The sequence below is a fragment of the Mastigoproctus giganteus genome, chromosome 5 (genome assembly GCF_048544385.1).
Source record: "Mastigoproctus giganteus isolate SK-2022 chromosome 5, ASM4854438v1, whole genome shotgun sequence".
NCBI classification, from domain to species: Eukaryota; Metazoa; Arthropoda; class Arachnida; order Uropygi; family Thelyphonidae; genus Mastigoproctus; species Mastigoproctus giganteus.
Window position 1 is genome coordinate 214,996,220 of NC_143579.1, and position 127,294 is coordinate 215,123,513.

General features: G+C 36.5%; 2 protein-coding genes across 2 annotated transcripts; both read right to left on the minus strand.

Annotated features, from left to right (window-relative positions):
* Positions 1-3,497: 3,497 nt before the first annotated feature.
* Positions 3,498-14,729, minus strand: Pdhb (Pyruvate dehydrogenase E1 beta subunit). Its single transcript, XM_090374372.1, has 2 exons — positions 13,621-14,729; positions 3,498-3,666 (listed from the first exon to the last, which is right to left on the minus strand). The coding sequence occupies exons 1-2, from the start codon at positions 14,703-14,705 to the stop codon at positions 3,663-3,665; spliced, it is 1,089 nt and encodes a 362-aa protein (XP_090230498.1). The 5' UTR covers positions 14,706-14,729; the 3' UTR covers positions 3,498-3,662.
* A 30,748-nt stretch (positions 14,730-45,477) lies between these two features.
* On the minus strand, positions 45,478-106,573 carry LOC150086090 (tax1-binding protein 3 homolog). The gene is made up of 4 exons (XM_090373699.1): positions 106,484-106,573; positions 86,670-86,798; positions 80,837-80,914; positions 45,478-45,730 (listed from the first exon to the last, which is right to left on the minus strand). Exons 1-4 carry the CDS (start codon positions 106,532-106,534, stop codon positions 45,620-45,622), a joined length of 369 nt encoding a protein of 122 aa, XP_090229825.1. The 5' UTR covers positions 106,535-106,573; the 3' UTR covers positions 45,478-45,619.
* Positions 106,574-127,294: the final 20,721 nt, after the last annotated feature.

Below are 127,294 nucleotides of genomic sequence, written 5' to 3' on the forward strand. Positions count from 1 at the left end.
TTGGGATTTGTTGGTATAGGCTTTTAGGTACATCAGCAAATTAGATAATATTGTCTGTACAAGTGTGTGTTTGTGGGTCAATTTGTATGTTGTGCAGGCTGAAAAACCCAAAATAACTCATTGGGGGAAACTCTACTCACTCTGCCCAGGGGTGAATTAAAAATGAAATAGGCCCCCAGCCATATTTAAATTTGAGGCCCTTTAATATATATATATATATATATATATATATAAAAAAAACTTTTATCATTATTAGAAATTTTTATCACTACTTTAGAAAATATTTACACTGAAAATGAGGCCCCTCTTCGGGTGAGTCCCAGCGCCATGGCCAGTTTGGCCATAGCGTTAATGCGGCACTGACTCTGCCCGACATTGTCCAACTACAGCCCCAAGTGAAAAATTTATAAATTCACACAACATACAACATAACTCAAACCCAAACTTCTTCAAATGAGTGACAAGTGGTGAAGTCAATATACTGTCACAGAGGACATCAGATTTGGTTTTCATGTTTAATTTGCATATTTACATTTAGTTCAGCCCTGTCAAATGGTGTAGGCAATGTAAAAATTTGTACGTTAGTTTATTTCATTTGTTCCTTTTAACCTATGGAGGGTGGCAGCAATACCATGTTTATATTTTTTTGTTACTTTCCATTCTGTATCCAGATTATATAGGCACATTCATTGATACTTTGCTGGATAATAGTCTGTGAATGAAATATAATCTTGGAGCTGATGGACTGGTATTCCCTGCAGAAGTGGTTCTTGTGGGTTCTCTGTTTTCTGTTGTAGATGTGGCACTCTTCCTTTGGTGGATGTGTGAGGATGCATTTTCTTGGATGAGGAAGTCATGCAATTTGCAATGCTAGAATTTTATAATTTTATTTTATTTTTCTTGCTAGGATATCAAGATCACACCTTATCAAGTATCATCTTAATTTTTTCATTAGCATGCTGTATTAATTTAGTGGAATAATAGTTATCTTATTTCTACAATATTCTTTCCAAAGTAGTTTCACATTTGTAATTTAATCTTATTTTCATTACCATATATTAAATGTTCCTCTTGTTAATATTTTTTAATATGAGTGCAAAAAAAACTGCTTGTGCTTATTACATTTTAGAATATAGAAATTATCCCTTTACACTGTGAAATTTCTGTCCATTACATTTAAAATTATTCAGTTCATTAAAAGAAATGCTTCTATCAAGTTTTATGCAATAAGGTATATAAATAGGGAGTTGGTTGCAGTTCTGGATATAGCTTGTGCTTGCTAGTTAGTTGGTTACTAGGGAAGGCAGAGAACTCTATATTCAGACCACAAATATTAGACCCATTGTGCGAACTCCAAGAATGTATTTTTTTAATTATAAACCATATTTCTTTTAATGAAAAAATTTAAAGAAATTAAATAACTGGATGAGGTAATCTCAAATGCCACCTCTGTAAAAACTGCGGTTACCAACCCCTTATTTGTACTTTCCTGCTATATTCTTCAGTGTGATAACATAGAAACCAGTTAGCATAATAAGAAGTATGATTTTGTTCCTGTAACTGTTCACAATTTGGATTTTTGGTTGATAAGGCATTTGTAAATTTTTATGCTACTTTTATTATATCTCATAGGAAAATTATTTCTATTGGATGGTCGCATATTTTAGGCATTTCAAAACAATTTTTTATAAAAATAACTTTTTTATATTAAGTACCGGGTGAATTAAATGATCCATAAATTTTAATTAAATGATCATTTGAATTAAAATAACTGAGTACAAGAGTGAGAAAGAAGTGATATTCACAAGTAACATTCTTTATTCTCCAACATTATGGTCACAACATAACAAGCACAATGAAGCAAAACTGACTGCAGTGTGTTACGATCAATGCTGCATGTAACCTCACCCCAGAACATTTTCATAAGCTTCCATGTCACACGTTTTAATAGTGCCTTTACACATCAAAACTGTCTAGAGAAATCACATTAAATAATTTTAAATAGCTGTTTTGAAATAATTTTGCAACATAAATACATGTTCTTATATTCTGAAGGCCATGTTTGTTTACTGCTTGCACTACGCATATACATTCTTAGTTTTACAAGTTTTCAACAAATGGCAACACCATGCATAGAATAAAAAATTGTTATAAATTTCATATCTCTAGCATTCTTTTACTCAAAGTTATTCATATTTTCATGGATTCTTATTTAAAATAATCACCCTGTACAAAAATGTGTCTATATTTTAATACTTTTTTCTTTGATTATATATCGTACAAGTAGTTTGGCTTTAATGACATTTTATGAATTTTGGTTGAAACATTAGATATCAATAAGGAAGCAATACAATTAATTTTTAAAATTAAAATGAGTATGGAATATATTTTTAAATCTGAAAAGTTCATACTGTTATTAAAACTATCTTTTTTAAGTTTATGTTCCTCTTCTTAGTAAGTTTAGCATTACTGAACTGAATTAAATTACCCCAGGGTCCCACATCTGGTGAGTATGGGTTTGGCACACCCAGGGTCCTGAGTTGTATATCATCATTCTTCTCTTTGGTGATTCCCTTCTTCTACTTCTGACTCTCTCTCTCTCTCTCTCTCTCTCTCTCTCTCTCTCTCTCTCTCTCTCTCTCTCTCTCTCTCTCTCTCTCAGGGTAACTCAAAAATTTTTTTTGGTAGCATAAGCCTCAGGCTTCCTTGCACCATATGGCTAATAAATAATAAGTCCTACAGCATTAGTGCCAAAAAAATGCATGTATTGCATTTTGCAAAGCATTCAGTGTCTCAAATAAAGACAAAAATAATTTAAATTTGTGCACTGTATCATGCTATTCTTCAATATATTGGATACAAGACAAATAATATATTTAATAACAGCAGTCCTGTCATCCAAAGAAATTATCTGGCTGCTTGACCACAAGTCATCACTCCATAAATCAGTTATATGCGCAGGTTTAGGCTGTATTTTTCCCACCAACATAAGGATCTGATTTTTTTACTGCACATTTGTCCAATTCTGGCATAATCAATAGTGTGGGTCAAGACTGTATTGAGGAAATACTGAAGTTCACACCAACAAAATTCTAATAAATACAGGGTGGTCATAAAGTCCTGCACCGGTTTTAAATTTTAATAACTAAAGTTATACAAATGATAGAACTATTTAGTAAAAATTATATGAAAGTTCAATTCTTAAAGTTTTAATCTTAATGCAGTTTTTAATTATTGCGCTTCAACATGGCCGCCATTATTCGGGGTCTCCCAGGGCGCCTCCGTAGCCAGGTGGGAAGGAGCAGCAGTGCGTAGTACACGCTTCTTGATTAGACCGGGGTTCGAGCCCATCACCACCAAATACGGAGGATGCGGAAAGGTCAAGGGAATGACCACCGCATATTCCCGGAGCAATATGGCCTTAGTTGCTAATGCTCCTAAAAACCAAATAACAACATCGGGGTCTCCCAGATTGTGGTTTGTCATTAACGGATCCAGTTTCTTTAAAATTTTTCATCCATCTACTTATTGACTTTTTATGGGGCACATCTTTTTTATAATAAGTAGTGGACTTTCTTCTCACAGCTGTTACTGATTTAAACTCTGCAAGCCAAAGCACACAGTTAATTTTTTCTTCAATTGTCGCCATTTGGGGTAATTCATTATCTGCAAATAAAAGAGAAATTGATAAAATATAAATACAACAAAAGAAAAATCAGATTTACATGGATGCAATTATTATATAAAAAATTTTAAGACTTGAACTTTCATATAATTTTTACTAAATGGGTCTATCATTTTTATAACTTTAGTTATTAAAATTTAAAACCAGTGCAGGACTTTATGACCACCCTGTATTTGAATTTCTGTTTTAAATTGTTTTTTTTCCAATATACAAGCAAAATGGCCATTGGATTCAACTCAATAACACATATGTTCTGTATCTATTAAAGAATAGTTAAAAATGTTTCAATTTTTGATTTTGGTGTCGTTTTCTGTGAATATATATTTTCTTTATTTTGACATTATATTGGATAAAAGAATAAATAACATATTATTAGCACGCATTAATAGCAATCTTGATATACAAAATATTAATGGTGAAGGATCAGAAAAAGTTGTAGTGATTCACAACCAATTATAAATATCCTTACAGTTAGAGATATAACAGTAAGGTAAAACAGCAGTAAATTTTCTCATATGTTTAGGTCAGGCTTTTTCAAACTTTTTGTAGAGTTGTTCCACAGAATCCTTCTGTGGAACCTTAATATCTTTAAATTAAAAGTCCAGCATTCCAGTGCCCTCTCCGTCGGCCATGGTGAGTACATAGGAGACACTGAATGAACCCTAGAGTTCTGAGGAATACACTATGAAATCAAAAGAATTATTCACACAAATACACCAGGATAATAACACTAATTTATTTTCAAAATTATCTTACAAACCTTTGATGATTCTATATGTGGGCACTGATACTCAATATGAGGGACAAAGAACAATATATAACTGCAATATAATACATAACTTCTAAAATATATTTCAGTACAGCACTGATGAAATGCAAATTAAACAAACTCTGTGTTGACAAATATTTAGCTTATAGGAGCTGCATATGTAAATCAATGAGTGGTATCCAAGCAGTCCAACACAAATACCTTCAGTAACTCTACTGTTATTTCTATTTACTATATGAAATAGAAATAATAGTAGGGATACTGGGTGGGACTATTCTTATTATAATTGTTTCACACATGCAATTCCTATAGGCTAAATATCTGTGTCAATATCTATATCAGTAACTTGCTGAAATGTATTTAGCATCAGCAGAGGGAAGTGATACAGTAAGCCTATAGCATCAGCAAAAAAAAGGCCATATCATCTGTACATTTCCTCTAATAATCTGTCTAATCCTAAATTCAAAATTTAGGATTAGACAAAAATTATCTAAAAATTTTGTCTAATCCTTAAATTTATTCAGACTACCCACTTCAGCAATACCAGATGGAAGTTTGTTCCAACAATCATTTGCTTTCTGACCAAAAAAAAAAAGAAAAAAAAAAAAAGTTTGTCACATCTGTTCTACAACCATCTTTTTCAATTTAAGTTTATATCCCCTTATGTGTGTGTGTTGTCCAAGTTGTCCCTATGTCTTTTTCAATCTTCATTACCCGAGTGTGGTAGCACCCAGAAGGTATGTTATTCTGGGATTACTGCTACCCATATGTAGTACCTTGCATTTATCAATGTTAAACCTTAACTGCCACTTCTTAACCCATCAGCCTAATTTTTCTAGGTCTTGTGGTAGTAGCATACTTTGATTCCTATCATCAACCACCCTGATAGCCTTTGTAACACCAGCAAACTGAGCCATTAAATTTAATATGCATTCAATATTGTTAATAAATATTAAAAACAATAAGTGGTCCAGTATTGAACACTAAGGATTCCACTAATAACCACTCTATCTCCTATCATTTAATTGCACTTTATCCATAGCAGTAACTTTCCATTAATTCCACACTGCTCCAATTTGTACAGCAGTCTAATGTGGAACAGTATCAAAAGCTTTACCAAAATTCAAGTATAAAAAAAGTAATTTTGACATCACATCAAAATTATTCTTTTCATCCTTTGTCAAGTTATAATAGTTAATCAGACAAGATTGCCCCTTAACAAATCTGTGTTGTAATTGCTGTAACTGAATCTGTAGATAAAAGAACCACTAGGTGGCAGTGATCACAGTGTATTGATTTGGAATTTACTTCAAGTTGTAACTACTATCAAGGATAAAGGGAGTGGTTTTTGCTTTCCTCAAGATGACTACAGTGGTCTCAGACAGTTTTTAAATTCTATGCAATGGGGCCAACTGATAGTCACCAACAGCAAATTCTAAATGGGAAGCATTCAAGGAATTAATCATAGAAGCTACTAGGCTTTTCATACTAACAAATACTCCTCAAGGAATAGGCCTAAATGGATGTCCGATGACACTCTTGACAGAAGAAAAATGCATGGGATGCATGTAAATTATCGGGTGACACAAAAGCCTATGGTAGATATAAACTAGTCTGTATTCACGTCAAAAAGGTCAGACAAGCAAAGACAGATTATGAAAATTCTTTGGCAAAGAAAAAGCAGAGACTTACTTGCTTATGTACAAGAAAGGGGATGAATCAAATTGGTCCACCCACTATCAATGGTTTGACTGTCAATAATCCTGTTCAGGTTGCTGATAAACTGAATGAGTATTTTGCATCTACATTCACACCTGAAGAATTCTTTTGGGAAGGAGATGCCGAAAGTTTATCAAACTCAGAGAACTAAATGATTTTGTAATAGCTGAGAGGAAAGTGGAAGAGAAACTGTTGAATTTAAACATAAGAAAGGCACCTGGGGTTGATGGAATCAATTATATTAAGGAGGCAGTGAAGGAAGTAAGCAAACCCTTAGCCATAATTACGAGAGCATGATTCAAGGATGCATCTCCAGTTCATAAAGGGTGATACGAATAATTACAGGACCTGTTAGTTTAACTTCTGTTCCATGGAAAATAATGGAGTCACTAGCAATAAGTAACGCAGGATCATCTAGACAAGGTCAAAATTATACTTCAGACATAGCAATGGTTTGTTAAGGGGATATCTTGTTTGACCAATTTCAGTGGATTTTTCATTCAATGCGGTCACAAAGGAACTGGATGCAAAAAATAATTTTGATATCATATACTTGGATTTCAGGAGAGCTTTGATACTGTTGCACATAAAAGACTGCTTTACAAATTTGAGCAGTGTGGCATTAAGTGCAAATTTCTGCTATGGATAAAGGGATGGTTGAGTGGGAGAAGACAGAAGGTGGTAATCAATAGACATTGCTGTTCGTGAACTGTTATTAATGGAGTCCTCTAGAGTTCAGTGTTGGACCCAATGTTGTTTTCTATATTTATCAACGATACTGATGAAGGCATATCAGGCTCGATGTCCATGTTTGCAGATGATACAAAGGGTGGTGGGGTGGTTAATGACAATAATGACAGTATGATACTGCAACATGATTTATAAAAGTTAGGAAATGGGCTGAGAAATGGCAATTGAAGTTTAACATTGATAAATGCAAAGTATTGCATATGGGTAGCAATAACCTAAGAGTAATGTACCAAGTGTGTGGTACTACACTCAGGGTAGTAGAAAATGAAAAAAACCTGGGGTAATTATGCAGTTAGATATGAAGTTCTCTGAGCAATGCAGACTGGCTGCCAGGACAGTTTATGGGGCTTTGTCAATAATATACAGGAATTTTGCTATCAGGAATAAGGAGGTGATTATCCCATTGTATAAGGTAATGGTCAGACCACATCTTCAGTACTGCATACAGGTCTGGAGGCCTCATTTTAGGAAGGATGTGAAGCTGCTGGAACAAAGAGGACAAGACTGGTGAGGGGAACAAAGAAAGATTCCAAGAAAGACTTTGGTTCTGCAAATTGCAGCATCTGGAAACTAGGCACCTGCGAGGCAATGTGATTGTGGTGTTTAAGGCTTTGAATGGATTGTGCAAGCTCAATGCTGATGAGATTCTTCTTCTTGCTCAGACCACACATGTGAGGGAGCATAAATTCAAATTCAGGAAGGAAAATTGTAGAATAGATGTGCAGAAGTTTGCCTTTAGCCAGCAGGTGATTGATTGCTGGAACAAACTTAATCTGTTGTTATGGAAGTCGATAGCTTAAAGAAATTTAAGGAAGAACTAGACAAACTATTGGAGGGAATGAATAGGTAAAATAAGAGGTATCATTTTTTTTTTCTAGCTGATTCTGTATAAGCTTGCTTTCTTGCTTCATTTGCCTCTCTCTCTCTCTCTGTGTGTGTGTGTGTGTGTGTGTCTCAGCTGTTAGCGAAAAAATAAAAATATCTTATTTTAATGTCAAGTTAATTACCCATGCGTGTGACAAAATGGAAAGGCATTCCGAGCCCAGAACATAACAGTATTCGGAGTGATAGCATTTGGCAGGTCTAAAGGACAACCTATTAAAGAAGCAGTTGAATTTGTTGATGTTTCCGACAGAACAATAATAACAGTTTTTAAGGCAACATTTCCCAAATTTTTTAGTCATGGAACACTTTTCACCTTGCAACATTCATGGAACACTTTTCATCTCACAACATATTGATGGAACACTTATGAAACACAAGTTTAGCGGGAGCCAGATAACTGTTTGCTAATATTTTATTACATATGATGCACTGTGCATCAGGAGCATCTTTATTTCTAACACATGTAAAGCTGAAATCATCATTCTTCTCTTTTTTGGTGATTCCTTTCTATCTCTCTCTCTCTCTCTCTCTCTCTCTCTCTCTCTCTCTCTCTCTCTCTCTCTCTCAGGGTACTCGGGAATTTTTTTTTTTGTCTAGTGCAGCATAAGCCTCAGGCTACTTGCACCATATGGCTAATAATAATAATAATAATAATAATTTAAATAACTGTCATTATACTTTCGTTTTGGTCTTTTATTAGTTGGTTTCTGTTTTTTCACTTTGGATTTTAGGGGAAGAAAAGGCTGCGATTGTTCATCCTCACTTTGAAGTGTGACAATATTGTGTCTGTTTTCATTGACCACAATTGCACTACTAAAAGTACTTTGCTTCGTTTTAAAGTTCCTTTTTTCAACCACAAATCCCTGATCACATATTTGAATAATAATATTTCTTAATACTGATAATTATCAAAAAAAAATTATATAAGGAAGTGAGTTTAGTAATGATATCGGTTCTTTTCCTTCAACCCGTGTACTCCGGGCTAAATCGCATATGAATGGCATATTAGATCACTACATTGCTACTTTTTCATAGATGTCATTACCTCTACACCTAAAGTGAAGTGTCTATTTGATTAAATAAAAATAATGTTAAAAATGATAACAATACAAAGTGGTGTGTGCTACAAATTTGCAAAATATATTTATTTTATTTTATTAATTATTAATTACGATTTTTCATGGAACACTTGCTCACATCTCACAGACCACAGTTTGGGAAACGCTGTTTTAAGGAATGGTGCGAGTTCAAATCAGCAGCATGGGTGACAAATATTGTATCTAGTAAACAAGAAACAATTCTGAACAAGACAAGAGCTGCTGCAAACAGCTAGCCAAGGACCTCATCAGTTGATTTCTGGACTCTACTCTAAATATCCATAACATGGATATCTGGAGTACAGTCCCCCAAAAAAAAGACTAGTTAACAGCTGTACATAGAAACCCAGCTAATATGGGCTAAAGGACATTTTAGCCCATATTAGCTTTCCAGTTATAAACTGGACCCTTGATAACTAGAAACCTATGATGTGGTCTGACAAACCCAAATTTTGCCTATACCCTAATGATGCCTGCCAACTAGTTGAAGCAATGAGGCATTTCATCTAGATTGTGTGCAAGGTATTGATGAGTCAGCAAGGAACCCAATTTATAATTATTATGAGACAGAGTGGTTGATGTTAGGCAAAAGACACAACCTGATCATCTGGTTGTGCCTTTTGCTGAACATCCAAGGAACACTCATGGATTTTGTACTCCTGTACTTTGAGATGATAACAGTCTAATTCACAGGAGCTCTACTGTTTTAAACTGGAAGGAAGAATAGGAGGTAATGGTAGCGCATTTAAACTGGTAGCTAAGTCACTAGATTTAAATGCTATAGAGAATGTATGGAGCATATTGAATGGAACGTGAAAAACCTGAATAAATTATGGGTTCAATTGTTTTCAGAATGATCTAATATTGATGTGAACTATTTAAGAGATCTAGTTGAATCTCTATCAGAGAGAATTCATGTATGGATATCTTAAGCAGTAAAGATTGGTGAAGTTATTTGTGCTAAAGGAGGGGTTATACATTAGTAACATGTAAAATATAATAAAATCACCTCCCTTCCCCTCTCTCATTAAAAAGTCTCGCAAAACCCAACAGCTCTAACAATACCCAGTATGAAAATCTATGGTTTAGGGAATCTTAATTTTATTTTCCTAAGTCTCAGTATCAGCTGAATATCTCTACTAATTTGTGGATGTGAACAAAATTTTTAAAGTCATACATGTCAATATTTTATATTAATTTGGCATTCTTTTGATCTTTGATGACACTAGAATTAATTATTGAAGTATATTTGATTGCATTATGGTTTCAGTAATTTTTTTAATTTTCATATCTGTTATCTACATAATATGCATTAATAAACAAATGTGCCCACATTCAATAGCATTAAAAAATGTCATCACTAATATAAAGTGAAGAAATAGATTGATTGCATGATCCACATGAAACAAAGATTATCATTACATTTGTTTTCGAAATTACGTATGTGCTACTTTTAACATCACATGCAGAAACATTGAGAGTTGGAAATCAATACTGTAGCAGCAGTAGTGATCCCGGGATTTTCTGGGGAAGCGATGGGGGGGAGATAAAGCAGAATTCTGGGGGATCATTAAGTTTTAATCATCATGCAGCAGTAATCTCCTTGAGATCCTTTTCCGGATGCAGAAAGCCCTCAACAATAAGGAACAGCTCGATATTATCTTCCTAGACATATCCACAGCTTTTGACAATATCTCAATAACAGCTCTGGAACAAATTTTATCTGTCTACTTCAAAATACAAGGCAATCTCCTGAATATTTTATGTAGCATTCTGAAGGAAAGACACCTTCAGTAATGACAATTTTATTGCCCATTACTCCATTTCGCAAGGAGTGCCACAGGGAGGTGTTCTCTCCTCACTGTTATTTGCTGCAGCTCTGGAACCATTTTTTCATCCCGCAAAGACAACTTGATTACATATGCTGTTGACCTGAAATTTCTTTGCCAAATCTAAAGATCTACAACAAGTTAAGCAAACAAATCAACAAGCCAATAACACAATAAATTAACTGGAGCATTACCTCGATTGTATTGGACTATGTTTAAACCCAAGCAAATCCACCCAGATGACAATTACAAAGAAAAAGAGCAAGAACAATATCTCTATGCTGGTAAGCGGATGCGAAGTTCCAAAGGTTAAATCGCACGTAGACCTTGGCCTAAAATGGGATGAGGGACTAACATTCTCCGAGCACTTTGATTACATCAAAGCTAAAACATATGCAGTGCTCTGGGCTGCCAAACAGGAGTTAATTGGCATTAGAAACCCAGATCTTGTTAAAAAGTATATCTTGAAATGTATACTTCCCATCCCACTGTTATGCGTCACAGATTTGGTCCTCTGCCCCACCGAGCAACCTGAAAGTGTTCCTGGATATTGAATACTGGCGCTTGAGAAGGCTGAACAGGATCTCGAACCACCCATTTACTATCTCTAGAGCCATCCTACTTTCCAATCTCAGCATTCCTCCCTGTAAACAGACAATCAACACAAGAAATATTTTCACATTAGCCCAACTGCTAACAGGAAGATTAGACACTCCCAGTATTGACAGCTTGTTTCACTCTCATCAAGAAGCCACCAGAATTGCTGAAACAAGACATCCTCTTCAAAGCAACTTAAAAAACCTGGACAGCCTAAGTTGCTTTTTTCCAGCAAACACAACAGAACTCTTTGATCAACTAAGAATTGAACCGGAAAAGCTCTGTAATGAAAAAGCCTACAGATTGCAAGTCTTTGCCGACTCCTATTGTCTCCTGTAACTAGTGCACAGCCACTTGGCTCAAAAAACTATATATTCACGGTACTCTAGATGCCAACCTAAGATGATGTCAAAATTTTAAATATTCAATAATGTTCAAAGATGGCAAAAATGTAAATATTCTATGATGTTCAAAGATGCCAAAAATTTAAATATTCTATTATAAAATCATAATTACTCATGTATTCCAAAATTCTGTATTCAACCTTTCAGGGTGAATGTCCCATGAACTTTGTAACCTTTTGCTCATGGGTCCGCTTCACACCTTAGAATGTAACTCTCACCCTTCTGGCCAATGGCTGTCCCAGGGGTGTCTCTTCAACAGAGAAATAAATTGATAATAATAATAATAATAAAATCTGCATTATTTTGATCAGAAAGGAGACTACAGCCATAGCTGAAAACCATCCCTGCCTGTCAGTAGAAATGGCAATAAAAGTGCAACAATACTGTATACTAAGCAGTACTGCTACATTTAAAAGAAGTGACTGATGAATTTTGTAGCATAAGTGTGAAATGGTGATTCCTATAGACTGAGTGGCTGGCAATGAGCAAGAGAATGGACCAATAGCACAACCTAAGAGACTGACTACAATATGATAGTTATCCAGCCTTGCATCTGATGCAAGGTGAAATAGCACCCAGGAAAAAATATACTTTCGGTACCCTACTGCTATTTCTGTAGTAATAATGAAGTGGGATACGGGATAAGTAAAACATAAAAGCATAAAATTGTTTTACTTTTTATTAAAAGAATGTAAATTAAATAAAAATATATGAAAATAATTCTACCCCCCCCCCCCTCAAAGCACTTGGTGCTCTTTGAATAATGGTGTCTGGGCAGCGAATATCTTGAGCTCGCCCTCTGTGTGCAGGCAACTACCGTTTTGCGGGATTAGACTATCCCAGACATCATCAAACTCCTGCAACATGGTCAGTGCAGGAATTTTGAAATGTGTTCAACAATCACTTGGAATAAAGCATTTTCAGCTATATTCTGGGACTTTTTACCAATATAAATGTCTTATAAAAATTTTATAGTGCTTTTTTTTTTCTTATTTTGGACCTTAGAATACATTCCTGATTATCTGATGCACCCTTCTGTTACACCCTATATAAATGAGAGCTGAACAACAATTAACATATTTGAAATTTGTACTTTATTAAATTGCTATCTGGGCAATTCACTGCTTGATTTTAAGAGACGTGAATATAAAAATCAAAAATGTACACAGTGGAAAGTATACAAAACTAAAATTGATAAATTAATATTTGAAACAATGTACAGGGTGGCCACACAGAGTCCCTCTTCGTGGAATATTTTGTTCACAAACAATATTCTTATGTTCTCAAACATTTTAATAAATTTCTCAAGAACTTTTCTCTTTTTTTTCTTTTTTTTTTTTTAAATTGTCTAAGAATAAATTAAATAAAATATTCAGTGATATAAAAACACTATATACCATGCAAAGAAACATGGCCACCCTGTACAGTTATTTTGTAATAACTGAAAAATGTGACCATTTAAATTATTGCTAACAAATGTTAATTCCTGATTGCATTTCTTTACTAATACATCTTGCCACATCTGGATAATATATATATATATATATTTATCTATCCCACATACTATTTCATGCCATTTTAATTATACCTGATTGTGATGTACTCAATTTAGAAATATATGAACTAATTAACATTTGATAAAAGTGTTTATTTAAACTAAAAGTGACTTAAATTGCAATCTTTTAAATACAATATATCTACAGAAACGGTACTATTAATATACAAATATACTGAAATTTACAATTATCATACAAATGGCACTCAAAGTCAAGTTAAAATGCATATATTTGCCCGATTTTATTGATTTATTGCAAAAATTTCCATCTCTTTGGCTGAAGGAGACAAAACATAAGCAAGGGTATCAAAACTGAAACACACTTCTTACTTGTGAAGTACTTTTTTAACTGCCAATATGACATCTTCTGGGCGAGGAAGGGCACTCATTTCCAAACTTTGGGTATATGGCATTGGTACGTCAGCACCGGTCACACGAACCACAGGCGAATCCAAATAGTCAAAAGCTGGACTTTCCATGATTGTTGCACAAATTTCAGAGCCGATCCCACACTTTGGCCAACCATTTTCTACTGTAACAAGGTGATGAGTTTTCATAACAGATGACAATATGCATTCCTCATCAAGTGGACGTAAGCTCCTCAGATTAATTACTTCACAATCAATTCCAGTGTTTGCTAGTTCTTTGGCAGCATCCAAACATGTTCTTACGCCTTTAGAATGAGATATCAACGTAATGTGTTGTCCAGGCTTCTCAATTTTTGCTTTTCCTATTGGTAAAACGAAGTCCTTGGACATCGCTTCATCTGACATTTCAAATGGAATTCCATATAAAAGTTCATTTTCAAGGCAGACTACAGGATCTGGGTCTCGAATAGCAGCTTTCAATAATCCCCTATAATCTTCAGAGGAATAAGGAGACAAAACTTTTAAACCAGGACAGTGAGAATACCAAGCTGCAAAACACTGCGAATGCTGTGCTGCAACACCGGATGCAGCTCCATTCGGCCCTCGAAATACTATAGGGACATTTATTAATCCTGCAGACATATAAAACGTCTTTGCTGCAGAATTTATGATTTGATCAATTGCTTGCATAGAAAAATTGAACGTCATGAACTCGCAGACCGGTTTTAACCCAGCCATTGCTGCTCCCACTGCAATTCCAGCAAACCCCATTTCTGTAATTGGTGTATCTACAACTCTCTTATCGCCGTACTTCTTCCATAAACCACGGCTAATCTTGTAAGCACCATCATACATAGCCACTTCTTCACCCAATAAAAACACGCGTTCATCTCTTTCCATTTCTTCATCAAGGGCTGAGTTAAGAGCATCTCTAACTGTGACTTGTGCTCCAAGAGATCTAGCTGTGGAAAACTTACACAAATTAAAATACGAAACATTATTACCCAAACTCACACCACGAACCGCTAATTTCTTCAGAAACTCCATAGTTTCACCTTCAAATCAACTAGGTTGATTTACGATGATCACGCCCTCCAGTGACTGAATATTTTACTAAAACTCATATGATATAGATAAAATATTATCACACATCAACCTTTTGCTAGGGAGGACCCATGTGCAACCCTCAAATCTTCTGCCAAACACGATATTTCTAAAAAATATATATAACATGATTTTGAATTCGAACGCAATTATAAATAATATAAATTAATATTTACTTTTTAGTTCAGAGCCAAAAAATGGCTGACAAATTATCTAAGGATGAAGAGTGAGCTTAGTGTTTATGTATGGGATACCAGGCGCTACACACCATTCAGTTGCCGAAGAGTTTAACAGCAGAATCTACATCGGCCTCCAACTGATCAATCAACTGCTGGACGTCAAGTTTCTTTAAAGAGTTTTGCTTTAAAGAAACTTGAAGTGTTTCTGATTGTCCTTGAAGAGGAGACCAAAAAGTGTATTTGAGGAAGAAACGTTGATGATGATATTAGCGCAGCTTGCAAACAGCCCCCCCCCCCCCAAAAAAAAAAAACGATTAAAAGTTAAGTCAAGAAACGGGTTATCCAAAGTTCAGCAGTGAACATTCTTCGATAAAATCAGTTTCTTCTGTATAAAGTGCAACTCGATCAGGATTTGCATGGTGATGACACAGATCGACGAGAAGAGTTTTGTGAGTAGATGTTGCAAAAAAGAAACAAACCAACCCATGGGTTATGGTGTTGGTTAGAATGTGGGTTGGTCAAATAATCAGTCCTTATTTCGTTGACAAAAACGTTACTGGCGAAACGTACTTGCATATGCTACAGAATCACTTAATGGATTTTCTGGATGATATTCCTTTAGAACGAAGGATCAACATGGTCTTCCAACAAGACAGAGCGGCTGCGAGAGTAGCACAGTTGTATCGTCACTGTCCTCCCCGTCGATGACGTGAGAAACTTTAATAGGCTTTTTTCGCTCCGTGGCTGAGTTAGTCGGTCTCATGGGTAAATTGAATTTTGTTTTTTTGTTTCCCAGAAACTGAGGTTTATTCTTACAGCAAAACAGGCAAATCGACTCGAGAATACACGCAATTTACAGACATAAATACGAGTTTATGTAATGAATGCGGGCCGACCCTAATATAATATATTTTTTTTAAACAAGACGGAGCACAAACTACCTCAATGAACAGTTTCCCAACAGGTGGACAGGATGACGAGGTCCAGTCAAATGGCCCCACCTTGCACCCCTCGATTTTTATTTTGGGATTATTTCAGGTCTGTTCTTTACCAGAACCACTCAAGAAACATTGACGAACTTAAGGAAGAAAGATCATCGGACTGCTTTCAAATTACAAAAGTGACATCGATACATGCCAAGGCACCATTCACACAAAGAATTCAAAGGTGTTTGCAACTTGAAGTTGGTCATTTTGAATATCTGGGAAAATAAAAATAATTTACTCCATTGTTTGCGGCTTTTGACTCACCCTCCAGATACAAAATTTTATTGCCATCGAATAAAGCAAGAGAAGCATCCCATTACAGCCAAGCTAAAGAGTTTACATAATAGAGTGATAATGAAATACATAAGGAGTGATCATTTAACTTGCAGACTGGTGTAAGATCTTATCTTAATTGTCACCACCTGAATCTTCTCTGGATTTTTCCTCCGAATACTGTCCCTTGAACTTTACACACTTTCGCCACCGTCGTACGCACGCATTAAATTCTTCTTGCAAGCCAGTTTTCGAAACACTGCGAAGTGCTTCCTTTGTGGCTGTGCGAGCATCGTTATGTCGGCTGCGAAACGCTTGCCTTTCAGAGCCTTCTTCAAACAATGGCAATGATCACTGCTTGCACAATATCAGCTACATGGGGCCTGGCATTGTCTTGATGAGGAAACTGTTCACACCGGAATATGGCCGCCCTACCAAGAGACTTATCATATGCCTCATTCATCTCTTTAATTGTTTCCAATGCATTTAAGTCCTGTTTGACACAATACACCATGGGCACACATCTAGTGAGTATGGGCTTTGCACACCCAGGGTCCTGAGTTGGATATCATCATTCTTCTCTCTCTCTCTCTCAGCGTAATTCAGAATTTTTTTTTTTTTTTTTTTGGCTGGAGCAGCATAAACCACAGGCTTCCATGCACCATGTGGCTAATAATAATAATAATAAATCAAGCAGGACGTGAGCGATCAACTACAAAGGATAAAGAATATGGAACGAGAGAAGGAAGAACATACCACCACTGAACCAGAGGAGAAAGAACAAGAAAAAATACAACCCACAGCAGTTGAAGTGGAAACAGACGAGATCGTGATATCCAGAATAGAGGACGAGTGGAAGAAGACCCTAACAGAATTCGAAGGAATAGATCCCACAAAGACTCACTTGATACCGAAGCAGAGGTCGAATAGAACCTTGTGGAGAGTCACAGACCACCTGAATCGGCACATAACACCGTATTACCTCGACAGCAATGGTGCAACACTGGAGGCCATCCACACAGCCGTGTATTTTGCTGCGGTACCAGCCATGAGGTTTAATGGAAGAGAAGCGAGAGACCAACAGCAGAAGAACCGAAAACAGAAAGAACCGCCAGCTTGGGAAAGAAGACTTCAACAGAAGTTAGAAGAATGAAGAGTCAAGACAGGCCGATTGACCCAGTACCAACGGAGCAATAGAACTAAGAAATTAATTGGAAAAGGGAAGAGCATCCTCAAGAGAGACAACGTCCAAAAACCAAACTGTTATTTTTAGGCCACCAGAATAATTAAATTCATATGCCATGCTGTGCCTTATGTCTGGTAATTGCGTGTGTTCTATGGTCGATTTGTCTGTTTGCTGGACGAAAAACCCCAGTTTCTGGGAGAAAAACCTTGCTATCTATGCCTGAGACAGACTAACTCAGCCACGGAGTGAAAAAAGTCCATTAAAGTTCCTCGCGTCATCGACGGGATTCGAACTCGGACCTTTTCCACCCGGTGTGGGGAGGAGAGTGACGTTACCACTTTGCTACACGTGCAGACGACAGCGTCCACAGCAAACATGAGACAAAAAATCAGAGAATATAAGAGTACTTGGACACATTGAAACAGAACCTTCTTGCACTCAGCAAGAGACTAGCGATACAAAGAGGGCTCCCAGAGCAAAATAAACAACCGACTCTTCGATGAGGACCAAAAAGGCTTCTACAGGAATCTCGGAGAAGACGGGAAAGAAGGGAACGAACCACCCGAGAAGAAGACGATTGAGGAGTTCTGTGGGAAAATATGGAGCAGAGAAATATGACATAACAGCCGAGCCACCTGGATAGAACTAGAACGCAAGAAAACCAAGGACGTACAAAAAATGAGAGGGTGGGATATTCGGGAAGAAGAAGTAAAACAGACCATCACGAACTCTCACAACTGGCGAAATCCAGGAATAGATAACGTTCAAAACTACAGGTACAAGAAGTTCACTTGCAAACAGAAGAAACTGGCAGAGCAGTTCACCCGAATGATAAGGCACCCAGAGACAATCCCGAAATTTCTCATTCAAGGAATCATAATCTGAAGCCGAAAGACGAAGATACAAGAAACCCGGCGAAATATAGGCCAATCACCTGCCTCCCAACAATGTACAAGATCCTGACCAGCTGCGTAACTAGGAAGGTATCAGACCACTGGAAAGCCAAAACATAATGGCCGAACAGCAGAAAGGATAAAAGCGGCTGAGCAAAGGATGCAAGGAACAATTAACCATAGATGCCGCAGTTATGTAGCAAGCCTACAAGAAGCACCGCAACATGTACACAGCCTACATCGATTAACGCAAAGCCTTCGACTCCGTGCCTCATGGCGAAATGGAGTACCACCATTAAGATCGAAAACATCACAACCAGGCCAAGCCCCATCAGGAAAGAAATCTTTCAGGGAGATGCCCTGAGTCCATTGCGGTTCTATCTAGCACTTGACCCGCTATCCACCATGCTCAACAGCAGCAAGTATGAATATAACCTCAAAGAAGGAAGAAAGAACCTGTACGCCCTCATCCATCTGATGAACATGGATGCACGCCCTCACCCAACGCAACATGGGCCAACTCGGAACAATATCTGCCATGACCAGGCGTCGCAGGTATGGGCAATACCAGCAGATGACCCCTACGGCATCCTCTCCTACCCAAAGTTCATCGGCATAAAAGACTCGCCTAATGCAGAGAGCATGCAAGTTGGACGTTAGTAGACTGGAAGAAGGTGCGCTGGTCGGATGATTCACGTTATTTACTCCACACCATGGATGGTCATGTACAGATTTGGCGTCAACATGAGGCTCTTGATCGATCATGCATGGTATCAAAAGTGCAGGCCGGTGGAGGCGGTTGTATGGTGTGGGGCATGTTTCACTGGCAGGAACTTGGACCCCTGGTGCATGTGGAACAACGTATCACTGGTCTCCGCTATCGTCAACTATTTGCTGACTGTGTACACCCTGCTTGGTTACACTTTTTCCTGAATGGCGATGGTGTCTTCCAAGGTGACAATGCGCCGAGCCATCAGGCACTTGATGTGTAGGAATGGTTTGAAGAACATAGTTCTGACTTCCGGCATATCGATTGGCCTCCGAACTCCCCCGATATCAATCCCATAGAGCACTTGTGGGACTCTATGGAAAGGTATATCAGGCTTCTGGATACACCAATCACTTGAGGTAAACTCATCTTATTATTTTACTAATATTATTATCAACGTAGAACATATTGAGTAGTACAGCTCTGATTCATACTATCTAACCAATCACCTCCATACCTGCATTGCTAGCCGCATTACACAGCTTGGTTGGCCGTACCTCCCGAACGCTTCCGACATCTTGCTGAATCAGTGCCACGTCGGATAGCTGCTGTAGTGAGGACAAAAGGAGGACTTACGGAGTATTAGGTAGGTGGTCATAATTCAGCGATCATTCTGTGTATATACGGTACAATATGGTCTAAGTCTCTGAGGTGCCTGAAACTCTACAACCAACCTGTGGCCAAGGAGAACGAGAGCCTTAACGCAAGCCGAAGTTAATGTTCTGAATAAAGGTTACTGATTTGTTACAGAAGATAAATGAGCGATCGTAAAGTAACTGTTTAACCATTTTCAGCAGGGGCTCTGTGATGCAGCAATAGTCCTGGAGCAGAGATATCGTCTTTAGGGGGAGATTTTGATCTCTCCATAATTTTTTCAGATCAGTGACCAACGTTTTAGAAATCGCCTGTCGTCTGTTTACATCGTCGGAGCAGTCACTCTTTTCATTTATTCTTGACCCTAAGTAATCAAATTCATCAACTTTCTTGATATCTTGTCCATTAACCTTCCCTTTATTGGAACCGAGATTATCACCATAATTTTAGTTTTACACATATTCGGAAACAATCCTTTTTTCTTACTTACTTCACAGACTCTCCTCAGTTTCTTTAAGATGATCCTTAGAATTACAAATCAGCACAACTTGAAAACAGCGTATCACAAATTGAAATCTTGGATGATGAATTTGAGGTATTGCTCAAAACAACAAAGGCAGATATTGTTGGGATAGACAGGATAGGAAGGGAGGAGGGGTCATGCTATTAGTTAAGAAACACATAAAATCCAAGGAAGTGAAGCCAGTCGACATCGCCGGACAGTGCAGTGTCGAATCAGTTTGGTGTGACATAAGCATTGGGAGATCAAAATTGAGAGTAGGAGTGTGCTATAGGCCTAATGACTCTGATGAGTATAATAAGAAACTGTACAGGGAAATAGAGTGGGCCAGTAAATCAGAGAGTCTTAAAATGGGGGATTTCCCATTGATTGGAATTTGTGGGTTGGTCACTCACACACTAGCAAGACTTTTGTGGATTTATTGGATGATTGTTTTCTACATCAGCATGTTTGGGAGGCAACTAGAGGGAGTAATACTCTTTATCTGATTATCAGTAGTGATTCTTCCTGCATTAAGAATCTGCAGATAAAGGAACCACTAGGTGGCAGTGATCACAGTGTGCTGAAGTGGGATTTACTCAGAGGTACCTACCATCAAGGGCAAAGGGAAGGGTTTTTGCTTTCAAAAAGGTGATTACGGTAGTCTGAGACAGTATTTAAATTCTGTACGGTGAGACCAACTGATGATGTTACCAGCAGCAAATTCAAAATGGGAAGCATTCAAGGAACTAATCTTGGAGGCTACCAGGCTTTACATACCAACTAAGAAATATTGTTCAAGGTTTAGGCCGAAATGGATGTCAAATGAACTAATAAGACATGTGGCAGAGAAGTAAAATGCATGGGATACATATAAATTAACATGTAACACAAAAGCCTATGATAGATATAAGCTGGTCTGAAACCAAGTCACAAAGAAGATTAGGCAGGCAAAGGCAGATTATGAGAAATCCTTGGCAAAGGATGCAAAGAAAAACAGAAAAGAGTTCTTTATCTATGTAAACTCTAGAAGGAAAGGGATGAATCAGATTGGTCCACTGGATATTGATGGTTCAACAGCTGATGATCCTGCTTAGGTGGCTAACAAACTAAACGAGTATTTTGCATCTACATTCACATATGAGGAGTTATTCAGGAAGGGGAATGCCAGAGGTGAAGTAAACTCTGGCAGTGAGCTAGATGATTTTGTAATAACTGAGAGGAAAGTGGACGAGAAATTGTTGAGGATAAACGTAAAAAAGGCACCCGGGGTGGATGGGATCTACCCAGTTATAGTAAAGGAAGCAGCAAAGGACGTAAGCAAACCCTTAGCCATAATTATGAGAGCTTCTTTGGACTCAGGGGAGGTACCGATAGACTGAAGATGTGCAAATGTGACCCCATTTCACAAAGAAGGATCAAAGGCTGACACAAGTAATTATAGACCTGTTAGTTTAACTTCTGTTCCAGGAACATTAATGGAGGTACTGGTTAAAGAAGCACTGAAGGGTGCTTCTTTAACCAGTACCTTCTAGATGATGACTCCACGGGTAGTGGAGTCATCATCTAGACAAGACTTCAGTTATAGCTTGGACACAGCATGGTTTTAAGCGAAAATCTTGCCTGACTAATTTGATTATATATTATGATGCAGTCACAAAAGAACTGGATGCAGGGAATAACTTTGATATTATACATTTGGATCTTAGAAAGGCTTTTGATACTGTTATACATGGAAGACTGCTGCACAAATTGGACCAGCATGGCATTGGAGGAAAATTTCTGCTATAGATAAAGGGATGGTTGAGGGGAATAAGACAGAGAATGGTAATCAATGGACACTTGTCATCGTGGACTAATGTTATTAGTCGAGTCCCTTAGGGTTCAGTGTTGGGTCCATTATTATTGTTTTCTGTATTTATAAATGATATTGATGATGGTATATCAAGCTTAATGTCCAAGTTTGCAGACGATACAAAGGTTGTCAGGGTTGTGAAGGACACTACTGATGCTATGCTGCTGCAACAGGATCTAGAAAGGTTGAGATGGGCTGAGAGGTGGCAAATGAAGTTTAACGTTGACAAATGTAAAGTACTACATATGGGAAGCAGTAATCCCTGAGTAACGTATCAACTCTGTGGTACCACACTGACAGTGGTAGAGAATGAAAAGGACCTAGTGGTACTTGTGCAGGCAGATATGAAGTTTTCTGAGCAGTGCAGACAGTATGTAAGAGGAGCTCATGGTGTCTTGTCAATGATATACAGGAATTTTTCTAGCAGGGATAAGGAGGTGATTATCCCCTTGTATAAGGCAATAGTCAGACCACACCTTGAGTACTCTATACAGGTCTGGAGGCCTCATTTCAAGAAGGATGTAGAGCTGCTGGAACGAGTACAGAGAAGGGCAACAAGATTAGTGAATGGAACAAAGGGTTGCTCTTACGAAGAAAGGCTTAAGTTTTGTAAATTACAGTGTCGGCACCGGCGAGGTGATCTGATAGAGGTGTATAAAGCCTTGAATGGTTTGAGCATGCTCAATGCCGATGGGATTCTTCCTCTTTCTCAGAATAATCACCTGAGAGGGCATAAATTCAAATTGAGGAAAGACAGATGTAGGACAGATGTGCGGAAATTTGCCTTTAGCCAGCGGGTAGTTGGTTGGTGGAACAGGCTTCCATCCCTTGTGGAAGTTGATAGCCTAAATAAATTTAAGCCTCAGCTCGACAGGTATTTCGAACGAACGAAGGGGTGAAATGGGTTTTTTTTTTTTTTTGGCTGATGCTGCATAGGCTTGGTTTCTTGCATCATATGCCTCTACTAATGCTAATGCTCCCCATATTCAAACAGGTTTAGCAAATCGGACGTTCACCTATTTCCTAATTTAAAAAAACCTGGCTGGCTTTCATTTTCCCACCAACAGTGACTTCACTGCTGCAGTGGATGAATTCCTGGAGGCCCAAGAAAAAAACATCTTTGCAGCTGGAAATGTATTGCAGCATTGGTAACGTGTTTTGACCCAAGGGAAGGGAGTTATTACTGTGCAACTCTTTCCCAAAACTGATTAACTCGACCAGTGTGAAAATACTTAACATATTATTAGATTCTTCAAATAAACCCTTCATACTCAGGCCACAAACTTTTCAAACCGTTGTCCACAAATTGTGTTCTCTGGTCAGTTTTCCTGTTTCAGTAGAATAAAAAAAACCTAGAATTCCACCTTGCTGTCCTTGCCTGAATCCAACTCAACCACTGCATGAAAAATGTCCATAAGTTCCTTGTCATTGGCTGGATTCGAACCCAGGGCTTTTCTGCATGGTTGATGATTATAACCCCGGTGCAACCCACAGGGACTCATCAGTCATAACGCAATAGTCATATGGCTCATCTCTGTCTTGCTGGTGAATTTCTGGAATTAAATTTTTGGGACTAGGTGATCCAATTCCACAGACCGGTCACTTCCCAGATCCCACAACTGGATTTACAGTGGAACTTATTTAAATATCAGGTTTATAAAACCAACTACTTTAAAAAAATTGAAAACAATCAGTGGTATCTCAGTAGGATTAAGGCTGATGGTAGTAATAGTAGCTGATGGCATGGTAGTAATGATGGCTGATGGCATGACTGGTAGTAATCACACCGAGATGTTATAGTCACAATGAAATAAAATCTTCAAGACCATAATTTTCAATGTTTTGTACCACATTTAAGAATTCAAAGACTGGCGTCACTCCATGCATGCCAAAGCACATAGTATCATGATTCAACACATCGTGGCAGATTACCTACATCACATGCAGTCGTCAGTCTTAAATTAAAACTTGGCACATATTAGTAGATGAATTTGAGTCCCCAAAGAAATGAGTGCTTATTCTAGAGAAAAATAAAACTGGACTTGCTAGGAACAAAAGTATTTAGTGACCTGCCAGGTGATGGTAAAAACCTTTTTGAATTTTTTTCTGCATCTGCAAGGAATTCAATAAATACAGTACAGGTAGGTCCCGTTTTACGATGGTCCATTTCACGACTTTTCACATTGACTGTTTCATAATATTACCTGAAAAAATTGAAAATAACAAAAAAAAAATCACAACTAAGTAACACATTGCAGCAACACTTGCAAGTCCAAACACGTACTACGAGTTTCTTTTGTTTTTCGTGAATTGTGGGTAGAATGATAGCTACGCCAAGAGTTGTTTACATGCAGTGTGCCATGTTCGTTTCGTTGTGAATTTTCCTTGAATTGTTAGCTGGTTACAGTGTTATTTCTCATTAATAATAATTTTGTGTAACCATGAGCTCTAAGCGTAGGACAGTTTCTGTGCCAGGGGGCACAAAGCGTGTAAAACACTTAACAATTAAGGAGAAAATGGATGCGAACGTCACATGGAGCCTCTTGAGCATCGGTCGGATGTGTAAGGCGTTGAGTTTAGCACCTTCTACTGTATCAACGATTATGAACAATGTCGATAAAATAAAGCGCACACACACACACACAGGGATAACAAGTGTGTCACCCTCCAGAACAACTTATTCATGTAGTGAGACAACAGAAAAAAAATTGAGAAATTGTTAGTGTTGTGGGTTGATGATTTGAACCAAAATAACATTCCTGTTACAAAGTCGTTATTTGACGAAATATGTGAGGAGTATGGCAGCACTGAAACATTTATTGCCAGAAAAGGCAATAAATGTTTCATTTTTATTTTATGGTTTCATCAGTTTAAAAACTGTTGTAAAATTCACAATGTGAAAGTGTCTGGTGAGGCTGCTAGTGCTGACGTTGCAGTGGTGGAAGAGTATCCTTCCGAATTTAAACGCTTAATAGACGAAGGCAACTACCACCCTGATTTAGTTTTCAATGTGGACGAAACGGGTAGTCATCACTTGAGTAAATACATACTCAAGTGATGACTCCAGAAGATCAAAGTAAAATTTTATTTTATTTTATACATAAGTATAAATAAGCATGTGAATTAAATGTTTAAAATATTTAATTTATAAAGAACAGAAATATTAGTGCATACTTGGAAAAATTTTGGAACCTATCTCATTCAATTACATTATAAGTTGGTCTTGTTTTACGACTTTTCATTTTACGACCGTTTTGCTGGAACGTAACCATGTCGTAAAGCGGGTCCCACCTGTACTTTCAAAAGGTACGTGTGAACACTGAAAAGAATATATGGTATAGGATGGTTGATCAAGATTGAACAGTTGTTTTGTCATATAATTGATATGACATCAAAGATGTAGTTCTTTTCATTTGGAATTCTCATAATTTAAATAATAAATCAGAAGTCAAATCAACTGCTAAGAAGTTTAATTAATATTAATATTTTATTAAAATTCTAGGAAACAAATTAATGAAAGGAATAAATATCACTACTACTAATCACTTCACAATATTGTGCTCAAATTTCCTAAGTGCTTATTTTGCTGTTATATTTAGCCAATGTTTCATTTTTGCAAAAAACTTTGCATAAGATGGAGCAAAATAATTGGCAAATAATGTAAAATGTGATATTATAGCTTCAAATATTCTGAGTTCAGAAAATGACACATCCTTTAAGCATGCAAGGTTAACTTGCATGCTTAAAGGACTTAAAATGGAAGCTTGTGTCATTTGTGACATAAAAACCTCTATCAGGTTGTCACAAATATACAGAATTAATAATACACTTAATTCATAAAAATAATACTATTATTTAATTTTTTTTCAGAACATTTCACCCAAAGGCCAAAGAGAGGAAGATTTGAAATAATAAAAGAAATGTATGGCACAAACATTCACAAAGAATTATTAGAACTTCTGCATTGTTTAGAGCTATGCTAATAGAAATTAATAATGCCTTAATAATGAATTAATAATAAATAAATAATGAATCATGGTAGGATATTTTTAGCCATTTTGATGGCAAATAAAATTAATTTAAACAAATTATCTGTTGCAAATAAAATTAATTTAAACAAATTATCTGTTTATACTCTGGGACAACCACATAGTCAGAGGAGTTCACAAGATTTAAATAATACGAGGAACAGGATCATATTTAGCAATCAAGGGCTTGAACCCTGTCACTCAAAGCAGGTGTACTCATGTACATGACCACTCAAAGCTAAGGCAGCCCTCAGATGAAATATCTGTTTCTTTTTGAAAATAATTAGGCTTTATGAAACAGCTAGAACCAAGATAGATTTACTTGAACTCATTTTATGAGTGCATTATATTTGTAAATAAAAAAGCAAGAAATAAATTTATTTAAAGATACTTGCAATGTTCATTTTTAACAGTGATCTCCCTCACAACTATATATTATATACAAAAATTTATTTTCTTATAATTTATATTTTCAAATAAACAAAGGCTTCAGAACACAAGATTTGTTAAATATTACTGCACAGGAGCCTGAGTCATCTAGGTAGGGATGATTCAGGCTCCTGTGCTTGCAAACAAAATGTATCAGTCGCCTATCACAAAGTAAATCACTATTGTTGCCTCAGTACTGGACCTGAATTTCAGATAAAAAGAAATGCACCCAAAGCAGAAATATGCCACTATTTATTTAAAATGAATGACATTACCCATACAACTATTTTGGTGCTTGTTTACCAATGCATTCTGTGTTAAACTTGGTTTGTTCTGGGCTACAAACACAACCAAGGTGTTTACTGTTATACGATAATGGCTTAACGCTAATATGCCTGAAACCCAATCTAAATTTACTTGATTTTCACACATTTGGCATACTGCAGAAATACTTTGTCAACAAATTGTCAGGTCTTGCACTGACTGTGGCACAATATGGCCTAAGTAGCCTTTGTACCAGAAATAATCATACCAATACCGACTGTGATTATTTACCCACTGATGAGGTGATAATAAACATTGAAATGGTACAGTAATAGGTTACATCTCAAATAAATAGCAGCATTACTTTTTCTTCTGAGGGTAGTGCTGTTTTACTTCAAATGCAGGTGCGATATCAAGGTTACTTGATATAGTTTTTTTTTTTTTTTTTTTTTGGTAGTTGTTGGCGCATAAGCTTCTGTGGCCATAATGCACCTCCCAAGGTTTTTTGTAGTACTTTGATCCAAGCCCGAGGCGGGAATCGAACCCGCGACCTTTGGGTTGCAAGGACTTGATATTGTACTTGCATCTGAAATTCTCTGTATAACTAGTATTATAAATTTCAATTACAATAACTTATTGCTGGATTCTAGTATTTCCAATACCTAATTTTACGTTATTGTTTTGTTTCATTAATTAAAAAATTAAAAGATTTTAATTAAACTAAATGAGAATACCAAACTATATACACAGTTTAGTATTCTCTTTATAGTTATAAATTTTTAATTAATGTACAGTATATGCTTAGCATTAGCTTAGTAGAGGCAGCATATAATGCAAGAAAGCAAGCTTATATAGAATCAGCCAAAAAAAAAAATAATAAAAAAAACCTCTTCCAGTTTCACCCATCCATTCACTCCAAAAGTTTGTCTAGTTCAGCCTTGAATTTATTTAAGCTGTCAACTTCCACGACAGATGGAAGTTTGTTCCAGCAATCAACCACCTGCTGGTTAAAGGCGAATTTCCACACATCTACTCTACAACTGTCTTTCCTCGATTTGAATTTATGTCCCCTCAGGTGCAGAATCTGAGCAAGAGGAAGAATCCCATTAGCGTTGAGCTTGCAAACCATTCAAGGCCTTAAACCTCAATCAGATCACCTTGCGGGTGCCTCGTCTCTCCAGACTCTGCAATTTGCAGAACTGAAGCCTTTCTTGGTAAGAGCACCCCTTTTTTCCCCTCACCAATCTTGTTGCCCTTCTTTGTACTCGTTCTAGAAACTCCACATCCTTCCTAAAATGAGGCTTTCAGACTTGTATGCAGTACTCAAGGTGTGGCCTATTGCCTTATACAAAGGGATAATCACCTCCTTATCCCTGCTAGCAAAATTCCTATATATCATTGATAAGATCCCATGAGCTACTCTTGCAGCCTTTTTGCACTGCTTAGAAAACTTCATATCTGACTTAACAATTATCCCCAGGTCTTTTTCATTCTACACTACCCTGAGTGTAGTACCACACGGTAGTATGTGGTGTTACACTGGGGTTACTGCTACCCATACGCAGCACTTTGCATTTGTCAATGTTAAACTTCAGTTCCCACCTCTCAGCCCATCTGCTCTACTTTTCCAGATCCTGTTGCAGTAACATGCTGTCCTTACACATTAAGAACCCTACCAGCCTTCGTATCATCTGCAAACTTGGACATTATATATCTTTATCAATATTGTTGATAAATACAGAAAATAGCAATGAGCCCAACACGGATTCCTGAGGGACACCACTAATAACATTAGTCCATGAAGAGCAGTGTCCATTGATTACCACTCTGTCTTCTCCCATTCAACCATCCCTTTATCCATAGCAGCAATGCCCTTAATGCCATACTGCAATTAAGGTTGTTACATATATAAAGAAATAAATAATCAGATGGAGGGTTTGATGTTTCAGAGTTACCTTTTTCCCCTTCTATGATTGTATACTCTTTTTGTTACTTATTCATCTGGTGACTCTTACAACTTACATTTTTCATACAACTATATGGAAAAAGCCCTTCCAATAATATATATGTACAATAAAAATTCACGAAAACTTAAAGAAAACATAACTTGAGTGGGAATTATAGCGTAAGCTCTGAAACCAGTTATGTATCTATCAATTTTTCAAGCAGGAAAGAAATGTCATGTGGATAGTGAATATACACATTATCACAGGATTAAGTCAGAACATCTGATAAAACCTGCAAATGTGAGAATTTATCTTTTCCATGCAAAATTCAAACCATGCCAGGCTGAATGACTGATATCCAGTCTACTGACTCTGGAATACTTAAAAGAGAACTGTATCACTCTGCATTAATAAGCTGGAGAGTGTATCGTGTACATTAATAGAAGGGCAGAAATTAATTAAATTAAATTAAAGCTGATTAAATAAACTAGAAAAATATGTAGTTTCATCTATAGGCCCGATTCAACATATAAATAATATAACACAACACATTTATAATAATTGGACCTTACTAACATTATAAAAAAATGCCTCTTACTACAAAATTTTTACGTATTTTATTTGCATCAGAGAAAATTTCAGTACATACAGAATTAATACACATTTAAAATATTAAAGATGATATAAACATCATAACATTTTCAGTGTAGGAAAAAGTATCACAATTTTCAGCACAGTGCAGACAAATTTGTGAAATATGAAAATGTACAGTAGTTTCACAAAACTAATTTAGTGAATAAAAGCCTGATCATTTGAAACATAAATGAAACAAATATCCTTTCAGTTTTGGCACTTGGTGAAATACTTTAAAAACTGATTATACATAAAGTCAAAGCAGAGGAAAGCAAAAGATTTTAAAATGTGGGGAATTATGCTATAAAGATTCAAGTGATATTCTTTTTATGTCCAGGTTATGTAACAACTGTATGAAATTGTGATCTGAAAATAGATACTTTAGATGTGGTCACATGTTATATCTTGTGTTCACAGATGAGAATTTGGCAATGGAGGTATGTTGCTACAGCAAATGAAGGGATGGTTAACTAGTAGAAGGCCAAGTGGTTATAAATGGGCAGCACTCTGAATGGCTTAATATTATGAGCAGGGTCCCTCAGGGTTCTGTGCTAGGTCCCCCTTGTTGCTTTTGATGATATCACAAGTTTCATATCAAAATTTGCTAGTGATAAGTTAAGGGTTGTCAACAAGGAACAGGATGTGCTGTTACAAAAAAGACAAATTAAATAAGTGGTCTGAAAAAAAAAAAAAAAAAAAGGCAATTAAGCTTTAAGATGCATTCTGCAGCTGGGTCACAGTAATCTTAAATTATCCACTGGGAGATAACACACAATACTCTGATGACAAAGAGGATCTTGAATAGGTTCTTTTCATCTTTAGCTGAATATTTATAAAAAGACTAAATGGAGTTGTAACATGGTCTAGTATGAACTTCTCCCAACAGTAGAATAAGGCTCCAAGAGGAGAATATGGGGGTGCTGTCAATGACAAAGAATTTTGCCAGTAGAGGTAATTATTCCACTGTACAAATCAGTGGTCAGACCACATTCTGAATACTATACACAGGTCTGGAGGACTGATTTCAAGAAAGACATCAACTTGCTTGAAAGGGTAGAAAGCAAGGCAATGAGACTAGTTGTAGATGAAAGAGATACTGATGCAGGATTGTCCTCCAGTACTGCAAGCTGCACTTTTTGGTAACTATGCATCTGGAGAGGGTGGGGATCTGAAAGAGGAGTTAAGGCAATGAAAGGGTTGAGCAAACATGATATCAGCATGCATATTTTCTCCTTCATGCATGACACAAACAAGGAGACAGAATTAAGGGAAGATAACTGTAGACTGAATGTAAGAAAAAAAAATTACACATTTGAATGGGATGTTACACAGATTATCTTTAATCTAAATAGCTGAACTGAAACACTTCACTCAGTTTAATGTTTATAGAATCTGTTTATTGTTGTTTTCATTTCTGATTCTTTAGTGATTGTAATCTTGTTGTCACAAAGGTTTGTGTGGTCTTTTGTTTTTTTTATACTTTATACTAGCTTTAGTATAAATTTAGTATATTTGTTAATTCTACAAATCGTAGAATTAACAAGGGATTCAGCAGTTGCATTTTGGTTTATAAGTAAAGCAGTTAGTGCAGTAAAATTTCAGGGTTATTTTATTATTTATCTTATTTAAAGAACATTGGTGAATTTGAATTTATATGCAGATATTAAGAGAAGCCACAGTGGTGTATTGAGAAAGGAGGTTACTGTACTGGGAATAGTATAAGAGTTACTTGTAAATGTAAAACAATAAAGTATGTTATAGTAAAACAACTATTTTTATTCGATTTGCTCTTATACTATGAAAGGTACAGTACAGAAGGAATTTTTCCTGACACAATGATATGAAGTGACTAAAGAGCAAACATATTTGATAAAAAAATCTACACCTTAATTATTAAAAATGCATTAACACAGTTTAATTTAGTCCTTTTATAAAGTTAATTATTTTTCATCAGAAATTACATAGGCAACAAGGACTATTATAACTGAGAAAAGCTTAGGACCCATTATCATTACCACCACTGATAATAATTGTTAGTTTTAATTAACAGAATTCACCTTATTACAACTATAAAGCATACTAGAGAGGAATTAATATAGAATGACTGGAAGGCAGTGTCAGACAACAATGAAGAATGAAGTCAAAAAGTATTAACAGAATTAAACAAATCAAAATTTACCCATTAATTTTCAGCTGCTACATTTTCTGTATGGCTCATTACGAAATTAATGAAGGCCTTTTACCTTCAATTATTCTTTATCAATTTCATAATGAACTATAAAAAAGATAGCATCTTTCTGATTAATGGAAATAATTTTTAGTTTTGTAAATACCTTTGGTGCACAGACTGTGGGGGAAACGCTGCTTCATTCTATTATAATGCTTCCTTAGCATACTTACACATGGTAATAATTAGTTCTGGTGAAAACTGAACCTTTTGCTACTTCACAATATTATTAAATCAATTTATTGCTCACTGCTTAACTCCTAAACAGTCTTCAGCTAGAGGATCACTAACTTTCTTCAGAATTTAAAGCTTTTTCTAGGAATTTTAAAACTTTTTCTAGGAATTTATTATGAAACTAGACTTCTATGATGAAGAGTTATATACAGCTGATTTTAATATACAGCTATGAAACCTGGACATCAAAGAAAGATACAACTGTGGGAATAGAGAAAGTTTAAATGCAGTCTTAAAGAGAATGAAAAAAGTAATCAGATAAAATAATTAACATGATGCTTAAAATCTGCAACACAAAGAGAATACTACCGAACCATATTCAACATTTGGGGGGGGGTTTACCAAGCCACTATGATCACACTGTGGGGAGGAGGGGAAATAAGCTTGTGAAATACCTAAATTAATACTAGAAGGCAAAGCATGTGATAAAAGGTGGAGAGGCAGAAGAAGAAAAATAAAAGGCATGACTGACAGCCACTATTAACACTGAGCCAGAGATCATAGGTGTCAGCACAATTTCAGCAACATTGCACTTTTTGTTGACTTAGTCCACACAACCAAAACTCTCAATAGCTATCAACAAAAGTGTTTTAATTTCTCCAGTAAAAATTCCAGAAATTTCTGTTAGTTAATTGTACAAAAAGGGAAAAAATGATCATGTTAAGCCTAATTATATGCATATTTTGAGTGGCATCTCTTGCATCCAATTACTGAAGTATATTGGTGTTATAATAGATGGCACCACCCCCAATAGTTACAGTCTTAGGCTTTGTGATAGTGATGTATCTTACTGGTGTCCAATGGTTGAAGCATATGCAGTGGCTTAAATGTTACACTCTATGGAGCTTCTGTGTTATTTGACTGGTTGAGATTCAATTGTTGGAGCAGGTGGCTTTTTCAATTTACATTTTGCCCAACAGGTGTAAAGTGGAGAAAGAGTTTTATTTTTAAAAAATAATTAATATTGGTTTTTTCATGTTTGTGGGATCAAAAACAGTGGGTTCACTTTCATTTTGAATTATTTCTTGTTGATTTTTAAAACTGCATGTGTATGAGGTCACTTAGACTCCGGCTCCTAGAGGAGTAACAATTCCTGTGACCAGTTATGGATTAACAACGAGAGAGAACCTAAAGCTGGAAAGGTATAACAAGACTGAAGAAATGTAATTAAAATAAAATAGTGCATACAGATGTTTAAAAAAATATAATAGCAACAGCAAAGGTTTCTAGAAATGCTAAAAATATAACAGAATACTGTAAAATTACATTTGAAATGTTCCTTTTATAATAAAATTGTATACATTTTGAAACAAAAAGGAATACAGAGTAATTTAAAAAATGATACCAATTTTAATGCAGCAAATTAATTTTTTAGAGTTTTAAATTTTTGCAGGTATTAAATAAAATTCAGAGAAATGCAAATAAATAAGTTAAAAACATGTAATGGTCCAAATCTTCAACAATATATCAGCAATAAACTGATATATTAAATTTTTGCCTACAGAAGTGATAATATTTAGTTACTACTACTGTAGTGACTAAAAAACTGAAAAAAAGCAGAGACTATACAGTACAGACTTTTCTACAAAAGTCTTTATTACTTAAAAACGAATTATCTTAACTTTCTGAAAAAATCAAAATAGAACATCAAACAAACTTAAAGAACATGACGAAAATATTCACATTCATACATGTAAATATGATTTTGATCAAGGTGCTTAAAATATATACAGATTGTGGAAAGATAGGTGTAAATGCACAACTTGACAAACAAGAAGTATATATAAACAGCAACTGTCAATGGAGAAAGACATCAAAATCTGTATTAAAAGTAACACAGAAATGCGTGACATGCTTAAAAAACATCTTTAAATATAAAATTGATACAAAAGACAGAGGTACATTACAATACTGTTAATTTTTCCCAATGAAAGTGTAAAAAATAAAAGGAAATAAAAATTCATAGATCTAATTCAATGAACTGGTATACAGTATATAAGGGATTAGCAACCTTCCAAATGTGGCATGTCAAATTCCCTCAAATAGGTCTTATGTGCCAAATTCACTGAAACAAAGGGTCTTATGTGTTAAGTAACAAATTTTAAAAAACAAAACATCAATATATAAAAAATTTCATTATTCAAAAATAAATACACACAAAGAAAATAAAGATTTTTTAAAACTAGATTTTATGGTTTATTTGAAATTAAAAGACACACACATGTTGACTTTATTTTTACAACTCTTGTAATAAAATAATAGGATAATTTGAAAAATCTCATAGAATATACAACTGGAAATCACATCATGTGACACAAGTTGCTAATTTCAATAGTATTATTTTAGATAGAGTAAATTATCCAAATTTATCCACAAATTATCTGACCATTTACAAAATTATGCAAAACAAAAGTTAACATTTGTGACAGTTTGATACATTCCATAGTAATTTAAAAACAAAAGCCTACCTCTACATGATTCTCCCATAAAACATTTGTATCCGAGCTGACTCAAGGTACATGGCACCCCTAGGCCACAGTGACTGATGGGCTCCCCCCCCCCTCCTGCCGATGCAAAGATTTTCATTTTTTTAGAATGATTAATTTTACCAATTTGCACCAAGGTTTAGGGGTGCCAATTGCCCCTAAACCTTGGCCAGCGCCTACTCGGCCTTACCCTAAAGCTGGCCCTGATTTGTATTACCTGCAACATGCCCAAATGGTATTAAATATCCATTGTATTTGTTGATATAACAGGCATCACTGTCATTACCGTCTCCATTATTTGTATGTGTAAGCATAACAATGTTAGGTATGGTAACCATATATATATATATATATGTATGTGTACAGTGTCCTTTACATAGCCTCAATGAAGTCCAGGGGCATTAAGTTTTAGCAACTGTGGTGATCATTTTGCTGGTTCTGGTTGTCCAATCGAGTTACTTAAGAATCTGATATGCTGAAAATCCCTCATAACAATTATTTCTAAACTTTTTTTAACATAGAAAAATTTTTTTAAAAAAATAACAAAAAAGCTGAGCCTTAGACATTTATATATTCATAAACTGAATATGTTCAAATAAAAAAGTTTTTAAATAAATATATTAATGTTATTAAGTTTGATAAAAGCAAAGGTTCCTGGTTCATTCTTTAAAGTGCTCTACTGTGAGTAATATATATATATATATATTACACACAAAAATCTGATTTTTTTTTTTATTTGATTTGGACTAAATTATTTCTTTCAGATTATAATATAGACTAATATATATATATTTTTACCATATTTTAGCCTTTTAGGTCAACAATATGGACAAAAAGGTCAAAAGGTCTGCTGACCACTACAACAAATATGAACTGACAGGCCAAAATCTAAGTATGTGAAAACTAAAATAGAAATATCTTGTGAATTGAAAGTGCTAGAAAAAAAACAGGCTGCACATTCAAAATTAGCATTATAAAACACTATGTCTGATGTATTTCTACTCAAAAATTTTTCATTTTTGTTCATTGTTATTAAGGGGAACCCTAGTTGTTAATTTACAATTTATTCACTTATTTGCTGAAACGTGACTAAATCATATTTTCAAATAAGTAAATATACACATTTCAAAAATAAATACTGTTAATCCAAACAGCATTTTGGTCTATGGATATCATTTTTACCAAAATGTGCCTGCCCCCCCACCCCACTTTATATAGGTCATTCTTAACCAACAATTAATGACCTACTAGTATCATTAATATTTATTATAAAAGAAATTAACAAACATCTGAAAAGTTACAACTGGTTATTCAAACAACCACATAAAAGATCCAATTTTCTATCAATAAAGAAAGAAAAGTCTGTTAATAATTTCCTTCTCGCTAAATAAAATAATGCATCCATTTTAGAATTCAGAAAGGATTAAAAAATAATATGAAATCTTATATTTGAGGGTTAGGTTTGCCAACTTTCAGGATTTCTAACTTGTATCAAATAACAAAATTATCTTCAAGAATGAATAAAGGATTATGGTAATCATTCATAGCATATCCACCCTAATTATGTCCCTACAGTTCAGAAGACATTAACCCAACCGCAGCCACACTGGTGATAGTTTTTTCACCAAAATTTTTTTAACGTAAATTAAAATATCTATAAAGGTGGTGTTAATGAAAATTTTTGTATTTCTTCATTATGGGTTTGACTTTTAAGCTGCATCACTGTGTTAGAAATGAAGAAGTATGACAGTAATAAAAATTGATCTTTTGGCATTGGTGAACAAAATTCAACGTGACCACTCGTGAAGAAGATTTTTCCCTGCAAATATGCCTCTCGTTTAGGTATTTTTTGAAGATTATCTAATATAAATAAATAAATGAATGAATGCATAAGTGGATATAAATATCCAGCAGGGGGCTGAAAAAGTTTGACGTCTACAAAGCCATTTTATGCAACCTTTGCAAAAAACATTTATAAAATTTTTTGTAAAAGTTGTGTAAGAAACTTTTTTCAAGTTATAAAAACTTTAAATAAAACTTTGAAGTTGCAAAATAATTTATGATAAAGAAATTTTTGAAATTAAAAAGTAATTTTTTTAAAAATTTAAAATGTATTTTATGTTCATTATAACATTAAATAAAGAATGTTATCATAAACATTGTTGTAAACTATTCTTTTGAATTTTTTTCCCCCAAAAAATAAATATTCTGTTTATACTCTGGGACGACCACATAGGCAGAAAAGTTCACAAGATAGAAAGAATACAAGAAACAGCACCATATTTAGTAGTCGTGGGCTTGAACCCCAGTCACTCAAGGCACATATACTTATGCACCCTCACACCTGACCACTCTGCTATGGCACTCACTTTAATAGGCCCAAGGTGAATAAAATAGGCATAATAAAACGAACCATAACTGGTAATTTGAAACATAAACATTTCTGTGTGGCTGCTCAAAGATTAAAGCTAAATATCAGGGTGCCAAATCATTGGCTTTAATAGCCATGACAAATAATGTTTCAGGCAGTGTAGTCTTTAAGCATTCTTACCATCAATAATGTATCAGAAAATGGTTCAATTAGCTGTCTAACCAACTCTTGAAATAAATGTATAAGGTTAGCTTTTATGAATGATCACAATAGTAGCAATAATTCTACTTTGTTATTTAAAGAGCTTCCTTTGTAGCAAACACTTAAAAGCACAGCTATTAAAATAAACTGCTGGAGTAGGACAAACTTCAAACCCTTCAGCTGACAGGAGTGATGACAAAATCATATCAGGAATAATTACTACACATGCCAATTCCCTGCCACCAATCTACATTACAATATATTGTGTGTGGCCCATTATTAAAATCTGCTAAGGTCTTAAATTGTTGCATGAACGTTATTTATGAAAGTGAAGTCTCTGAACCCCAGGGGCTTACATCTGGTGAGTATGGGCTTGGCAAACCCAGGGTCCTGAGCTGGATATCATCATCCTTTTCTTTCTTGGTGATTCCTTTCTATGTCTGACTCTTGCGCATGCGTCCTCTCTCTCTCTCTCTCAGGGTAACTCGGGAAATTATTTTGGCTGGTGCAGCATAAGCGCCTCAGGCTTCCTTGCATCATACGAATAATAATAATATGTGAAAGGCATTTTAATTCAAGCAGTCTTTTTCTTTAAAAGCTTTAGTTACATGAACTCTATACATATAAAAAATCAATATCTGGAAAGTTAAGAAAAAACTTTTATATTCATTATACACAGAGGGGGAGGAGTCAAAAATCCTTATATTTCTCTCTTTTGGTACAATATCTTGCTCGAATCGAAATGATAACAAAATCAATTTGAAATCAATTGATAGAAATCAATTTCAATCAAAATACAACTCCTCTGCTCATATAATTTTTGAGTATCATATTTGATAATGAAACACCAGACAGTTCTGTTGTTTTTTAAACAATGTATTGTTTAATATTTGGTTTTAACAATCATTAAATAACTTTCTATAGTAATATACCTACTATTTGCACCTTAGAACACACAGAAATTTTCCTTTTGTTGTATGGTGTAATATATACATATTACATTCTCTGCTTTGCTGCGGATGTGTGAGCAGCAAATCCGGGAGTATATTATACTGTAGCAGGGAACTAATTACGTGTTTTATTCAATTATATTGCAATCACTTTCAACATCTGATTAAACAAAAATTAATCTCATCTTTCAAAAGAAATTATCAATAATGAGAATTTGCTAATATTTAGTGTTGATTATACAAAACTTTTCACATTTCCAGCAATTACATAATGTATCATACTATAATAATTAATGATAAACACCAGCCAGGAATTAAACTAAAAATTTACTATACAATGAAATAATATACAATGAAATGTGATGCAAATAAAATAAAAACACTGATTAAATTATAGTTAAAATATAGTTAAAAACAATAAAATTAATTAAAATAAACTAGGTTAAAAGCGATAAAACAATAAAACCTGGAGCTTTCGGAGAACTGCCGTCTCCTTCTTCAACAGCATACTACCAGTGCTAAGACACATCCTTAAGTAGCCGGTCCATGGCACTCATGCACGTGATCATCAGACACATGATCTACATTCTCCATGCGCGTATCGGAAATGGAAGTGGCTCGGGAGCGTGTCAAACAGAAACGGTCATCCCTTCTGAGGACAACTGCCTCAAACAGGGGGTGTAAACCCCCTGTTTGAGGCAGTTGTTTTATCGCTTTTAACCTAGTTTATTTTAATTAATTTTATTGTTTTTAACTATATTTTAACTATAATTTAATCAGTGTTTTTATTTTATTTGCATCACATTTCATTGTATATTATTTCATTGTATGGTAAATTTTTAGTTTAATTCCTGGCTGGTGTTTATCATTAATTATTATAGTATGGAAATTCCCAGCCCCATAGGCCTGTTTCAAGATACATAATGTATCATTATTAGTAGAGCATTAGCTATATTATTTCACAGATAACTTATTACAATGCAGAATTAAGTATAATATTGTACAACTGTTATATATGTTTAATATCCATATTAGTACAATAAATAAGTACTTTCCTTCTACTATTCCAAAAAAGATTATACGTGGGCTGAGTAGTCAGCACAGGAGTGCAGTAGCACACAAATTTGACTTGATGGCAGTCTGAGTTCATGTGACTGTTAAATACAGTTGACTTATCCTCATTAAAATGATTAATTATAAACTCCTTTGACCTATGTAGTTGTATTGGCATATAACACAACTTTTCTTATATTTATACATAAAGAGAAACTCTGTGGGCAATGTATTATGCATATACGAGTTATCTATAAATAATCATATCCAGTAAAGCAAAGTGCAGGAGAAACAGCAGCCATGACAAGCTTCACATAAAAACTGATAGGACTATAAGTCATAATGAATAACATCATAATATTACTTTTCTGGTGACTCATGAAAAAAAATTAATTTTATTTTTATTTTAAAAAATAAATGTTATTTTTTTTTCTGTCTAATTATCTGAGAAGTGTGACTCTGAATCTCAGCCTACAAGCCAAAGTAATGACTGCAGCATTGACTTAGCCTCACTACTCAAATTTCCAGTAAATCAAGGAAAATAATAATTATCCAGACTTCACGGATGTCTGAAAGCAATGTGCATCCAAAGAGGTTATTTCAGTGTACAAGTGCACTACAGTTAAATTTTTGAGCAGCTAAAATGGATGCCAAACACTGATGAGTACTAGTTTAGCAGGACAGCAGTAGCATCTGTGGTTATTTTAATTTAATGTTATGCTCTCAAGATTCTTGCTAAAAGTATCAGCAGTGCAAGACTGAAATAAGAAAGGGAGTTGCCATAACAGATCTACAGAAGACATTAGAACAAAACACATTATATGGTATAGTGAATTTCTCCTGAACAGCTTTAAAAATTACACCAGTGGAGAATGGAAGTTATACACAAATTCAAAGATTCCCAGCAACTGAACTTTTTTCTATTTTTTTGAAGAAACAGAGATCAGTTTTATTATAGTGCTGCCAAGACTATAAATCGCATTGTCTATAATTTTAGGTAAAACCATTTTAGCAATTGCCTAGAGATTTGATTTTGTTCGCAGGTTAAAGCATTTTGAGTGGTGCAAGTTTATGATTTGAATGATGGAATATTTTCTCTTCTTCCATTTGGGTCAAGCAAATTTGTAACATTTAAGTAAATTTTTGAGAGCTGCTATAATTTCAAGTACACATCTGACATGCTACTATTCTTGGTAACATGTTAATTAGCTTATTAATTATATAATTTAAAAAATAATAATAAAATAAATGTTATTTTACCTATTAATATTGGGTAAAATAACACAACTTTAAATTATAAAAATACATTATAGCAATACTAGATGAAACTGCTGAAATTCTTTAGCAAAGGAAGTTTAGGCAGTGACTATCACTATGAGTGAAATGGTAGTTAAAGCTTATGAATGTTGCAAACATATTTGCCTTCTTGATGTGGTGCTTAATGCTATGGTATACTTATCAGTGGCATTCAATCTTGCATATGCCACTGGTTTCCATTAAAAAAAAAAAAAAGCCATTATGTTCCACCATGCCAAGGTTGCATGCCATTAACATACTCTCTCTTACAGTCTTACATGCAAATAATATCATAAGTTACTTATCTGCATTATTGATTCATTTGCCTTTACTCCATCCTGGCCAATTTCAATGGTTAGTTTCTAAAAGCTGAAATGTTTTAAAGACCAAAACTTTCTTTTTTATGTTAACGATATGCCATTCTTTGTCATTTGCCAGATGTTGTTGTTATTTGTTGTTATTTGGTTTTTAGGAGCATTAGCAAATAAGGCCATATTGCTCCGGGAATATGCGGTGATCATTCCTTGACCTTTCCGCATCCTCCGTATTTGGTGGTGACGGGCTCGAACCCCGGTCTAATCAAGAAGCGTGTGCTACGCACTACTGCTCCTTCCCACCTGGCTACGGAGGCACCTTGCCAGATGTGCCATACTGTATATACTCCAACCATCCATAAAGCTTGTCCATATCACATTCTGAAGAAAGCATGACTTGCATTTTAAACCACACTCCCAACTTTATCATCTGTAAATTTCAAAATGATACCTATTATTCCTTTGTTGTTATCATTCAAGGTCAGAAACAAGAGTAGCCCAACACAGAACATGGAAGAATCCCACTTTCAACTTTGGCCCACTTTCAAGAATGGGTGTTTATTATGACCATCTGCCCCCTATATGTCAGCCATCCCTCAATTCACTACAGGATTTTGTCCTGTATTTACTCTTCTACCACATTACACCCAATAATAAATGCTGAATGCTAACTGTGAAATGCTATAAGCAAAACAATGAAGATCAAGCATACTGAATAATAATTTTATAAGGGCTACACTAGATAGATTCTGCTGTTAGGTGTTTTAATATTCTTACTATAGCATAGATCTTCTATATGTGATTATATCTTTGATTCCAAAAAAAATAAAAAAATAAAAGGAAAAAATACCTGAATGGTAAAGCACTTTCACTTTCAGATGAGCACTAATATGAAATGATTTAAAAGAGCAAATACCTGAATTTTCTTTTACCAAGAGAATGAATTTGCTTTTGCAATTTTAAAATAAATGTCTGAATACCCATACGCCATAGTGATATATTGAATCTTTTGAAAACGAAAAATCAAACACATTTTCTGCTTCATCTGAACAACCACTATAAAAAAAAAAACTGACAAATATATATCTACCTATGAAACAGAGATATATGATAATATCTTGTCAGTAAATTCACAAATCAGTGGCATTAGAGATTTTGGTAGGCACCAGCATAATATATTTACTAAATATAGTGAGTTTGCAAAGAGTTACTTCACAGGAGTTTTACAATTATAGAAATGTTAAGATTGTGTGGGTGCAAGTGTGTACATTTTGAATCATCAGAAAGACAACTCAGAACATGAGAGGGTGTACTGATTCTAAAACTGCATGTGTTCTAAAGCCAGTTTGTCTGTTTGCAATATAAAGAATGGAAAATTATGCATTTACACTCGAACTGGCTAACACAGTCCTGCTCAAAATGATTTCAATTAGTTCCTGAAATCAACAGCATTTCAAGAAGCACTTATCTATGCAGGTAACAAAGGGGCACAGCTACTATTGTGCTACAGAACTGAAAGAGTATGAACAAATAAGAACTGATATAAGACAGAGCACTAATAACTATCAAGGGTTCTCCTTTGGGACAATATTTAGATTTAGCAGATCTGTGTTTTAACAGTCGCAATGAATAATAACTAAGGCAAACAAAAGCCAGAATATCACCAGTGAGCAGAAGATGGTGAAATATCTATGTTAAAACTTGTAATAACCTAGGAAGCTGTACAATTTTAAGTAAAATGTTTAAAATAGCAACTGTGTAAGTAACTAATTAGTATAATAAAAACACTGTCTAAAACTAAGTGCAATGTAAGTATACCAAGTGACAACAGAGATTATTCAAGAGCAGTGAGCAATTAAAGGTTGGAATGAATGAACAAAATGGCAAGACATCACTTATCTTAGTTCTGAAAGTAGTACATCGACAGAACATTTACTATTAAGCACAACTTTTAAAGGCACAAAAACAAACTTGCTTAACAAAATGATGTACCAAAATATAATGCTACAAGAACTGAAAATATTTAGTAGTCACTATACTTTAGTGTCTAAAACAAAAATTTCCACAAATTATAAATATGAACCTGGTTTGAAGTGATAACATTAAGGGAACAATGCTCTCTTGTATTATTATTAGAAGATAATATCAAAAATAAAATTACTGAAAGTTAAAAGTGGAATGCCATGCATCAAGAAAAGTTTAAAAAAAGCAGCAGTTCAAAAGGAAATTACAATACATCCAAAGAAGTGGTTGTAGTTATAGCAAGGCATCTTTTGGTGATGAATGAAATGAAAGACTGAGTGAAACTGCTAGCATAACCAAGTATAACACTGGTTAGAATAGTCATAAAGCAGCTTTTAAATTAATGCCCCAGAAATCAGAACTGATAATCAAAAATCAACTGATACTTTCACAGCTGAGTCCCCTTTCGTTTCTTCATTTGAAGCAAATGGGAATCCATTCATAAGATTTTACTGCATTATACATTAAGAACACTTGGATAAAAAGCATTCAGAAAATGATGAATGTAACCAAAATAGTAAACTTTACTTCTCATTCCCATTTTCACAAATAAAATTTTCTTTCAAAGGCAAAAAATATCTTGAAATATATCACGATATGCATTAAATGTTTCAAGAAATGCATTAAAAATATCAAAAACTATGAATGTACACCATGATTGTTAAAATAGTACTGTACAAAAAACTTAAGATAAATGTGTTGTTGTTATAATTATTATTATTTTGCTATATCAGTTGCACTCTTGTATTCCAGCACCATCCTATATTTTACTTCTAAGTTTTTGTGATTTTTCTTTCTTCTAAAAAGAAAGAAAGAAAGAAAGAAATATCATGCAAACCTAATTAATTATCTTTACAGTTCGCTGTAGGTTTCATAATGTATTTTTCTTACACATTCTGGTTTATAAACTGCATAGAGAGAGAGTATCTGAAAAAGACTTGCAATTCAAAGTATTTTTTTTTTTACAGCAAATATAAAAAGGTATTTCAAATTATAGACAAAATAACATAAAATAAATACAGTAATCCACATCAACCATGATTTTTCCACTGATTGAGGTGGATATAATTAATTTCTCTTTAAAGAATTCCAAACATGAGCTGGATTCTTAAAATATGGTTTTTGGAAATAGTTAACAGATATAAAGATATTTCTGTTCTATAATCCAATTAATGTAATTTGTCTTAATTTTTTTTTTTTTTTTTTTTAAGATACACCAATTATAAATGCTGCAAGTCATAGTAAAGAGTAAGCTCATATTTCAAAAACAGATATTTCTTCCACAGTGAATGAATTCAATATGATTTAAATTATTTTATTAATGATATCTTACAGCTGTCTGTGACCTTCTGCTAATGATCTGCCTTCAAAAACCATGAGAACAAACAAAATACTGAAGTTTATTTTATTTGAAGCATTTAAGGTGTAAATTCACTTATCACTGTATAAATTACTTAAATAAAAAATTGGTCTCATTAAAAATCTCTTAAATTACAATAATAGCAATTACATTTTGAAAAATGGAAAAAAGTTATCAAGTGTTAACTTAAGGAAATTATGAAAAATGTGCATTTCAATTTTTAATAAAAAATCCCTTCAGACACCTGTCAAATGACTTGAATAGGGTGGATGTTACAATCACAAATATTATTTGTACATGCCATTGGATATCAATTTTTTTGTAACATACCTTTTTTATAATAGCCATCAAAATAATTTAAATTTAAACTTTTAGCATAGAAAAATACTTTGATCTTTATTTTGTTTTTAAAATATGATAGAAATAAGTACACAAATTCCATTATTCATACAGTTAACTACCAGAATATCTGAAAAAGTTTACTAGAATATCTGAAAACATTAGCAGCCAAATACATAAAAAACGTGTATATTTCAGTGGAAAATTCTGTCATTAGTCAACAGAAAGCACATACAATACATCATTATAAATTATGTATCACATTCATTTAAAATCAATGATATGATTAGCTTTAAAAAATGTCAAGGAATAAAAATGAGAGAAAATCTTTCCTGACCACATTTTATGATTCAAGTTTTACTGCAACTTATGAAAATCTTTTAAGTGATTAAACACTTCTACAATGATATTCTTTATCTCCCATTGAATGACGCTTCAATGTCACTGCCTTTAAACTGACTAGAGCCAAGTAAACTATTTATATACTTTATTTTCATAAGAGTTAAGAAACAGTAAGAGTAGATATCTAACTTGCCAACAGAAATAAATAAAATACAACTTCAATGTGCTGATTATTAAAAATATTGGAGGGCATAATTTTTTATAGAAAAAGGCTTCGACTGGGGATATATCTTACAACAAAAATATTTTCATTCATCATTTAAAAATCTCCACAAAATCTTTCTCACAAAGTCTAAATATAATACAACTTTTCATCCCTTAAAAGAAATGAGCTCAAAATCAGCTGCCAATAATTTTCTGCAAGTTATCAACAGCTAACAAATAAAATATGTTCTAAACTATGAAACAAAGAAATTAATACTACTAAACACAATATACAAAATTTAAAGCTCTTTCCAGCTCTTTTCTTCACGACTTCACAATATGCACTGTGTGTGTTTATATATACATGCATACATATATATATATATATAAACACACACATCAAAAGGATAGTGATACTTATAGGTTTAAAATTTTAAAACAAATGACATGATAATATACATCATCTTTTTAAAATACAATATACTAATATATTTATAATTTAATAAAAATAAGAAGAGCTAGCTTATTTTGATTTTAAGTTCTCATCACTCTAAACCAATCATGACAAAAAAAAAAAAAAAAAAAAAAACACCTTCTTGGAGTTCTTTCATCATAAAAATTTAATAAAGACATTGTCAAAAGCTACATCAAAAATTACCTAACTAGTGAAAAAGGATTTTGTATCTCTTAGGAAATGTTTAAGAAATACACATCATAATTGAAAAATTGTAGCTTTAATATTATATATATGTGTATATATAATATTTATAAATTCTGCTGTGTACATATGACAATTTCTACTTTTTTGAAAATATATAAAATTCACACAAAATGGTCAGGATCCACTGATCACTAAGAATGAACAAATAAGCAACTAGCCTGCTAGCGCTTTGAAAATCTTATTCTGAGAATTTTCTCCATTCTTCATGAGTGGGTAACGCCTTTCCTTGCTACAAGCATATTAAGAACTGGATGCTTCTTGATATATTCAACAGCTTTACTGTGTGTGACCATAGTAAAATCATATCCATTAACCTGAAAGAATGAATAAAAATGAAAAATAAAATTCTATCCCAGAAACAACAACATGCAAAAATTGCAACTAGCTTTATAAATTCATACTAAATTCCCAGTGCAGTAATTTGATTTATGAACATTCAATTGAAGTTTCAACCTTATGAACAAAAATTTTCAATATCAGAAATTCGAGTTACAAACTCAAAGCTGAATTTTATTAACTTTTGCTCAACATCAGAAAGTCGACAAGTAAAGTTACTGAGAATGAAATGCTGTCAACAGTTATGTCAGAATATACTTTGTGTCTGCAATTCTGCCAAAGCATGAGGAGCTCTTGATAATGCTGTAGTTCAATCAGCAGCACAAGGAGCTGCATTGTGAAACTACAGTAACTAGCATTGTAGTAGTAGTTTAGGCATCATGTGGCAGTTGCAGTGCAATACAACGAACTGTATAAATTTCTGTAGTTGAGTCCTCAAGTAGCCCAAAAAAAAGTAATTGAGTTGTTGTTATTTGGTTTTTAGGAGCATTAGCAACTAAGGCCATATTGCTCCGAATTGAGTTGCATGAAAGACGAGGTTTAGTCACATCACAGCACAAAGTTGTAAAACAATCTGCAAATTAATCAGCTTATTTGCTTTACAGCAGCACACGTTCATACAGTGATGCTGCAGCAAAAGGAGCCACATGAATGGTCATTAGTTAGTATGCAGCAGAAGGAGCCACATGAAACAAAGGATCGGTAGCCACAATTCAACACAAGGACATGACAGATCAGTAGTCACAGGGCAGCACAAGGAGTGGATAACATGAGCAGTTTAGTCACATAATACATAAGGTCACGATTTAGCATGTCAGGAGGGAGCTGGAGATTAGTCTATTTATAGGCCCCAACAGTGCTGTAGTGTGGAACTGGACACCCATCATTATATAAGAACTTTTTTTTTTTTTTTTTTTTTTTGATTTGGTAGTTGTTGGCGCATCGGCTTCTGTGGCCATATTGCACCTCCCAAGGTTTTTGCAGTACTATGATCCAAGCCCGAGGCGGGAATCGAACCCGCGACCTTTGGGTTGCCGGGCAGGTACTTTACCCACTCGGCTAGCCCGGTCGGCTTATATAAGAACTGATTACCAGACAACCATGCTCACCTGCACTTGTAACATGATCTGTTTATCGAGGCACTGAATACAGAAAGGACATTTTTTTATTTATTTATTTATTGTATAATAGCTCCCAATAAACCATGGTAACTCTACCATGTGTTATATGAAGACACCATACAGATAAAGGCCAATAAGTGTAGTGGCGTAAATGTATTGTAGTGTAATGTTATATTATGATGTTTGGGTTATATGACTGGCCACTTAGCTCAATCAGCAGCAGAAACTGTCACTATTTGGTTACCATCCCTGACATGTGGAAATCTATTATCATGTGTTCTTATTTTACATAAGAAATCAAGTATATTACCCTCAGCATTGAAGGGTAGAAAGTACACTATTTCATGTTATAACAGCATCAACCACCAAGAGACAGTCAAAGTTAACCTGATACTTTCAGTGGTTAAGGCAGAGTGTGTAAGACAAGAAGTTAGGAGTTTTGAGAGTAGTCCTGGAGTGGGAGGTAATGATTAAGAACTACACTGATAAGCCAAAACATTATGGCAATCTACCTAATATGATGTTAGTCCTACAAGTTCAGCCAAAACAGCTCGTACCTGGCGAGGCATGGATGCTACAAGATTTCTAAATGTATCTTGTGGTATCTGGTACTAGTATGTAACCAGCATATCCTTTAATTCCTGTAAGGTCCGTGGTTGAGATACCGCAGATCGGAGTTGCTGTTCCAACACAAACCACAGATATTCGATGGGATTGATGTCTGGGGAATTTGGAGGCCAGGGCAATACCTGGAAATTTTCGTCATGTTCCGCGAACCAGTCTCGAACAATCTGGGCAGTGTGGTATGGCGCATTATCCTACTGAAAGATGGCACCGCCAGAGGGGAAGACCGTTGCCATGCTGTCGAGGCAGTGTTAGGTGGGTCGGAAAACTGCTAGTTGGGGGGGATACAAGGACTAATAGATTAACAGTAGCCACTGGCAGAGGTGGAAGTGATTCTTTCACTGCTTCTATTGAAATGAGCAGAAGCCTGAAAAACAAGATGCAGGATATTTCAGAGACTGCTGGGAGTCATTGCAGTACAAGTAAACACATGGGTTGTGTTAGGGTAGCTAAGAATAGAAACAGGTGCATGTATACCAATGCTAGGAGTTTGGTAAATAAATTTGATGAATTTGAGGTATTGCTCAAAACATCAAAGGCAGATATTGTTGGGATATCAGAGACGTGGTGTCACACAGATATAAGGAATGCAGAACTGGAATTTGGGGAGTACAATGTGTACAGACAGGATAGGAAGGGAGGAGTGGTTATGCTGTTAGTTAAAAAACACATAAAATCCAAGGAAGTGAAGCCAGTGGACATCGATGGACAGGGCAGTGTCGAGTCAGTTTGGTGTGACATAAGCATAGGGAAATCAAAATTGAGAGTAGGAATGTGCTATAGGCCTAATGACTCTGATGAGTATAATAAGATATTGTACAGGGAAATAGAGTGGGCCAGTAAATCAGAGAGTCTTATAATGGGGGATTTTAATTTCCCAGATATTGACTGGAATTTGTGGGTTGGTCACTCGCACACTAGCAAGGCTTTTGTGGATTTATTGGATGATTGTTTTCTACATCAGCATGTTCGTGAGGCAACAAGAGGGAGCAATACTCTTGATCTGATTATCAGTAGTGATTCTTCATGCATTAAGAATCTGCAGATAAATGAACCACTAGGTGGCAGTGATCACAGTGTGTTGAAGTGGGATTTACTCAAGGAGGTAACTACCATCAGAGGTAAAGGGAAGGGTTTTTGTTTTCGTAAAGGCGACTATGATGGTCTGAGACAGTATTTAAATTCTATACAGTGGGACCAACTGATGATGTTACCAACAGCAAACTCAAAATGGGAAGCATTCAAGGAACTAATCTTGGAGGCTACCAGGCTTTACATACCAACTAAGAAATATTGTTCAAGGTTTAGGCCTAAATGGTTGTCAGATGAACTAATGAGACATGTGGCAGAGAAGAAAAATGCATGGGATACATACAAATTAATGGGTGACATGGAAGCCTATGATAGATATAAGTTGGTCTGTAACCAAGTCACAAAGGAGATTAGGCAGGCAAAGGCAGACTACAAAAAATCCTTGGCAAAGGATGCAAAGAAAAACAGAAAAGAGTTCTTTACATATTTACACTCAAGAAGGAAAGGGATGAATCAGATTGGTCCACTGGATATTGATGGTTCAACAGTTGAGGATCCTGCTCAGGTGGTTAACAATCTAAACGGGTATTTTGCATCTACATTCACGCATGAGGAGTTATGCAGGAAGGAGAATGATGTAGGTAAAGTAAACATTGGCAGTGAGCTGGATGATTTTGTAATAACTGAGAGGAAAGTGGAGGAGAGATTGTTGAGGATAAACATAAAAAAGGCACCTGGGGTGGATGGGATCTATCCAGTTATATTAAAGGAGGCAGCAAAGGAAGTAAGCAAACCCCTAGCCATAATTATGAGAGCTTCTTTGGACTCAGGGGAGGTACCCATAGACTGGAGATGTGCAAATGTAACCCCAATTCACAAAGGAGGATCAAAGGCTGACACAAGTAATTATAGACCTGTTAGTTTAACTTCTGTTCCAGGTAAATTAATGGAGGCACTGGTTAAAGAAGCACTGCAGGATCATCTAGACAAGAATTCAGTTATAGCTCAGACGCAGCATGGTTTTGTTAAGGGCAGGTCTTGCCTGACCAATTTGATTGGATACTATGATGTAGTCACAAAAGAACTGGATGCAGGGAATAACTTTGATATTATATATTTGGATCTTAGAAAGGCTTTTGATACTGTTGCACATGGAAGACTGCTGCACAAATTGGAGCAGTGTGGCATTGGAGGCAAATTGCTGCTATGGATAAGGGGATGGTTGAGTGGCAGAAGACAGAGAGTGGTAATCAATGGACACTGCTCAACGTGGACTAATGTTATTAGTGGAGTTCCTCGGGGTTCAGTGTTGGGTCCATTGTTGTTTTCGGTGTTTATGAATGATATTGATGATGGGATATCAAGTTTAATGTCCAAGTTTGCAGATGATACAAAGGTTGGCAGGGTTGTTAAGGACACTACTGACGCTATGCTGCTGCAACAGGATCTGGAAAGGTTGAACAGATGGGCTGAGAGGTGGCAAATGAAGTTTAACATTGACAAATGTAAAGTACTACATATGGGAAACAGTAACCCCAGAGCAACGTATCAACTCTGCGGTACTACACTGATAGTGGTGGAGAATGAAAAGGACCTGGGGGTAATTGTGCAGGCAGATATGAAGTTCTCTGAGCAGTGCAGACGAGCTGCAAGAGTAGCTCATGGTGTCTTGTCAATGATATACAGGAATTTTTCTAGCAGGGATAAGGAGGTGATTATTCCCTTGTATAAGGCAATGGTTAGGCCACATCTTGAGTACTGTATACAGGTCTGGAGGCCTCATTTCAAGAAGGATGTAGAGCTGCTGGAACGGGTACAGAGAAGGGCAACAAGATTAGTGAATGGAACAAAGGGTTGCTCTTACGAAGAAAGGCTTAAGTTTTGCAAATTACAGTCTGGAGACTAGGCACCGGCGAGGTGATCTGATAGAGGTGTATAAGGCTTTGAATGGTTTGAGCATGCTCAATGCCAATGGGATTCTTCATCTTGCTCAGAATAATCACCTCAGAGGGCATAAATTCAAATTGAGGAAGGACGGATGTCGGATAGATGTGCGGAAATTTGCCTTTGGCCAGCGGGTGGTTGGTTGGTGGAACCGACTTCCATCACTTGTTGTTGAAGTTGATAGCCTAAACAAATTTAAAGCTCAACTGGACAGGTATTTTGAACGAACGGAGGGGTGAAATGGGAGTGGTGTGTGTTTTTTTTTTTTGGCTGATGCTGAATAAGCTTGCTTTCTTGCATCATATGCCTCTACTAATGCTAATGCTAATGAAAGGGTATACCTGGTCAGCAATGAGGTTTAGGTAGGTGGTAGACATCGGAGTGCCCAGCACATGGATTACTGGACCCACAGTATCCCAGCAGAACATCGCCCAAAGCATGACACCTCCACCACCGACTTGTTTTCGTCCCACGGTGCAACCAGGCACCATCACTTCCACAGGTAAACGACACACATGTACCTGGCTGTCCACATGGTGCAACAGCAAATGTGATTCATCGGACCAGACAACCTTCTTCCAATCACTCAAGGTCTAGTTTCGATGCTCGCGTGCCCATTGTAGGCCCATTGTCACCGGTGAACTGTGATTAGCATGGGCACTCGGAGCGGCCTGCGGTTATGCAGCCTCATTTTCAGCAGGGTTCAATGTGCTGTGTATTGTGACGCATTACTCCCTTCACCAGCATTCCAATTACCAGTGAGTTGCACCACAGTTGCCATTCTGTTGCCACGTACCATCTGGGGAGCCTTCGCTCACCTCGAGCATCGATGAGCCGTGGTCGTCCAACACCTCGCCGGTGGTTCATGGGTATTCCCTCCTCGGACCACTTTCGGTAGGTACTAACCACGACTGACCGTGAGCATCCCACCAGTCATGCTGTTTTGGATATGCTCTGACCCAGTCATCTGGCCATTACAATTTGGCCTTTGTCAAACTCGATTAAGTCCGCTGTCTTTCCCATCTGAAAAACAAGAGTAACACTGATTAACAGACTCAGTATCAGGTTTTTTATACCGTGTCCCGACTAGCACATGCATCTGCATAGTTCACCTACAGTTGCTTCGATTTGCATAATGACTCACTGGTCATAATGTTTTGGCTCATTGGTGTATTTAAAGAAGGCTGTAGTATGAAACAATGCTACTCCATCAACCACAGCATGATCCATTGAAAAGATGTAGCCTGAGTCTGTATCAGAGTAAGGAAATCATGCAAATACATCTAGATAAACCACTTGTCCATTTAAATGCAGATTGTTAAACAAAACATGCAAGCTGCAGAGCCGATTCTTCAAAGAATTGGTTCCGCAGCTTGCATGGTCATAAAACAATTTGTTTTATGACCATGGATAAGCAATCAGATAAGAAGTTCTTTGAGCAGTGCTATAAACCTTCCAGGGCAGCTCATATGGTTTTGTCAATAATATACAGAAATTTTCTAGCAGGGATACGGAGGTGATTGCCCCATTGTACAAGACAATGGTTGAGCTGCATCTTGAGTCCTGCAATACAGGTCTGGAGGTATGATTTTAGGAAGAATGTAGATCAGCAGGAATGGGTGCAGAAGAGCAATGAGATTGGTAAGTAGAACAAAAGAGTGCTCTTACCAAGAAAGGCTTCAGTTCTGCAAATGCAGCAACTGGAGACTAAACTCCTGCAAGGTGGTCTGATTGAGGTGTTTAAAGCTTTGAATGGATTGAGAAAGCTCAGTACTGATGGCATTCTTCTTGCTCAGACTACATTAGGGGTATAAATTCAAATCGAAGGATAGTTTCAAGATAGATGTGCGGAGGTTTGCCTTCAGCAGGTGGTTGACTGTTGGAACAAATTTCCATCTGTTGTTGTGGAAGTGGATAAATTCAAGGAAGAACTAGACAAACTATTGGAGGGGAATGGATAGGTGATGCGGGAAAGGTTTTTTTTTTTCTTCTGATGCAGTATAAGCTCACTTTCTTGCATTATTTGTCAATACTAATACTAACTCAAGATCTGACGACAAATGCAAAGCTTTTGGGGATAAATTTTTTTTTTTTTTATCAGTGTAGTGTACCCTAGGAGGTACAAGTATCCTATTCAGTAGAGAGAGTGAAGGAATATATTCGAAGAGAGCCAGTACAATGTATTTGCCATTGTCATTGAGAAGGCTTTAAAATCAAGGAAAACATTTTTGGAGGTGCATGGAAGGATAAAATATAGATACACCTTTTTTGTGATATAGTTTCCACTTTATCATAAATGTTGTGGTCATAAAACTTCCACAACAACAGACTTCTATCTGTTGTTGTGAAAGTGGATATTTTGAATAAATTCAAGGAAAGACTAAAACTACTGGAGGGGATGGGCAGGTGATGTGGAAAGTTTTCTTTTTCTTTTCTTTTTTTTCCCTTTTGCTGATGCTGTATAAGCTTGCTTGCATTATTTGCCACTACTAACACTAACTCAAGATCTGAGGAACTATGCAAGGCTTTGAGGAGTAATTTTTTATCAGCTTAGTCCCTAATCAGTGGAGAGAGTGAATATATTTGTAGAGCCACTACAAATTGCCAATTTGCCAATGTCACTGAGAAAGCCTTAAGATTTTGAGAAAACTTTGTTGGAGGTACATGGAAGGAGAATGCAGATACACCTTTTTGTGATATAGTTTCCACTTCCAACAACAGGCATCCATTTGTTTTTGTAGAAGTGGATATTTTGAATAAATTCAAGGAAGAAGTAGACAAATTATTGGTAGGGATGGACAAGTGATGTGGGAAAGTTTTTTTTTTTTTTTTGCTGTATAAGCTCACTTTCTTACATTGGGAGTAACTGTTTATCAGCATGATCCACCCTTGTAGGTGGAAGGATCCTATTCAGTAGTGAATATATTTAAAGACAGCCAGTACAAGGGTATTTACTAATGTCACTGAGAAGGCCTTAAGATTTCAGGGAAAACTTTGCTAGAGGTGCATGGAAGGAGAGAATACAGGTACATATTTTCGTAATATAGTTCAAAGTAACACTTGCACACATTTCAAGGTTGTTCTAAGAGGCCGAGGCCATAACAGCCAAAGAGCTTTCTGGGAACAGAAAGATGTGCTAAGAATTACATATTGCCGTATAATTGCATCCCTAAATTAACAAGAAGCTAGTGCTAAAGCAATAAGCAGTATAAGAATACTTTATCTTAACTGTATCAATGGTATTATTAGAAGAAAATGATGCAAGGAAGCAAGCTTATAACACCACCACAAAAAAAAAAAAAAAAAAAAAAAAATTAAAATTACCCTTACATTTATACTGCGATCTGCCTTTTTAAATTTATGTCTCCTTACATGTATTGTCAGGGCAAGAGTAAAGATGCTATCAGCATTTGGCTTACTTGATCCATTTAAAGCTTTAAACACTTCAGTCAGGTGTAGTTTTTAGACACCTTGGAACTCCTTGGAGAGAGTGACTTTTTGTGCCCCTGACAATGACACTAATCCAGTTGCTCATTACTGCACTCAATTCAACGTGCCTACAGCCCAGCCTTCCTTAAAAGGTATATCATTGACTGAGCCCCATGAGCTGTTCTAGCAGCTCATGAGGTTCTGTCAATGATATACAGGTCTACACTGCTCAGAGAAATTCTTGTATAACTGTACAATTACCCCTGGATCTCTTTTGTTCTCCATCACCTTGAGTGTGGTAACACCTATATTGGTATGTTATTTTGGGATTACTGCTACCTATATGCAATACCATACATTTATCAATGTTAAACCTCGACTGCCACTTCTCAGCCATTCTGACTAATTTTCTTAGGCCTCGCTGCAGTACTATGCCTTGATTCCTGTTAGTCACCACCCTGTCAACCTCTGTATTATCTGCAAACTTAGGTATTAAAATTGATATGATTTTATCAATGTCATTAATAAATACTGAAAACAATAAGGGGCCAAGCATTGAACCCTGAGGGACTCAACTCCCCTAATAAGCACAGTCCTCTAATAAACTGTCTTCTGCCACTCAATCATCTCTTTATTCAGGGATGGTCGAGTGGCAGACTATGTACATTTACTGCATCATAGCTAATCAGATTAGTCAGGCAAGATCTCCCTTTAACAAATTCATGCTATGATTGCCATATAACTGCATTCCAATCAATATTATCTTGCATTACTTCTTTAACCACTAACTATCTTCTCTAGAACAGAAGTCAAGCTTACAGGTCTATATTTACTCACTTTGCCCTTTGATCCTCTTTTTTTTTTTTGAACAGGGGAGACATTTTCATTATGTTCATCCCTTTCCTTCTAGTGTTAATGAAAACAAAGAATTTGCTTCTTTTCTTTGCATTTTTAGCTAGTCCTCACAATCTGCCTTAGCTTGTACCATAGAAATGGTTATACTGGTAAAAGCTATGATATATCACTGGATAAAACAGCAAAGAAAGGAGGGAAAAAGAAATTTTAAACATATATAGAAACAAAAAAAGCAGGGTCAATCAAGTTGGATCGTGATGATTAAACGGTCACTGCCAACTCAGTTCATATAATTGATGAATGGACACTTAGCATCAATATGTATAGATGAAAGTCCCTTCAGTGAAGAGAAAATTGTATTATGAATCTAAGATTATAAAATCAGCAACACTGATAGATATCGTAAAAGTGATAATGCTACAAGGTTTACTGTAAAATTGGTAACCTTTGAATTTCAAGTAAGCAATCCTCTATTAGGATTGTTTACTAAAAATACCAAGTGTTCAAAAGTTACCTATCAAAAGTTATCTCGACTACAAATATGCTTCATATACAATAAAACTGGTTTTTTCACACTCTCTCATAAATGTCTCTTATTTGCACAGGTTCAGCTTAATACAGCGAAGTATGAAAGAACAGAAAGGATTTAATGGTGGTCACCTGACAGGAGACCTGACAGCAATTATGGTAGTCACCTGACAGGAGACCCTCAAAAATTACATTCCTGCATTAACTACAGTACTAATCAATGATGAAAAATATGAAATTTTTTCTACCTTCATAAATAGACCCAAACTTTTACTGTAATAGTTTCTGAGTGATTTTTTGATGGTTTTCATACAGAAACTGTGCACAAGAACCTATTAGGGGTCCTACCACCATCTGCAAATATTTGACTTTTGCTTCAGGAGTAGTGTGGTATACCAGAGAAGCAGCAATGCTGTGCTTATTTAAAGTCTGAAGTGACGTGTCTTTTAAGAATTATTAATATGTATAATTAACCACTCTTTTACCACGTGGAGTTTTTAATATATATTTTATTAAGCATAGCCTAAACTAATATATACAATAGTGCGACGTTTCGGGTATCTTGCCGATACCCATCATCAGACCGTGCTGCTGACTGCCCTCAGACCTGAAGAGAAATGGGCTTCAGACCTGAAGAGAAAAGGGAGAGAGTCAATGCTGTATTCTATGTCAGGTACTTCAAAGACTATTGAAATACATTTCCCAGGGAGGCTGCAATTTCAAGACAAAGGCAGCTGGTTCTTGTTGCATGACAATGCCTCTGCCCATTCCTCACTTGTTGTGAAGCCCATTTCTCTTCAGGTCTGAGGGCGGTCAGCAACACGGTCTGATGATGGGTATCGGCAAGATATCCTGAAACATCACACTATTGTATATATTAGTTTAGGCTATGCTTAATAAAATATATATTAAAAACTCCACGTGGTAAAGGAGTGGTTAATTATACATATTAATAATTCTTAATGGATAACAACCAAGTGACATGTCTTTCTTATCCTACTAGTTCAATTAACATCTACAGTTTTACTCTAGTTGTTTTTGAAAGAATTATTACTGTTTTCATAAAGTAGAGACAGGACCTGACATTTTCTCCAAATGGCTGCTACACAGTGGGAAGCAAGATACGTAGTTTCAAATTCTGAAATAAACCTGAAAATGAAGTAATTAATAGTATCGAATATATGCAAGGCGGGACAATAAAGTTCCCAAACTAGTGATGTTGCAATCATGTTTGAAGAGTCTGAAAATAAACGAAAGTGGTATGAAGTTCAAATTTCCACCAACAGATGGTGGTACAGATATCATCCAGTAGGCTGACAGGTTACAAGTAACAACTAGTTTCATTAGTAGTGTTAATATTCCGTTTCACGATTTTGCAATGGAGCAACAAACGAACATCGAATTTTGCTTTAAACTGGGGGAACTTGCAACAGAAATGTATGAAAAGTTAAAAACTGTTTATGGTCGTCATTATTTTGGGTTTTTTTTTTTTTTAGGAGCATTAGCAACCAAGGTCATATTGCTCAGGGATATGCAGTGGTCATTCCCTGACCTTTCCGCATCCTCCGTATTTGACAGTCACGGGCTCAAACCCCGGTCTAATCAAGAAGCATGTGCTATGCACTGCTGCTCCTGTCCACCTGGCTACAGAGGCGCCGTTTATGGTCGTGAAACATTAAATTATACCAGTGTATCTGAATGGTATAAGCAGATCAAAGATGGACACGAGGACCCAAGAAGTGGGCATCCGTCAGCCTCTCAAAATAAGGACACAACTGCAAAAGTTTGGGAAATTGTGGCAAGAGATCATTATTTGACACTCAGAATGACAGCTGATGGGTTGGGTATGAATAAGGGAAAAGAAATGTGTGTGCAAAATTTGTGCCACATAGCCTCATGGATGAGTAGAAGCAATGAAGAGCATCATTATGCAAAGACTTCCTCTAGACTTGTCCAGAATATCCTAATTTCCTCAACTGTATTGTCACTAGAGATGTGCATTGGGTGTTTCAATATGACCCAGAGACAAAGTTTCAGAGCATGCAGTGGACTTCAAAATTATCACCAAAGGCCCAAAAAGTTGTTTATAGAAGTCCAGGATCAAGACGATGATGGTCACGTTTTTTGACAAACATGGTGTGATTCACAACAAACTTGTACCTGAAGGGGAGAGAGTCAATGCGCTATTCTATGTCAGGTACTTCAAAGACAATTGAAATACATTTCCCGGGGAGGCTGCAATTTCAAGAGAAAGACAGCTGGTTCTTCTTGCATGACAATGCCTCTGCCCATTCCTCACTTGTTGTGAAGACATTTTCGACAAAATGTGACACTGTACAAATCAACCATCCACCCTACTCTCCCAATCTAGCACAACTGAACTTCTTCCTCTTTCCCAAAGTGAAAACTTCCCTCAAAGGAAAGAGATTTCAAGACATTGAGGATATAATATCGGACTCATTAGGAGGGCACTCTGGTCACGGAAGAAAACAGTCGGTGGATTTTTGGCTGCTGTAAAGGGATAAGTATTTTTAAATTTTACCGTATTCTTCATTAATTAATATAGTACATTGTGTTTTACAGAGATATTAAATAGGTTTAGTAGCATTCGTTGGCTTCTTATTTTCAATTTAACCAGCGATTTTTGGAAGTTACGACTCCCAGTGTTGGCATCAATATTGTTTAACTAGCCGCCATATTGTAGTCAATAAGAAATAGCTTAACGTATATATATCGCAAACCGATAGCATAAGGTATAAAGTAACACTAGATAGCATAATAAGAAGCACCGTATTAGGAATCTGTTAGCTTATTATAGTATTATCAATTAATCAAAAATAATATTAATCTTATTAAAATTCATTGTTAATTAAATTGTATTTAAACAGAAATCATGACCCAGACTAGAGCTGCGAAGCAAAGATCACAGACTAGCGAGAGTGCTGTGGCTCAGGGGAGAAACAAAGGGGGCGATTCTCCAACACATCACAGTCTCAAAAAATATGTGAAATGTGAAATGTTTGCCGACCTTTCTAAAACAGGACATGATCTTGTCAAGGAGGATGCCTTTGTGTGTGCGCGGTGTCTAGAGTGTCGAGAAATTAGGTGCCAACTCAGTGTTCTGATAGGCGTTTATGAGAGCTTGGGGTGTATGGTAAACGCCCTCGAAGAAATCAATATGAGGGGCCCATCAAGCTCTCAGCTGCCCAGCTCAACAGCAGAGCTCACTCCAGTGCATCAGGCAACACAGTGGCAATCTCCAAGGCAGAATGTGCTGGTACCAAAGGAACTAGTTATTGTCGGTGACTATCGAGGGAGAGAGGGAGTATACTATGCAAGAAGGATAGCGGAACAGGACCAGGGTGTGTCTGCCAGGGGTAAAAGTTGATGACGTTGTAGAGCAGATATCACCTTTTAAGGGCACAAAAGGTGATATTGTTGTATACATTGGAACTAATGACATTAAGAGTAAGAGATCTGCAGATTTACTCAACAAGTACAGGTCAATGTTGAAAAAAAAAGTGGCAAGTTAGGGTTGAATGTGAGAGTGTCTGCAATTCTGCTCAGACACGATAGGAGGGAGTATATGATGAGAGCCTTGTCAATCAATTCGGCCCTGGAGAGATTGTGCAAGGCTCAAGGGGTAGAATTTTTCTCCAGCCTGGTTTGTTGCTTGTTGACAGGAGAGACTGCTTCTACAAGGAGGTACACTTAAATAGAAAGGGTGAAAGGATATTTGCTGATGCTATCGAGGCAGTGTTAGGTGGGTTGGAAAACCGCTAGCTTGAGGGGATACAGAGACTAAAAGTTTTAACAGCGGCTGCAGGCAGAGGCAAAAGTGATTCTTCACTGCTTCTATTAGAATGAGCAGCAGCCTGGAAAGCAAGGTAATGGAGATTTCCAGGACTGCTGGGAGTCATAGTGGAACAAATAAATACATGGGCTGTGTTAGGGTTTGTTTGTTTGTTTCGGGATTTATTGGGTGCATCGGCAACTATGGCCATAGTGCGCCATATGTTAGGGTAACTAAGAGTAGGAACAGGTGCATGTATACTTGCATGTACACCAATGCTAGGAGTATAGTTAATAAATTTTATGGGCTTGAAGTGCTAGTCAAGACATCAAAGGCAGATACTGTTGGGATATCAGAGATGTGGTGTCACACAGATATAAGCAGTGCAGAATTGGAATTTGGGGAGTACTATGTGTACAGAAAGGATAGACAGGAAGGGAGGAGGGGTTATGCTGTTAGTTAAGAAACACAAAATCTAAGGAAGTGCATCCAATTGATGTTGGTGGATAATGCAATGTTGAGTCTGTTTAGTGTGACATAAGCACTGGGAAAGGAAAAATTAGTGTAGGTTTGTGTTATAGGCCTAATGAATCTGATGAGTGTAATGAGCAATTGTGCAGAGAAATAGAGTGGGCCAGTAAATCAGAATGTCTTATAATGGAGGATTTTAACTTTCCAGATATTGACTGGAATTTGTGGTTGGTCACTCGCACACTAGCAAGATTTGTGGATTTATTGAATGACTGTTTTCCACAGCAACATGTTAGATCTGAACTCTTGATCTGATTATTCATGCATTAAGAATTTGCAGATAAAGGAACCACTGGGTGACAGTGATCACAGTGTACTGATGTGGGATTTACTTAAAAATGTAACTACCTTCAAGAGTAAAGGGAAGGGTTTTCCCTTTTTTAAAGGTGACTACAGAGGTCTCAGACAGTTTTTAAAAATTCTATATAGTGAGATCAACTGATGATGTTAACAACGGTGAAGTCTTCTAAATGGGAAACCTTCGGGGACTTAATCTTGGAGGCTACTAGGCTTTTCATACCAACTAAGAAATACTGTTCAAGGTTCAGGCCTAAATGGATGTCAGATGAATTAATGAGTCTTGTGGTAGAGAAGAAAAATGCATAGAAAGCATATAAATTATCAGGCGACACAGAAGCCTATGGCAGATATAAGCTAGTCTGTAATCAAGTCACAGAGGAGTTTAGGCAGGCAAGGTAGATTACAAGAAATCTTTGGCAAAGGATGCAAAGAAAAACAGCAGAGTTCTTTACTTATGTAAACTCCAGAAAGAAGGGGATGAATCAGATTGGTCCACTTAACATAGATGGTTTGACTATTGATGATCTTGCTCAAGTAGCTGATAAACTAAATGAGTATTTTGCATCTATATACACACATGAGGAATTATTCAAGATGGGGAATTCCAGAAGTTTATCAAACTTAAACAGGGAGCTAAGTGATTTTTCAATGACTGAGAGCAAAGTGGAGGAGAAATTGTTGAAGTTAAATATAAAAAATGTACCTGGGGTAGATGGAATCTATCCCGTTATATTGAAGGAGGCAGTGAGGGAAGTCAGCAAACCCTTAGCCATAATTATGAGCATCCTGAGATTCAGGGGAGGTCCCCATGGACTGGAGATATGTAAATGTATCCTCAATTCACAAAGGGGAGTCAAAGTGTGGCACAAATAATTATAGACCTGTTAGTTTAACTTCTGTTCTGGGGAAAAAATAACGGACTCACTGGTTAAAGAGGTGATACAGGATCACCTATACAAGACTGCAGCAATAGTTCAGACATAGCATGGGTTTGTTAAGTGGAAGTCTTGTCTGACCAATTTGATTGGATACTACGATGTGGTCACAAAGGAACTGGATGCAAAAAATGATTTTGATATCCTATACTTGGATTTCAGAAAAGCTTTTGATACTGTTGCTCATGGAAGATTACTCTACAAATTGGAGGTATGGCATTAAGGGCAAGTTGCTGCAATGGATAAAGGGATGGTTGGGTGGGAGACAGCAGAGAGTGGTAATAAATGGACACTGCTCTACGTGAACTAATGTTATTAGTGGATTCCCCCAGGGTTCGGTGATGGGCCCATTGTTATTTTGTGTATTTATTAATGATATCGATGAAGGTATATCAAGCTTAATGTCCAAGTTCACAGCTGATACAAAGGTTGGCAGGGTTGTTAATGACAAAGTAAAGACAAAGTATGCTACTGCAACATGATCTAGAAAAGTTAGGCAGATGGGCTAAGTGGCAACTGAAGTTTAACATTGACAAATGGAAAGCACTGCATATGGGTAGCAGTAAACCAAGAGAAAACTTAATTTTGGAGGCTACTAGGCTTTTCATTCCAACTAAGAAATACTGTTCAAGGTTTAGGCATAAATGTATGTCAGATGAATTAATGAGGCTCGTGGCAGAGAAGAAAAATGTATGGGATGCACATAAAGTATCAGGTGACACAGAAGCCTATGGCAGATATAAACTAGTCTGTAATCATGTCACAAAGGAAGTTAGGCAGGCAAAGGCAGATTACGAGAAATCTTTGGCAAAGGATGCAAAAGAAAACAGCAAACAGTTCTTTACTTATGTAAACTCTAGAAGGAAAGAGATGAATTGGATTGAACCACTTAACATAGATGGATTGACTATTGATGATCGTGCTCAGGTAGTTGATAAACTTGATGAGTATTTTGCATCTACATTCACACATGAGGAGTTACTCAATGAGGGGAATGCCAGAAGTTTATCAAACTCTAACAGGGAGCTGGGTGATTTTGTAATAACTGAGAGCAAAGTGGAGGAGAAACTATTGAAGTTAAACATAGAAAAGGCACCTGGGGTGGATGGAATCTATCCAGTTATATTAAAGGAGGCAGCAAAGGAAGTAATCAAACCCTTAGCTATAATTATGAGCGCTTCCTTGGACTCAGGGGAGGTCCCCATGGACTGGAGGTGTGCAAATGTATCACCAGTTCACAAAGGGGGGGTTCAAAAGGTGACACAAGTAACTATAGACTTGTTAGTTTAACTTGTGTTCCGGAGAAAATAATGGAATCACTAGTTAAAGAAGCACTGCAGGATAATCTAGACAAGGCTGCAGTAATAGTTAAGACACAGCATGGGTTTGTTAAAGGGAGGTCTTGTCTGACCAATTTGTTTGGATACTATGATGTAGTCACAAAGGAACTGAATGCTAAAAATAATTTTGATATCATATACTTGGATTTCAGGAAAGCTTTTGACACTTTTGCACATGGAAGACTGCTGTGCAAATTGGAGAGGTATGGCATTAAGGGTAAGTAGCTACAATCAATAAAGAGATGGTTGAGTGGGAGACGACAGAGTGGTAATCAATGGACACTGCTCTTTCCGGACAAATGTTATTAGTGGAGATCCCCAGAGTTCGGTATTGGGCCCATTGTTGTTTTCAGTATTTATCAATAATATTGATGAAAGTATATCAGGTTTAATGTCCAAGTTTGCAGATGATACAAAGGTTGGTAGGGTTGTTAACGACAGTAAAGACAGTACGCTACTCCAACTGGATCTAGATAAGTCGGAAAAATGGGCTGAGAAGTGGCAACTGAAGTTTAACATTGACAAATGCAAAGTACTGCATATGGGTAGAAATAACCCCAGAGGAACGTACCAACTGTATAGTACTACATTCAGGGAAGTGGAAAGTGAAAAAGAACTGGGGGTAACTGTGGAGTCAAAAGTGAAGTTCGCTGAGCAGTGCAGACGGGCTGCCAGGGCTGTTGTTGTTATTATTTGGTTTTTAGGAGCATTAGCAACGAAGGCCATATCGTTCCGAGAATATGCGGTCATTCCCTTGACCTTTCCGCATCCTCCCTATTTGGTGGTGACGGGCTCGAACCCCGGTCTAATCAAGAAGCGTGTGCTCCTTCCCACCTGGCTACGGTGGCGCCTATGGCTGCCAGGGCAGGTCATGGAGTCTTGTCAATGATATATAGGAATTTTGCTAGCAGGGAGAGGGGAGGTGATTATCCCCTTGTATAAGGCAATGGTCAGGTCACACCTAGAGTACTGTGTAAAGGTCTGAAGGCCTCATTTTAGAAATGATGTAGAGAAGGGAAACAAAACTGGTGAGGGGAACAAAGGGGTGCACTTACCAAGAAAGACTTAAGTTCTGCAAATTGCAGCACCTGGAGAGTAGGCACCTGCGAGGTGACCTGATTGAGGTGTATGAGGCCTTCAATGGGTTGGGCAAGCTGAATGCTGATCGGATTCTTCCTCTTGCTCAGATTAAGAACCTGAGGGGTCACAGTTTCAAATTGAGGAAAGACAGTTGTAGAATAGATGTGTAGAAATTTGCCTTTAGCCAGTGGGTAGTTGATTGGTGGAACAGACTTCCATCTTTTGCGTTGGAAGTTGATAGCCTAAATAAATTTAAGGCTGAGCTGGGCAGACATTTGGAACGAATGGAGGGTTTTTTTTTATTTTTTTTTTGGCTGATGCTGCATAAGCTTGCTTTCTTGTATCGTATGCCTCTTCTAATGCTAATACTAATAATGCTAATGCTAATTCTCGCTGTGTGCCAAGAATGCTCACAAATTTTCAGAAACAGTATAGAATTCAAATCTGTGAGGAAAATTAATACATGCATGATGCAAATCCACAAAAGTTGAACATGGATTCATCACTAGGATTTGGAAACAAAAGGAGTCCATGCAATGGAACAACATGGGTATTACCAAAGCCCAAAACATTCAAGGCTCAGTCCTCTACTGAAAAAATTGACTACCATTTTTTGGGATATGGACAGAATTCCCTTCATTCTACAATTAACTTTCTTATCACACAGCACCCCACTCATCTTTCTCCAGTTCAGCCATCCACATTGCATTCTGTGCTCAATCCTCCATCCCTTTCAACGTTCGATCCCAGATACTTAAATTTCAAAACAGATGGTAGCTTTTCCTCCTGCAGTTTTATAGAACTCTCAACTTCTCCATTCAATACCATATATTCTGTTGTTTTTTCTGGAATTTTTAGGAGCATTAGCAACTAAGGCCATACTGCTCCGGGATATGCGGTGGTCATTCCTTGACCTTTCCGCATCTTCTGTATTTGGTGGTAACAGGCTCGAACCCCATTCTAATCAAGAGGCATGTGATACGCACTACTGCTCCTTCCCACCTGGCTACAGAGGCGCCATATATATATTGTCTTTGTTCTACTTATCCTCATGCCTCTATCTTCCAACACTTTCCTCCATTCCTCCAATTTCTTCTCTGCCTTTCCTTGGGATGATTTGCACAGTACAATATCATCTGCGAACAGCATACTCCATGGTGCTCTACTCTTCACTTCTCTCACCAACACATTCATTACCAGATCAAACATATGGGCTGAGAGCTGATCCCTGGTGCAGTCCAACAACAGAGAACCCCTCAGTCATACCTACACTGCTCTTAACCTGTGTCACTGCTCCCTCGTACACATCCTACACAAGCCTTACGTACTTTTCCGATGCACCCTTCTCCCTCATACATCTCCATACCTCTTGTCTGGGCACTCTATCATATGCTTTTTCCAGGTCTATAAACACCATGTGCAACTCTAATTGCATCTCCCTGTATCTTTCCATCACCTGCCTTAAAGCAAAGACCGCATCTGTTGCTCTTCTTCCTGGCATGAAACCAAACTGTTCCTCTCCTATTTCTGTCTCCTGCCTTAACCTTCCTTCCACAATTCTTTCCCAGATTTTCACTGAATGAGACATTAACTTTATTCCCCTGTAGTTCCCACATTCCTGCACATCACCCTTTCCTTTAAAGATTGGCACAAGTATACTTTCCCTCCACTCATCGGGTATCCTCTCCTGCTGCCACAGTTTTTCCATCAAGTCCCATAGAATATCGATCCCTTCTTCTTCCAGACTACTCCATACCTCTACTACTATCTGATCAGCACCTACTGCTTTCCCTCTCTTCATTTTTCTGAGTGCGCTTTCCACTTCTTTCCTGTTTATGCCTTCCACTACTCTCACATTCATCTCTCCATCCTCGCATAGTGCTCTTGGGTTTTCCTCATTTAATAGCTTCTTAAAATAGTCTTTCCACCTTTCCTTAACCTTCTCCGGGTCCTGTATAACCAGCAGCAGTGCATAGCACATGCTTCTTGATTAGACCGGGGTTCGAGCCCGTCACCACCAAATATGGAGGATGCGGAAAAGGTCAGGGAATGACCACCGCATATTCCCGGAGCAATATGGCCTTAGTTGCTAATGCTCCTAAAAATCAAAATAACTAACAAATAACTAACCTGTATAACCACTCCCCTCTCATCTTTTATCTGTTTTATTGATGAGAAGTCCTTCGATGCCTTATCTCTCACTTTGGCTATTCTCATCAGTTGCCTTTTTGCCTCCTTATTTGCTATTGTATGTGCTTCTTTATCTTCCTGGCTACCTGTTACATCCCATCTTTTCTTTATCTCCTTCTTTTGTTTTATCACCGATTGCACTTCCTCATTCCACCACCAAGCCTCCTTTCCTGATGTTTTCCCCAACAACTCTTCACCAACTTTCTTTAAGAAACAACTATTTGTTTTCCACCACTCTTGCACGTCTTCCGGTAACTTTATTCCTTTTAGCACCTTTTCCCTGAACTCCTTCCTCAAACCCTCCTCTTTCAATCTCCACCACTTTATCCTTTTCTCCCTCTGTCCTGAATATTTCTTACTTTTGTCCACTGCAACCTCCCAATTGGCCACAAGCAATCTATGTTGTGCAGACACACTTTCTCCGTTTATCACCTTGCTGTTCCTCATTTCCTTTAGATGCCCCCTACGGCACATGATATAGTCAATCTGGCTTGTCCTTTCCCCACTCCTGTATGTTATCAGCTGGCTTTCTTTCTTTTCGAAGTAGGTGTTAACTATTGCCAGGTCAAATGCCACTGCGTGTTCTACTATCCTATCTCCTTCTCTGTTTCTTTCCCCAATACTCCACCTTCCATACACTCTTCCTTCCTCTCTCTTGCCTCTTCCTAAATGACCATTTAGATCGCCCCCAATGATCATTCTCTCATTCTCAGGTATTGCCATGACCACTTGATCCATTTCCATCCAAAAACTGTCCTTTTCTTCTTCCCCGCATCCTACTTGTGGGGCCTATGCACACTATCGTGGTCAAGTGTCCACCCACTTCTAGCTTGACGCTCATAATCCTATCACTCCTGTTAACCTCACACACTCCATCTTTTAACTCCTTATTAACTAAGATACCTATCCATTTCTTCCTCCCTCATCCGCTCCTCTAAAGAACAACTTATACCCTTCACCGAGCTCTTTTGCTTTATTTCCCCTCCACCAAGTCTCTTGTAGGCATAGGATCTTCACTCTTCTTTGCATCAAATCCACAGTCTCTCTGCTCTTTCCATTCATCGTCCCAATGTTCAATGTTCCTATTCTAACACTTTTCAACTCCTTCTTCATCTCTAGCTGAACTAACTTCTTTAACCGGACCCGTCCTTTGTTCGGTAGCCCTGACACATCTACTTTCCATCAATCACCTTTTGTTTTGGCATAGTTTTTATGACCGGATGCCCTTCCTGACGTCAACCCTCACCATATTCTTGCCCCTAGTATTTTCCTTAAAATGCTGATACAAATAATAATCATCTAATTTATTTAAAAATTTGTCCCCCTGGTTAGTTTCCCCTCCCACTTGCCACAAACAACAAGGGACATATGAAAATCAGCCATAATAATGCATTCACACTTGCTTGCCCTTGCCCATTCCATTTGCAGTCATGGCTTTTATCATGCTCTTTACAATATTCTGGTCTGTAGCATACCCACGACTGTCATTTTACCTTTGCTTCCAACTGACTCACAACACAGATTCTATGCTGGCATGTATAAGTTCTGAATCTGGGAAAGCTTTTGCCATGCTCAGGCTGTTTTTGTAAGAAGCATGACACCCAGCTTCTCCTACTTGCCTGTCCTTCCTAAAAATCTTATATACCATAATGAAACTCATCAGCCTCTATTTCTGGGTGACACAACATTTCATAAGCCTTATTATGTGAGCATTAGTTGTTCTTACCAGCAGTTTGAATTCCCCCATTTTATTGACATCACCCCTGACATTACTGTAGATATAGTTGGGACTATATCTACTCTGACCTCCCCCAGAAGTTATTTAAGCTTGTTTCCCTAGCATTAGCTTCCTGCTGAACATTGTTACCTTCAGCACATCCTGCTAACATCAGTTCTTGTAGCCACAAGATCTATAAGAACCTTGAGATATGGGCAAACATTACTTTGAACTACATGATATGTCTGAAGATGTTGAATCCATTATTATAGAAAGTTAAAAAAAAAAAGTACATTTTATGCTTTGCAATTAGATGAGACCACGGATGTTTCCAATCTAGCCATTTTAATTGTATTTGCATGCTACTTGAATGAAGGTAAAGTGGAAGAAAATATGCTGTTTTGTCATCCTTTAACAGAGCGTACAACAGGTGAGGACATTTTTAATTTAATTAAATCGTATTTTGAAGAAAAACAAACTGATTGGTCTTTGTGTTGTGGAATTTGTACAGATGGAGCAAAATCAATGACAGAAAAATTTGTGGGCCTTATTACTCGCATCAAAAATATATGTGCTGATATCTTGTGGACACATTTCAGCATTCATAGACAAGCTCTAGTGTCGAGACAAATGTCTCAACAACTTAAAAGTGTACTTGATGATGCTGTCAAAATAGTTAACTTTATAAAATCGAGACCAACAAATTCCAGACTATTCACTTCTTTATGTAAAGAAATGAGCAGTGAGCATGTAACCCTTTTGACACACACAGATATTAGATGGCTGTCACGTGGCAAAGTAATTACACGCTTATTTGAACCAAGGCAAGAATTAATTCTTTTCTTCGTGAATCATCCTTTTCATCTCAGTGGATGTACAACAGACCAAATATGGCTTCAAAATGTAGCTTATTTGTCAGATATTTTTTCGAAGATAAATGAACACAATTTATCATTACAAGGCGCAAATACAATGGTTTTCACTGATCAAGGCCGAGTGGAAAGCATGATAAAGAAAATTTAAATCTTGGGAAGACTTTATTGATAACAGTACCGAGTGCTTTAGCACTTTAAACAATTTTTTAACTGAAAATGAACAGACTTTGGATAAAGTTGTTAAGAAAATTATTAAAGAGCATCTCAACTTCCTACAGGTCACTTTTTAGAGAGTATTTTCCACAAATATCAAAAAATCTGAACTGGATTCATAATCCATTTGACGAGTCTTTGTGGCAATGACTGACCTAAAAGTGACAGAAAAAGAAAACCTTTTTGATATATCAACAGCATTTGAATCTCAAAACTTATTCAAGACTGAAAATCTTATAACCTTTTGGCTCAGATTAAAAACAGAATATCCATCACTTAGCAAAAAAGCTGTGAAAATCCTGCTGCCATTTTCAACTACGTATATGTGTGAGAGAACTTTTGCAATTTATATCTCACTGAAGTCTCAATACCGGAACAAACATGATGAAGAACAAGATTTGAGACTCTGTCTATCTTCTGTTGAACCAAATATTGCTACTCTTTGTTCAGCAAAAAAACAAACCCAACAATCACATTAAATTTATGATTTATTTTGATTTATAACTACATATTATCATGTTTAAGGATTTTATTACATACATTCCATAAGACCTTTGTGATGACTGGACAATTTTAGTATTAAATAACTGTATTTCATTTGAAACCTTGTTAATTTTTTGATTTGATGAAATGCATGTTCATTTGTAAAAATACGTAAAATTTTGTGTGTTAATAATAGGTGTTTTGTTGATCATTACTGGTGTCCTCGTAATTATTCATAAGCTATTGATATACACATTTTTTCAAAAAAAGAAAAGTAGTAAATGACATTTATTACTCATATCTTGGACCTTCTGATCGTACAAAGCAGTGAGGTAGCTTGTGGTAAAAGGGTTATAAAAATTATAAATAATAATGAACAAAGATAGAATAAAGTAAAATAAAATTAAATATAAAGTAAAGCATTGCCAACGAAAGAAACCACATCTATAATTTCTTATAATTAGTTTACTGTCTTATAGTATATGGTGTTAAATATGTTTTCCACGCTAATTTTTTTTTTTCATTCTCAAAGACCATTTTGTACAGGTACTTTATAATAATTTTATATTAATACGCAATATCGCTTATAAACATGTAGTACTAGAAATATTTTATAATAAAATTCAGTACTGTACTATTATACGATTTCATAAAATATAGGCTTAGGGGTTCGCAATAAAAATATTATGCTGAAAGGGGGTTCGCGATAAAATTATTATGCTGAAAGGGGGGTTCGCGAGTCAAAAAATGTTGGGAAACCCTGTTATAACAGAACATATGATAACGATGAAAGTATAGTGCATTTTAATGATTTGAATTGGTAACTAATACAATTTACAAACCACGCTCTTGACTTTTTATATGGCCTTAAGGTCACGCTCGTGACATTAAAAATGACATTTTAGAGAGATAAATAGCTTAGTTATACAGCAAAAATTTCAACTTTCAAGATCTTGGAACGAATTACCAAAAAAGAATGTGTTATTGGGTTCACATTATGATATTTTAATGATACGATGGTGTCTCTGGAACGGATTAATATCGTAAAGCGGGGTACACTATTGTAGCTATGCACGTGGTTTTAAATGCGGTATTTATGAATGTTTAACGTTCATTTTTTGCAATTAATGTTCATATTTTCGATTTTTGTTGATACTTGATACTTGGGGGAAAAAAACTCATAAATCCGAGAACTCGTAAAGCGATTTTTTTTTTTTTTTTTTTGATTTGGTAGTTGTTGGCGCATCGGCTTCTGTGGCCATATTGCACCTCCCAAGGTTTTTGCAGTACTTTGATCCAGGCCCGAGGCGGGAATCGAACCCGCGACCTTTGGGTTGCCGGGCAGGTACTTTACCCACTCGGCTAGCCCGGTCGGCCTCGTAAAGCGAGAACTGCCTGTACATATAAATATATATATATATATATTCTCTTTAATTCTAGAAGAGTCTGTGTGCATGTGTGTGTATATATATATATATACACATACACTCTTCTAGGATTAAAGTATCCATATTTTGAGATATTATTTGCTATTAATTCTAGTAATCCATGCAAAAAAACTGTGGCCTTTCTGTTTTTTAGCACTATCAGTTATTGTTTGTTTGTTTGTTGTTTGTTATTTGGTTTTTAGGAGCATTAGCAACTAAGGCCATATTGCTCCGGGATATGCGGTGGGCATTCCCTGACCTTTCCGCATCCTCAGTATTTGATGGTGACGGGCTCGAACCCTGGTCTAATCAAGAAGCGTGTGCTAAGCACTGCTGCTCCTTCCCACCTAGCTACGGAGGTGCCCAATCAGTTATTAACTGAACTATGGAACTCTGAACTAATCTTGCAAAATATGGTTAAGTAAGGTATTTAGAGGGCAGCTGTGTAACCCAGTGACCATGTTTGATATTACTATAGAAGATTCTTGAGCAAAAAAGAGATAGAAAATGTCCACTGTGCAGGTTTGTTGGTGCCAAAGTATGCACATAGATGGCAGTGAAAAAAAAAGTGCACTTCATTATGCAGTTGGGATATTTTACCTTTGTTGTGAATTAATTACTACTGAGAAGAATTAAATCTATTATTTTATGCACATAAATTAAGTTATTTCTGAAAAAAATTAACCATAGAAGCTGCTTCAATAGTTTTCCTTTCATTTTCACTACTACTCTGCTAAGCCAAGGTAAAAAATGAAAGTATAAAAATTTTATCACGTACTAATATTCAAACTGGACGATTCTAACATCCTGGAAATTATTACAACTTATTTATGCACACAAAAATACGGATTTAATTCCAAAGAATTACGTTCCATTTTAACTTGGTTAAAATGCAATGTAATGTTACATGTATAATTTTCCAGTGAGTCATACAGTATTCACACAGTGAGTAATTTCTCTCTTCACTAACAGCTCCTCTAAAGTAACACCAAACTTGGTTACCAGTTCATGCAACTGCTCCATGACCAGCTTACATTATCATCAGCAATGATTATCCATGCAATTTTTCAATCAAGGCTGAAAAAGCCTGGGGCAAATGTGCAGTAAGATATGAAGTTCTGTGAGCAGTTCAGACAGGCTGCCACAACAGCTCATGGGGTTTTGTCAATGATATGCAGGAATTTTGTTATCAGGGAAAAGGAGGTGATTATCCCTTTGTATAAGGCAATGGTCAGGCCACACCTTGAGTACTGCATACAAGTCTGGTGGCCTCAGTTCTGCAAATTAATTGCAGCGTCTAGAGACTAGGCACCTGTGAGCTGATCTGATTGAGGTGTTTAAGGCCTTGAATGGTTTGAGCAAGCGCAATGCTAATAGGATTCTTCCTCTTGCTCAGATTACAAACCCGAGGGGACATAAATTCAAATTGAGGAAGGACAGTTGTAGAATAGATGTTCGGAAATTTGCCTTTAGCCACAGGGTGGTTGATTGCTGGAACAAACTTCTATCTGTCATTGTGGAAGTTGATAGCTTAAATAAATTCAATGAAAAACTAGACAAGTGTTTGGAGGCAATGGATAGGTGAAATGGGAAGTGTTTTTTTTTTTTTTTTTTTGACTGATGCTGTATAAGCTTGCTTTCTTACATCATATGCCACTACTAATGCTAAGCTATGAAGTAATTCAGTGAATAAGCGATAATTAGACTTTGGGTTATATGCAATTGCATGCGCATTTGTAAAAGAATAAGAGCAGTTTACCTCAACATGATATGTAGAACATTTCTGTATGATACTCTCCAAAAATTAAAACAAAAACAATTACAATTTAAAAAATTGAAAAACTTACATTACAGTCAAAAATAATTAAAAATCAATTGAACACAATTAAAAATCAATTTAAACACAATTAAAAATCGAGTAAAAAATTAATTTAACGAAAAAATTGCAAAATGATTTTCCTTCCTGAAGTTGAAAAAACTTTGACCATGTCGCGATCACAGGAATGAAAATTACCAAATAGGGGTGAGCGTGAAACTTAAATAGGGATTATTTGTCTTCACACATGCACGTAATAGACCATAGATCTGGCCAGCGAACATCAACAGAATTATCATGTAATTTAATTTCAATGGTTTCTGCAATTAATAGTCTCGTATAATTACGTTGTACACTTAAGTATTTTGGCCTTGTTAAATAAAAAAGTATATTTTTCATTAACGTCATGAAAGGCTAATTCTGACAATGCTGAACGAGAACCACAAACTGAGGCTGCATGTTGATTAACACAAAAATTGAGAGGAAACCATGTAGAACCTTCATAAGACAAATTGAAATCACCGCAAGAAATGTTGTATACCAGGTCATTTATTTGTGTTGCAAATGAGGAAAGGACAGCGATTTTTAGTGTGTAATTTCCGTATTGGACTGGCCACAATTTTAAATTCAGTATCTTTAAAGAATCTGTTAAGTTGTTTGTTTGTTTGTTTGTTGTTTGGTTTTTAGGAGCATTAGCAACTAAGGCCATATTGCTCCGAGAATATGCGGTGGTCATTCCCTGACCTTTCCACATCCTCCGTTTTTGGTAGTGACAGGCTCGAACCCCGGTCTAATCAAGAAGCGTGTGCTACGCACTGTTGCTCCTTCCCACCTGGCTACGGAGGCGCCAAGCTGTTTGTGCCACTGTTCAACATATGGGACAGAATTTTTTTGATATACTATTGTTGGTTGGTGTAGTGTTTTGTATCCTATCCTTAGCTTGCACCCTAATTCAGTTTATTGTAGCAAGAGGGTAACCCCTGTTTAAGAATCTGCTGGTTAATTTGTATTTCTGTGCCTAAAGACGATTCCGTTGTTGAATATTTATAGGCATTGAGAAATTGATTAAAGATAATCGATCATTTGTAGGTGAATGGGTGGTAGCTGTTATAATACAAAGGCATACCGGTGTTTGTAGGTTTATGATAGATGTTAAATTGGATTTTATTCGAGTCCCGAGTAAGTGTGAAATTTAGAAAACTTAATGACTTTGTATCCGTATCCTCCCTTTCCAATGTAAATTTGAGTCTAGAATGAATATTATTAAACAAACGTAAAATGTCTTGGATAGTGCTACTATCAGTAATAACTAGAACATCATCTAAATACCTCCCATAGTGTGTGTGATACGGGATAGAAAAGGTGTCAAATGTATACGCTCAATTGTTGAGAGATAGATCTCTGATATTAAGCTGCTCAAGTTTAATCCCATTGGCAAGCCAAAATTTGTTTGTAAACTTTGTCTCGAAAGGTGATATAGTTGGCTTCAACTAAAAGTTTAATTAAATCGAAAAATTTCCTTAATAGGAAGCTTCATATAATTAATCAGTATCAAGTTATTATTTAACACAGTGGTTCTCAAACTTTTTAATGTGAAGACACCCTAAATCCATTATGAAAAATTCCCATCACCCCCAGTACCGGGTGCATGGGCACTGGCAGAATATTTTGTAAGGTGGTGCATGTGGAAGGGCAACGAGGGAATTTTTTTTTTTTGAAAAATGCATTAAAAAAAATGTTTGCCTTTTGGTACAGGATTTTTAAACAAAAATTTTTTATTTAAAAATTCGCCTCATACCGCATTTTATGCACAATCTCTATATCTCTAAGAATAATAAATTGTATGAAAAAATCTATATTAAAGAAATAACATTTGATTTTTTTTTTCATACTTATTTTAATGTTTTTAGAACAATAAGTACATTTTATAATTTATATCCAGAAACTAAAATAATTCAAAATTAAAAAAAAAAAAAAAAATTACAAAATTATATTGAAATTTTATTAATTTTAGGAAAAACTACTTATTACAATAAAAATATATTCTTAAAAAGAGAACAAATCATAAAAAAATTAATGTGAATCATGTGCTTGATGCGATTTACATAGTTCGTTTATATTTAGATGTATTTTAGACATACTCGCATTTCATTTTCAATCGACTTCAGTCTTTCCCTCTTTTTAGTTTCGATATTAACGAGTGTAGAAAACCCGAGTTCGCACAAGTACGATGTAGAAAATTGTACCAAAACTTGACGTGCTCTTGCTCCTATGTTGGGATATTCCTTCTTAATTAATATCCAAAAGGATTAGAGTGAAATTTCAGAGTATTTTAATCGCAACGTACGGTCATTGTGAATTTGTATTAATTCCTCTTCTTCTTTAAGGCTTAACTTCATTTTATTAGATGTCAATTCAACAAACGGATTTCGTATCCAGTCAAAACTGTCGATAGATATATCAGGAAAATAATGACAAATCTGTTTTTCTAGTGATGTTAAGTGTTCAGAAATTAACTTTATATTTTTATTTTTTGTTGCAACTGTCTTTGAAAACCTTTCCATGTTGGTTTCGTTAACTTTAATTTTCCAAATTTTACCATCTTTAAAAGTGGCAATTTTCATCTCTTCCTTGCATACTGGAATTTACATCATACAATTGTTCAAATATCAAAAATCAATTTTCAACAATTGACAAAATTCATGCTTTTTTGGATAGCGATAGAAAACCCTTTAATGACCCAACCATGGACGGTGTCCCATCTGTGCATATTCCCATGATACGAGGGTAATTCAAAAAATAAGTTACACTTGACCATCGTAGCCAAAGAGACATTTATTAAGGTATGTAACATTATGCAATAGAAAGCACATACCTTGCACTACTTTTCCACAGTCACTGAGTTGGTGTAAGCACTTCTCGGAATGTGCGACTAAACGTTCGATTTCCTGATGACAGAAATCCATTCCTCAGTCATTCAGCCACCATTGAACTGCTGTTTGCACCTGCTCATAGTTTGCAAATCGCTGTCCCCGTAGATGTTCTTTCAGCTTGCTGAAGATGTGATAGTCACAAGGCGAAAGATCAGGACTGTACAGTGGATGTTGCCATACCTCCCATCCAAAACTTTGGAGCAAGTGTCGTGTTGTGCATTTTTTTTTTTTAGTTGTTAGCGCATCGGCTTCTGTGGCTATAATGCACCTCCCAGAGTTTTTGCATTTTACTCTGATCCACGCCCGAGGCGGGATTCGAACCCGCGACCTTTAGGTTGCCAGGCAGGTACTTTACCCACCTGGCTAGCCCGGTCGGCTCGTGTTGTGCGTGCATTATGTGGCGTGACATTGTCCTGAATAAAAACAACACCTTTGCTTAACTTTTCAGGGCTCTTGTTTTTCAAGGTTGTTCGCAAAGCCCATAATGTTTGGCAGTATGAGGCAGCATTAATTATTGTGCCTTTTGCCATAAATTCCATGTAAACAACTCCTTCACAGTCGAAAAACACAGTGGCCATGACCTTTCCTGCTGATGGTGCAACTTTGAATTTCTTCTGCACAGGAGATGTTGCTTGTCTCCATTCCATAGACGCCCTCTTCGTTTCTGGGGTGAAATGGTGCACCCACATTTCATCGCCAATGATGATGCAGCGCAAGAAGTCATGGCCTTCTACAGAATAGCACTGAAGGAAGGCTAGAAGGCTACCTCGAACTTGGAGTAACATTCCAGCTGACGTGCCATTATGAACGTTTGCTCCTACACAACTGTTACCGCTACATCAACGAAACTCACCTACCAGAGGGGTGCACAATATGAACTCCATTCCACGCAGGTGCCACATTTGTTGTGCAATTATACCAAGAGATGGCAGCAGGTGTACCTTATTTTTTGAATGCTCCCCGTACATCTATAGATTTTAAATATTCATTCAATCATTATTTAATCATTTTCAATAATACAAACAAATGCCAGTAGTTGGGCTTTACCTCCAATATCTGTAGATTTGTCTATTTGTAATGCAAATATAGGAGATTTTTTAATTTTAGAAGAAACAATTTTTTCAATATTATCTGACATATCGCAAACATGTCTGCAAATTGTATCATCAGACAAAGGAATTTTCTTTAATTCTTCTTCTATCCCAAACACTGTTTTACAAATTACTGCACAGGTGGGAAGAATTAGTTTCTCTGCAATAGTATGTGGTTTCATTTCTTTGGCTATTATTTCTGCCACTAAATAACTGGCTTCTTGTGCTCGCTCAGCAACTTTAAATTTTTTTTATAAAACTAGCACTTTGTTTTTCTTGCGATTTTAATAATCTTTTGAAATAATCTGGTGTCTGATTAGAAAGATTACTATGTTTTGTAGTGAAATGTCGCAATAATTTGCTTGGATTCATTGCAACATTTGCTAATATTACTCCACAAACAATACACATAAGATTAGGTGCAAACTATGACCACACAATGTAAACCCCATTTCTAAGTAACTGTCTTGATACCTACAAGTTTTTTTCTTTTTTATAGTTGAACTTGTGCCTCGATTTTTTTTCTTTTTAATAATAAAGTTTTCCATGGCCACTGTTTTAAAGTATTTGAAATAGAAATATTAACTAAAACTTTAATGTGCAAAACATGCTCGACTATATGCACAACTAGGCACACTGATATGCCAAAGGAGGAATGCAAGCTAAGGGTTAAGATCTGCTAAGCGAGTATGAGCGTTTGCAGCGGCGCTGAGCTGTTTCAAATACAGCGTATGCGAAGGAACCGCTTGACTGTTCCATATATGTAGCTGTATGTACATAAACACTGTGATGCAGTCAGAAATTATTTCATGAAGGCTTCTAATTTACACAGTTGCATGAAAATCAATGACTTTTTGTAGTGACGGCCACGATGTAGGCCAATGCTAAATTTGACGTCGCAGCACTGCTATAAAGAGGAAGCGGCACCCTAGGGTGCCGTGGCACCCACTTTGAGAACCACTGATTTAACATATCCCAAAGAATAACTAATGTATATTCAACGTTTACTTTCGTATATCAGGCATGATGTAGCTCAGTGGCCAAGAGCGAGAGTGCATAGCACGCATTCCTTGAGAGCACTGGGGTTCAAGCCCGTGACTACTAAATACGATAAATATTTGTACTGACGATTTATTGTAAACTCTACTGACTTGGTTGTCATGCCAGAGTATAAACAGAAAATTAATTTTTTTTTTTATTCTATATAACGACGTAACATCTAGTGAGAATAAATTATCATTATCGCTAAGTCTACAGTCCTTAAATTATTAAATAATATATCGTAATTCTTAATCCCAAATTGTCCAAAGGATTTCATAATACCATATACATGTGTGGCCAAGGATGAAAATGCCTAGTTTCTGTAGAAAACAATAGGCCAAATAGGAAATCCGGTGTTATGAAATTTTACCTAACCGAAAAGTGCAGGAATACTGTATATTCTGGCCTTCAATTCCTTTAACTGAGCCATAGTAATGTAGTCATTTTTTTAATACGTGGTTAACATTTTATCGTATTGATTGACCAAATTGGTAAATAGTGCCAGGTCTACTTCAAGATAAATGGAGGTATCTGATACCACTGAATCTGACTTATTAATGTAATCAAGGTTTATCAAGTATTACCACTGTATCCCCTTTATCTGCCCTATGAATAATAATGTCTTTATTTTCCCGACGTTCACGTAAAGCTGAACTGTCATGAGTATTCAATTTAGGAAATCACATTTCTTTTGTTATTCACCACTTGGTTAACTTGTTGAATAAATAAAATTTTTTGTGGAACATTATGAAGTCTAAATTCAATATCAATTACACACTTTTTTTTTAGGTAGTTTTCGAGGTGGGAAATTATAATTTAATCCTTTGGATAAAAGAGAAATCTGGTCCTGCGATAGCATATACGAGGAAAGTCCTTTCCTCATTCGCGACACAAATAAATGACCTGGTATACAACATTTCTTGTGATGATTGTGACTCGTCTTATCAAGGTTCTACACAGTTTCCTCTCAATTTTCATGTAAATCAACATGTGGTCTCAGTACGTGCTTCTCGTTCAGCAGCATTAGAATTAGCCTTTCATGCCATTAACGAAAAATATACTTTTTTAACGAGGCCAAAATACTTAGTGATACGAGACTATTAATTGAAGAAACCGTTGAAATTAAATTACATAATTCTGTTAATGTTCGCAGGCCATATCTATCATCTTTTAGGTGCACGTGCGAAGACAAGTAATCCCTATTTAAGTTTCATGCTCACCCCTATTTGGTAATTTTCATTCCTGTGATCACGACATGGTCAAAAAGCGTTGTCAGCTTCAGGAAGGAAAATTGTTTTGCAATTTTTTTGTTAAATTAATTTTTTACTTGATTTTTAATTGTGTTCAATTGATTTTTAATTATTTTTGCCTGTAATGTAAGTTTTTCGATTTTTTAAATTGTTTTTGTTTTAATTTCTGGAGAGTATCATACGGAAGTGTTCTACATATCATATTGAAGTAAACGTCTCTTATTCTTTCACAAATATTGATATCAACATAGAGCATATTGAGCATTAGAGCTCTGGTTCATACTATCTAAGCAATTGCATGTGTATATATGCAAAGGCATATTGTGGCCATTGTAGTCAGTGCATATAACACAAATATTACAAGCAATACTGCATATTCCTTAATTTAATCATTTTTTAAAGTGTTGATCTCAGAACTATGAAACAAGTCACTGCATTGCAATTAAATTAGCGTGGGATAATATTCCACTGAGCATGAGAAAGTTTCTCAAAACGGTGTGGGAAATGTTTTAATGCTATTTTGCTATTCGTTCTCATGCTATCGACTACATCAAATGAAATGTTTTGGTTAAACATGTCAAAAATTAAATCTGTCACAAACTTCATATGGAATTGTGGATTGCTAATCACAGAAAAGATTTTACTACAGATAGCATTATTGTGTTATGTGTTGTTTGCAAAAAGAATGCGCCATGTAAGAAAAAATTCCAGATTGATCTACATGTGAAAACAGCATTGCACACTATGGCCAAGCAAAGGAAAAGCAATGAAAAATTTCCAGAGCAGTCACTTTTAACCAAGTCATGTACTTCAAAACAAAAGTGAATTTTTAAAGGATCTGTGTCTCACCCTGTGTCTCTTAAGTGCAATATCCCTTTCAGTAAGTCAAAGCAATTGAGTCTTCAAGCAATTCTTGAAAAATATTGTATAAATCAAAATATTCCAGATGAATGTACCTTGAGAAAGAATTACTTTAATGCTATTTATGATGACATTATTCATAAAATTCGTAAAGATAGTAGGGAAAAATACATTTGTATGTCCGACATACAGTTGTGGCCGCTATATTGCACATTTTATGTGGAAAATTAGACACAAAACCATCACTTCAGTATTTACTTTCTTGTAAAGCATGGATTACAAATATTAAACAAAAAATATTATCTCAAAATATAGATACTCTTTAGCAAATATATACAATTACACATAATAAACAAAACAGTGACCTTTTAATGTAAATATTATATACACTGAGCTGCGTAACTATTATGGTGTAAAAACAAAGCTTAATGATCTTGTTAAGTTGAGCAAAATTAATGTGTTAATTGATTATAATTCACAAACATTTTACAACAAAATTAAAAGATCCTTAACATTTTAAATGGAATATTGTAAAATTTCTCTCCAATATAATACAAGACTAAAACTTTCAATTGATTAATACTGACATATCTTGTTCAAATACTTCAAACCCATTTTAACTGCAGTGAACTGAACACATTTTGGTCCCTTGAATTTCGAATTAAAGAAGATATGCTATACTTCTCCACTGGAGCACTATTTTTTATTTGAAGTGCACACTGCAATACTGTGTTGACTTGTGATGAAGGCACCTCCATAATATAAGATTTAATGCATTCGAAAGAAGGAAATCTTGTTTGCTCACAGACACATACAAATTCAAGGCTTTTGCCTCAACCTGTACTAAAATGTTATATAGCTGTTGCAGCTCGAGGCTTTTGCCTATCTATCTGATATTGAAACTGTTTCATTGATATTATCATATTATAGCGACAATCACATTATAGTGAAATCAGGATTTATGAACTATAAAAATAAACTGTAGTTATAATTTTTTATAAACACCTGAATATACTTGAAGAAAGGCTTCAAGTATATCTTCAATAATATTCTTAGATATTACTACCAATCAATGTAAACAACCTAGAATATCAACTACAACAGAATCTCATAAATCCAGTGTCCTCGGGAACATAGCATGTAACAGATCTTTGAAAATTCCAGTATTCTGAAGGTTATATATATACACATAGCATAAGTATTCAGGTTAATTTACTTTTATTAGAAAATACAGTAGCTGTGACCCCTTTAATCACTAGAGAATGAGTCACCAGCATTAAGCCAAAATGTTAAAGCATACTGTTGGATGTCCAGTGGGTAATGTACTTGCCCAAGGAAATAAAGGTCGTGGGTTTCTAATGCTACCTCTCATGCTATCGACTCTTGCAATTTGTAAATATTTTTTAATATCAGGTATAAATCAAATCACCTTAAAAACTAAATACATATTACTGTAATATTAAATACTATACTCTGAACTAGTACTGAATGTCTCACAAAATGAACAATTTTATATATTGCAAACAAATAGTAACATACATTCTAAAAAATACATAAAACTGAAAGAAATTGGTGTTTGGAAATTGGATGTACCCTCAGAGAAATCTTCAAGAAGTTCCCAATTTTTGAGGTTCTACTACATTTGGATCCCAAAAATAACACTAAATACACTTACTTGAAGAATTTTATCATGAACTTTTAAACCACACTTGGCTGCAGGACTGTTTTCATATACTTCTGTCACATATATTCCCTATAATACAAAATTTTATATAGGTATATATCTGCTTTGCTGCCTAAAAAATAAAGATATCACAATACATTAACATAAAATATATTAACATTGTAAACTTCCCTTAGCTGTAAAGTGGTTTTTATTTTATAAACCACTTTACAGCTAAGGGAAGTTTACAATGCAAAATAAAAAATAAAAATAAACAAAACATATACATCATTCCTTGAAAGTGCAACAGTCACAACTTACATGTCTTCTTTAATGACTCTCCATAGCAGCCAACCTAGTCAGCATGATACATTGGCATCTGACACTCATTTGGTCTGGGGTTGATTCTTGTCGATAACTGGAGGAATTTCTAAATCCCTTTCATTTGAGGCTATAGTTGGCCAATCGCAAGCAAAAGGTGTAGGGTTTATCCCTGTGAGTTATTCCAGGTTTTTCAGCCAGCCCATGCATATCAGCATATGAATACACACTTCTAAAAATATAATACACTTACAGTTATGAGTGCATGCTTGGAAGCCATTAATACCAATATTGTAATAAATATCTTCTTCAATTTCAGACAATATACCCTTAGACCACATCACCAGATCCAGTAGCAATTCACCAATTCTAATTGCTGCATTCACAAAAAATTATCAATTTTTTGAACCTTTCGATATACGAACCATCTGGGATGTAGATCTAAGCTCACAGGAATTCTCCATGCTAAAATTTGCAGAAGAGGAAACTCATCAACTCAATTATTTAAATCCTTCATCAGCCAGTCTGTTGCTTTAATTTTCCACTGCACAACATGAATCAATTTTCAACTGCTCACATAATTGGTTTTTGGAAAACTAGCTTAATCATATAACGCATCCATACAAATAAAAAAATAATAAAAATTTAAGAAAAGGTTAAAGTATTTATGCCAATTACACTATAACTAAAATGGGAAAAAATAAAATCAATTTGCTTATCTGAAGTACAAAAAACTTTGTAACTACTAAATAATTAAAGTCCTCTTACATGAAATAACGAATCTTTAAAATAACAGTACACTGCACTGCATTATCGTTACATAGTAATCTGGAATCAACTGTATATATATATTAGAAATGGGATGCAGGATGGGAAGACAGAAAATACCTGTTAACAATTAGATCTAAATTTCTGTAAATTGTATTTTTTGGGAAATACATGTGAAGAAAGGTTGTTCCAATGAGGAAAAGAAAAAGCTCATTGTGTAAGTTTGTAGTTAGACAGCGAACAGATGCTGATTGGTTGCTACATGTGTTTGTACCAGTTAGGAAGAGAGTGGAGGAATTACAGATGACAATTCAGAAGAATAGCACCCATGGAGGTATCTACAGTAAAGGCATGCATCAGAAAAGAACATTTGTGAGACAGAATGGAGAGACTTTGTAAGAGCCAAATCATTAATTAACCTGACTGCCCTCTTTTGAATGGAGTCTAGAAGCCTGAGAGAGGGTTTGGGGGCACCATCCCAGATTTGGGAACAACATTCCATTTGAAGCTGTAAAAGTCTTTTACAGCTGTAAGGGTCTTTTACAGCTTCAATTCAAGTTCTCTTACAATTTTACCATTCTTCATCTGGAGTCATGTTATCATAAAGAACTTATTTAACTTTTGAGTAAAATTTCTATTTTAATTAGTGCTGACAAATCTGACAGTTCTAGACATTTGTCCATTTTAACACTTTTTATACTTTCTATATTTAGCAGAAATTACTATGGCAATGAGAAAAGAGTACAACTTCCATTTAAGTACTACTATTATGGGTGTCTTTAACGCAGAACTGAGCTGCATTTGTCTTGCACAGTACAAAACTACACGACAGTGTCCCAGCTACAAAGGGTACTAGGAAAGTTTTGCAATATGACGCAACAATGAATCACAGGAAGCTGCTTGTTGCTGCATGTTGAGACATGTTCATACGTGCATAGTAGCCGCCGCGCCAAGTCGATGGGCTCAGTTATTCATTAGTAGTGAGAGTGTAAAGTGCTTGCGATGGCATCGTGGTCACGAAATGAGATAAGGACAGTTTTGCGGTATAATTTCGTGCATGGTTTAACCATAGACCAGTGCTTAGAAGAAATGACTCTTGCACTAGATGATGATTGTCCACATCGTACAACGATATTCAGGTGGTATAGAGAATTCCAAAGGGGAAATTTCACTCTGGAGGATTCTGAGAGGACGGGAAGGCCACGAACGTCAGTTACGGAGGAAAACGTTACTGCTGTGAGGAAAATGCTTGATCAAAACAGGCGAGTGACCTACCAACAGATAGAGGATACTTTGGGCCTAAATGCACCAGCAATTCATTCGATTCTGCAAGATCATTTGCACGTGAAGAAACTTTGTTCTCTCTGGGTGCCGCATCAACTGATTGAAGAGCAGATGACACGACGTGTGACTTGGTGCCGGGAGATGTTAAAAAAGTTTGATAAGGGACAATCTCGGTATGTGAACAACATCGTGACAGGTGACGAGACTTGGCTGTACTATTACGATCTGCCGACCAAGGCTCAAAACAAAGTTTGGGTCTTTGATGATGATGACACACCCGTAATTGTCAGAAAATCCCGATCTGTAAAGAAGAAAATGATAGCTGTATTTTTCAAATCGAGTGGAATTGTGGAACGTGTCGTTTTGGACACTCAGAAGACAGTCACAGCTAAGTGGTATACTGAACAATGCCTGCCTAAAGTCATTGGATCTATGAAGAACCTGCGGCCAAAGTCAGGAATGGACACCTGGTACCTCCATCACGATACTGCTGCAGCTCACCGCGCCAAAGCCTGCACCGAATATTTGACCACGACAGGACTGAAACTTCTCGAGCACCCTCCCTACAGTCCAGACCTTGCTCCCTGCGACTTTGCACTGTTCCCGCATGTGAAAATGAAGCTAAAAGGGAGGCGGTTTTCCAGTGATGAGACCTTCTACGGGCTTGGGACAACGAGTGTGCTTTACACCCTAGTGAAACTTGGCAGAACTGGTTTAAAGATTGGTTTCGGAGGATGGAGAGGTGTATTGAATGTAGAGGAAATTACTTTGAAAAAATTAAATAAACAAAGCTGTATTGCAAAACTTTCTTAGTACCCTTTGTATTTAAATAGATTTAAAATTGTATAGCAAAGTTACTCTACCAACTTAAGCAGAACTGTACGTAATGGTATTTGTCTTAAAGCTGAACATAAGTCCAAGCATAATGTCAAATACTAAGCCTCAGTCTTCAGTAGGGCAGAATGAAAATCGAAAGCAGCAAAGCATGCACATTTTGAGTTCAACTAGTGCAATGAAATAACCCCTAATCCCATAGTAACCCAGATAGCAGTTGGGAAAACTCCAAAACAATTCAAGTTCACTGATTTCAGGGGAGTTCTATTCCTTTCTTAGCAAATCTTAGCCATAAAGTAGGAAGAACAGCCAAGTCCAACAAAATCATAGTTCTCAGAATACGCCAATTTAAAAGACATAGTACAAAAAGATTACCAATAATCCATTTTCACAGGTGAAAAAATTTCAAGCAGAAGTCTTTATAGGTTGCCAGAGGTATTAACCATGTGGTGCAAGGAAGCCAGGTTTTTGCTTCACCAGCCAAAAAAATAAATAAAATAAAATAATAATTAAATAGGCCACCAGAACCTGTATACAATACAGTAATACCCCGAAGTTACGCGATAGGTGGGCCCGACAAAAATCGCGTAAGTCGAATTCGCGTAAGTCGGGGTACAACTTTGCATATAAATACATATAAATTTTGCTTAATTGGGACCAAGGACTAACAAAAACACTAGTTTAGAAGAAAAATATTAATAAAATTGCAGTTCTTTATACATATTAATACAAAATATGTATTAAAAAAACAAATGACTTACGTAAAAAAGTTATTTCGATGTCGATGGCTTCATAAAATCTAACAAATTCGTCTGACGACATAGCGCCTTCTTTTTTTCACTCAGAATTTCGTCGTAGCAAGCTAATAATTTTTTTATTCCTTGCTTTGTAGCTATAACACGTTCTTCGTTGGAGTCTGTTTTCTAAAATTTTTAAGCCCTTTTCAATTTTCAACCTGTCAAGTTTGCAATTGTCATGTGCTTTTCGCCGTTGCTTCATTTAGGCCTGTAGCACGTGCAATATCACATGGTCTTTCATTTCGCTCAAAGCGTTTCAAAATTTCATATTTTTTCTCTATCGACAGAGGCAGACTGGCCATAAGCCTTACCGGGGAAACCCCGGTGGGCCGGTGTGATTTTGGCCATAAACCATAGTATGAGGCCACTATAAATTTTCCCGGGTAAGAATTTTTGATCCAGTCCGCCTCTGTTTATCGATAATTGCTTTTCTTTTTCTCTCTGAATCTGCAGTGTCTTCACCAGGACGCTTCCTTTTCACACCTTTTAATTAAGTATTTTACTCATTTTTAGGGAATAAAGCACAATTACAAAACGAGGAGGCACGCTTGATACGCATAAACAAAGCTGCGTGCCTGTAGCAACTGAATAAACAACACCATAAAGGCAGAGATACACTATTAACACCTCACATTTCTAGGGGTTACTACCATAAAACAATAAAAATCCAGTTGCGTTTCTGCTAGTGAAATCTGTTATAAACTGGTAGTAACCTCGATCTAATTGCATTTGCGATTATACCAATAGCTGGAATTGTGTTGGTTTTTACATTATTATGGTGAAATGTGTTTCCCTTCACTGATATAAAAAACATAAAAGCAGCAAAGTTGAATTTTGTTCATCTTTCGCTCTCATTCTCCGCCGTCGCACCGTATATCGATAACATATGAAAAACGACCTTGAAGATAGTGGGCGGCAGCGTTGCCAAACGAAAAAATCAAGAACCGCGTAACTCCGAGTTCGCGTAAGTCGGGGTAGCGTAAGTCGGGGTATTACTGTACTCAAGATGTGGCCTAAACATTGCCTTATACAATGGTTATCAAGAACCGTTGTATAAGGCAATATACAGGATAAGGAAATGATTTCTTATCCCTGATAACAAAGTTCATTGCTATAAAATTTTTAAAGCAATAGAACAGCTGTATGTAGTATAATCAAAATCGAAACTGAGTGATGCTAATAACTTATGTTTTAAAATGTATCACAATGAATTAATATGAATTTTAATATTTTTTCAGTGCAGCCTGGCTTTCAATTTACTCTACCAATTGTCTGATTGTGTCAGAACTACAGAAGCAAAAACATTGAAAAATCATAAAAAGTATGTGTAAGTACTGTTGCATTTTATATACCATGAACTTAAAAAAAATCTGAAGATTATAAATTGTAAAATTGTATACTGTATGACCATGGGAACATGCTACTTCGAGAAGTTACAGCAATACTTATAGGAATTAGAGATAGTTCAATTTAGTAGATGAAATTACTTATGTATGGCTAATGTTCAAAATAGAGACAAATACCATTATCCACCATTCTGCTTAAGTTGCTACTAACTTTTTAAATTGTATGGCATCACTATTTTACGTGAATCCATGTAGAATCACCATTCCATGTGAATTCACTATACATTTAAAATTCTCAGATACTATAAGGACAGCTGTTTCAAAATTAACTGGCTTCTCATCAGCTGGAGGTGATCTCTATTAGTGAAAATGTACTAAATTGCGAATATAAATAATAATAATAAATATAAATATAAATATAAATAGTTAAAAAATGTAAGGAAGAAGTAATATAGAATATGTACTTGTTTACACTAATACTATTCTGGCACTCACACTGTCTTTATATCCTTGTGGACTCTTTCGAAAGTCTTGATCAATACCACCACCTATTTTAAACCCACATTTTAGGACCTCTCTACCTTCTGAATCTATTCCTGGTTCTTTGGTCAGTTTAATTGGAATCTACAAAAATTGAAATGCAATAAATTAATCATCTATACATATTAAAATAAAAGATATTTAATTAAATATTACAAATTTAATTTTTTTTTAAAATCAAACAAACAAAGAAACTTGATGGCTATTCAAAAATTTATTAAAAGTTTGACACTTGACTCCACATGTTTTATACAATTTTGAACGGTTTATTTTACACCTCAAAGTATATATTAGTATTAGTCATGTGGTACAAGGAAGCCCTTGACTGTTGCTGTACAGGCAAAAAAAAAAAAAGTTAAAAATAAAAATGATTATAAAATGAAGTACTTATTTGACTCCCTCCTCATGCAGATATCTATAGAATCTTTGTATTGCATTTCCCCACACTGTCAGCCTCAACCACCCATGAAAAAAACTTATTATGGTAATTAACTCGCTGGCTAAAAGAAAACTACCTACAATCCAATTTAACCTCTTCCCAAATAATTTGAATTTATGGACCCTAGTTCCAGTATCATTTATAACAGTGAAAATTTTGCCCTCATCAATTTTACTTTTACCTCTCATACACTTTACATTTCTATCAAGTCTCCTCTAAGGTGCCTAGTTTCAAGCTCTGTAGCCCACATATTTGAATTCTTTCTTCATATGGACATTCTTCTGCCGATCTCACCAGGTGCACTGCCCATCTTTGAACCCTTTCAAAAAGCTCAATATCTTTTTTTAGGGATGGTCTCTAAACTGAACATAGAAAATTAGGCAAACTTAAACCTATTTCCCACTAAAGGGCCCACTCCATATAACAAATGATACTGCATTCTTGTTGATGTTTTGGGTGCAACTTTCAGTTTGGGACCCAAAACATCAACAATAAATAGCTTTAAGTTTATTGTCTAATAAATTTAAACCCATTTCAAGGTAACTTGAGCAAGTAACAGGTCTCCTCCAAGTTATCAGAGCAAATTTGGAGGAGATCTCCAATATACCAAATTGGAGAGCCTTTTGGTAGGATACCCCAGGGGCTCACATCTGGTTTGTTTGTTTGTTTGTTATTTGGTTTTTAGGAGCATTAGCAACTAAGGCCATATTGCTCCGGGAATATGCGGTGGTCATTCCCTGACCTTTCCGCATCCTCCGTATTTGGTGGTGACGGGCTCGAACCCCAGTCTAATCAAGAAGCACGTGTTACGCACTGCTGCTCCTTCCCACCTGGCTACGGAGGCGCCTCTCACATCTGGTGAGTATGGGCTTGGCACACCCAGGGTCCTAAGCTGGATATCATCATTCTTCTCTTTCTTGGTGATTCCCTTCAACTTCTCTCTCTCTCTCTCAGGGTAACTTGGGGAATTTTTTTTTTTTTTTTTTTTTGGCTGTTGCAGCATAAGCCTCATGCTTCCTTGCACCATGTAGCTAATAATAATATATAGCCTTAAGTTTTGTCTAATTTCTACTTCAGGGTCTCAATAAACCATTTAAAATTATATTAAAAAACTTGGCGTCAAGTATAAAATTTTTAATAAATTTTGAGTATTCACTTCATGTAATGCTTTTCACTTAAGTCTATTCATAATTTTATGGATGTTTAACTCTGATGCAAAAAGAATATTTTTGATATAAATTATAATTTAGTTTTAATTAAAATTGTTTTATTAATATATTCACTGTTTATCACCTACAAGAAGGTTTATCAAAAAAAATTCCCTATTTTTTATCAAACTGCTTTATATTAAACAAATCAGAGTGGATACAAATGGCTCCTTTCAGAAAGTTCCATCCAGCCGACTAAATTATATTTTCACAGCCTACTGAACATCTACCTGGACTGAAACCAATGGCCTTAAAGATCTTTCTTTAACCTGTTGAACAGATGGAGATTGGAAGGCGGCAAGGTCCAGATTGAAAAGTAACTGGTCAAGAATGTTCCAATTCCAGGTTTTCAAGGGATCCTAAGCTTGATGTATCATACTTTTTTTCCATTTTTTTTTTGTTAGTTGTTGGCGCATCGGCTTCTGTGGCCATAATGCACATCCCAAGGTTTTTGCACTACTCTGATCCAAGCCCGAGGCGGGATTTGAACCCGCGACCTTTGGTTTGCCAGGCAGGCACTTTACCCACCCGGCTAGCCCAGTCAGCACTGTATCATATAAAACCATATATTGTCTTGGAGTAGACATGCAAATTGCTACCTTTAACTTTGAGGTAACTTAGCCAAATGATGCTCCTCAACAGGTATTAAAAATATAGCTTAAGCAGCAAGATGCAACTTTAAATCACAACAATATATTATTGTACATTATGACAAACACCTAAGTAAACTGGGAGATTATGCAGAAAGTTGCTGATATGTTACTATCTATACACTGTATTTTGTTTGATACAATCAAAGTTTATTGGTTAAAGCCAAGAACCATTTTCTTTTTTTGATGCACCGTTGCATACACATATATATACACATTGTTAATATACAGAGTGAACATAATTTAAGTCCATACTTTTATAATAGTTGATATGTCCAACTAGCTGTACACACTAAATGTCTGACACAATAAAACAATTCACTGTTTAAAAACAAGGATCATTTTCTTTTTTTGATGCACCTTTGCGTGTACACATACAGTGGATGCCACTTATTGTGATCACTTCATGCCACAGCTTAATTGATAACAATAACCAATGAAACAAGAATGCAGCTGTTCAGTATTGTTTACTCTTTGTTTGTTTGGGATTTATTGGGCGCATCGGCAACTATGACCATAGTGCGCCATACATATTATGCATGCTATTTCTTCTCAATTACAGAAAATGGAAAAGGAAACCTGAAAATAATTTTTTTTTTTTTTCCCTAACTAAAGGAGGTGATATACTTTAATCATCTTCAGAAAGTTATATATGCTTGAGACATTTGTTTCATTGATTAAAAGTGAGGTAAGTGTAGGATCTTTTGTTGTGGCTGAAGTGCAAAGAATCTGGCGTTCTCTTGTATATTTTGTGCATTCGACCAGAATGTGTTTCACTGAGAGCAGTGTATTACAGTGATGACATTGAGGGGGTATTTCTCCTCTTAAAAGATAACCATGAGTGATATTTGTGTGCCCTATTCGCCGTCGAGCCAATATTACCTCTTGATGTCGGATTGAATTAAAGCTGGAAGGCCATCGCTCAAGGTTTGGCTTGATACTTCGAAGTTTATTATTAGGTTGATTTTCCCATGATAACTGCCATTGGCACATGCATTTTTTCTGGATTATTGGTCGATAGTCTTGATGAGGCACTTTCCACTTTTTCTCGGGCGGTAGGTGAGCTGATTTGGCAGCATTGTCCGCTAGTTCGTTTCCAGGAATTCCCATATGTCCTGGGACTCAGCAGAAATGTATGTTTTTTCCAAGTTCTGATAAGCTATGTAAAGAGCTGACTATTCTTTTCACGACTGGGTGGGTGATGTTCATGGTGTTTTTTAGTGCTTGAAGTGCACTTAAAGAATCAGTGAAAATTATACTGTTGTTAATATCAGAGGACTCGATGTGGTTCAGTGCAACCTGAATTGCTATTAGTTCGGCGGAAAATATACCGAACTCAGGTGATAACTGATAAGCTAATGTGATGTTTGGAAAAACTGCGGCGATTCCGATGTGGACATCATTCTTTGATCCATCAGTATGTACTATGGAAAAGCTGGGAAACTGGTCCACTACTGCATGGTATAGTTGCGAGAAGTTTTCTCTATGCAAAGTAGATTTATTCCATTCATGCAGATGTAAGTCACATGAGGGTGGAATGATATTCCAAGGAGCATGAGAGGATGGGAGGCTATGTGCCACATTGTCTAAGGTTAGATTTAGTTCTTCTAAGAGGTGTTTTATTCTCATACCCAAAGGACGATTAGCATTAGGGCGGTTTTGGTATAACCTACTGTGCTGTGATGTGAAAAGTATAGGCCAGTTCGGGTGTTCTGGCATAGATCTAATTTTATAGGCATAACGTAGTATCAGTTGTTGTCGCCTGATTGGGAGAGGTGGTTCGTGTGCTTCAGCATATAAACTATGTGTTGGAGACGTGCGATATGTCCCTAAAGCAACGCGTATTCCACTATGATGGATAGGGTCAAGCCAGCGAAGGGCACTAGATCTTGCTGAACTATAGACTGGTGCTCCGTAGTCAAGTTTTGATCTTATTAATGCTCTATATAACCGTAATAAAGTAAGGCGATCAGCTCCCCAATTGGTTGCAGAGAGAACCCGGATGATATTTAGTTTTTGTTGACATGATGTTCTTAGTCTTTTGATGTGCTCAACGAAAGTGAGTTTATGGTCTAAAGTGATTCCTAAGAACCGTATGCTGGGATGAACTGTTATTTGTTGGCGATTCAGTTGTAGCTCCGGATTGGGATGGAGTTTGCGTTGGCGGCAAAAATGGATGCAAAATGTTTTTTCTGGACAAAGTTGAAATCCATTAGTCTGAGCCCATGAACAGATCTTATTTATTGCCACTTGCAACTGTCTCTCAATAGTATTCATATTTTTAGCATGACACCAAATACTAAGATCGTCTACAAACAGTGCTTTATCAACAGTGTCTGGAATTTGTCCGGCAATGGAGTTTATTGCAATTATAAAAAGTGAAGCACTGAGTACAGAGCCTTGAGGGACTCCTTCTTCTTGTGAAAATACTTGGGACAGTGAGGTTTTGAATCGAACCTGGAATGTACGCTTGCATAGGAAATTCTGTATGAAAATCGGGAGGTGACCCCGAAGTCCATGACGATGTAATTCACGGAGTATTCCATACTTCCACGTGGAATCATAGGCCTTACTGATAGCAAAGCAGACTAACACATGGTGTTCCGATCTGAGGAATGCATTACGGATGGAATTCTCTAGTCCGACTAGTATATCTAGTGTAGATCTGTTTTGTCGGACACCGTATTGTGCAGAATGTAGCAGATTGAGATTTTCAAGGTACCAGATCAGTCGGCGGTTCACCATCTTTTCGAGAATTTTGCAAATGCAACTGGTCAAGGCAATTGGTCTATAATGAGTGGGATTTGTAGGGTCTTTACCTGGTTTAGGGAAGGCAAGGACCGTAGCGTGATGCCATTGATTAGGAAATTTATCTTCCAGGAAGAGTCTGTTGAATAGATGAAGAAGTAACTGTAATGATTCGGTACTTAGTTCCTGAATCATGGAATAGTGAATGTTATCTGGTCCTACAGCACTGCGTCTAGATGTTGACAAAGCTCTATGTAATTCGTGAATGGTAAAAGGTAAATTGTATTGTTCATCTCCTTTTGAAGAGAAGTTTAACTTTTGTTTTTCTAAACTTGTTTTTAATCTTCTGAAGGTCGGTGTATAACTTTCTATTGCTGATGTTTTTGCAAAGGTTTCACCTAGTATATTGGCAATTCCAGCAGGATCATTTACATTCTGCCCTCTCCATTCCATGATGGGTAGGGGTATCGGTTTATATTTGCCACTCATTTTTCTGATTGCTTTCCAAATTTTATGTGTAGGCATTGCTTGATTAATAGTCGAAGTGAAGCGGATCCAAGCAGCCTTTTTATTGCAGCGTCTAACATATCTCGCTTTGCTCTAGCACGCTTATATTGAATGAGATTGGTTGTAGTTGGACTCCGGCGAAAAGAATTCCAAGCTTTGCTTTGCACTTTTTTAGCCACAAGGCATTCATCACTCCACCAGGTTTTTGGATGAATCGGCAATTTTGATGAGGATTTCGGTACGGTTTGTTCTGCTGCATGTAATATCATTTTGGTGACATAGTCAACTGCTTCGTCAGTTGTGGAATTTTGGATTATTTCGGGATCAAGCTTGGTCAATTTTTTATAGGACTGCCAATCTGCTTTATCAGTAAGCCAATGCGGAATTTTAGTAGGATGATGAGGGGGCTTATTAAGTAATTCAATTATTATGGGGAAATGATCGCTATGTAGCGGATCGTTGTTTACCGTCCACTTTAGAATAGGATATAAGGTTGCAGAACAGATAGACAAATCTATTGCAGTGCTTGTTCCTGAAGGTAGGTGAACGTATGTAGGTGAACCATCATTTAGAAGAAGGAGGTTGTTATTGTCTAGACACTGTTCAATTAGTTTTCCTCTTTGGTCGATGTTGTTGTTACCCCAAAGAGTGTGATGACCATTTAAGTCTCCCAGAATGAGGAAAGGTGTTAGGAGTTCAGCTATAAGATTGTTGAGATCATTTTGCTGGAAAGTATAGCTTGGTGGAATGTATAAGGAGCAGATTGTCATATGGATGTCAGCAGCTATACGGACTGCTATTGCCTCGAGGGGAGAGTTCAGTGAGACCTGTTTGGTAGGAATATGTGGGTTTGTTAAAATAGCTACGCCACCATGTGCGATATTGATTGGTTCTGTCTTTTCTAATAATGTTATAATGAGACAGTTTTGGTGTATTTTGGGGTTTTAAATAAGTTTCTTGAAGGCAGATACATATTGGTGAGTATTTACAGGAAAGATCGTATAGGTCATCGATATTGGCGCGGAATCCACGACAGTTCCATTGTATCATTCTGTTCATTGTTTATCTCTTATTAGACTTTCTGAGCGTTTTCGGGTTGTTGAGGTTTTCTGTTTTTCACTTTTGTTTTTATCTTTTTTTGGGAAGGAAGGCCTTTCGATGTCCATATCTTCTTCAACAAAGATTTGAAGAACAGGGTCATCTGCTGATTTTTCTTTAGTGTCCATTTGTTGTTGGTGACTAGAAGTTAGGATATGTTTTTCTTTAAATCCTTCATCCGGAGTGTGTATGTTTTCTTGTGGTATGGTAATTGGTGTATTGACTGCTTGGGTTTGAGTTGCACTGTACAAAGATTTTACGTAATTTGAGAAAGACTGTTTTGGAGGTACTGTTATTTCAGTTTGCGATCCGGTTGATTGGAATTTTTTGGTGGCTTGGGCATACGTAGGTCTGTCTGCATGAATTGGTGGTGAGATGATTCTTTTTGCTTCTGGGTAAGAAACATTATGCTCAGTTTTATATTTCTGGATAAGTTTCTCACTTTTCCAGCGCTCGCATATTCTGGCATAAGTGGGATGATCTTTTTTGCAATTTGGACATACTGATTGAGGAGCATTAGAGTTTTCGCAATCATGTTCGATTGAACTACACTTTGCGCAAGTAGGAGTTCCCCGGCAAGCTGTTTGGGAATGTCCATACTTCTGGCATCGGAAACACCGTAGCGGGTTTGGGACATATGGTCTGACATTACATACCAGATATCCGGCCTTAATGGATGATGGACGATTCGGTGTGTTAAAGGTCAAGATCAGATTGCGAGTAGGGATCAGATTACCATCTTTTCTCATGGAGATTCTCTTGACATGAATAACTCCTTGTTCTTTCAGTTCTTCTAGCATTTCTTCTTCAGTTACATCTAGTAAGTCCCAGTTTGAGATCACTCCTTTAGAGGTGTTTAGTGATCTGTGGGGTGTTACAGTTACTGGGAGACCTGCAAAGAAATTTGTTTTCAGAAGTCGCTCAGAATGTTTGGTATTAGATGTCTCAATGAGAATATCTCCTGATCTGAGTCTCTTTACGGATTTCGGAGATCCTGCTTTACTTTCCAATTCCTTTTGAATTCTAAAGGGAGAGAGTTTGCCAACTGCATTCTCACCAGTTGAATGGATGATTAGATAGGTTGGAATTGGATATGTCTCTGGCTCAGTTTTTTGGTGCTTTGCCATTCCTGCTGTGGAACTGTCTTTCTTTTTTGATATCTGGGTTGCGTCTGGCAGCCCAGATAAGTCTGAGTTTGATTTACTCATGATATGCTCTTTTTGGCCCCGGGAGATTCTTTTTCTCCCAGGTTACCAGCCCCGCCACGTGGAGGCAAGAGCGGTGCCGCCTAGTGACCCAAGCGAAGAAAAGGGTTAGTAATAACTAAAAATAAAGAGAGGGATTAAAGAAAGGTGGCTTTCCTTTCTAGGTTATAGTATTGAATATATCTATTTAATTATAATATTCAGGAGCTATCGGACTTTCGAAACTCAGGAGAAACGTATTTACAATTAAGCGTACTAGATAATCACTCTGGAAAGGCGCTGTGGTCACTAATATCGCTTGGCACTCGGGGCCATTGTTTACTGATGGAGAGCAGAAATGTATACCTAAAAAGATGGGAGTGGACAGAACAAAAACATTAAAATTAAGCAACATAAAATACTTTATTGTCCACCATTTCTTTGAGAAAGTTATTAATAAAAATGAAACTGCCATAATGTTTCTGGAATCCATACAAACCATTAAAAACAAATAAAGAAAATATTAAAATTAAGAACTGCACAAGTGTAAACTGTGATAAGGCAAAAAAGTGATAACAAAAATGAAAGCACTGATTACAATAAATGTTTTCTTTTACATTTTTTAAAATGTCACATTAGTATATGTCTGATTGGAACTTCATGAATGGTTATTATTGTTATTTAGTTTTTTTTTAGGAGCATTAGCAACTAAGGTCATATTGCTCCGGGGATATGCGGTGGTCATTCCCTGCCCTTTTCGCATCCTCCGTATTTGGTGGCTCATGGGCTTGAACCCCGGTCTAATCAAGAAGCATGTGCTACGCACTGGTGCTCCTGCCCACCTGGCTATGGAGGCGCCTCATGAATGGTAACACTATCTCTCATCATAATAAGCAGTGTGCACTGTATATATACACACACACACTATGCATACAGTGTATCCCATCCCTGTAGAAGCAGTCTCCCCTGTTAACAAGCATAGATCATGCTGAGAAAAATTCTATCCCATCAGCCTTGCACAATTTATCCAGAAACAAAATGGTTGACACGGCTCTCATCACGTACCCACTACTATTGTGTCTGGGCAGAATTGTAGACACTTTCAGATTTAATCCTAACTCGTGACTTTTTCTAAACACCCCCCCCCCTTTAATTGTTAAGCAAGTCCTCACTCCTTACTGTTAATGTCATTAGTGCTAACATGTACAACATGCCCTTAAAAATTGATATCTGCTCTTCAATGTCATCAACTTCAATGTCATCAACCCTAGCAGACAAAACCAGGTCCTATTCCACTTATCCTTTTTGATCAATATATTTCCCTTTTTCCTGACAACAGCTACTTACTGTGGGATCAGTGCATTCTGCATTGGATTTTGCCGCTGTGTTGTCTGATTTGCCATTGCAAGTTCTGGCATTGGGGCAGGCAGCTAAGAGCTTGATGGACATCCAACTTAATTCCTTAGAGGACATTAGCATTAGTAGAGACATACGATGCAAGAAAGCAAGCTTATGCAGCATCAGCCAAAGGAAAAGAAAAAAAAACTCCCATTTCACCCCTCAATCAACCACCCGTTGGCTAAAGGCAAATTTCCACGGATATCTTTCCTCAATTTTAAACTGTGCCACCTCAGGTTCTTAGTCTGAGCAAGAGGAAGAATCCAATCAGCATTCAGCTTGCTCAACCCATTCAAGACTTTATACACCTCAATGAGATCACCTCGCAGGTGCCTACTCTCCAGGTGCTGCAATTTGCCGAATTTAAGGCTTTTTCAGTAAGAGCATCCATTTGTTCCCCTCACCAATCTTGTTGCCCTTCTTTGTACTCATTCTAGCAACTCTACATCCTTTCTAAAATGAGGCCTCCAGACCTGTACACAGTACTCTGGGTGTGGCCTGACCATTGTCTTGTATAACGGGATAATCACCTCCCTGTCCCTGCTAGCAAAATTCCTATATACCATTGACAAGACTCCATGACCTGCCCTGGCAGCACGTCTGCACTGCTCAACAAACTTCATATTTGACTCCACAATTACCCCCCAGGTCTTTTTCACTTTCCACTTCACTGAGTGTAGTACCATACAGTTGGTACGTTTCTCTTTAGTTATTGCTACCCATATGCAGTACTTTGCATTTATCAATGTTAAACTTCAGTTGCCACTTCTCAGCCCATTTTCCCAACTTATCTAAATCCAGTTGGAGTAGCATACTGTCGTTAACAACCCCCAACCTTTGTATCATCTGCAAACTTGGACATTAAACCTGATATACCTTCATCAATATTATTGATAAATACTGAAAACAACAATGGCCCAACACCAAACCCTGGGGAACTCCACTAATAACATTTGTCCACGAAGAGCAGTGTCCACTGATTACCACTCTCTGTTGTCTCCCACTCAACCAACCCTTTATCCATTGTAGCAACTTACCCTTAATGCCATACCTCTCCAATTTGTACAGCAGTCTTCCATATGCAACAGTATCAAAAGCTTTCCTGAAATCCAAGTACAGTGTATTCTGGTTATTTGGGCCACCAGTTAATCGGGGCCACCGTTTATTTGGGGCAAATCTTAAAAAACAGAACCCAATCAAGAAAATAGCCAGGGTTTACTTCGCTTAATTGTGACAACATGCCATTTAATCGGGGCAGGAGACGGCAGCACTGGAGATTACCCTATGATTGTCTCCGACCAAACCACGTGGTACAGTCAGATTTCTAGAGGTCACAACCATAAGACAATAAAAACAATTAGCAGTCACCTGTTTATTGGGCTTTTCTGTTAGTGCAATCTATCATAAATGGATAGTAAACTCGATCTTCTTGAATTTGTGATAATACCGACAGTTGGAATCTGTGGGTTATTATGGTGAAATGTGTTTACACTTCCATGAAATTTATTCCGATTATCACGTATATTCTTCCGATTTTCAAGTATCGTTTGTTTATTTGGTGTTTAGGAGCATTAGCAACTAAGGCCATATTGCTCCAGGGATGTGCGGTGGTCACGGGCTCAAACTCCGGTCTAATCAAGAAGCGTGTGCTACGCACTGCTGTTCCTGCCCACCTGGCTATGGAGGCCGTTTCATGTATCATTTAATTTTTAATTGGTAAGGTAATAAAGGGTAAGTCTATGCTTAATAATATATCTTTGCTTTTATAGCCTGTGGATAATATTCCTCCTATTTTCACTAATTAGAATTGCTGTTTAATAGAATTAAAATTCAATTCGCAAACATGATCACAATGACCGGCGCTTACTACACATCGTATAGTGAACGGTGCTTTACTATGGCGAGTCCATCGTAACGTGGTTTGATTGTACAGTGAACCAACTGTAAAGCAGGGTCCATTGTATTTTTAACTATTTACGTGAAACTTCGGATAACTGGGGCAGCCGCTTAATCAGGCCAAAATGCACTAGTGCCGATGTGTCCCAAATAACTGGAATCGACTGTATATGATATCAAAATTATTTTTTGCATTCAGTTCCTTTGTGACCACATCATAGTATCAAATCAAATTGGTCAGACAAGACCTCCCTTTAACAAATCCATGCTGTGTCTTAATTATTACTGCAGTCTTGTCTAGATGATCCTGCAATGCTTCTTCAACCAGTGATTCCATTATTTTCCCTAGAACACAAGTTAAACTAACAGGTCTGTAGTTACTTGTGTTACCTTTTGAACCCTCTTTGTGAATTGGTGATACATTTGCACACCTCCAATTCATGGGGACCTACCCTGAGTCCAAGGAAGCTCTCATAACATCTGTAAAACATATATGCAAAACCTATCCTGTTCTTCAAGCTCTCATAAATGCCCATCAGAACACCAATTTGACACCTAATATCCAGATGATGGGGAAGAGATATTTTCCAGAAAAATAAATAAAAATCATCCAAATAGCACCACTAAGGGGAATGTGCCACTAACTTTGCACAACATGTGTTGTAGCTGAATCCAGGTGGTATGCAAAGGAATCAAAGTGATGAGCAGAAAACAAGATTGCACTGCAATATGTAAACAGCACATAAGCTGAATAACATTTCAAAAGGAAAATTCATGAATGCGGTCAGCGTGCTGGCCGCATTCATGAAGAAATAGTCATAGAAATGACTATTTCTATGAAAGATCAATGTTACTTATAAAACAAAACTTTCAGCAGGACAGTATAACAGTATATCATTAGCAGACAGTGTTTGGGATGATAAAACATTTGAGGAAAGGTCCAATAACAGCTAACGGTTTAAGGAAAATTATAAAAAAAAGTTGAAGATTCCAGACACCTACCTGCACTCTGATGCAGCTAGTGAGCCAAAATGTAGAATAGGTAATCAAATTATGTTACCATAAAAATCTTCTGTGTAGTAGTGCACATTGAAGCTATCACAACTACTTTAAAAAATAAAATCATCTTTTAAAAGATTTGTTTTTCTCACTGAAACCTGGTATTATATATTTCCCAAATTTGAAAACTTGTGAAGAAAATGTCCAAAATTGGATAATTTTCTAAACAATTTAGAAACTGGAGGTAATGTGTTGAAGACAATAAAGAACTGGTATCGACTGGTCCCCCAATAATCAAAATGAATCAAGAAAGTAAAGAGATTACAGAATGGATTAATGGCAAAAATGAAAACGAAGTCAAATTTCAAACTGACACCAAAATAAAATATCATCTTACGAGATGAAGAAGGCGCCTCCATAACCAGGTGGGAAGGAGCAGTGCGTAGCACATGCTTCTTGATTAGACCGGGGTTCGAGCCTGTCACCACCAAATACGGAAAAGTCAGGGAATGACCACTGCATATCCCGGAGCAATATGGCATTAGTTGCTAATGCTCCTAAAAATCAAAAATAACAATAACGAGATGAAGAAAAAGAAAATACCAAGGATCAAGAAGGGGCCATTCAAATGAATTTGGCAAAACATGAAGATATACAGTACTTTTACTTTTTAACACGTGTACTGAATGGTCTACAGAAAATAATAGAACAGCTGACTAAATTCTGATTTCAGCAACACCACAAATGTGCTTTAAAGAGAATAAGCAAAGTAAATCATAAATATCTGTGATTTTTGATTTAAATGTGATTACCATATTGTGTAATATATTCTTAATAATAAATACATATGCAAACTGATAATTTATATACATAAAATGCATTTCATGTTACAATCCTCCTAATCTGAAAATTTTGGCAATTCAAAAACAGCTTGCATTAATTAGTTTGGATTACCAATATTTCCTATTATCAACATCTATAAATGTTTGAAATCTATAAACAAGAGAGCTTTAATTCAACCTAGTTTGAAAATCCGTGCTAAACTTGTAATATTAACCTCATCAACCAGCATCCATTCAACAAAATTTTTAGAGCTGTTGCACCTCTGATCAATATGCACACCATATTCAACTATAAGTATCTTTCATGGCCATGTTTAATATCTGTAAGTGATGATGAACAGAATAAAGCAGAGAGCCAAGCAACAATCTAACGCAACAATTTTGAACTTACTCTTTGTAAAATGAACAGAAACGATGCGCATACATAAAACTGGCAGAAATTAGTAGGAGCATATCATTCTGATATACAAATATCAGCAATTTTAAACAAAGAGATTGAACCATGAATCACTCAGTGCAACTGTGCACGTCTGAATAATTGGGGGGGGGGGGAATGAAGAGAGAGAGAGAATATAGGAATGCAGTCGGTCATTCTCATCCAAGTTCTAATGATAATGCTTCCTCCTCCAAACCAAAAGGGTGAAACTCATTCAGAACTTTCTTTTTTCATTTGGGTGAAGAGTGAGAATACCACCCAAATGGAGTGGACTCATGAGATTTGCAGGCCTCAATCCCACTGAACATATATGGGATGGTCTAGGGATACAAATTTTGATATAGCAACCATCTCTCAGTTACATGCTATTCTCCTCGAACAGTAACTTCAATATTATTATTAGCCATATGGTGCAAGGAAGTCTTCAGGCTTATGCTGCTCCGGGTTACCGTGTGTGTGTGCGTGTGTGTGAGAGAGAGAGAGAGAAGCATGCCCTCCACCTGGAGTAAATTTTTTTTTGAGAATTTGGAAGTGTATAAAATTTAAAAATAACTTATAAATGTTTTTAAATATATATTTTTTTTCCCTTTTGACTTAAAACCAAACAGTGTTAGATTAATGTCGAAAATAAAATCAAAATTTCAAATTTCATTAAAAAAAAAATTGTAAAAAAAAATAAAAATCCCTCATTCCTTACTTTTTCTTTGCAGTAACATCCTCTACATTTATACATATATATAAGTTGATTTCATCAACTTCTGATTCTGAATTCTAGAGAATTTCTTCAAATTCAGTTTGTGTAAATCCTTACTGTCTCAATGCTTGTTAAATGAGCCATGCTTTCTCATGCCAATTTTTGAAACTATTACACATATAAAAAGGGCTGCTATTACTTGTAAACACAGTTGATAAATACTATATGTATGTGTACAGTTTCGAAAGAATCTGTACACATACAGACATAATTTGCTGAAAATATATTGATAGAATCTTGCAAACATATATATGTGTATACTCCTTTTGCCCCTTGAGTAAAGAACATATATATACATGCATACTTGCGAAAGGGTTAAAGTTTGAAACTTCTGCTAAATTCTATTTTCAGATATGCATGAGTTAATTTGCATATTTCAGAAATGACATGCTTTTACATCTAAGTTCACTTTGTACTCTTGATCAGAACATAATGTACTACCATAAAAAAAAATTCCACTGGCCTGTATTATTATTTTTTTTGCAGTCAGGTTGATTAATGACCATCGCTCACAAACTCTCGCCACTATCTATCACCTAGATCAATGGTTTTCAACCTTTTTTTAATAATGGCATCCCTAAATAATTTATTTCATTTTGCAGCACCCCTACTCAATTTTCTGCCTATTAGATCCGATTTTCTCTCTATATATATCCATATATAAATATATATGTTATATGATATTTATTACAATAATATAATTATAAAAATTACATTTCATAATACAAATTATATATATACAGTATATAATTTTATTCTTTATATAGAGGTACTAAGTAAACATCAATTATAGATCACTACAAAATTAAAAAGAAACTGTACACGTTTTTATAATGAAATAAACACACACACATATATATATATAATAAGTTTTAAACCCAAACTACATGGCACCTCTGGAATGTTGTTGTGGCAACCTAAGGTGTTGCGGCACCCCGGTTGAAAACCATTGACTTAAGATATTCAGTTTCTGCTATGTGCCTTTTCTACAAAAGGCCCATGGAATTCTGTAAAAAAGGCACATAGCAGAAATTCTAATTGCCATCTGTAATTCTACCTCTCTTGCAAACCAAATATGTGCCTGAACTAGTCAACAACCACTCACAGTTCCACTCCATATTCAGAAAAATAGGCGCCTCCGTAGCCAGGTGGGAAGGAGCAGCAGTGCGTAGCACACGCTTCTTGATTATTAGACCGGGGTTCGAGCCCGTCACCACCAAATACGGACGATGCGGAAAGGTCAGGGAATGACCACCGCATATCCCGGAGCAATATGGCCTTAGTTGCTAATACTCCTAAAATCCAAATACCAAACCAAACCATTCAGAAAAATAACTTTTCCTCTTCATCAATCTCTTCTACTTCTGTTCTTTGTAACAACATTCCTTCATATATATTTTTTACTGATAATTATAACCCATTGAAATTCACATTAAGTATCAACAAGTATCTTTTATCTTCTCAACTTTCAGTCCATATATGCCTACTACAGTACTATAGGTTCTAATACCTTTCATCTTTAGAGTCACCATTAAAAAAATTAATGGTGACTCTAAAGATGAATCTTTTTTAATTAAACAATAAAAAAATTTGCAAACTATTGTAATTTTGTTATTTATATCAAACTTTTGTACATTAACTATACATGTATATAACAAATTCACTATTATGTTATGTTCATAGCATTATCCAACATGTAACCCAATATGCCACTGATATCTAGACTTCTGCAGCTCTCACAACCCTCAACAAAAGTGCTGGTGAATTTAGCTGTTCAAGTAGCTTAGTTGTATGCATAGGATATGCACATATAGCAGAGGTTCTGGACTACCACATGCTAAGAAAGCAAGGGTCCATTTGTCTACTTATGAGATTACAGAGGTTTGAATTAATATGTTCAGAAGAGTCTTTCTTTTAACTTTGGAAGTATAATTATTAATTCTGACAGTAATTGCAAAGCTCAAAAGATTCACTACCTTCAAATACTTATGACTAGATGGCAAGCCAGATGGCCAGTCTGTTCCAAAGGACTCATTACAAAAGCTTTTATTCCGATTGTTTTCTTTCTAAACAAATTCACAAGTAAATAGTTTCCCCTCCACGTCTCTTCACTAATTATTTGCTTGCAGCACACAGCTCTGTTCTTGTTGTAGTAGGGTTTTAGGAGCATCAGCGACTAAGGCCATATTGCTCTGTGTATAATCTCTGTAAATTGCATGTGTTCTGTAGTCGATTTTCTGGATGAAAAACCCAAGTTTCCATGGGGAAAAAACCATGCTACCCTTGCCCGAGACCGACTAACTCAGCCACGTTGTGAAAAAGGCCCATGAAAACTCCTCATGTCATCAATGGGACTCAACGTGGTGGAAAAGACTAACTCCAGTCTTTTCCATATGTGGGGAGGATGGCAATTCTACCAATTGTGTTACCCACGAGGGCACACGACTCTGTAAATCATAGGCTGTACAAATTGAACCTTTCCGATACCAACCTTGGTGTCTGTGCTGAACGTGAAGATGCTTTTCACATTTTATGAGTGTCCTGTTTATTGAGATTTGAGATTACAACTTATGATTGCAACTGGAACAATTACTCTTGGCACGGGCTATAAATTTTTGGATAATCCTACTAAATTTAACAATTACAAGATTTTGCATGTCCAGTCTCTTCACAGAAGAGGGCTCTACTTGCATCTGCTGTTCATAATGCTTCAAGGTCACTAAATACTTAAGTTTTGGTTATCAATGCCTTAAGTTTTGGTTATTAATATTTTGGGTTTTTGCACCCAATCTTTTGATACTAATGGGTATTGTTATATTAGGTTGAGTAGAATAAACAAAATATTGTTAACTACTGTATGTTACATATATATTGTATGTATGTAAAATAAACTATCGCTGTATCATACCTTTTATGTGCAATTAAGATAATTAATTAACTAACTAACTTCATATTTTGGATACCTATTTTTAAAATGTCTTAAGTCTTATATGGCTAATAATTAAACTTTATGGATCATTATCTGATGTTTTTCTTGGACTATTATCAAATCGACTTCATAACATGGACTAGTAAACTTTGAGACTATGATAGTTATGGACTACTGACCCATCATTTTACTATATAATATAAATTTTGAAGTCTGTAAATAGTATTGATATTTTTGCTTTGGGAATGCTAGTTCCTTCTGCTCTACTTTATTTTTGCTTGTCCCTTTATGGACAAGATTTGCTGACTCACTTGGATGACACAGTCATCTCGATGGGTGGGATATATATATGTACATATAGATCTTTTTTTTTTTTTTTTCTGGCTCATCAACTTGTCAGCAAACAGGATTTATTTTGCTGGTGCTCCCAGTTTGGATCACTGAAGGTACGGGATCACTGCTAGCAACCACTAGTTTGGCACTACTTCCAGTAAGTGCAGGATATTGCCCATTTCTGGACTGGTAGATAGCTGAGGTTCACTAGAGTATGTGCTTAGTTGTGGCCCACCTCCTTGTGGTGTGGGTGGGCACTGCAGGCTTTCCACCTCTCTAATGACAAAGCAGCCAGTAACAAGGCAGAATTTAACTAATCTTCAGAGAGCCATCCTACATAAGGTACTATATATGTCTACTTACAAGAGTAAAGATGCTTTACACTCAGCTTGCATCCCTGCACACAATGGTTTCAGTTTGTTATAAGATACCAAAGGGCATATACATAAATTTGTGGGCTCTAGACAAAGCATCAATGGAGCCAGTGAAGAGAACCGGAGGAAAAATTTTCCAACTAATGATTCTATTTATTATTTAAACAAGTTAGGTAATATACGCACTGCGTTACATTTTGGGTGCATTTCATCATCAAATAATGTACCTCAATAGTTAAAAGCTTCTACACTGTACTCAAGAAATGTACCAAAACTTCATTACATGATGGGTAGCCACAAGATGGGATTTTTGTTAGCAGAACTTCTTAAGGGTACATGGATTGCATGGGGAAATGAATGACTTATTGAAATTTGATATAAGGCCTCTAAGAGTGTTCTAAATAGGAAGTGAAATTATGAAAAGATTCAGAGCTTGTGCTGTAAATTTCTAACAATGTTTTTGTTTTGTGGGGAGGTGGGAGGATTAGAATTGAGCCTGAAACCTTTCTGAAAACACACAAAACATACTGAAAATCCAACTTTTCCTTCCTGAGCAATGCCCAAACATCCAAAACATACTTCCATTTACTAGATAACTTAAGATTTTATGGGGTGGGGGGAGAGAAGAAAGAAAATAAAAAGCTGAATTTCTAGTGGTCAGATTTCGATAAAATTTGGTACAACTCAAATCTTTATAAGAGACATCTAAATATTTTACTGCAGTCAAGCTGCTATGGATGGATGGAAGACAAAGACAATGTGCTTTATGCATTCATAAGCATCCCTAAAAATGGTTTAGTGGATGCAGCATGCACACTGTTTTGAAAAGAAACTACTTTCACATGCATAACTGGAAAAGATAATGTAACAGAACCTAGGACAAGAATGATTTGATGTGTACTAAATTAGAAGCCCTAAAGCAAAGGCAAACTAAATCCAACTAAAGACAAACCTAAAGACAAATATCAAAACTAAAGACAAATGTCCAACTTGTCTACCCATAAATTTGGCCTTGACCATAAATTCCATCTAGGACAGATGCTTTTCTCAAATTCCATAGCCTCAATACTGACCTGTCACTGATAAACTTGGTTTGTCGGTGACAAAACCTACAAATATAGCATCTTCTGCCTAAAAAAGGAATCCCACTTCAGACAGCCAATCTCTTCTCACTTAACTGTTCATCTGTCAGTTAGCATACATATCTGATTGCCTAATCAGAAAGGCCTGTGTCAATAGTAATTTCAGCCCAAAATATCAGACAATTGAAATCCCATTATGATACCACTCAGTACCTCAACAACTGTCAGAGGGAATTATAAAAATAAACTTGTACTTGCACATTTCATTAGTATTCCTCTCTCCCTCCCTCCTCCTCTCTCTGATGTTTTTCATTCCACGTAATTAAGTGCTAAAACTCTAGCTCCAGCTGCATATTCAATCATAAATGTGAACCCATATATTTCAAACTGTTCCTACCTGTATAGCTGAACTCTGCTTTCCTTCATGGTACGCTTCACAGACTTATCTAAGTAAACTTGAAGGATTAAAACTCCATGCACTGGTATAATTGATAATTCATTACAATTATCGTAATTACTTAATTTCAATGTAACTATGATTGAGCGATTATAAATAACAGCAACGTGCTAGAGTAACCTTTTCAGTCTCAAAAGATTACAGTTTGTAATATTTTTATTACTTCTGGTTTATAAATTGTGATGGGCTTTGCAAATGCACGCGAGAGCAAAAGCCTACAGTTGCATTCACAAATTAGCAAACGTCTCATAAAACAAACATCACAATACTGTACAGGCAATCAAAACTGTCAAACCTGTGACATGGATTTTTCAACGAAGTACATCCCCAAACTTTGGGCGGAAGTTTAGAATAATTATTTGTAAAATGAAACTATTCTTATGATTGAAACACTATAAATTACACTTCTTTATATTATGAAACAACAAAACTTACACTTAAACATTCAATTGCCATCCCAGGTTGATGTTCGAAAGCCATTTTCATGTTACAGTATACACACAACACAACTTAGTTACAAACCGTGTGAAATTTCCCTAACTTTAACCAGCAATTCCCTAATTCATTTCACAATTATTTTAAAAATTTCCCTAACACGTCAAATTGAAGCTAAAATATTGCATTACTGAACTTATAATTCTAAATTTGTGGATAAAAAAGAAAAATCCAAAACAATATTAGGATATTTGTGAAATATGAAATCTGATTTCTAAAATTTGCGAATTTCATTAATAAACTATTATTCTATTAAGATTTAAAAAATATATTATTCTTATGTATATCATTCTTCATAGTATTCTTTTCGGAAATTATTTTCAAGTACAAATAGGGGTTAGTCATCCATCTCAAAATCCATGATTCGAATCATTGATAATGAAAAATGTACATTCCTATCAATTTTTATTTATTATTTTTTTTTTTTTACAAGATGCACAAATTTATACCTTGGGAAAATAAAAATGTTGTTGTTAATGGGCGCATCAGCAACTTGAGCCATATTATGCCGTATATAATGTCTGTAAATTGCGTGGGTTCTGTGGTTGATTTGCTATTTTCCGAAATAAAAATCCGAGTTTCGGGGATAAGAGACATACTACCCTCGCCTGAGCACCGACTACTCAGCCACGTTGTGAAAAATACCCATAAAAATTCCTCGGGTCATTGACAGGATTTGAACTCAGGTCTTTTCCATGGAGTGAGGGGGACAGTAATTACACCAACTGTGCTACCCACTAGGGTGGGGGAAATAAATAAATAATAATGATATATGAGCAGGGGAAGGTTATGATTAGTGCCTAAAATAATGGAATTGATCTGTTCATCTCTAGAAAAGTTGGGCAGATGGGCTGAGAAGTGGCAACTCAAGTTTAATATTGACAAATGCGAAGTACTGCATATGAGTAGAAGTAGCCCCAGAGAAACGTACCAACTGTGTGGTACTGCATTTAGGGTGGTAGAAAACGAAAAACACCTGGGAGTAATTGCGCAGTCAGATATGATGTTTTCTGAATAGTGCAGGTAGGCTGCCAGAGAAGGTCATGGGGTATTGTCAATGATATACAGGAATTTTGCTAGTAGGAACAAGGAGGTGATTATCCCCTTGTATAAGGCAATAGTCAGGGCACACCTTGAGTACTGCGTACAGGTCTGGAAGCTTCATTTTAGGAATGATTTAGAGTTGCTAGAACGAGTATAGAGAAGGGCAACAAGATTGGTGGGGGAACGAAGGGACCCTTTTACCTAGAAAGGCTTAAGTTCTGCAAATTGCAGCGGTTGAAGACTAGACACCTGCGAGGTGATCTGATTGAGATGTATAAAGCCTTGAATGGGTTGAGCAGGCTCAATTCTGATGGAATTCTTCCTCTTGCTCAGATTACGAACCTGAGGGGGCATAAATTCAATTTGAGGAAAGACAGTTGCAGAATAGATAAGTAGAAATTTACCTTTAGCCAGCGGGTAGTTGATTGCTGAAACAAACTTCCATCTGTCGTTATGGAAGTTGATAGCTTAAATAAATTTAAGGAGGATCTGGACAAAGGTTTAGAGAAAATGGATGTGTGAAATGTTTTTTTTTTTTTTTTTTGTGGCTTTCTTTCATCACATGCCTCTACCACTACTAGTAAAAGTTAACACTTTCTACATATTACCAGGGGTGGTCCCAGGCTCATTTAAGCAGCTAAAATGGGCTAATCAGTGTTCCTATTCCTAGCAACAGGATTAATCTTTAATCATCACGTAAAAAAAAATTAATTAAAAGTAAAAAAAAATTACGTTATTTTGATCATAAGGGGAATTACAGCCTCTTTTACCCCTACCTTGGGATCGTCCATGCATAATAAGATTAAATTAAAGAAAACACTTGATACTGTACTTAATTATGAAATATACGATTGTTCGCCATATCCTATGAAGTTACAAAGCCCTTAGAGGTAGTACGTAAAATCACTAAACATTCATATGAAAGTAGCAACGTTTCTGGATTTAGAAGGAAATCCTATCTTCAGGACAACTTAAAAAGGTGTCAAATGTAACAGGGGCTCACATCTGGTGAGTATGGGCTTGGCACACCCAGGGTTGTAAGCAAGATATCGTCATTCTTCTCTTTCTTGATGATTGCTTTCTAATTCTCTCTCTCTCTCTCTCGGTAACTCGGGAAATTTTTTTAGGCTGGTGCATCATAAGCCTCAGGCTTCCTTGCACCATATGGCTAATAATAATAACATCTAAGCAGCCTGGGGAGTACACTTGCACTAATATGAATGTTCGTTTTACTTAGTTCTCTCAAAAAAGTAGCCAACGTTACATAAATAAAAATATGAACCATGGATATTAAGATGGATTACTAACTGAGAGGATTGGAAAGTAACATCCCTAAAACTGCAGTTGGGAATGCTGGGCTCCTAATCAGTCGTCTATATGCATCGTTATGAATTTTTGTTATGCATCTCAAACCGATTCAGCTGAACAACATCATGCATCTTCAAGGAGCATTGTTTCTCTGTTTCAGTTACATAAGCGCCAATAGAAATTTTCTCAGCGCAGACGGTGCTTGTTAATAGATCAGATTGTTTTTAAAGGGATAATGTACACTTAAATATATGGGGTTCAAGAATATTTGCTGATGCTGTTGAAGCAGTATTGGGTGAGTAGATAAACTGCTGGCGTGGGGGATACACGGAACAATGTGTTAACAGAAACTGCCGGCAAGGACGAAAGTGATTTTTGCACTTCTTCTATGGGAACAAGCAGCAGGCTGGAAAGTAAGGTGTCAAGGATTTCAAGACCAACCAGAGGCCTCGTGAAACAAGCAAATACAGGGACTATGTTCCGGTAACTAAGAGTAAAAACAGGTGCATATATACCGTACGTGCATATAGACTAATTCTAGGAGCACAGTAACTAAATTTGATGAATGTGAAGTATTAATTAAGTCATCAAATGCAGACATTGTGAGAATATTGGAAACATAGTGTCACTGAGACATAAAAAATTCAGAATTTGAATATGGGAAGCGTGATATACAGAAAAAAAAGTTCCTATCTTAGAGTCACCAAGAACGCTCTCAATTTCCCATTTCTATTATGTCAATAAATTACCGGTACATGTGTTCCCTGATTGATCTGCCTGCTTTCCTGAACAAAAAAAAAAAACTGTGTTTCCGACGGTGCGAAATTTCTTGTCCACGCCTGAGACAAACTTAGCCATGAAGCGAAAAAGCCCATAAAAGTTCCTCCAGTCATTTGGCGGGATTCAAGCCAGGACCTTTTCCACCCGGTGTGGGGAGGACAGTGATTATAAACACCATGCTACTCTCTCAGACTGTAGAAAAGTGTGTGGGGGGAAATTATATTAGGGCCATACAAAAACGGCTTTTCTGTCCATGTGTATTAGGTACATAAATTATGTGCTCTCTGGCGATTTGTCTGTTTTGCCAAACAAAAATCCCAAGTAACTGGGGGGGGGGGACCTTGCTGCCCAACTAACTCAGCCACGAAGTGAAAAAAAGCCAATACAATTTCTTGGCGTTGATGGGATTCGAGGTCTGGCATTTTTCACACAGTGTGGGGAGGACGATGATTATAACCACTGTACTACCCACGCAGACTATACAAAAGGAAAAGCAGGCAAATCGACCAGAGAACACAAGCAATTTACAGACACAATGCACATGGTTAGTTGAAGTGACTTTCTAGGTGTCCCCAATATAATTTATTTTACACATGGGTAGTTGAAGTGACTTTCTAGGTGTCCCTAATATAATTTATTTTACACATGGATAGTTGAAGTGACTTTCTAGGTGACCCTAATATAATTTAGTTTAGTTTTTTGTACAGAAGGTACAAAAATAACCCTGTCATATTAGGGAGATTCGGGAATGATTCATCTGCCCATGCGTAATTTTGTCCATAAATCGCTCATATTCCCTAGTCAATTTGCCTGTTTTTGCTTGACGAAAAGCCCTAGTCTGTGTGTGGGGAAAGAACCTTGCTATTCACATCGGAGATCAAATAACTCGGCCATGGAGTGGAAAAAGCCTATAAAATTTCTTCGCATCATTGACAGGATTCGAAACCGGCCTTTTCTACACCGTGTGGGGAAAATTGTGATTACAGTATAGTCACAACTCACGCAGTCAAATCTAGGAAAAAATAAAGTTTCGTTCAAAAATTTTGACTTTATATTATTATGTAGCGAGGCACGTGCTGTTATTTGTTTCTTTTATTAAATAGCCAAAGATGGTAAAATACGCGCTACTTTAAATTTTTATTAAAATATAAAAAAACACAAACGAAACTGTTATATTAGAGTCACCTGGTAATTTCTTATATCCATGCATATTTCTTATATACAATATCCATGCATATTGTATCTGTAAATTGCGTGTATTCTTTGATCGATTTTCTTCTTTTGCTGGACGAAAAAATCCCAGTTTCCGTGGGGGGGGGGGGAACCTTGCTATCTACTTCTGAGACTGACTAACTCAGCCACGGAGTGAAAAAAGCCCATTAAAATTCCTCGCGTCACCGACTGGGCCTTTTCCACCCGGTGTGGGGAGGACGATGACGATACCACTGTGCTAACCGCGCAGACTTTATTGAAATAAATAAAGTTGAGCGAATATTACTTTGTGAGATATCTCTAGCGAGTTCCCGTGGGTAGCAAAGTTGGTAGGAGTGTCGTCCTCCTCACACCAGCTGAAAACCTGAGTTCGAGTCTCCTCGATGACGTAAGGAATTTTTATGGATCTTTTTCATAACCAGGTTGAGTTAGTCAGTCTCGGGCAAGGGTTGCATGTTCTTTTTTCTCTTCTGGAAAAAAGACACACACACGCAATTTACAGACAGTATACACCGAGCAAGTTGACCTTAGTCGCTGATGCGCCTAAAACCCTATAAAAACAACAAAAAGGTGTAGCGAAGTGATACTAATTACTTTTATATGTTATTTGTTATTATATTAATTTCTTGTAGAATATATATTTACTTTTCACTTTTATTTTCAGAATACTATTTATTTTTCCAATTTCTGAGAATAAAATGGAAAAATTCAATTGTATTTTTCATTTTAGTATTTTTAGTAATTTTTAGTATTTTTATTTTATTTTTTTATTTTTAGTATTGTAATAATTTCAGTATTTTTGAAACTAGACAAGCGCCTGAAATGTAATGCGGTGCGATCGTAAATTACCAATTTTTTTTTTAACTGAATTAAAGTTAATGCTCTCTGTCTGCAGTTTAAAAGTTTATTGGTGGCAGTTACTTAATTTTCACAAATTGTGGAGATCAATTTAAATAATGCGCATTTTGTACAATGAAGGCTCAAATTAGACTATGCATATACTCAATTATTGTTATTTTTTAACAATGAAAAATTAATCGAACAATTTGTTTAAAAATTTTGGGTTCATTTTACTAATAACGAACAATGCAACCAACTTAACCAACAGCAGTCAGAGTTACTGGCAGCTCGGTTAGGGTTTGGGGGAAAAAGGCAAAATGAAGTTTTGAACTTTTAATCTGAAAGGTAAGCATGGCCATCCTCTCTCATCCCATTATTTTTTTATTTATTTTTTTTTAAATTTTCAAACAAAAGATTGGGCCATTTTTCATAATACTAGAATATATTTTTAAATATATCTTTTAACGTCATGTTTTTCGCAATTTTTCTTCAAAAATTAAACATTACTTTGCACAGTGGTGCTGTTCACTCCTTAGGAATTTCAGAAAAAAAAATAAAAATTCAGGGAAGTTCCAATTAAAAAAAATCCCTTCGAAGTGATATCAATCAACTGAACTTAATTTAAAATGCATTTAAATTTCTATCTGAAGAGAGAATATATAAATTTTAGTTATGATGTTAGTTTTCATGACACAATCTCGTTCGAGTATTGATTTGCAAATCAGAGAGAGGAGGGCTAATGGGGCTACAGTACCCGGACAACAATTCTTGAAGGCTGGAACCTCAACATTACACTTAAGTAATTAAATTAATTTTTAATATTCGGCAATTAATAAAAATCTGAAAACTAATTTTATTGCCGATTATTAAAGAAAGTTAAAATAATAAAAATGTTTTTATTTTATTAATATGTATCTTATTGATTTATTATATGTGAGAATTGACTTGTTGCTTTTTAACTCTTACATCTACTTGCGGACCATTGCACACCTGAACACATAAATACAAGGGATACCCGTCATGAACTTTTTTATAGAACATATGGACAGGGGTGTCGAGCCCAAGAGCCCAATTCTCGACACCCCTGTCCATATGTTCTTGATTAAATGCCAACTTGTTCTGGTAGGGAAGGAGTAGAACTATCCTCTATAAGTCCATCATTAAAATTCTGAAAAGTAAAATCTAACTTCATTATGTTCGATCAGGGATGTGTCAAAAACGAAATGTTAAACATATATTTATTTCCATTCATTCTTTTATAGTTTTCACTTTTATTTAACATGGTTTTTGCACTATTTTTGTATTTTTATGGTGATTAACGTCGAGTGGTCCATTATGTATTCTAATTCCAAAGGATAACAGACATTTACAGACATAATGCACATTTTGGGTGTATACTGGCACTTTATTTTTTTGTATTAATAATAATCACAGCAATTTATTTAAAAGAAATGCAACTTGTATACTTGTAGAAAATATCACCTCTGTTTATAGTATGGAGTGTTTTATTCATCCTAATCGGTTGAACTACAAGATCAGATCAGGGCACTGCCAATATATCGTTCTTCGCAGCTGAGCTAGCTGCAGTGATTCCATCTATTCATTGCTCAGTTTCCTGGGATGAAAAACGCGAGTTTCTGGAAGATGAACCATACAGCCTTCGCTGAGACCGACTAACTCAGCTACGTTGTGAAAAAATATCTGTTCACTGTTCTGCAGGAGGAACGGAGAGAAATGCTGCGAGGAAAGACTACCCAGAAAGGTGGGGGTGCTTCTACCTACACAATTACTGCAAGGTCAGGAAGACCGATAGGAACTTTGAATTTGTTAATTTAATTGATTTATTTAGAAGCTGTATGGCATTTGTTTTACACAAGCTAACTTTGTATCATGTGACCCAAGGCCTATCAGACATACTGAGACAATAAATAATACCCAAACAAAATTACTTACACAGTACTGGAATGTGTTCCCACAAAATTATGACATTAGGGTCCCCCGTAAATGATTACATCTACCTATATATTTATTTTGTCTGTAAATTGCGTGTGTTCTCTGGTCGATTTGCCTGCTTTCTGGACAAATAAACCTCAGTTTCTGGGGGAAAAACCATGCTATATACGCCTGACACCGATTAACTCAGCCACGAAGTGAAAAAATCTCCGCGTTGTGTACTCTGTTTGCATATCACAGAACTTTGTCAAGGCTAGAGGCTTAAAAAGTGGAAAATGTGTGTTAGCGTTGTGTAGTGTTGCATTATGTTGTTCTGATCATTTAGCCGTTAGGCCCCTAGTGGGACCCCCTCCCCCCGTTGCCCACACTTATCCCCGAGGAGCCAGGTCAGGATCGCTTAAATACTCTGGCAGGTCCTGCCACCTAATTTCCGAAGATTTCAGCAGCAAGGGCCTAAAAAAATTAAATTTAATTAAATTTTAAAAATAATAATAATAAAAATAAATAAATAAAAGTAAAAAAAAATGCGACAAGTTAGAGTAGGGGTAAAGTCTAAAGGATGGGGAAGGACATATATATATTATGATATTAGGATACCCTGTAAATGATTACATCTGCCCATACATTTATTTTTTCTCTAAATTGCATGTGTTCTCTGGTCGATTTTGCATGTGTCCTCTGGCATTGAACACTGTCAATGCCAGAGGTTTAAAGGTATATTGATTTTGTATATGTGTAGTGTCGCGTACCGTCGTTCCTCTGGTCATTTAGCCGCTGGGCCCCTAATGGGTCCCAACGTTGTCCACACTCCGACCCGTGGAGGCAGACCAGGTACACCAGTATTATAGTTATTTACTCTGGCAGGTCCTGCCACCTAATTTCCTGAGATTTCAGTGGCTAGGACCTAGGTAAAAAAAAAGCTACAGATAGGGGTCAGCCAAAAGAAGTACTAGTTATGCGATATTATGATGTTGTTATTAAGTTTTTGGGTGTAAGACTCAAGCAATTTAGAGATGGTTCGGACGCTGGTTATAAGTTAGAGAAGGAGGACTGAGACTGAAGGCTGGGGGGGGAAAGACAGAGATCAGGTGTCCATAGAGAAGATGACCCCCAAAACAGTGGAGCAGGCCCATGCCCTACCAGAAGGAAAAGAGGGGCGGCGAGGGGGACAGGAGACCATGGATGACCTGGGTGGTGGAAGAAAAGGACCACGCAAAGGAGCGTGGCAAGGAAAGCTTAATGGCAGCGGCTGAGCTGTGCTTTTTGAGTGTCATACCTGGGACACAGGTCCCATCCTGTCTTCTTTTTCAGAGTTTGGCGAGCCTGTCACACTTGGGACTGTACGTCATGTGTCCCGCCCGATGTATACTTGTCACTACGAGTTCGGAGTTTTCAGGTCTGGTCGTCAGGTGTGTGGTTATCACTGGACTGTGTTACTAGTAGGGGTCTCTCCTCGGATTTTTCCCGTTTGTTAAGTCGAAATTAGTGATGTGTGTTCACTGCAGTCTGACTTGGGGGCGGTTTCAAGGCTTCTATCCATTTAGTCACTGGGTCAGCAGAGCTGCATAATATCATAGTTTGTGTAGAGTCTAAATCAGGAAGGTCCAAAACAGTGTTGTCTTTCATGGGACAGAGGTCCCGTTCAATTATCGATGGTAGTCAAGTTGACAATTCTGCTTGAATTTGTGCAAGACGAGTTAGTCAGGTGTACTTTTGTTCCAGCGGTAGGGATCTTCTTCTTGTGAAGAGCTCCTGGCAGTATTGCGAGAAGGCCTTGTACTCTCTGTCGGTATCCAACAAGTAATGCTCCTGGAGTTTTGGACTGAACACACGCAATTTATAGTTGCAATACACATGGGTAGCTGAAAATAGCTTTCTGGATGACCCTAATATAATAGTTTAAAAAAAAACAACACACCAGTGAAATGTTGGTCCATACGTAACAGGGGTCCTAGTTCTTTCCAGCAAAATATGCCCAATATTTAGCAACCACTGCTACCTGCCTTGACAGTCGGCACCATGCACAATAGGTCCATGGATTCGTGTTGCTTGCACCACACACGAAGGCGTCAGTCGGCATGTTGCACCAGGTATTTGAACTTATCCGACCAGCACACTCATTTCCAGTCCTCTAGTGTCAAACCAGCATGTTGTTGAAACCACAGCATTCGCCATGGACGATGATCAGCTGTGATGAGAGGGTGTCTCTTGGGTCCTCTCCTGTAGAACCCCCATATGTCTGAGTATGCGGCGCATCGTCATTAGGAATATTGTTCTTGTATTCCACATATTGTATTGCAATGTTAACTTTTGCACTGTTGCACAAGGACCTGCCATCGAGCTTGTACAACGCGCTGCATCCTTCGCTTACCACAGACATCCTCCTTGCATAATCCTTTACACAAGGAAAATGATTGTGGTAAGCGAAGGGCACTGCCAATATGTCTCTCTTCGCAGTTGAGCTAGTGGCCGTGTTACAGATCTGTCCGCGGGATGCGGTTTGACCCGTTCGACACCATTATTTGTGCATCTCAACTAGTTGACCAGGAGCAATCGACAAGACATGCCGTTTCCAATATGGAAGCACCAGACGCATGAGCTCCCACAATCATACACTTTTGAAACACCGTGATATCTTTTCTACATTCCATAACTACTATTTTATCACTTTAAATTGCACGACAAGATGCAAATTAGCGTACAAAACTGTTCTGCTTTTTCATGCTGCAAGCTATGTGACATTGTCCATTACGAATGGGGTAATAATTCAGTGATTACTGAGTGTATGTGGATGTCTGCGCGTGTAGCACAGTGGTATCGTCACCCTTCCTCCCCACACCAGGTGGAAAAGACCGACTGGAATCCCATCGATGACGCGAAGAACTTTAATGGGCTTTTTCACTGCTTGGCTGAGTTAGTCGGTCTCAGGCGTGGATAGCACTTCGGTTTTTTTCGTCCAGCAAAACAGGCAAATCGACCAGAGAACACACGCAATTTACAGACACAATACAATATGAGTATATATGTAAGAAATTACGGGTGGTCCTGATATAATAATTTGAGTTTGAGTGTATTTGGTCATGCATCATGGTTATGAGTCAAGTACTATTATCCTACTGTTGTCGGCTTTTTCTTTTTCCAAGTAAAACGTAAGAGAGTTTTCAAACTCTTTTCTGTTTAACTCCGAAAAAAACTTTAAACAAGACTTAAACTCCCCACCCCCACTGTACTAACGCTCTTAATTGATAACTGAAAGAGCGTGGCACAGTATTGCAGATACATTCGTATCTCTTTTGAATACTCAAATAATATCATCGGTCTTAAAATTTTTTGATAGTTCCTCATAAGTTTTGAATCAATGCAATGATACTCGTATATGGTTTTATTTTAAGTAAATATTAAGAGGATACTTGGATTCTTGAGTAACTTTCTTCCATTTGCAGATGAAAAGTATACTCTCGGGTAAAAAGAAAAAGCGAGTAGCTGTCAGATTTCGTCGCTTTCTGAATTTTCTCAATCTCCATAATCCACGTAGAAGCAGTGCACGTCAACTTCAAAAGAGAAGAAATAACAGCAAAGAATTGACATCTGTAGATTTTATTAAGTGTGCTAAAAAGACGAAAAACCACAAAAAAAATTCCGCTAAGATGGCCAAAGATCCAAACCCCGATAATTTTGAGTGTGAAAAAGATTACCAAGGAGGGAAAAAGGGTGAAGGTTATCAACAGAGAGAAAGAAGCAGTGATCCCTTTATATCACCAGAGAGAGATGCTTTCCGGGATCAAAACAGGCAGAGTCCTGAAGGAAATAGTGACTTATTTGTCTCAGCAATTTCAGATGGCACAAGCGAATTATTCGAAGTTGCAAGTTCTCTACCCAGAAACAAACAGGATAATTTTCCAAAGGAATCTTTGAATGAATCACATGAACTGAGTACCCATACCCTTTCTTTTGTGTCTGACGAAAGCGAGAACACATTCCGGATATTTAGAATGCCTTCTGGCCTCCCCCACTTACGTTCACTTTCTTTAGACACGTATAGTAGAGAAAATAACCAAGGCGTCCTCAATGATGATAATTTTAACGATACGGAATCAGGGAAAGAAGAGAGAATTCGCCACCGATATAAACCGAACACATTTTTGATTGCAGAAACGAGTAATAAATGTACTAATTATGATGTCGATAATACGATGTCTAACTACCAATCTCCAAAAAAAGATACAACGGGATATGATTGGAAAAACAGCAGAAGAAAAAACTCAACGACAGAAACAGATTGGGTAGACGACACTTATTCGTATCAGAACAAGACAAAAAGTACTACTCTTCCAAGATTTGTCTCTTCTACCTCCAAAAATAAAAGGGCCAGAAGACTTTCAGTAGGATCATTCACAAGTGAAATACAAGAATTAAAGACCCCACCATTTCAGAGGCAGTTTCGGCTCTTTGCTAAATTTGGAGATCGCAAGAAATCTGGCATTATCATGACAAAGAAAAATAGCGAAATTTGGCTGAGGCAAGCAGGAATTGTAGGAGAAAATTTAACGCCCAGAGCCAGCGGGTCTCTTTTCGTGGAAATGGCCAAGTAAGCATATTTTCAAAAATGTATTATATATATATATAATGTCATTATACAGAAATAGCATTTTTATTTTATATCATGGAACAGCATAAGTTGAATAATACCCTTAAGGAGTCCGTTCGTATAATTTTCGACTTAAAAAAAATAGCTGGACAACAAGGAGTGCTTCCGTTATTGTACTATCAAGCATTTGGTCAGAACAGACATTGCGGGGATAAATATTAAAAACTCCAACCTTAAATTACTTGTATACCATATTATAATGCGTTCCACAAATTTTCGATGGATTTAGATCCGAAGACTTGAGGAAGGGGGTGGAAAGTCCAGGAAAACTGATTTAATGGCACCATCATATTTCTTGAACGTCTTGCTAATAGATGTAGGGCCATGGGAGAGGCACATCATCTTGAATTTAAATTATTATAGTATCGTTTCTTTAAATATGCATAACCTTTTGCCTTTCTTTCAGAGAGATCAATGGAAAAAATCCGTGTCATGAGAACATTCCTCACACAATTATTTCTCTTGCCACAGCTTTTACAGTACGGGCGAGAGACCTGATTGATTCATCACGCACGGAGTTTCCCTTCGTGCTCCAGCCCTTCCATCTATTATTATTATTATTATTATTATTATTATTATTATTATTATTATTATTATTATTATTATTATTATTGTTGTTGTTATTATTATTATAATACAATACAATACAATACAATTTTATTTATCAAGAGAATTCGTTTACAATAAATGAACTTGTTAAGAAAAGTAAATTTCTTGACAACAAGTTGTAATTCTTCCTTTACAAGTTTTGTACAAATTTGTTATCTTACAGAAAAGACTATGAAGTCACTACACATAGTATATTGCACACTGTAAACAGAGGTAGTTTATCTGCATATCAATTCTAATCTACTGTGTCATTGAGTATCAAGAATTTTCTTATTAGGAATTTTAATTTGGAGATGGGGTAACTTCTCCTGAGCCTGAAATCAATGCTAACCAACAAGTTGTTTATTACATTCATTGTGTGCCTATCTCCAAATCTATTTAGTATCCTAGGGTGAGGCAAAGTAATTGCTTTTGGGTTCCTTAAATTATGTGAGACATTTCTTTGCAGATTCGCCTCTTCAAAAATAGTGTTAAGATTTTTTAAGAATAGATTTAACTTCAGTTTTTGAACTGGATACAATATTTTATGTTTCAACAAAAATTGCCTTCTCTTATTCAGGTCATTCCAAGAGTTTGTCCCCATTAAAAGTTTCAGAATCCTATTCATTAAGTTGTCTAATGCCCTTATTTATGTTTTATTTGCTCGTGCCCATATATTTACTAAATAATTGAGTTGGGAGTCCACTAATGCATAATATAAGGTTACTTTTGTTCTAAGATTTAACTTATTCTTAATGTAGTAGAAAAAGTACACATAAAATCTCATTTTTTTGTACAAGTTTGTTATATGCATTATCCAACTTAGACTGTAGTCGATCCATAACCCAAGGTAACAATGATTTGAGACTTCTTCCACAGTTAGACATTTGCAATTCTGGAAATTCTGTTCATGTAGGCAATCATGTTTGTGCAATTTGATAGAGGGTTGAATGTCCAAGGTTTGATGAGGAGGCCTTATTACCAAAAATTTAGTTTTTTCAAAGCTGAGTGCTAATTTATTATCGTGCAGCCAAGATTGTAAATGTATTGCATCCTGTTGTAAATCATTCGCCATTTTTGTTAGGTCCTTTCCTATTGTATATAAGATTATAATAATAATAATAATAATAATAATAATAATAATAATAATAATAATAATAATAATAATATCTTTCGTATTAGGGCCACCAGAAAATTAATTCATCTACCCAGGTGTATTATGTCAATAAATTGCGTGTGTTCTGCAGTCGATTTACTTGTTTGGCTGGACGAAAAACCCAAGTTTCAAGGGGAAAAAATTGCTATCATCGCCTGTGAAAATCTAAATGCAGCCATCGAGTGAAAAAAAACCCATAGAAGTTTGTGACATCATCAACAGCATTTGAACCCAGGCCTTTTCCACGCAATGTGGAGAGGAGAGTGATTATAACCACGGGGTTACCAGCAAAGATTGCAAGTCATATGCCTTCACATTCAGGGGCATCAGAAGGTGCAGACGGTACACAGTACCAGGGCCACGAAACTCACAGAGAAACGCTAAAAGGAAAAAAAGAAAACTTCTTTTCAATGCGTGTTTTCATGTTCCCAAAACTTAAAAAATATTTAAAGGATCTTATTTCCAATCAGCTAAAGACATTCAGAAAAAGGTGGCGGCCTTGTGCTTTATGTTAATTGCACAGTCCCCGCTTATTTGAATGGTCCTGATGGCACAACTGAAATAGCTAAGATGCGCAGGTCACCTTGATAACGATGATGATTACAGTATATCTGACTGTCCGAAGGTGTTGACATTTGAGTTGCTGGTTCATCTTGTGACGTGAAAAAAAAAACTCTCACGCCATTGACGGGACTACTCTCACAGACTTAATCTTGTAGCACAAAAGCATCTGTACTATTTGGGCCACCAGAGGATGGTCCCATCTATCTACGGGTGTTATCTTTATAAATTGAGTGCATAAATCGAGTGTGTTTTCTGGTTAATTTGTCTGCTCTGCTGGTAGAAAAACCAGAGTTTCTGAGGATTGTTGTTGTTATGGTAAGATGATTTTAGGAGCATCAGCAACTAAGGCCATATTGCTCCGTGTACATTGTCTGTAAATTGCATGTGTTCTATAGTCGATTTTCTATTTTGCTGAACGAAAAACCCTAGTTTCCGGGAGAAAAACCATGCTACCCTCGTCTGAGACTGACTAACAGCCACGTTGCGAAAAAGTCCCATAAAAATTCCTCCCGTCAACTCGAGTATTTTCCACCCGGTGTAGGGAGGACAGCGATTCTGCCAACTGTGCAACTAACGAGGGCTTTCCTGGGGTGGAGGGGGCGGAACCGTGCTATTTAGGGGTGAGATCGACTAACCAAGTCATAGAACAACATCTTCTGGCACAAATGAGGGTCACAAAAACTCATGTTCGGAGATAGCGCCTGCGGGAGCGGGGTGCTTCTCAAGGAGTTACTATATTCGTAGCTGCTGTAATTCTTCACCGCACCAGCGAGATGCAAACGTTTGGTTTTTCCCATAGCTGCAATAATATTTTATGATTTATAGCTCCGGTAAGCTTCTTAAGCCTTCGTTCTAAATTTAGATAACTTCGTGGTTAATGAATATTTAATATTTCTGCGTTTTTGAAAAATAATTTCGATCAAATACCCGCTGATATCTGATCAATCCAATGATAATAAAGGAAATTAATTTTAGAAACTTTATAGTTCGAATTCTGCTTACCTTCTGACTATGCTGACTGAGTGTATTTTTAGCTCGTTAATAGATATCCAACTTTTATATTTTCTTTGTAGGAGGAGGGTGGTGTTAACAGTTCACGACTACATCATTTACTTGGACAAAGTCGGCCGAATTGTGAACATGGAAACTTCAATTATTGTTAATAAGATGATTGAATGCAGCCCACCAAAACCACAGGTTAGTAACATATCCTTATGAGCAACATTTATCTTAAACTTCATGGTAAACATAATCTCTCCAATTAATGTGGATATATTGAATCAAAATAAATTATTGTTATCAAGACTAAAGGGTAAAATTTTAATTTTCGAAATTAAAATTATAATTTCTTACCCACCATTTATGTATTTTTTTTTTTTTTTTTTTTTTTTTGCCATGAGGATGATACAGCATTTCTACTTTTTATAAATATGAAAAGTCCAAAATAGCATTACACTTTATATATATATTTTTTGTAAACACATTACACAACACGTAAACATTATATATAAATTGGTATTGATTCAAATATTCAGATACGACTATTAATTCTGAATATGCTCGAAACTCAAGTTGACAATGACCAACTAAAAATTTTGAAACCTTTATGAAAATTTGGCAACTGATGAGGATGTGCTGAATTTTGGTGCAGTCGAGCGCATCAAAAATTAAGGTTTTTAAAATCAGTGAGATGCACTAAGTGGATTAATCAAAAATTCTGTAAAATTTTTCCCTTAATTTTCCTATTTTAACTTCATCTATCCAATTTCCCTAATCAGCCTTACAATCCTTGTAGGCTTTCTTGGGTAGCACAGTTGGTAGAATCGTCATCCTCTCCCCATTGGATGGAAAATACTCGAGTTTGAGTCCTGGCGATGACGTGAGTAATTTTTATGGGCCTTTTTCACAATGTGGCTGAGGTAGTCGGTCTCAGGCGATTGTAGCATGGTTGTTCTCCCGGAAACTCGGATTTTTCGTCCAGCAAACAGAAAATCGACCATAGAACAGACACAATTTACAGACAGTGTATATATGGAGCAATATGGCCAATTGAGCTGATGCTCCTAAAACCCTAAAACAACAACAACAAGAATCCTTGAAAGCCTGTTTTTATATCTGGAAACTATCTTTTCCATCAGCTCAATCTAAATGAATTTTATAATCTGACATAGCTATGTCAGATTATAAAATTAAATAAACTGTACAAAAAAAAAGGAAAGAAAAAGCTTTCTTTTAATAATAAAATGTAAAAAATGTTTTTCTCTCTCTTCTTTACTTCTCCTCTAGAAATCTACTGGGCCCCAGTGGATAGCACAGGTATAATCAACCTCCTCCCCACTGATGGAGAAGGATGACGGGATTCGAACTCAGGTCTTTACTGGGTCGAAAAGACCCGAATTCGAATCCCGTCAATGATGGCGAGAATTTTATTTATTATTATTTTTTGACTAAAAGGTATTTAAAGTACCTAGTAAATGCATCATCTTAATGATCATAGCAGAATGAACTTCTTTTGACCACATCCTTTCTGGGTATTACAGTAAAGTGTAAAGTATGTTGATATCAAACGGCAGCAGGGGTTCCCCCCATTTCTGCGTTGCTTTCATTGCAGGTGAACCAGTTCACTGGGAAGGCCAGAGATTTAAAAAGTGTATGGATATCGTAAATGTGTAATGTCATGTACCGTTGTTCTCAGAGTTCAAGCGCTCTCCCAACGCAATCGATTATTAAATAATCACTATATGTATATATTGATTTATTTATTTTTATTTACTTTTTTTTTAAAGGTCCTAGCCACTGAAATCTCAGGAAATTAGGTGGCAGGACCTGCCAGAGTAAATACAAACTATTAGGTACCTGGTCTTCCTCTACTGGGCAAAGTGCGGGCAACGTCGGGCCTCAGTAGAGGTCTGGCGGCTAAATGGCCAGAAGAACAACGGTACATGACACCACACATTCCAAAATCCACACACTTTTAAATGTCTGGCCTTTACAGTAGCAGGGTTCGGCGTCTCGCGAATAGTTCCTGTGAATATTCAGGAAAGGCGATGTATGTCTCCTTGCCTTCTAAGAGACGTTGTTCTTGGTCTTTGGGACAGTATTGTATTCTTGTGACCATTTGGCAGCGGAGGTCATCATATTGGTGACAGTCATGCATACGGTGCTTCAAGGTTTCTTGCTCGCCGTAGGTACTGTTGAGATTGTTTGTAATTCCGAGTGAGGTCAATTTGGCCTTGATGGCACCATGTCCTCTTAATAGGTCCTGATGGCACTATGTCCTGTTAATGTCGTGAATAAGCCTGATGAATACCAGGTCGGCGTCTTTGGCTGAAATTTGTCAATTTTGGGGAGGCATTTTTTGGTGATTTGTCTCTTTGTGGATGCATTCCAGCGTGCCTGCCACACCTGCAGCAGGTGAGCCTGGAGCTTTCTTTTTTCTGCAGCATGGTTGTTTGGGGGTTTGCATTGAAATCCTGGTGTGCGCAAGCTGTACCCCTGGTGAGCTCATAGAGCATGCCTCTTTTGACCACCTAAAGATCAAGGGTATTACAGTAAAAAGTAAGCTGCAGCCATTATCAACCCACTGCAAGATGGAAGCCTCCTCAACAATTCATGTTGAGGAAAATCGACCATAATCTGCCACGCTGGCCCAGTGTGGGTTGGCAGATCGACCGTATTTAGCAGTTAGGGACTTGAACCCCGATCTACTCAAGGAGCGTGTGCTACTGCACTCCCGCTCCTGACCACTCGGCTACAAAGGCTGGTATTACAGTACTATTAAACAATTAACATTGCAAAAAGATGGCTTGTTTGTTTCTTCTATGGCGTTAGGTTCATTAGTTAGTCCACTTAGAGCATATTGCGCTGTATATATCATGTGTGTAAATTGCGTGTGTTCTGTGGTCGATTTGTTCTTTACTGGTTGAAAAACCTGAAGGAAAGCTCATGCTCCCTGGCATGACATCGAGTAACTCAACCATGTTATGGAAAATGCCTATAAAAATTCCTCACGTCATCAAAGTGGGTCGAACTCAGGTCTTTTCTACCCGGTATGGAGATGAAGGCGATTCCACCACCTGTGCTACTACTCGCGAGGGCGTGGAAGGTGGCATGCACTTAAAATATTACAAATTGCTGATTAAATTATTGCAATTACGTTTGTTTAAAGGTAATGCAATACTAAGGCATTTCGTAGTAAAGGAAAAGTTTTTTAGAAGTGAACATTAAGATCAATGCATGTATTAGGCAGTTGAATCTTGCAAACCCGACAAAAATAAAAGAGTACAAGATACTTCTGCGTTTCATAATTATTATTTCATTTTCTTTCAGTACTCTATATTTTTCTTATGATTTCCACCACATTGTTCTTTTTATAAATTTTGAATAATTTCATTTTTATTTAATGAATATTTATTTATTTGTGCAGCGAACAAATGCAGCTAGAGAGGTCAGCGGCTTCCCGATAGACTACAATAGGAGAAGTGTAAGTGCAGAGGAGAAAGTAACAGATACAGAGAAAACTGTACAAACAGTTAAAGCCGACAGTGTAACTAATCAGACAAAGACCAGGAATACAGGACGAAAGACATCAACTCCCAAGATGCCAAGGCCATTCCATTTTTAACTTCTCTATGAAATTCTCGACAAATGCCGTCAGAATTCGAGCTTTCGTGGTAATATAAATTATTTTACAAGGCTGAAGCCTTAAAGAAACCGAAACCCATGTATTTCAGGATCATTGTAATGTACACAGGTTTTAAGAAGTAAAAATTTGCCATCATTAACGTGTTATCAGTCTTTTCTCCCATCGATTTATGAAGTCACTCTACCACTCTACCACGATGGTCATATACATTTCCCCTTTACGGTCTCTACTAATCGTACTCTGAGAAATATGTGCTTTGGGCACAGAGTCAAAATAATCAGGCATGCCAAGCCACTATTTTTTATGTGCATTTAGCAGACAGGCCCATTATTACCTGGTTAGCTGTTAAAAGAAAATATCAATGCTGAGGCTCTAACACTACCCGCGTGGGCAGCACAGTTGGTAGGATTTCCTCACACCGGGCGGAAAAGACTTGAGTTCGAGTCTCATCGATGAAGGGAGGAATTTTTATGGGACTTTTTCATAACGCCGCTCAATTAGTCAGTCTCAGGAAGCATGGTTTCCCTTCCTGGAAACTGAGGTTTTTCGTCCTACAAACAGAAAATCGACCTCAGAACACACTCTCATTTACTGACAATATACTGGGAGCAATATGGACTTAGTATCAATGATGCTCCTAAACGCTATTACAACAACAACAAACTAATGATTTGAAGTGCTACTGTTTTTTTTTTTTTGAGTAACGGAAAACTTTGGCATGGGTAACAAAAAAATTGTCTTGATTATTAGAAATAAATCAAATGAAGTTCAGCACGATACTTTGGTTTTGGTATACATATATTTATTCAGATATATTGATTTATTTATTTTTTTTTAAATTATAGACTGAATCAAAATATCGTAATGTAGTATAGATGGCCAATATAAGATAGCCCTTCCCCTGAAATCCTCTGCACACGACCAAAGTGGCTGATTCCATTATATGAAACAGAAAAGTAAATGTTTATCGTGTTAATTCTTTTATCCAGTGATTTCTTATTTATACTCCTGAGAAAAATTAGCTACTCATTGACAGTTAGAGATGGAGAACTAGAAAGAGTTTCTCTGTCCTCCAGTTCTTAGCATTCGGCTGACATAACGCATCCTAAAAACACCAAAAAACTTTTGGAATTTTCATAGTTACAGTGTTTATAAACAGTACTGATTTAGGAAATTTCATCTAGTTATATGAAGTACGAAGGAGTGTCTTCTTCCTTCCTGTATTTTTGTTGCAAGTAGGATTACAACTGCCTTACCACTCACGGCAGTACAACCTTTTCTTCCCAACGGATTTCCCTGGTATTGCACTACTTTCAAAGAGCATCGCCAAAAGGTTAATCTGGCATTTAATGAAAAGGGGCCACCTGCTACCCTGACTATGAGCCATTAAATTCACATACAGTGTCTTATCTTTTAAATAAATGATAATAAACAAATGCCATTTGTTTGAAAGTAGTGCAATATCAGGATAATTCGTTGTGAAAGAAAAGTTTATTTTTGCTAGGAGATAAGACCCCCTCCATTAACTAGGAAGTTTAAATCCTGCTGTCTGCAAAAACACATCACAGAGCAAGTCAGCCCTCGCAACTTTATAATTTCAATAAGACAAAATAGCAATAGTTTTTAATTTTTAACCTCACATAAAAATAATAATGAAAAACACAGTGAATGCATTTTGATTTTTTGAGGAATAAAATGGTAACTAGTAGATAAGATATTATTATTTTTGTTGTTGCTCTTATATTATTTCTCCTTGATTGGGGGATTCCACTCTGTGACAGGTACTGTTACCAAGTACACAGGGTGATTGTAAATTTGGTGTTAATGTTAGTCGAGGAACTCTTTGACTGTCCTACAATGTTCAGGATTGCGACTTTCTGGAGTTCCTTGTACGTGTTCTCTGGGAGACCTATTGCTGCTAGGCTGCTATGTAGGGTCTTTGGCACCATATCGGTGGTTGACACGATGATCAGGATGATCATTATTTCTTGCATATGCCATCTCCTTGACCTC

Coding starts and splice junctions, on each gene's coding strand:
- Pdhb (XM_090374372.1), bottom strand. CDS start 14,705: ATGGAGTTTCTGAAGAAATTAGCGGTTCGTGGTGTGAGTTTGGGTAAT.
- LOC150086090 (XM_090373699.1), bottom strand. CDS start 106,534: ATGAAAATGGCTTTCGAACATCAACCTGGGATGGCAATTGAATGTTTA. Junction 86,799..106,483: donor TGGCAATTGAATGTTTAAGT/GTAAGTTTTGTT, acceptor CAATTTTTGTAG/ATTCCAATTAAACTGACCAA. Junction 45,731..80,836: donor TTCATGATAAAATTCTTCAA/GTAAGTGTATTT, acceptor TCATTCTTTCAG/GTTAATGGATATGATTTTAC.